Genomic DNA, 144179 nt, shown 5'->3' on the forward strand with positions numbered 1-144179 from the left:
AATACTATGAGGTAAACAGTTCAAATATTGTCCCATTTTTAAGGAGACTATTTTTAGGATTTTAAAGGAGCAGAATGTTTAGATAACTTGCCCATGTCACACTGATTAATAATAAATGTTAAAGGCAGGATTTGAATTCATGTCTTCCCAAGTCTGAGTCAAGTATGCAAACTGATTCTTGACTATGATGGGAATTCTTTACACCTCTGGGAACTGTTCAGAAAAAAAAAAATGAAATTTAGGAGAATCGGTTCAAACAAGTTCAGAGAAGAATTCAGATCTATTGCTCTGCTCAAAAAATTCAGACTATATTTGCAGCATGGAAGTGTCCTATATTACAGGAGATAAGGAAATCACAGAACCATAGAGTACATCTAGTCTAACCACTTTATTTTAGCATTGAAATAGCAAAATCACTGAAAGGTTCCACAATTAGCATAGGGTCACACAGAAAGTTGAAGTGTCTGAAGTGTTATTTAAACCTAGGTCATTCTGACCCCAGTTCTATCCACTATGCTAAGCTGCCTATAAGAGCTATTTCTATTTAACAGAGGAAGAAATAAATTATCTTCCTATCATGCAGGATCAAGGATACAGAAATATCTAAATAGCTAAAAGCTACTTTAGGAATCATTTATTTGAGAAATAAGTAACTGAGGCCTGGAGAAATTAATTGGCTTGCCAAAGATCATATAAGCTTTTAAAAGCTTTATCTCCCACTTTTAAATAGTTTAACTTAATGCATTCAGTTTAAAGAATAAGGTGGAATGTTAATTGACAGGTTGACAATGATAGTTAGTTGGAATTATACTCTATTATTTCCACAGTGTCAGGAATTTTAGACATTATTTCTGAATAGATGATATATTTGTCATTCATCAAAAGCCTATTTCAAGAAAATCAATAATCTTTGAGAGCATGGTTTAAGTGTCTTCTATATTTCTATTGTTAGATAGATTTCTCTTCTCTCAACAACACTGATTTTCATGATAGATGAAGAATGTCCCCATTAGGCTTTTAGCCATAAATATATAGCAATTATTCATTTAACAAACTTTCAGTATTCAGTGCTTCGTTAAGGGAAACAATCACTGTGAAGAATGATTCCACTTTATTTACCATGCCCAACACCAGCTACTCATCATCTTCCACTATCAGGCAGGTAAGCCCCAAAGTCTTCCAAACTCTCCAAATGATTAACTCTTATCCCAGTTCAACCCTCACAGCTGTAGTCCAAGGAAACAACACTATGGAAAAGGGAGGATCACCCTCCATGAACCTATGGAACTTACCAGCCAGTTTAACTAAAGCATCAAGGAACACTGAAAAAAGATTCCTGGACCAGACCAGTATGATCACCCCTTGAACTATTCCTATGGAAATAACCCAGCTCTCTGAATGCAAAACTTTGGAAATAACAGTCTACCCCATGAAAACTAATCATGCTTTCATCCTGGAGGTGACAAATTGCGGTGGAGAAGTGGCTTTTCTTGACACCTTAACATCTTGACATCCACAACTACTACCAATTTCACTGTGGGACAACTAATGACAAGAACCTAAGGAGTAGCATCACTCTCTAAACAACATCTATTTTCAGTCTAATTTCTACAGCCATTATCTGGGACAGTAACTCTTGTGGAGACATAATATGGTAACAGCTTCTATGGGTACCCCAATCCCTGTTTCCTCAACAGCTGTTGCTACTAAACCTTATTTTATTCTTTGATTTTTTGAGAGAATAGGGACAGAGACAGAAAGAGAAAGATAGTAAAGTACATAGTGCAGGACATATTCTTCCAGTCTTTGAAATATTTTTCAGATGATGCAATATTATTTAAGCTACATGGGTATAAGTAGATAAGCATAATATACATTATGAAAAACACTCATACTCCATATTTCTGGGGTAATTATTTTGGACACAAATAATTATCCTATACTATCATCTATATGGCATTAAAACTAGCAATATAAAACATGTATCCCATCATTGCAAAGAACTATTTCATTAAATTACCAAATATTATATGAATATAATGATGCTAAATGCATGATATGGCATGTGCCAATTTTTTCTCCATATTATATTTTATAAGGCAAATTCAAAACGTAGCACATACAAATTTTATCTTCATATTGTAAGTATATATTTAAGATAGATGTATCAGTGTAACGCATATATATATACATGTATGTATATATATATATATATATATATATATATATAGGATACTCCAAATGTTATAGTACAACTTTAAGTTTTAATAACTTAAAACTTAATAATTTAAAACGTAAAACTATTAAAAAAAATTTAATAACTTAAAAACTTAAAACTTAAAAAAAAGATACTTCAGAAACTATATAGTTATTTGTATATACTAAATGTATATATGGCTGCAAAAAATGGTAGATGATAATCATTATAAGTAGCATTGCTTGACAAAATGGTGAGCAATAGTGAAAGAATAAAAAAGGAGTACACAGGAAAAAGCATAGTATAAGATTATCCCAAGTATCCATCCCAAGAACATGTCTAGGTAAAATGCAAATGACAATAAATGGTAAATGAAATACATTTATCAGAATTTTTGTAATTTTGTGACAAATTCATGTAGAAATATGTATGCAAATATACATATATGACTTCTAGAGTGATTTCTTTAAGTACTTTTTAAAAATACCTAATATTATTAAAAAACGAAATCATGGAGATGTCATGCAGTTCAACCACTTATTTTACAGATGACAATTTTGAGACTAAAAACCATAATCTTATATCAAAGATGACATAATTAATGAGTTAAAGAGTTGGTATATAAATATGTACTGATGTGCACACCAATATACATGAAAATACTTATACACATGTAAACTTACTTTGTCCAGACATGCATTCATAGTCCCTCTCCTAATGTTAATTTAATAAAATATCACCAGAAAGATTCTTGAAACACTAAGAAGTATGATATAGTTCATATGTGTCAGATACTGGGTTTGAATCTGTTCTTCCTATCTCCTATCTTCCCTCTTTCTACTATGACTCACAATTTTTTTCTTTCATTTTATAAAAAAAAGCAATAAAAAAGAGCAAATTTGTGTTATATTTCTTCTGGTGAGTATGATTTTATGTGAATTCTGTAAGTGCATAAAAATGCATCCCTCTGATGATAATGAAGAAAATTTAAGGCCAGAACAGACAGAAAAGAACTAAAATGTAAATGTAAATGTAAAATGTAATGCCTTGAAAGAGGTTTAAGGAATTACAAATGGTTGCATTATAAATAAATGGTCAGAGGAAAATTAAGTTGTTTGCAAGTAAAAGAAGAGCTTTTTAAGGAGAAAATCATGTCTTTTGACAATCAAGAAGTGGAAATTTACCTTAAATTTGGAGCTCTTCCCTTATGATTATAAAGATGACAATTAAGCTGCAATATGAACAGAGATTTGTAGATCATTCATTCCTACATTTTTAAATTCTATGTCAGATCTCTGAATTACTGATTACTGGAATACTCTGGTGTACAAGAGAAGTTTAATTCCTATACTATCATTTACTAATATAGCTAACAATAAAAAGAGAACACTTTCTCTCATGGCAATATGCATATGCAAACTAAGTGGCTAATATTCCAATTGTCTCCTATTACCAAAGAACAATAAGCGATCCAAAGTTATCACAATACACACAAGATGCCCATGTTTAAATGCTGTGTTTGACAAATTGGTTTTAATATTCATTTTCAAGAATATGAAAGGACTGTACAATGTTTCAAAGTACTTTCAATTCTGTGAACTTAGAAATTTCCTATTCCCTCTCAGTTGATCCTTCTTTTTTATGTTTCTATACTTTTATAATGTATTTTGTTCTTTATGATATCAGATGTACAGTGTATCTATAGTTGTCATCATTGATTTAAAAAAACTTGTTATAAAATTGCTTACAGATTTGTTTGCATTCCATTTGTGTTGACCTTTGAGTTCCATCTAGAAAGATTCTTCATATTATCTTGTTAAATGTGTCATTTATTGAATGTTTTATGGATTCGCTTCCTCCACAAGCATTCATCACATTTTTTTTTTCAAAATTTAATATGAATTTTAACATCCCAATATTTTCTCTATCCAATTTTACAAATGAAGTTATGTTGTTAAAATGGTGTTGATCTTTGGTGACACCTCACTTCATTTGGTAAGAAGAAGCACTTTATTTCTGGCCAAGGAGAATTGTGAGTTCCTTCTCATTTTGACAAATATTTTTATGTCAGTCAAATCACTAAAATAAATTGATGTTCATAGCCTCTACTCACATCTTTTCTAGAAGAAAGTAAGTGCCTTGTAAGCAAAAATTGTTCCCAGGTTAAGTCAGAATGGCAAAATTCATAAGAATGTTGATATAAGAATCAGGAAAAATTGACAGTTATATTACTAAAATAAGATGAAAAGCAATGAGCTAGCTTTTTTTGTGTTTATGAAGAATTGGAAATGATAAGGATATCTATCACTTGGGGAATAACTAAAGAAACTATGGAATATAATTGTAATGAATATTACTGTTACAAGAAATGACAAACACGATATTTCAGGGAAAAAAAACTGCAAAGAATTACACGAACTGAAGCATAATGAAGTGAACCAGGAGAAAGTTGTACACAGTAACACCAATGTTGTACAATTAAGAATTGTGAATGACTTACCTATACTTATCACAATACAATACAAATGGAATAATGATGAAGCATACTATCTACCTACAAAAAAGAACTGATATTGATTGAATATAGACTAAAATATGCTGTTTTTCACTTTATTTCTTTCATTTTTTTCTTTTTTATTAACATTTTTATACAAAATGATTAATATGGAAAGGTTTTACATAACTGAACATATATAAGTTATATGTTTGTTTACCATCTTAGGGAAAGAAGAGAGGAAAAAAGAAGGGAAGACTAAAATTTAGACTTCAAAACTTTAAATAAAAAATGTTAAACTAACATATTAGATACAGAACTGTACAAAAATAAAAATGAACTAGTCTATGGCCTCTCAAAACTTTCATCCTATTTATGTACTTTCACTCTTTCATCACTATGCAATCATTATAAAAACACAGTACAGATCAATCAAGTGTGTCTTTGATGGAAATAGAAGAGAGCAAACAAACTTTCACAAATACTTTCCATTAGCAGACATCCTTACAAGTACCTAAATTGACTGAAAGGCTGAGATGACATAAATCCTATTGTGTTTATTGTATGTTGATCACAAATTTTTTTTCTCTATTTAGGGAAAATAAATTATATTTTTAAAAGCTCTCTTCTGACAAGGTGCCAATTCTTCATATGTTAGGATAATCAGAAAACATTTAATATGTGTTGACAATTCAATTAATGAAATAAGCATTCACCTCTTAGAACCCTTTATTCAAGAAAATTTTTGGTTATTTTCTGTGAGAAAATTTTCCTGATTCTAATAATTTTCTCCCTTCTGTGTAATTTTTATCTGGTTAAATGGTATGCACATACACACAAATATGCAATCAGAGAGAATTAACTATAAACAACATGAGGGTAGAAATTAGCTCATTTTTTGTATTTCCAGTAATTAAAACAGTGCTTTGCAAATAGTAAATATTTAATGAAGATTTACTGTACAAAATAAGTAAAGGTACCACTAGAAGAAAAAATCCTGAGCAGTATCCACATAAAATATATACTCTTTAGAAATTGTGAGACTTTCCAAATGATTTATTTTGCCTGTAATATTGTATCAAATACATAAATATGAAAACGAGATCAGCCTAACAATCCTTGAAGAAAACAAATGGATGAAAAATACTTCTTGTCAAGATCCTGGAACAGCCCGAGTTAGTCATTAATATGTGAATCTTAGAAAAGCCTTGCAGATGTCAAATTAACTGAACTAATAAGAAAGAAGAGCTAGTCAGATTGCATTTAGGAAATAGTATACTTTCAACCATCACAAATTACTTCCAGACAAATACACATGCAGTCACTCACCCATACATACACATAATCACACATGTGCTCTTTATCTTTTTTAATATTACTATTCTTCAAGTGACATTTGTGGTTATGAATAATGATACACAAGAAAATGAGATATTCAAAATTGTGACAATAAATAGAGAAGCATGTGGTAGGCATGATAGATTGAAACTCAGTGCCAGTGAGTGTATATATGATAAATATAACAAAATATATCATTTAGGCAAAGAATGGCTAGAAAAGAAACTGGGTAGGTCATATACCCAGACCAAGCAACAATACAGGGAACAAAACAATTGCCTAGAGTCCTTAGAATGCTAAAAGACTTAGGGGTTTTCCATGCTTCCAGCACATTGGGTATAGATGCATTAGAGGACTAATGAGTGAATATAAACACCAATCAAAAAGGATAAGGAAACATGATTGATTGCCTCTCACCATTCTTGGAAACAGTTCCAATTTTATAATAGTATATCATAGAAGTACTGAATTATCAGTTTTCCTAATGTTAATTGTCATTGATTAATTTTGTTTTTAGGTCTGTGGCAATTTCTTTCAGAGTTTTGTTTACTCCCTACAGTTAATAGATCTCAATGAATTTGAGGCTCTACAAGAGCAATACTTCTTAGATTACAGTTTCCTTACCAGCAGTTTGCTATAAATCATAAAATCTGAGTTCCAATAAACAGAAAATAAAACTCTGACTTCTATTTACAATATCTGTTATTCTATTTTGAGCTCTGAGATCAATGAAAGTATTGTAAAATAAAATATTTGACTAAATTACATTTTAAAATACCAATGGAACCTCTAACCTCACAATATCACAGAACTTGTTGTTTGTCCTTCATTCTCAAAGAGGACCGTGACATCAGGGAGGTGGTGCCATGTCATGCAAGTGAATAGGATTTAAGTGACTGAGGATTGTGCAAGATCATCCATCTCACTTTCACCTCCAGAGCCATCTGGGTCCATTGGCCAAATATAGATCAGGATGACTGGAGATAGTCTTAGATGAAATGAGACACCTTGAAATTTTTAAACAAAAGTCTTCAACAAATCTCAGATTACTTCTTTCTGTTTGGCTTCCTAATTGACATAGTAGTTGGTTAATGCAGTTCAAGAAAAGAAAAAGTATAAAATTACAGTTGAATTGTACTCCATATTCATATGTTCCTACCTAGACATTTATTGAAAATACAGAATAAGATAAAAAGGACCTTGAATGAATAATGTCCTTTCCCTTTAGTATAGTCAACTGCTCAGAGATATGGAATTAAGAGCATTCTCAGAACTAGTATTCAATCTGACCCCCAGTTTATGGAGGAAATGGAGACCTAAAAGTGAAGTTATTTGTATAAGGCCAAAAAGATTTTAAGTATGTAGGGATGGGGTTTAATAAGATCAGAAGTTTTATCCCAGTTTACTAGAAGGGTATCCCAATACTTTTCCATCCTAAATTAGAGAAGAAATGAGAATTGATTTCCAGAAAGTTTGTCCATATCCCTAATTTTTCCCATTACCATCTCTTATTTCCTTCCATGGGCTATTTTAATTGATGGTTTGAACAAATTCAAACTACACCATTAGCACTTTCTTCTTCCATGAGTTCTTCAAACTTCCAATTTACTACTGAATGAAGTATTATAATTAAATATTATTATATGCTGTATCTGCATTAAGTATTACAATATGTTCTTTGGAGCAAGGTGTTCAAAATTTTACAAGCCTGATATGAGTTTTGCTCAGATTCTTAAATATTGTGAATGTGAACTTCCATACAATGAAGTTTTCTCCCCCTCTCCTAAACAGAAGCATATTTTCTTTCTTGTGTTCTGTTCTTTTAGTGGATCAACATTGGGATTTAGTCATCCTTAAATATATTTGAATTTTACCTTATGAGAATTTGTAGAATAAATATTTAAGTGTTTTTAAACCATTTTGATTAAGTTGATTTTTTTTTTAGTTTTCTCAAAGTCTTGCCTATGTAAACTCATCCACCTATTATATTCCATATTGTTCCAAAGAGAAAGGAGAATATATCCACCTAGTAGAAACTATCAGGAGAAGTAAAATGCCCCAGAAAATAGGATGTCAACATTTTTATAACAATTGAAAATACAACTCTTAGATGAAATGAGTATGGAAAAATGTCTGGTTATTCACAGGAAATTAAAATTTTGGAAACACTTAAATTTTTGTAGGGAGGTGGGATTTTCCACATAATCTTCCAGTTAAGAAAAATGATTCCAATACTACTTGTTTCTACAAACTTAATTATTTTTTTAATTCCATGGATGCATAATCTGAGAGGTTGGGTTTTAAATTCAATGCCCAATAAAGTTTGAAAAAAATCAATAGACAGTTGATAATGATAAACCAGCCATTGTGACAAAAAGCAATTGGAGAAAATGATTAATTTTTCTCTGTCTAATCCTACAGTGATTCTTGGTGAGCAAGATATCCCTCAGAAACAAAGTTCTGGACCATTAGACCTAAATTATCTCACCTCTAAAGCATCCAAATGGTTTAGTAAAAAAGGTTATTCAGTTCAAATATACATTTTCCTCTAATTCCTTTGCAATGAAAACATTCAAGTGCTACTCTACTTAAATATCTCTAATTAAAAGAAAATGGAAGTCAGATTCTAACTTGGAGAGAACAAAATCTATGAACATACGTAAAAACATGCCCTTACATCATATTTAGGGACTGGGATCTAATACTCACATGTCAAATAAATATAACTCTTGTGGAATAAATATATTTCATATCAGGAAAGTGTCATATTTATACATTTAATAAGTTGTATTTCTTCCTTGGTAGCATTCAGTTTGTCTCAATTCAATCATGATTTTTTTATACCAGTCTGCTTTATATGATGTAGTAAAAAATTGATTAGAATCATAGAATTTCACATTTGTAAATAGACTATTTTAACACATTAGCAAAAGATTACCTACAATAGAAGAATTAGATAGGCATATAGACATATACAGAGACAAGAATTATCTATAAGTGTTTGTATAATTTGATATTATCACTTCTTGAATGATCTTTAAATAAATAGCAAGAGAGCCTGTTATGTTTGTTTTATATTGACTTTGGAATATAGCTTAATACATTTTATTGACAATTATATAGAATTATACAGAAGCTTAGAGAAGAGTGTGGGTCATTTTGTACCTCCACAGGACGTGCAGAAATCCATAGAAAAGTAAAAAAAAAAAACAGTTTTTGTTTGGTCCTGTCCAAAAAATCTTTTATGACCTATGACCCATGACTTTCTGACCCATGACTTTCTTAGAATTTGGAAGTTATTATTAGAAATTTGTCTTAAAAACAAATACATACACACACACACACACACACACACACACACACACAGTGCTTTTATTGCTGTCACATAATGTTAAACCAATTGCTAAGCCAAGAAATTTTGACAAAGAAGTAAAAAAGATAAAAAGCACAAAATTTTCTTAGAATTGACAAAACCATTTAGAGACCAGTGGATAGATACAATCTTTAAAAGATGTGATCAGCTATTTCATGCAGCTACCAATTTTTGTCCGTGCTGACCCAAGCCTATGATCAGGCCTAGAGATGTCAATTTGGAGGAAATGGGAATAATTGTATATTAAAATAATGATGGTCACATAAGAAGCAACTGCATTTCCCAGTAAGGGTCTGAATGATTTTAAGACCCATTACTCTTTTCTCTAGCTGAAGGGTATGTCATATATAAATAAGTGGTTATTGAGCTTTCAAAGATTATGTGTAGGCAGAAGAGTTATGTTTGGGCCACAAATATTCCAATGACTTAAGAGTTAAACCAGTAGCAAGTTTAATGTTCTTTTTCAGAAATGGGTGACAAGCATCATCCAGCTAAGAATTTAGCAGCTATTTATAGCCTGTGATTTCTAAGGATACATATGCCTAGTCCATAATGTCATATAAGAATTAAACTATGCCAGTATCTGAATAACGAATTGGAGATATGTGTAACAAACATGAAATTAATACACCTAGAAGTGTATGACCTACATGAGATAGTCTGCCAACAGCATTTATGAGTTTTTCTTCATTAAGCCAATATTATTTGCCTTAGTTGTCTGAGGATGAATGGTTCATTTAATTTATGAGCATGTCTAATTGTTAGCAATCATCTACCTAAGAGAGATTTCCCAGAGCAAAGATGGTGGAGTAAGCAGTAAATAACTGTAATTCAAGGCAGCTACACGGCACTTAGATAAAACACCAGTCTTGGAGTCAGGAGGACTTAATTTCAAATTCAACATCTGACACTTGGCAATTAATAGCTGTGTGACACTGGACAAGTTACTTAACCCTGATTGCCTTGCTACTCATCCATATTCACCTCCAAACAACTATACAATATTGCCCCAAAACAAATCCTGGCACAGCAGAACCAGCAAAAAGATGGGGCAAAATAATCTTTTAGCTCACAAACTTAGAAGATGGACAAGGAAAGTCTGTTTCATTCAGGTAAAAGGAGACTATAATCTAGGACATGAAGTATCCCAGAAAGAAAACAGAAAGACTTCTGCAAAGAACATGGGAAATCAGGAGCCTAAGTGTAGTGGAGAAGGCAAATGTCCCATGACTCTCAGCAAGTATATGCTAGTGGCCAGGTCTCCACGTGTTTCAGAATAGCTCTGGGAAAACAAGCTGCTAACAGTGGGTGGACCATTACATGATTCAGTGAAACTATGGGAAAATGCAGAAACTTCCCACCTGCCTCAGCTCGTGCCAAAGACCAGCATTTAGAATGTAGTTCAGAATCAAATCCCTATTATTTGAAGCAGTGCTAAACACCTCACTATCTAAGGATAGCACCAGACACAAGAGTCCCTCCTGGACTTCAGGTCAATATCAGTGCAGCATTAGGTAAACAGCCATTGCCAGTAGCCCTTGCCACAAGGCATTGCCTCAGATTGTGCCCTTTGCATACAGGGAGCAGAGCTTGAATCAACACCAAGGCAAAAATGCAGAAGTGGACAACAATATCAAGATACCTATAGGCAAAGTCATAAAGGAAAATAGAAAGTCATCTGAAAACCAGAAAGAATTTATGGAAGAGCTCCAAAAAGAGTTTAAAATTATATAAGGGAGATAAAAAAAAAGTTAGAGGAAAAATGAGAGAGAGTTTAAAATTATATAAGGGAGATAAAAAAAAAAGTTAGAGGAAAAATGAGAGAGATGCAAATAAAATATAAAAAGGAAAAAGTAGGGGGTGGAGCCAAGATGGCAGGGAAGGCACACGCAATTTTCTGAGCTCTCTCATACCCTCACTACTAATTATTAAATTCAGCCTCAAAAATAGCGCTTGACTGGTAAAATAAGGAAAATTGGAAGTGCAACAACTCACCAGCCAAAGATAATCTGGAAGAATTCCAGAAAGGTTTCTCCTGAGAAGTGGGAGTAGACCAGCCCTAGCAGGGATAGAACCAGAGGCTAGCATCCGGAGCAGACTTGGGGCAGGGATAATATCTGTGGTTGGAAAATTTATAGAAAGGACTACCATATATTGGGCAGTTCTGCTTTGGCTACAAATCAGTAGACCAACAGAGAAATTAAAACCAAAGGTAGAGAGTACTTGAAAAAACACCATAATCTTACAGGATCTGTCTATACCCACCCAAAACTGGAAGTTATTATTTTCCAGAAAATCATCAAAGAGAACTGCCAAGATGCAATAGAATCAGAAGGTAAAATAGGCATTGAAAGAATTCATTGAACACCTTCTGAAAAAGACCCTTAAATAAAAACTCCAAGGAATATCATGGCTAAATTTGAAAGAAATTAATTTAAAAGTGAAAGAACCAGCACAGGTCACAACACAGCTGTTCAGTTGCATTCTGCAGAACAGGCTTGTTCAGGGCAGTTGCAGATCTGCACAGTGTGGGGCTCAGCCTGGGGCAATAAAAATTCTGCAGCCAACTGTGCTTCCCTGGGCAGAGATACTTCCAGGCCAAGTGGGAAAGGACAATTGTTAATATCCACAACGGGCTTTTGGCAGAAGTAGTGACCCTTTTGCTGCTCAGCCTGTAGCCCCAAGGCAATCACTAATCCACACAGTGGGGCTCTCAGCAGGGCACTTCTGTAGCTCGCCCATGCAGGCCTGAGTCACTTCCTGTGTGGAGCTTTTCCAAGAGCACTCCTGCAGCCCAGCTGTTCTTTGCAGCCCATTGGCAAGATAGCTACTGTCCATATACCTATCCCTGCTCTGTAGAGGAAGCTGCTAATCTCCTTGACCTGAAGGCAGACCCTAAAGGTTTTTAAAAATGAGTAAAAAAATCAAAAGGATGACCAATAGTTTCTATACAGAAAGAGAGCAGGTTTTCAACCCCGAGGAGACTAATAGCAGACAGTGTCTAGACAAAACTGCAAAGGGGGAATGTAACCTGATCCCAATCACACAAGGCTCTCCTAAAAGAAACTATAAAAAGTCTTAAAAGAGAGCTAGAAGAAAAATGGGGAAAGGAAAGAGAAGCTATGCAAGAGAGTAGCAACTTCCTGAAATGTGAATTGAAAAAGGGAAAGAACTCCCAGGAAGTGCAGGGAAACAGACTATGTGAATTGGAAAAGGTAAAGAACTCCCAGGAAAGTAGGATTTATGAACTGGAAAAGAGAAAGAACTCCCAAGAAATTCGGATTTGTGAATTGGAAAAGATAAAGAAATTAAGTCTAATCTAACCAACTAGAAAAATATTAAATGTTCTTGGATTGGGCGAGCAAGTATAATAAAGATGACAATACTACCTAAACTAATCTATTTATTTAGTGCTATACCAATCAGACTCCCAAAAACCTAATTTGATGACCTAGAAAAAATAACAACAAAGTTCATATGAAAAAGATAAAGAACTCCCAAGAAAGTAGGATTCGTTAATTGGAAAAAGAAAATAACTCAGTAAAAAAAAAAAAAAAAAATGAGTGAAATGGAAAAAAAAAAAATTCCATACAGCAAAACAACTCATTTACGAATTCAATTGGACATATACAAAAGGAAGTTTTAAAAAAAGCTAATGAAGAAAATTACTCATTAAAAACCAGAACTGAACAAATAGAAATGAATGATTCATTGAGACATCAAGAATTAGTAAAGCAAAACCAAAAAAATGAAAAAATAGAAAAAATGTTAAATATCTACTTGGAAAAGCAACAGACCTGGAAAATAGATCTAGGAGAGATAACCTGAGGATTATTGGACTTCCCAAAAATTATGATGGAAAAAAAAGAGCATGGATACTATTTTCCAGGAAATCATCAAAGAGAACTGCCCAGATGTAATAGAATCAGAAGGTAAAATAGGCATTGAAAGAATTCATTGAACACCTTCTGAAAAAGACCCTAATATAAAAACTCCAAGGAATATTGTGGCTAAATTTCAGAAATATCATTCTAAGGAAAAAATATTACAAGCAGCCAGAAAAAAAACAATTCAAATACAAATACCGAGGTGCTACAATAAGGATCACTCAAGATCTAGCTGCTTCCACATTAAAAGATCGAAGGGCCTGGAATCTGATATCCCAAAAGGCAAAAGAACTTATAACGCAGCCAAGAATAAACTACCCAGCTAAGCCAAGCATTTTCTTCCATGGAAGAAGATGGACATTTAATGACACAGATGACTCCCATTTGTTTCTAAGGAAAAAAACCAGAACTAAACAAAAAAATTTGATCTCCAATCATAGGACTCAAGAGAAGCAAAGAAAGGTAAAAAAGAACTCTTGAGAATTGTATCACTGTTGTGGACATACATAAAGAGTAAATGTATAATTTGATTTTATTGATATAAAATAAAAAAGGGAAGTAGAAATGGAAAGGGGATAGTGTCAGAAAAAGGAAAAAGGGGAGATAAAAAGAGGGAAACTATATCCCACGAAGAGGCAAAGAAAACCCATCATATCTGAGGGAATCTAGAGGTGGGGAGGAACATTGGCATCTTACTCTCATCAGAATTGGTTCAAAGAGAAAACAATTGACATATTTGGTTTACAGAGAAACTTCTATCACCTCATTAAGAAGTGGAAGAGGAAAAGAGAAAAGGAAAAGTGTAATAAGGGAATGATACAAGAAAGGAGAAGGGATTCAAAGGAGGTGGGAGGGATCCTAAAGAGGGAGAGCTGTGTGACACAAGTGATACCCACAAGTTTAATATTAGGAAAGGGAGTAAAGGGGAACAAGAAAAAGAAAAGCATAATCTGGGGATAATAAGATGGCAGGAAATACAGAATTAGAAATTTTAACCATAAATGTGAATGGAATGAACTCTCCCGTAAAGCAGAGGCGGATAACAGACTGGATCAAAAGTCAGAACCCTACAATATGCTGTTTACAGGAAACACATTTAAATCAGGGAGATGCATACAGAGTAAAATTAACAGGCTGGAGCAGAATCTATTATGCTTCAGGTGAAGTCAAAAAAGCAGGGGTAGCCATCTTTATCTCAGATCAAGCAATAGCAAAAATTGATCTAATTAAAAGATAAGGAAGGAAATTATTTTGCTAAAGGGTAGCATAGACAATGAAGCAATATCAATACTAAACATATATGCACCAAGTGGAATAGTATCTAACTTCCTAAAGGAAAAGTTAACAGAGTTGCAAGAAGAAATAGACAACAAAATTATAATAGTGGGAGGTCTCAACCTTGCACTCTCAGAATTAGATAAATCAAACCACAAAACAAATAAGAAAGAAATTAAAGAGGTAAATAGAATATTAGAAAAGTTAGGTAAGATAGATCTTTGGAGAAAACTGAATGGTGACAGAAAGAAGTATATACTTTTTTCTCAGCAGTTCATGGAACCTATACAAAAATGGACCATATGTTGAGACATAAAGACCTCAAAATTAAATGTAGGAAGGCAGAAATAGTAAATGCTTTCTTTTCATATCATGATGCAATAAAAACAACAGTCAACAAAAAGTTAGGGGTAAATGACGAAAAGAATAAATAATCTCATCTTAAAGAATGGTTGGGCGAAACAGCAAATTATAGACACATAATAATTTTACTTAAGATAATGACAACAATGAGACAGCATAACAAAATTTGTGGGATGCAGCCAAAGTGGTAATAAGGGGAAATTTTATATCTTTAGAGGCTTACCTGAATAAAACAGAGAAAAGAGAAGATCAATGAATTGGGCTTTCAATTTGAAGAGCTAGAAAAAGACCAAATTAAAACCCCCCAATCAAATACTAAACTTGAAATTCTAAAATTAAAAGGAGAAATTAATAATATCGAAAGTAAAAAAAAAACTATTGAATTAGTAAATAAAACTAAGAGTTGGTTTTATGAAAAAACCAATAAAATAAATAATGACAATATATATTAACAGGCAATTTCAGATGAAGAAAAATCAAAGGCACATGAAAATGTTTTTTAAATCACTTTTTACTAAAGAAATGTAAATTTAAACAACTCTATAGTTTCACTTCACACCCATCAGATTAATTGATATGACCAAAAATAAATAAATAAAAGGATAATGATAAAGGTTGGAGAGAATGTGGGAAAATGTGGACACTAATGCATTGTTGGGGGAGTTGTGAATTGATCCAAACATTCTGGAAAGCAATTTGGAATACACCAGAGAGCAACTAAACTCCCTAAGACATCATCAAAAAGGCAAAAGTATTTGCATGTGCAAAAATATTTATACTAGCCCTTTTCATGGGGGTAAAATATTGGAAATTGAGGGGATGTCTATCAATTGGGGAATGGCTGAACAAGCTGTGGTTTATGAGTGTACTGGAATATTGTAGTGCAATAAAAATGATGAACTGGCAGATTTTAGGAAAATCTGAAAAGATGTATGAATTGATGCAAAGTAAAATGAAGAGAACCAGATAGAAGCAACATCTGTGTGATGATTATTTATGAATGACTGTATACTTTTCAGCAATGCAATGATCCAAGAAAAGTAGAAAAAAATCATAAAGGAAAATATTATCCACATCCAAATAAAGAATTGATGGACTCTGAATGTAGATCAAAACATGTTTTTCACTTTATTATTTTTCATGATTTTTCACCTTTTCTTTTGCAAATGTGACTAATATGGTAATGTATTTTATATGATAGCACATTTATAACTATATCAAATTGACTCCCATTTTAGGAGGACAAAAGGGATATGAAGGAGAGAAAAAATTTAGAATTCAAAATCTTGCAAATATGCTAACAAAGTTTTGACATGAAAAAAAGACTATTTTTTTTTTTTAAAAAGGAACCCTGTTGTTACTCTCCTAATTTGAGCCAAAAATCCTTCCAATGATCCTAAATCTGCCTTCCACATCTTATAACAGGAAAAAAGTCTCATCATTCATACAAAATATCACACTTAATATATTTGAAGATACCGTTGTAACTCAGCAGTTGTAAGCTTTGAAACTCATTGAACTCAGTATTCAGTGTTTTCTGATAAGAAAAAAATTTCTTTCACACTTGATGCTTGCTAGGTACTCATTGCACTTGGTTATTGTATTGATTGAGCTATAGGGATGCGAGGCTCTGAAGGAGTACTGCCCAACTCTTGCTTCTTTTTCTATTGCCCTCAACTGCGGGATGCTCCTCCCCAGCAAATTAGCAATGTACAAGAGTGTCATGTTGGAGCTCATTGTGGTGCACTGGGGTGGTGGGTAGTCAAAAAGAAAGGAGGCCAGGTGGACTGGATTACATTATTTTTTCACAGGAGAAAGTCCCACTTGCCCTTTTGGGGAATTGGGTAAGGAGTGATGGCTAGACTTCAGACTAGAGATGTATTCCTTATGTGAAAAAAATTGTTCAGTACTCAGTTTTGCCACTCATCACACCATTTGGAACCAGGTAAGAAGGCTATATTTGTCAAATCTTCTTTTCTCTAGCTTTTCATAACTATTTTTTCACCTTTCAAGTTTTTTTAAACCAAACACCAACACACACACACACACACACACACACACACTTTGTGAGTCAGTTACACATGCCTTTTTGCTGATCCATAAACAAGACACCCAATCTCCAAGCATTTTTCTCTACCTCTTGTCAATGACTGAAATTATCTTGATCCCCTCTTCTCTGTCTCCTACCTTTCTTCAAGGCCCAGTTAAAATGCCAGCCTGTATTAGAAGCCCCTACTGAACCATCCATAATTCTAGTGCCTTCCCTCTGTTGATTGTCTCCAATTTATACTATATATGTGTGTGTGTGTGTGTGTTATCCGGCTGACTGATTAACTAACTTTATTTTAGTTTATTTTTGTTCCAGTTGTTATTTTTTTCCTCGTCCCCACCAATTGAGAAGGCAAGAAATCTGATACCTAATGAGAACCCCTATTTAAAGTGTATTACTAGAACTAGATTCAATACTACAGATGTGATCTTACTGGGATATGGTACAAAGGAACTAAAATTTCCTTTTCTGCTCTACAAACTATGGTGTCTGCCCAGAAGAAAATGAAGACGTTAAAAGTCTGAGATTTACACAAATTGAAATTAACAACAAGGAAGACAGCTCAATATTCATCAAATGCTACAATGTATAGATAACAGATACTATTAGAGATCATGAAAAGAAATGATCAATATGTTTTCCATTCAAACCAAAAAGCTCATATGGTATGTTTCTTGAAATTTACACACAATGCCATGTTTTATTTATTTTTTTTTTACTTTTGTTATTGCTTCTTGCATTTGAAACAATTATAAATGAGGATTCAAATATTCCAATTAAGATTTTACCTCCAGCCATAAAGTCACCACTAGCAAATGAAAGTGCCAAGTATTTGGCATGGCTTGTTGAATAGCCTAGCAACTTCAGTATATTTAACTTCTGATTTGCAAACAAAAGATAAGCTATTTTTAAATGTCAAGATCTGCTTGTGTCAGATGCTGCCTTATCCTCTACATCTTTCAATCTCTGTTCATATTCTGTGCTCTCATCTAGTCTCTCTGTGCCTCAGTTTCTCTTCTGACATAAAGGGTTACACTAGATGTCAAGCTTAGTTTCACATATTAATCCAAAATCCTTTGATCTATGAACCTTTCTATTTACCCATTGTCATAAACAGTGTATGAAAATTCCCTGGCAAATTCTGATCCAATATTATTTGCTCCATTTTTTTCATCTTAAAACCAAACTCCAAAGGTCTAATTCCTACAAAATTCCTTCAAATGAGTCTTTTTACCTGCATTCCTGAGCTCTGCTCTGACTTTACAGGCAGCCTTTCTCCAGCCTATTTCTGTAACTACCTTCCTGTGGCCTTTAAACCAACCACTGAGGCAGGATGGACTTCCCCTCTGCCCTTTGGTGAAGATTTGCCATTACTTTATTTCTGAAAGCCTTTAGTTCTCCCAGCATTTCAACAATCTGTCTGGGAAATAGAAGTTCATGCAGAAACAGCACATTCTAGGTAAGGAAAGAAGAAACACAGCTATCCTCTGGATAGGAAACCTAGATTGTGGGATGAGGGAAAGAGGGCTATAAAATACCTCCTGTCCTCATGATTTTAATTAAAGTTAAGCTGGTGCTGGGACTTCTCATCAGGCAATAAACATATGCTTTTTGGGGGTTTTGTTTTGTTTTGTTTTTCTCATTGATAGGCACTGGGATAAGTTTACAGGTTGGAATTTTGAGAGGCTGCCATTCTGTTATCTGATTTGTAGAATGACTAATCTTTCTTATCTGATTCAGTCCAAACATTTCCACTCCATGAACTCTGAACATGTAGAGAATATTTATGGAGTATTTGTGCCATTGTGCATCTTAATCACTTTAAAAGTCCAAAGGATTGGAGTAAAGCATAATTAGGAAAATAAAATTCCTAGCACTTTTAAGATAGTGCTATTCATTATCACTATTCTCAGTTTCAAAATAATTTCTCTTTTTGATGATATATCATTTGCTCTGATTTATAATCTAATAAGAGAATTCTTTAATTGCAACTGAACTATTCAATTGTGTCCATGATTCTGGCTGTATATTTTGAAAAAGAATATGTTTTTGGCAAACAAGACATATTATGTCTTCATATAGAGACATCAATTATGAAAAACTTGTCAAGGTGAAACATACAGTTTAAGATTACAGAATATTACCTCAGATTTCCTACATTTTGATTTTGAGTTGAGAGGGACTTTTGAGATCATTTATGAAGTACCTGAAACTGTGTGAGATTAAATACCTCAGGGAAGAGAACAAAGGGAGTAAGTAGAAGAGCAAAGATATCTAAATTAGACCCTCTGATTCCAAATCCAGCATTTATGTTTAAGGAATGAGATCACTTTGAATTTCCATTATCTATGCACAAAAAATAGCTTTTCTTTAAGGATGTTTGGATTAAAAACAACAACCTACAAAATATTCAATTTTAATTTTCATTGAAAAAATTCAAAGTATTTTATTTCCTTTCCTTTTCTTGATGTCTATCAACCTGCTCCCTGGACTTGTCCTCTGTATTTTGGTTACATAGAAACTCTGAAAATAGGTGTTGTTTTCACTGTTTTATTCATATCATCAATGCTTAACTAAAATGACTTGGAAGGACATTTAGGAAAACAAACTCTATCCCCATTCCTCATTTTAGAGATGAAAAGAATAAGGCCCAAGAAGATTGTGTTAAACATGAAAGACATCTAGAAGTTTGTTTTTCTTGTTTGTTTTACTTGCAAAGATACCACAATGCCTTCCTCTGCACTATAGTGTTTGAGCAGATCATAATTTTCCAACTTAAAATAGAAATAAATAATTAGAAGCACTTCTATGTACCTGAAAATATAGTAAAACTTTAAGGTTTACATTTACAAAGGAGGAAAACACAAATATTCATTATAAATTTATTTATCTCTAATAATGTTTTATGTAGAAATGTATTTATGGTCACTTTCTTTGATTTTTCTTCCTTTTCAACATCATTTAGGAAATTCTAAAGATTTCATTAGCTTAAAATGATTTCTGTTTTGAGTGATTTAGATGGGAAGTATTCTTTTCCTTTTGCTAATGCATCACATAATACATCTATTGTTCCTTAAAAATAAGCCCTTTCAAATGTTTAATGCTAAGTAGACTTTCTGAACAGTTAAATATATATATGTGTGTGTGTGTGTGTAAATATGTATATTTCAAAACATTCAAAACATTCAAAACATTCAGGCCTAGACCTAATTAAATTGAATTTCTCATTCAGAAAATGAAAATTTTTCTAGCATATTACATTGTTTGATGGTATGGTATTGTTAAAATTATTGAATTGTGATGTGATTTTCTTAAAAAACAAAACAACAATTAGCAATTTTTTAACCATGATAAAGAAGTACTTATGTGACCTTGTTTAAGTTACAATTTTATTACATATTCCAATGTTTTAATAATTCTAATAATGCTGGATGGAATTATTTATAGATTCCCCTAAATAGAATCAATCTTATGTTTAGTAATAATTTTTATTTAATCTATAAATAGTCTCAGAACCATATGCAGAAAATATGAAGTCAACTTGACCTCAGATTGTTTCATTGAAACAATAAGAATAAATTGAACTATGAATTATTGTGTCTTGACCTAAAAAAAATCTATAACTGAGTCAAAGTGAGTATAACTATCCTAAAATCAATGTAGTATTTTATGATGAGGAAAATGAATAAGGAGTTGTTTAAAACAATTTTGTTAAGTAATATTGAAAATTAACTGTTATTGTAGTTTCTAGGTAGCTGAAAGAATAAACAAATTAAATCTGCACCTTCTGCATTTTAGTATCCTATTGAAGAATGTCAGTTTTCCCATCCTACTTGTGGGTCTAGAAATCAACCAATTGGAAGTTATTTATTGATTGCTTATTGCATTCCAATTTAAATATATATATATATATATATTTTTCTTTTTGAAAGGAGTATATATTCTAATAGGAGCAAATCAGTTCTATATTTCATACTATGTAAATGAAAATAAAAATTACAATAATGTTGAAATTTTTACAAAAAAAGAATAATATTGGGGGGGTGGGCAGCTAGATAATACAGTCGGTAGAGCAATAGTCCGGTAGTTAGGAAAGAGGAGTAAAAATTGAATCAGTAACCAAATAATGAAAAAAAAATGTCAAATGAATATTGATTCATTTGGTTTAGTTGTGTTTTTTTTTTTTTCATTATTTGGTTACTGATTCAATTTTTACTCATCTTTCAAAGTACAATTGGTATGTTACCTCCACTGGAAAATCTAGTTTTACCCTACTCAACAGTGAGGAGGAAGAGGAAAATGAAGAAGAAGAAAAAGAAGAACAAGAACAAGAAAAACAACAACAACAACAATGAGAACAAGAAAAAGAAGAGGAAGAAGGAGGAAAAGGAAAAAAAAATAAAAAGAAGACAGTTGTAGTACTCTAACAGCTTTCAAAGAATATATATATAATACAGGGAAGGCTTTAGCAAATCAGAAGACTTGCAAAGGCCTTTTGTAGAAAGCATTATTTGTTTTGGTGGAATGCTTATATTTTGAAAATAGTGTTTTTCATCAAATATTCTATGATCATAAGGAAGTAGACAGCCAAAAAAGATAATCACTAGAGGAGGGGAAAATTAAGAAATTTCATGAAGAACTTTATGAGATTCTCTAAATCAGTTGATATAGACTTGCTTTCCTATGATTAATACAAAAAATCAGCATGGGGAGAACAGAAAAATTTACTTTGGAAAATATAGCTTGAGATCAAGAAATTGAGTTAAATTTTTGTGAATTATTCAGCCTCATATCTAAACATGAAAAATGCTTTCTTTAAAAATGGAGTCAAAGTTAATACATGTGTGTGTGTGTGTGCGTGTGTGTGTGTGTTTGTGTAAAACAATATCAAATTGACACCAGGTATATAACAATATGGTAGCCAATAGTAGATTTACAGTTGATACATAAAAGAAAAAAAAAAAAATACCAGTACCACATATTGGTTTTGTAAACTTTGGACAAGTCAATTACCACTCAGTCAACTTTCTAAGACTGTAAATTACAAAATATTTGTGGATCTGCCTTAGTAGAGGGAGCTTCTCACTGGGTATTGCTTATGGCACTTATATAACAGATTCTGTCCTCTGCTTAAAAAAAAAAAAAAAAAAAAAAAGAAAGAAAGGAAGGAAGGAAGGAAGGAAGTAAAGAAAAAAAGAAAGGAAAAGGTAAGAAAAAGAGTAGTTCCAATACTAGAGAAACATTAGTTACAGAAATACAAAATCCCCAGTAAAGAATTAAATTCCTTTTGCAAGAATGAATATTGAAAACTATCTCTGCATTTTTTTCAAAAATAAAAAGCTATTATTTTAAAAAAGAACTAAATTCCCTCATGTGATTATAGATATGGAAGGTAACATTTTTTTATTCAATTATTGAGGAAGAAAAGGAACCCAAGTCACTAAAAGCTAGAAATACTACCTGGAAAAAATGATCTTAAAATGTGAATGATCTATTGTTATATACATATGAAATAACTTGTTGAACTTACCAGAATGATTTTTTTTATTTATATAAGTGATATTTATTCCTTCTTAGTATATTATATATTCAGGCTATCCCAAAAGTCTTAATTCAGTTCTAAAAGAAACACCCATATTATTAAAAGTAATTAAATGTAGAGCAAGTGCTAAATATCAGAAGATCTGAATGCTAGTTGATAATACTAGTATGATATTGAGCAACTTACTTAATCTCTTTAGGCCTGAGTGATCTTACGTGGAAAATGTATCATTTGGACAAGTAAGGACATGGAGTCTTTTCCAGCTCTAAATCAATGACTTTATCATTTTTTTAATGGAATATAATCTCTTAGTATAAAGATATTTCTTTTATTTTAATATTGTAAAATATTACAAATTTTAGACAATTGAGAGACAGAAAGTACAGCTGCTTAGGGGCTTGAGGAATATCTTAATATGCTTCAAATCATATCATAGATTAGCTGTCTATTTGGCATATTCATGCAGCTGATCCTGTTCCAGCATTTTCCCTTTTTATTCCCTCACCAGAGAAATAACCAAACTTTTTTTTTTTTTTTAATCAGCTCCTAAATTAGATTATCAGTAGCAATGGCATTTTCTCATAGTAACTTAGAGTATGATACAGAAAACTGGATTCAGTGATCATTTTTCTATTAATTAAAGCACTGCCTTCAGCCCTTCTATTTCCTTTCCTAACTATGACATAACTTTGTCCTTTGTCACATATGCCTTTTTATCATTAAATGTGAAGCTCTCATTCTCTCGCTTCATGAACTACCTTCCTCCATTTACTTTTCTAACCTGTTCACAAGACATTAGGGTGGTTCATATAAAAAATTCAGAAATCTGAACATACTATTTTGTTATTCAAAAATCTTCAATAACTTACTTTTACCTGCAGAAGTTAGACTACTTGATGTGAAAAGAGAATTAGATGTAAAATAATAAAATCCAAGTTAGACCCCCAGCTCTGTACCTAATACCTGGGTGACCCCTGTACAAATCATCTTAATGTTTTTTTGTCTCATTTTTCTCATCTCTGAGAAAGGCTTGATACAACTTTGTATCTTAATTCTTTTGAGAACATAATTTATAAAGCATAAAATATCACATAAACATGCCATTATTATTATTATAGAGAAATGGTAATACTTATTCAAATTATAGTCAATATTCAGAACATTTGAACCCTCTAATGGAGTATTTATTCCAATATTCCAAGAAAAAGGACTATGTCACACTATCCTGTTCATGCTTGTCTTTCTCTCCAGGAAGTCTGCATCTTTAGCTGTCAAGACTGAGCAACAATAGTCTAATCAAATTATTTTAGAGATAAGGAAAATGTTTTCTTATTCTTCAGTAGTATCTGATTCCTCGTGATCCCATTTGAGGTTTTATAAGCAAAGATACTGAGGCAGTTTGCCATTTCCTTTTCCAGCTCCCTTAACAGATGAGGAAACTGAGGCAAATAAAATTAAATGACTTGCTTGGGGTCACAGTTAGTATGTGAGGCCAGATTTGAACTCAGGAATATGAGCATTCCTGAATTCAGACCCTAGATGTCCATAATGAAAATGAAATCAAGGCTATATCAATAGTAAGTAGAAAAGCTGGGTATGAACTTAAATCCTCTGAATTCATCCTAGCACCCTTTCTATTGATCTCCACTGAATCTCAAATAATGTTTCTTGCACAAGATTACATGGGCTATGAATAGCACAATTAAAATTTGAACTCGAGTCTATGACTTCAAATCCAGCACTTTATTCTCCTCCTCACTGCTTTGGTGAAGTACTTTGAATCATTTCTTTATTCTCCTAGTACTCAACTCCCCCTACCCACTTCTCCTCTCCGTTTTCCCCTGAATACCCTCCCTTCCAATACTAGCTCCCATTTCTAGGAAAACTACAGCTTCCAGGAGCTCTATCTCTATACACAGACTGCCTGAATGGGCAGGAAAATGCTGACTCTTGTGTCTGCTTTTAGCAGCAGGCCTGCTGTGGGAGGGAATTACACTGACTATGGCAGTGCCAAAAGGCAGCAGGGTGTAGTCTACTTAAGGAAAAAAATCCTCTCTGAGGAAGCCACAGTTCTCTCATCCCCAGCTGTGCTGGGAGGGGGTCACACTTTCCTTTTATGCAAAGATGTTGATTATCTATCAAGCTGATGTGTTTGCCTTACAGACTGGCAGAGGGGCTGTGGGAGGAGGCTGAATTCACAACCTTCTGGGAGCCGCAAATTAACTGTGGAGGAGCTGCTGGGGCTCTCCAGCTTCCCTTTGGTCAGGCCCATCTGCTTTTGCTCCACAAGGGAGATGCGGTTTTCACAGCCTAGGGACAAAATGCTTGAATGGAAACATTTCCAATTCTGCAGAAGAAATATTTACCTGTTTCTTTCCTTTTCCCTTTCTTCATATAATACCAAAAAAACACTTTCTTCTCATTGCCATTCCCCACCTCCACCCCAGCTCCTCTGAATAAGTATATGTTTGTGTAATGGAGTCATGGGTGCAAAACATCATGTATATCATTTCTCTTTCCCTCCCCCCACTATATTGATCCATTTTGTTGAATTTATCTTTTCCTTAAAAATATTTTTAAGGAAAAGATAAATGCAACAAAATATATATATAGTTATAGTTATAGTTATAGTTATATAGTTATAAGGGATGGATTTCTTGGAGGGAAATGAGAAAAAGGGAAAAGGAGAAATTCAAGGAGAATTTAGTAAATGTTAAAAATGTCAATAAAGTTTAAATTACCTCCTTCATAAAAACACATATTTTATAAAAATTAGCCCTTGGATTAATGTTTCTTTAGACTTTAAGTTTTTCGAATCACTTTTTCCTCATGATAACTTATGAAAGACATAGATTACTCTTTTAATTATCAAACATTTTGTAGAACAAATAATTGAGACTTAGAAAGCTGAATTCACTCAGGGTTCCAGAGTACTACACCCAGCACTCAAATCCCAGTCTTGTGAGTCTAAGGCCAGAAATCTTTCATATGCTTCTATTCTTTTTGTTTAATAACATAAATTCTCAACCAATGTTTATAATGACTCAAAGAAAATGAAAGAAGGGACAGAAGTACTATTTCCTTGTGTGGCACTTGTTGAAGATTACTTACTTTCAATTTCCTGAATCCTGATTTGGTTCATTTCTACTCTGTCTTACTTCAAACCTGTTTCTCTTCTAGGGATCATCTTCCCCAGAGTAGCCAATATATTAATTATATGACATATATCATCATTTGAAAAAAAGAGAATTTAATTAAAATATCAATTCAGGGGGAAATGATTGCAAAAACAAAACAAAACAAACAAACAAACAAACAAAAACATCAAACTCAATAGCCACAGTCCAGTCCTGCTCTGTCACTAGATCATTTTTCAGTCCACATCAAATTTAGTGCAATAAAAAGAGAGTAATTAGCTACCTGCTCATCAGGTAATCACAAAATGTGTTATTGCTCAATATTCCTTGAGGTTGCCATTAATTCTCCTAACTAGATGGGGAAACTTGGATTCTTTACTGCTACTTCCAGTGCAGAGGGGTGAGAATTCAAAGAAGCAGAATATCAAATTCTAATTCTAGCATCAAATCCCATGAATAGCATTGCCAAGCACAGGGAAAAGTCTAATGAACAGCAACAACAATACAGCTGCATTATAACTGGGAAACTTGTATGTCTATAATATTCATTCTCAACAGGAAGAGTTGTATGACAGCAAACTCAATAGCATTACCTCCACTTATATTCTTTTTTTTCCATTTTTTGCTTCAAATTCCATATACCTCATTCCTCTGCCTTCTCTTGCCTCTTTGCCCTACCTCATGCCAGAATTATTACAGTATCTGTTGATGGATCTGCCTCCTCAGATAAGCAACTGAGATCCTTGGTCTGGGCTAAGTAATGAAGCAGATTACTGGGGCAGTTTCCACTCCCAGGTCAGAAGGAACTTCTTGGAAATTCTTGGAAACCAGACTGTTTCCTTGAAAGAGTGGGGAAAGGTATCTCTTGCAAATAAAATGGGCCCTGTGCTCAAAGCCAAGGCTCAGAGCTATACAGGAAGCTTGGGACAGCATCCCCTTTATCTCAGGAGCAGAACTTGACCATAAAAGTAAAAAAAGAGAAAATGCAAAAAAAAAAAAAAAAAAAGAAAATGAGCAAGAAACAAAAAGAACCATGACTATAGAAAGCCACCATGGTGACAGAGAAGCCCAAAATGCCAACTCAGATAAGGACAAAATATTCACAGAGGAAATCTCAAAGAGTGATATGAACTGATCTCAAGCCCAAATGGACTTCATAGAAATGTTCATAAAAGACTTTAAGAGGCAAATAAAAAGTAGAAGAAAAAAATGAGAAAACAAATGAGAGTTAGGCAAGAGAGAGACAACAGCTTGGAAAAGGAAGACAATTTCTTAAAAAACACAAATGGCCAAATGAAAAAAATATCCACTGAAGAAAACAATTTCAAAAGTAGAATTAACCAAATGGAGGAAAAAAGATATAAAAGCTAACTGAAGAAAATCATAAATCATACATTAAAAACCAGAATGGAGAAAATGGAAGCTAGTGACTCTATGAGATAGCAAGAATCAATCAAAAAACAAAAAAAGAATGAAACAATGGAAGAAAATGTGAAATACCTCATTAGAAGAACAGCCAACCTGGAGAATAGATCCAGCAGAGACAATTTAAAAATTGTTGGTCTACCTGAAGGTCATGACCAAAAATAGAGTCTGGATAACATTCTTCAATATACCATCAAGTAAAACTGTCCTGAAATTCTGGGGAAAAGAGGGACAAATAGTCATTGAAAGAATCCATCAATCACCAAGGAACACTTGCAAAATTCCTGAACTACAATGTCAAGGAAAAAATACTGTAAACTTTCATATAAAAGCAATTCAAGCAATCAAGGATCAACAGTCAGGACTATCCAAGATCTGGCAGCTTCTACAATGCCATATCCCGATAGGCAAAAGACCTGGGATTATAAACAAGAATTAATGACAAGCCAGACTAAGCATCATGATTCGGGGGATGCAATGTATCTTCTTTTTATTTGATTTGATTTTAATTTTTTAATTAAATTTTTTTTCAAAATATATGCATAGATAATTTTTAACATTCATCCTTGCAAAACTGTGTATTCCAAATTTTTTTCCTCTCCCTTCCTTCTACCCTCACCCCTTGACAGGAAATAATCCAATATATGACAAAAAGCATAAATTTCTTTCACATATTTCCACAATTATCATGCTGCAAATGAAAAAATCAGATCAAAAAGGAAAAAAAAAAATTGAGAAAGAAAACAAATTGGACGCAAACAACAAAATAGTGAAAAAATCATGTTATTATCCACACTTTTAAAAATAATTATAACTTTTTATTGACAGGACCCATGCCTGGGTAATTTTTTACAACATTATCCCTTGCACTCACTTCTGTTATGATTTTTCCCCTCCCTCCTTCCCACCTCTCCCCCAGATGGCAAGCAGCCCCATACATGTTAAATATGTCATCCACACTTAATTCCCATAGTTCTCTCTCTCTCTGGGTGCAGATGGTTCTCTTCATCACAAGACAATTGGAATTGGCCTGAATTATCTTATTGCTGAAAAGAGTCACATCTGTCAGAATTGATCGCTATATAATCCTGTTGTTGCTATGTACAATGCTCTCCTTGTTTTATTCACTTCACTTTGCATCAGTTCATGTAAGTCTTTTCAGGTCACTCTGAAATCATCCTGCTGATTATTTCTCAAAGAACAATAATGATCCATAATGTTTCTACACCATAACTTATTTGCCCATTCTCTAAATGATGGATATCCACTCAGTTTCCAGTTTCTTGACACTACAAAAAGGGCTGTTAGCAACATTTCTGGACAAACAGGTATTTTTTCCCATTTTTATAATATCTTTGGAATACAGGCCCAGGAGAGACATGGCTGGATCAAAGAATATGCACAGCTTGATAGTCCTTTGGATGTAGTTCCAAATTACTCTCCAGAATGGTTTCATCAACTCCACCAAATCCACCAACAATGTATGTGTGCCAGTTTTCCCACATCCCCTCCAACATTCATCATTATCTTTTCCTGCCATATTAGTCAATCTGAGAGGAGTGTGATAGTATCTCAGAGTTGTTTTAATTTGCATTTCTCTGATCAATAATAGGCAATAATAAATTAGGGCATTTTCTCATATGACTATAAATGATTTTATTTTCTTCATCTGAAAACTGTCTGTTCATATCCTTTCACCATTTATCACTTGGAGAATAGCTTGAACTCTTATAAATTTAAGTCAATTCTTTATATATTATAGAAATGAGGCTTTTATCAGAACCTTTGCATGTAAAAACATTTTTTTACAGCTTATTGCTACCCTTCTAATGTTGTATGTATTTGTTTTGTTTGTACAAAACATTTAAGTTAATACAATTTAATATCCATTTTTAATTCCATAATGTGCTCTAGTTCTTCTTTGGCCAAAAATTTCTTCCTTCCCCACAGATATGAGAGGTAGACTATCCTTTGTTCTTCTAATTTGCTTATATTATCATTCTTTATGTCTCAATTTTGAATTCATTTCTACTTTATCTTGGTATAGATCAGAGGTGATGTTTCTTCATTGAAAGCCTTTCAATCATTTCTATCGAAAAAAAAAAAAAAAAACAGAACTAAACAAATTTTAATCTTCAAAGAGAGGACCCAATAAAAACATAGAAAGATAAACAGAGGGAAAATGTATATTATTTAAAGGTTAAATTATTTATAACCATAAATGGGAAAATGATATCTATAACTGTGAACTATATCTGTTACTGGCATGGAGGGCGAGAGGCCATCTTGTGGATGGAAGGTGTGGTTGTGAATGAACTCTGATGTGATAAAAGAAAAGAAAAATACATTAAGGAATAGAAAAAAGATCGTACTAGGAAAAGAGGAAAGGAAAGGTATAATGGGACAAATTAAATTACACAAAGAGGCACAAAAGACCTATTACAATGGAGGGAAAAAAGGGAGAAGGATAAGCATTGTCTGAAGCTTGATTTCATCAGTTTTGACTCTAAGAGGGAATAACTTAATCATTCTGTTAGTTATATAAATTTATTTAAAGCTATATAGAAGTAAGAGGAGAAAGAGGAAAGAAAAGGGAGGGGCTAAAATACTAGGGAAAACGATAAGAGAGGAGGGAAAGGTTATTAGAAGATAAGGTGGATTAAAAAAACAAAACACTACTAAAAGAAGGGAGAAGGGGTGATGGAAGATAAGGTAGTGGGTGCTGTAGTTCAAAAAACACTACTAAGGACAGGGTGGAGAAAAAATAGGCTGAAGGAGAATACAAAATTGGTAATCTTAACTGTGAATGTGAATGGGATAAACTCTCGCATAAAATGGAAGCAAATAGCAAAGTGGATTGAAAAATAGAATTCTACTATATGTTATTTACAAGAAACACATTTGACCCAGAGATGCATAGAAGAGTAGAGACAACAGGCTGGAGCAGAATTTATCATGCTTCAGCTGAATAAAAACAACAACAATAACAAGGATATCAATTCTGATCTCAGATAAAGCAAATGTAAAAATATATCTAATTAAAATAGGTAAAGAAGGAAAGTACATCTTGATAAAGTATATGGTAATCAATGAAGTAATAAAGATATCAAATGTGTGTGCACCAAATGATAGAGCATACAAATTGCTAGGGAAGATCTTAAGTCATTTATGGAAAGAAGAAATAGATAGCAAAACTAGATTATCAGGGAAACTCAACTTTCCCCTCTCAGAATTAGACAAATCTAACCACAAAATAAACGAGAAATAAAGTAGGAAGGCTAATAGCATCTCAGAAAACCTAGATATGACAGATTGCTAAAGAAAACTGGATACAAAGGTTTATACCTTTTTCTCAGCATTGCATGATATTTACACAAAAACTGACCTTTTAATGTCACAAAAACCACTCAATCAAATGCAGAAAGGCAGAAAAAGTAAATCTTTCCTTTTTAGAACACAATGCAATAAAATTATATTCACTAAAAGAGCCAGGAAAAGACAAGAATATAAATCAATGGGAAATTAAATATTCTAATTCAAAAGAATGAGTGGGTCAAACATCAAATCACAGAAAAGAATCATAATTTCATCCAAGAGAATGACAATAATGAGAAACATACCAAAACCTTTGGAATGCAGCTAAAGTAGTTCTTAGGGGAAATTTTATATCTCTAAATAGCTACATGAATAAAATAGAGAAAAAGGATTTAAATCAGTGAATTGGTAATACAGCTAAAAAAGCTAAGGAAAAAAAAAAAAAAAACAAATTAAAACCCCGAATTAAATACCAAATTAGAAATTCTGAAACTCAAAGGAAAGATTAATAAAATTGAAACTAAGAAAACTTTTGAACTAATTAATAAAACTAAGCATTGGTGAAATGGAAAAAAACCCCAACAAAATAGAAAAACCTTTGATTACTTTGATTTAAAAAGTAAAGAAATCAAATTATCAGCATCAACAATGAGAAGGGTAAACTTTTCACCAATGACAAAGAAATCAAAGTAATAGTCAGGAGCTATTTTGCCCACTTGTATAGCAACGAATCTAACAATCTAACTAAAATGGATGAATATATACAAAAATATAAATTGTCCAGATTAACAGAAAAGGAAATAAATTAATTAAATAATCTCATATTAGGAAAAGAAATTGAACAAGCCATTAAAGAATTTCATAAGATAAAACTCCAGGACTAGATGGATTCACAAGTGAAATCTACCAAACACTTAAAGAACAGTTAATTCTAATACCGTGTAAACTATTTGCAAAAATAGATAAAGAAGGATTACTGCCAAATTGCTTCTCTAACACAAATACTGTATTGATACCTAAACCAGGAAGAGCCAAAACAGAGAAAGAAAATTACATCCTGATCTCCCTAATCAATACTGATGCAGAAATTTTAAATAATATATTAGGAAAGAGATTATCAACAGGATAATACACTTTGACCAAATGAGATTTATACCAGGACTGCAGAGTTAGTTCAATATTAAGAAAACTATTATCATAACCAAAACCAAAAGAAATCACATAATTGCAATAAGTACAGAAAAAGCTTTTGAGAAAATACAGCATCCATTTCAATTAAAAACATTGGAGACTATAGGGATAAAAGGAGATTTTTTAAAAATAATAAGCAATATCTTTCTAAAACAAACAGCAAGCATTATTTGTAATGGATATAAGCTAGACACATTCCAAATAAGGTCAGGAGTGAAATCAGGATGCACCATCCTTCTATCCAGCAGTGTTACTACTGGGCTTATATCCCAAAGAGATCATAAAGAAGGGAAAGGGATCTGTATGTGCACAAATGTTAGTGGCAGCCCTCTTTGTAGTGGTCAGAAACTGGAAACTGAATAGATGCCCATCAATTGGAGAATGGCTGAATAAATTGTGGTGTATGAATATTATGGAATATTATTGTTTGGTAAGAAATGACCAACAGGATGATTTCAGAAAGGCCTGGAGAGACTTACATGAATTGATGCTGAGTGAAACGAGCAGGGCCAGGAGATTCTTATATACTTCAACAACAATACTATATGATGATCAATTCTGATGGACCTGGCCATCCTCAGCAATGAGATGAACCAAATCAGTTCCAATGAGCAGTAATGAACTGAACCAGCTACGCCCAGAGAAAGAACTCTGGGAGATAACTAAGAACCATTACATTGAATTCCCAATCCCTATATTTTGGCCTGCCTGCATTTTGGATTTCCTTCACATGCTAATTGTACAATATTTCAGAGTCTGATTCTTTTTGTATAGCAAAACAACGGTTTGGTCATGTATACTTATTGTGTATCTAATTTATACTTTAATATATTTAACATCTACTGGTCATCCTGCCATCCAGGGGAGGGAGTGGGAGGAAGGAAGGGAAAAATTGGAACAAAATGTTTGGCAATTGTCAATGCTGTAAAATTACCCATACATATAACTTGTAAATAAAAAGCTATGAAAAAAAAAAAAAGAAATCAGGATGCACCCTATCCTCAATTATTCAATATTGTACTAGAAATCTTGACTTTAGAAATAAAAAATATAAAAAAATTAAATGAATTAGAATATGCAATGAGGAAATAATATAAAACTCTTTGCATTGATATGATGGTATACTTAGAAAATCCTAAAAAAATCATGCAAAAACCTACTGGAAACAACAGCTTTAGAAAAGTTTCATAATATTAAAAAAACAAAAACCACACAAATCATCAGCATTTCTAGATATTACAGAGAAAGCCCAGGAGCAAGAGATAGAAAGAGAAATTCCATTCAGAAAAACTGTAGACTAAATAAAATATTTCTTTTCTATCTGCCAAGGCAAAGCCAGGAATTACAAAACTTTTCTCACACAAATAAAGTCAGATCTAACAAGTCAAAAAAAAAAAATATGGTAGGCCAAGGTACTATAATAAAAATGATAATTCTGCCTAAATTGATCTACTTTTTCAGTGCTATATGAAACTACCATAAAGTTATTTTACAGAACTAGAAACATTCATCTGGAATCCAGAATCATCGGAAGATCCAGAATATTAAGGGAATTAATGAGGAAAAAAAAAATACAAAGTTGATGGGTTAGCAGTACTATACCTAAATCTGTATTGTAAAGCAGCAGTCATCAAAACCATCTGGTACAGACTAAGAAATAAAGGGGCAAATCAGTGGAACAGATTACCTACACACAAAACAATAATCGAGACCCATAATAACCTACTACCTGATAAACTCCCAAACTCCATCGTCTGATAAAGAACTTACTATTTGACAAAAATTTCTGGGAAAATTGGAAAATAATATCTCAGAGACTTGGTATAGAAGTATGTATCATACCCTATACTGAAATAAAGTCAAAATGGGTACAGGATTTTGACATAAATAATGATAACATAAGCAAATTAGGAGAGCAAGGGATAATTTACAAATCAAATGTTTGGAGAGGGGAAAACTTATGACCAAAAAAGAACTAAAGAACATTATGAAAGGCAAAATGAACAATTTTGATTACATGAAATTAAAAACATTTGGCACAAACAAAACCAACAGAAACAAAATTAAAAGGAAGTACAAAGCCAGGAGAAATTTTTACAGCAGTGTTTCTGATAAAGGTCTCATTTCTAAAATATGTAAAGAATTATACATATTTATATGTATTTATATACATATTTATAAGACTACAAGTTATTCCCCAATTGATAAATAGTTAAAGGATATGAACAGACTTTTCAGATGATGAAATTAAAACCATCTGTAGTCATAAAAATGTTCTAAATCAATATTGATTAGAAAAATGCAAGTTAAAACAACTCTCTGGTACTACCTCACACCTCTCAATTTGGCTAAAATGACAAGAAAAGATAATAATATATGTTGGGGGGAATATGGGAAAACTGGAACACTAATGCATTATTGGTGGGGTCGTGAAACTATCCAACCATTCTGGAGAGCATTTGGGAACTATACCCAAAGAGCTATAAAACTGCATATCCTTTTACTCAGCAGTGTCATTCCTGCATCTGTATCCTAAAGAAATCATAAAGGAGATCAAAGAATCCAAAATGTGCATGAATATTTGTAGCAGCTCTTTTTGTTTTCACAAAGAATTGGAAAATGGATAGATCTGCCCATAATTGGAGAAAAGTTGAATAAATTGTGGTATATGAACATAATGGAACATTATTGTTCTGTAAAAATGATGAAAAGCTGGATTTTAGAAAGGCCTGGAAAGATGTACATGAACTGATGCTGAGAGAAAGAACAGTACCAGAGAATATATTGTAGACAATAACATCAAGAATGTGCAATGATCAACAATGAAGACTCTGTTCTTCTAAATAGTTCAGTGATCCAATGCAATCCCAATAGGCTTTGGAGAGAAAAAGCCATCTGCATTCAGAAAATGAAATATGGAGATTGAATGTAAATCAACACATACTATGTTCATGTCTTTTTTTTTTTTTGCTTTTGTTTTTCCCTCTCCCATGATTTTTCCCTTTTGTTCTGATTTTTTCTCTCCCAACATGAGTCATTAAGCAATGCCCGTTAAAAATTAATTAAAAAATAATGTTAGAGGCAGCAAATTTGAAAGATATTTCAGCTATGAACAAAACAGTAAATAATCCTAACCTTAAAAGTCTGATTGATGACACATATTTCCTAACTCTTAGCAGAGGTAGAATGAGAATTGTAGCATAAGATATGTTTTCCCAAAAAGGCAATTGTATTGAATTTTTTTCCCTTATAAATAAATATGCCCACATCTAAGGTTTTTATGGAAGGGTGGGACTAGGATTATTGGATAATGATAAATATTTTTTAAAGAAGCATTAATAAAATAGTCTTTAAAAGCATAGAATTTAAAATGTTATAAAAGGGCACAGAGGCAAATTGGACAATTGTGTTTATACCTTGTCAATAATTTATATATTATTTATGTGCATATGCATTTTTCAATGCATACACATGTACAACCAGGCACTCCAAGGTTAATGTTCAAGAGACTAGTAACTTTCAAAATCACTCTATTTTTTCTTTACTCTCATATTCTCTAAAGATCATTGTTATAGGAATGCATGTTTCTACAATAAAGATACTAGTTTTTTAATGTTCCAATTCTACCTTCACCTCAATTCTTGAGGAATAATTCTATTTTGTCCTTCAATATGGAGAGAGAAAAGAAAAAGGTTAAAGCCTGGCCATGGTATATAAATGGAACACATATTAACAGGCAGTTTTATCCTCTCACAGAAAGAGAATACTAAGCAGTAAAAAATCCTAAAAGAAGCCCCATCTACTACTATGCAAACCTCATTGGAACATCTGCAAAAAGAGACTGAATATAAGTACATCCACTGAGTACAGCCAAACACTGAGTACACCACCAACTTGAGACTTTTCTTTTCGGTGGTTCCCTTTTTTAGTGAGCTCAACTTTCCCTTGAATTGTTTCTGTCTGGCATCTTGAAGTATTTTTTCTTGAAGTTGTAGTTATGGAGTTTCACAACAATGTGCCTTGGGATTTTTCTTATGGGATCTCTTTCTGAAATTATGGATGAATTATTTCAATGAATATTTCCACCTCTGTTTCTAAACAGTTTTCCTTAATGACCTAGTGGAGAATGCTATCCAGGTTTTTTTGTGTTTTTTTGTTTTTTTGTTTTTGTTATGGCCTTCATGTAGGCCAATAATTTTTTATTTTTCTCTTTTGGATCTATTTTCCAAGTAAGCTGTTGTGACCATTTCATATTTTCTTCCATTTTTTTTATTCTCTTTAGTTTGGTTGACTGATTCTTGCTGTCTCACCAAGTTATTAGCTTCCATTTGCTCTGTTCAAGTTTTTAATGTGTGATTATCTTCAGTTATTTTTTTTCTATCTTTTTTAAATTTCATTATTCTATTGTCAAAGGAGTTGTTTTCTTCAGACATTTTTTTCCTTCTGTTTCCAGGCTGTTGCCTCTCTCATGCATACATTTCATTAGCGTTCTCACTTTTTCTTCTATCTTTCTTATTTGTCTTTTAAAGTCTTTTTTTTTTTTTTTTTTTGACTTGAGTCTCTTTTGGCTTGAGACCAACACATATCACTCTCTGCAATTTCTTCTGTGCACATTTTGTTCTCATGTGAGTTTGTGTTTTGGTCTTCCCTGTCACCATAATCAAGGTTCTTTTCTGTTTCTCGCTCGTTTTCTTTCCTTTTTTTTTTTTTTACTTTTATGGTTGAGCTCTGCTCCTGGGATGAAGGAAATGCTGTCCTAAGATTTCTGTGCAGCTCTGAGCCTTGGCTTTACAGAAGCCCTTTTGTTTGCAGGGGGTAGCTCTGCCTAGTTAAGGAAACAGCCTGGTTTCCCAGAGCTTGGACTGGAAACTGATCCACTAATTCGTTTCTCTACTGATCCAGGATTGAAAGTGTTTTGCTGTGGTTAAGAACCTCTCACTGGCCTTCCCTGAGTTTATCTGAGCTGGCCTGAATGCCATTTTTACCCCAGTGAGTTTGACCTTTCTTGAAGTTTTTTAGTCTATCTTGATCTGGAGAGTGGTTTCATTCCATCAGAGTCTGTTCAGAAGTTTGGTTTCATGTGGATTTTGAAGGAAACTGGGAGAGATCAAGCAGCTTCCTGACTTCACTTGCCCATCTCAAATCTTTTTTTTTTTTTTTTTAATGAGATAAAAATAGAAATGTTTCTAGGACAAATCACTCTCCAGTAACTGACTTTTAAAATTTACATATTTTGGAATATTTAAGATTACTTAAAGTTCATTTTAGAGTCCTGAATGTTCTTTTTTTGGCAACAGTATTTTTTTCCCAAATATGTGCAAAGATATTTTTCAATATTCACCTTTGCAAAACCTTGTGTTCAAAAATTTTCTCCCCCCTTCTCCATGATGTCAAACAATCTGATATAGCTTAAACATGTGCAATTCGTCTAATCATATTTCCAAATTCATCATGCTACACAAGAAAAATCATATCAAAAGGGGGGAAAACATAAGAAAGAAAAAATTCAAATCAGTTTGTTATACATTTTAGAAAAGAGACCTTCACATAGATCATAAAAAAATTTTTTCCCAGCTTTCTGATTCCCTCCTTATCTTGGTTATATTGGTTTTGTTTGTGCAAAACCTTTTGAATTTAATGTAATCAAAATTATCCATTTTTCATTCCATAATGTTATCGTTTTTCTTTGGCCATAATGTTGTTGATATTGTGTAAAATGTTTTCTTTATCCTGCTCACTTCACTCAACACCACTTCATGTAGATCTTTCCAGGTTTTTTTCTGAAATCACCTTGCTCATCATTTCCTATAGAACAAAAATATTCCATTACTTTTGTATAACATAACTTATTCAGCCATTCTTCAACTGATGGGCATCCATTTAGTTTCTAGTTTCTTGCTACTATAAAAAGGGCTGCTACAAAAATTTTTAAACATGTGGGTCCTTTTCCCTTTTTTATGATCTCTTTTGGGATACAGATCTAGTAGAAACACTGCTAAATCAAAGAGTATTCATGGTTTGATAGCCCTTTAGACATAGTTCCAAATTATTCTCCAGAATGGTTTAATCAGTTCACAACTCCACCAACAATGCAATAGTGTTCCAGTTTCCCCACATCCCATCAACTGTTTAATATTATCTTTCCCTGTCCTATTAGCCAAACTAAGAGACATGAAGTAGTACCTCAGAGTTATTCTTAATTTGCATTTCTCTAATTTAGCATGATTTAGAACAATTTTTATATGATTAGAAATGGCTTTAATTTCTTCATCTAAAATTATCTATTCACATTCTATGATCATTTAATGACTGGGGAATGGTGTGTACTTTTACAAATTTGAGTCAATCTCTATACATTTTAGAAGAGACCTGTAAAAAAAATTTTCCCCAGCTTTCTAATTCCCTTCTTATCTTGACTACATTGATTTTGTTTGTGCAAAACCTTTTTAATGTAATATGACCAAAATTATTCATTTTTCTTTTCATATCGGTCTCTATTTTTTCTTTGGCCATAAATTTCTCCCTTCTCCACAGATATGAATGTTATTTAAAGATTAGTATTATATAGATATTATTTGTTTCAAACATAATCTACCCTTGTACTTTGATTTGAGCATGACAGTACATATCTATACATTTTCACTACCTCATTTATTATTGATATGTGAATTCAGCATGTAATTTACTTTGTTTTGATGTAATGAGTCAAATAGTTGGATCCAGACTAAGAAAATCAAAGAGGGCTTTTTTTTGGTATTTCAGACTAAGTACATCTATCTGCATTTCATAACTATTTCAAATATTGATGCTATTTTCCTGATGCATTGTGTTACCATTATATAAAATTTATGTATTTTGCATTAAGGTAAGCCTTTCAATAATGTAGAGTCTTCTACTTTCACTTCTTTAGATTTCAGTAGCTCATAGATTTTATTTATTATTAATAAATATATTTTCTTTACTTTGTCTAAATTTGCTTTACAGATGAATGTATGTCTGTGAATCGGTCAGCTGACTTGTTTTAGCCAGCAACATGCTGTTATCTAACTTATACCTGATTGTATAATTGATCAAAAATCCATTATGAATACTTTGCTTATAATATATATTATAAAATCCCCCCCTCATTTTGCTTTAATAAAGTGCTAAGCCAGTGAAAATTTTCATGTCTTCACTGCTTATCATGGATAATTTTGGTTTGCCCATTTTAGAAACTAATGTCATCTGCATAGAATCATTTTCCTCATGTTAGGTTAGCAATCCTGATTATTCTGATATGTCTTGCTCTCTCGTGGTAACAGAGTAGTGAGAACTGCTATTAGTCCTAATCAAATGAAGTTCACAAGATTAAACAGAACCAGATCAACTTTGCATGTTTCTGGGAACTTACTCATATTGACCAACACATGGACTTTATGACATCCCTATTGAGCTGAAAACCATAACATTTTACCAGGTGCAAGCTGTAGCAAGGCATAACAAGGATACTGTGACCAGAACATAATCTTCATTGTGTCCAATACAAAACCTTGGATGTGTAGGCACTCATCAAAGTCCTGTGCAAAAGCCCTGGGACTCAGATTCAAAAATAGAACTGCTACCTAAGTAAAATGAAAATCCTTACTGACATATATAATGACTCTATGCAGCTTCTCTGTCCTTTGTTTGATTTCCGTAATTATCATGGGATTTGGGAGGAAGGGCTCTTTTTGGGCATCCGTTGAATATTCTGGCTGCCACCCCAGACTGCATACAGGGATCTGAGGTCCATTGAATTATCTGGCAGCCACCCCCAGACAGTGCCAACATAAATAACCCATTATAATTTGTGAACCACTCATATAGTCATAATGGAGCTCCCTGCCTCTTTCTTTGGTACAATTAGCTTGCCCTTTGGACAGGGATAGATAGGAGGAGGCTTAGAATTCGCTTTTTGGGGAATTCCAGACCCTACAATTGACTTTTTAATCAATTTATTAAATGTAACCTGTTGTAAGAGAACTCATTGTACTAAAGTTAGAACCAGAAAATGTGCTAAATTAGAAGCAGGTGATCAGTTTCAGAAAGAATTATAGGATTATATATATATATATATATATATATATCCCTTATTAGCATTTTTTAGACCAATAAAACTACAGATAAAATATCATGGAGCACCTATTCATTCAAGATATTGAATAAATAAAGATATTGAAATCTCTGAAGTGACAATATCAGTTTAGGAAAAGTAGTGTTCTATTTATTATTCTTCCATTTATAAACAAATCCATTGCATAAAACCAGGTAAGTCTATACACAAATCAAATTGAATATGAAACAATATTCATCTCATATATAATTTTTACTTAACATGTTATTTTTAAAATGCTGAAATCAGAAAGGCCTGCCTCTTATACATTCTGAAAAATAAAAAATTAGATTGATGAGACAGAATTTGCATTGAGGACAGTAGCCTCCCCCTTCTCTATGTGCTTTTACACTAACTGTATGCTGTGTATACACAATGCTGAAATCTAACAGTAATATTTCAAAGATTTATCATATCAAGAAATACTTTTATCATTGTGTAGAAGCTTTACTTATACAAAAGCAATATCATTGACACTTTCACAAACAGCAGTCAAAGCCCAGACAAAGAACAATGGACTCAGCTGGCACACAGTTCCTCACAAAGGACAGGTATTTTCTAAGCTGATTTTCTGAATATGAGCTGTGTATATTTGTCAATGACCCTCCATGAATGTCAATTCATGAACTAAAATTAAAGTCAGGAAGGAAGGAAGGAAGGAAGGAAGGAAGGAAGGAAGGAAGGGAGGAAGGAAGGGAAGGAAAGATCCCAATTTAAGTCCTAGGGGTAAATTTGTCTTTTCCCCTTTTTTTCCTTCCCCTGAACCAGCACACTTTTCATACGTATTCTTTCACAAAAAAAAAAATGCTTTAAAACTCTGCAGTTATTGCTTTAGACTATCCCTATTTTCTATATGAATTTGGGTTTGAAATATTTTCCCATGTGTAAGCTGATTTGCATTTCTAGTGGAAATACAAAGAAGATCAGATCAGGAATATTGCTTCTAAATATGGGTTCCAGTTCCTACGTAAACAGAGGAATTTGCCATTTCCCTGCAAATTGGTTCGACATGTTTTGGGCAATTTTGATGAAGTGACTAGCAGTAACAGGTTTAGTCAGAGACAGAAAAGGAAGGACAAAGAAACACAGAGCATAGCTGCCTGAAAGTTCTCAAGAACCCTTTGTGAATCAGGATATAGTGACTGAAATTTCCAGGTCATTTGATTGCTGTTATTTGTAAAATAGCTTCTACCCTATAATCATCACTGCCAAATAGTACAGATTAATTATGTGAGCAGAATGTTCCATACTGTAGTATGTGACAATGGCAATATTTTATAATATTGCTGAATATAATGCCTTGCATTTGTATAACAGTTTTTACATTTTCAAAGTAAGAATTTGAATTTTGAAAGCATTATTCCTACAATGTTTCTGCAAAGTGATTGACTACAGTTATGGAGCATAGATCATAGATTTATAACTAAAAGACCTTTGAGATTTAATCATATCATTTTAAAGATGGGGAACTAAGGCTCAGATATTGGTAATTTATAAAAGCTAACCTAGATAAAAAGTAGCAGAATTAAAATTTGAACCCGATTCTTTTGATGTCAAATCCCCTTTCAAATGTGTCATGCTCCCAAAATCTTACTCTTATATTTTATTAAAAGAAATAATGAAAAAGAGAGTATTATCTTCAGTACTTACCTTGCTCCCAGACCATCATGCTAAGTGCTGGTGATAAAAATACAAACTAAGAAGACAGTTCATGTCCTCAAAGATATTTAGTAGTGAAAAGCAACACATTAAGGGGACTAGTATCAAAAATAGTGCTTTATGAGCATGTAACCTGATTTGGAAACACCCAGAAAATGAAATGGAAACTGCTTGTTGATAAGTTGAAGCCAAATCTCATTAATCCAAAAAAAGAGCCCTAAAGGATGGGCATACTTCTGGGTTCTTTGAGGCCAATATAGTCCAAGTTCACACAGCTATTACTAAATATTAAAGTTTTCAGATATGATCCCAGTGACATATTTCATGTCTGTAATCCAAGGGATCAGAATTATATTTTGGTCTCAGGCCATGGAAGATCTCAAAAGGGATTTTGAAAATCAAGTAATAGAGACAGAGGAAAAATTAGGAGGATAATTGATAGGGATTCCCAAAGGAAATACAAAAAGCTATAGAGCAGAAGAATGCCTTAAAAAGTAAAAGTGGGCAAATATGAAAGGAAATACAAAAGCTCACTTAGGAAAGTAATTCCTTAAAAATTAGAATTGAGTAAATGGAAGCTAATGGCATTATGAGAAATCAAGATAAAATAAAGCAAAACCCAAAAATATGTGAAATATCTCTTTGGAAAAAAAATTGACCTGGAAAATAGATCCATGACAGACAGTTGAAAAATTATTGGTCTCCCTGAAATTCATGATCCAAAAAAAAAGTCTGGACATCATCTTTCAAGAAATAATCAAGAAAAACTGTCCTGATGTTCTTGAACCTGAGGATAAAATAGAAATTGAAAAAAAAAAAATCATCGATTACCTGAAAGAGATCCCAAAATGAAAACTCCCAAGAATATTATAACCAAAGTCCAGAATTTTCAGGTCAAAGAGAAAATATTACAACCATGCAGAAAAAAACAATTTAAGTACAAATGAGTCACAGTCAAGATAACACAAGATTTAGTAGCTTCTACATTAAAGGACTGGAGGGCATAGATTATTATATTTCAAAGAGCATTGGAGCTAAGATTACAACCAAAAATCAACTACCCAGAAAAACTGAATATAATCCTTCAAAGGAAAAGGCAGATAGTCAATGATATAGAGGATTTTCAAGCGTTTTTATCATTGTGATGAAAAGATCATAACTGAACAGAAAATTTAATTTTCAAATATAGAACTCAGGAGATGCATACAGAAGAAATCAGGAAAGTGATATTTATAAGACACTTAATAAGATTTATCTGTTTACATTTCTACATGGAAGGATGGTAGTTGTAATTCATTAGAACATTCTCATTGTTGTGACAGTTAAAAAGAGTATACAGACAAAAGGACAGGTGTGAGTTAAATATGAAGGGATAGTATCTTTAAAAAAATAAAAATTAGAGGTGAGAGAGGAATGTACTGGGAGAAAAGGAAAAGAAAAAGTGAAACAATGGAAACTATTTACTACAAAAAGAGGAAATAAAAACAATTATAGTGGAGGGGAAGAGAGAGAGAAGAGGGTGAGTGAGTAAACCTTACTCTCATCAGAACTGGTTCAAAGAAATAACACACATACTCATTATGAATATAGAAATCTATCTTACCCTGCAGGAAAGTTAGGGAGAAATAGGATATTGGAAGTGGGGAGAGTGATAAAAGAGAAGGCAGATTGGGGTAGGAAGTGGTCATTAGGAAAGCATTTTTGAAGAAAGTAGAATAAATGGGAAGGGAATACAGTTAGCAATACTAATTGGAAAAATAATTTTGAAGCAAGTTTCTCTTCTAAGTCCTTATGTCTCAAACTTAAAGGGAATAGAGTCACATTTATTGAAAAAATATATGAGCCATGCCCCAATTGATAAATGATCAAAAGATATGAACTATGCCCAAAGTGCTATAAAAATCATGCATATGCTTTGATCTAACGATACCACTATTAGCTATGAATCCCCAAAAAGACTTTTTTTTAAAAGGAAAAGGAACTACATGTACTGTGTTGTGTGTTTGTGTGTGTGTATGCATGTATTATATATATATATATATATATATATATATATATATATATAAATATATATATATATATAGAGAGAGAGAGAGTACCTCTATTCTTAGGCAAAAATTTAAAAATTGGGGGGATGCTCATCAATTGGAGAATAACTAAATAAATTGTAGTATGTCATTATGATGGAATATTATTGCTCTATGGAAAATGTTGAGCAGGATGCTTTCAGAAAAGTCTGGAAAGTCCTCCATGAATCCAAAGAAAGTGAAATGTACTCTGTACAAAATAATATCAATGTTCTGGATCACCAGCTGTGAATGACTTTGCTATTTTCAGCAGTATAATGATCCTCAACTATTCTGAAGGACTTATGATGAAAAATCCTATCCATTGCCACAGAAGAAAAAAAAATGATTTTGTCTGAATACAAACTGAAATTCTCTCTGTAACTTTGTGTCTCTGTGTCTCTGTCTCTGTCTCTGTGTTTCTGTCTCTCTCTGTTTCTGTCTCACTCTCTATCTTTCTTGGGGAAAAGGTTCTTAGAGAAGAGATTTATGTTTTTTATAACATGACTTCTATGGAAATTTTTTGCATAACTTAACATGTTTTTTTTCTTAAAATGGAGGCTGTGGGGGAGATAAGGGAGATAATGTAGCGCTCAAAGTGTTTGGAAAACAAATGTAAAAACTGTTGTAAATATAACTGGGAGAAAATAAGTTTCCCTCTTCTAACTAAAGATATTGCCAAAGACTCTGTAGTGCAGTTAATTTTAATTTCTTACTATATTACTTGATGAATTCATGAATCCTCATGGATTTATAAACTCTGCTGATTCTTATTATATTTACTTATTTAATACTAAACTCTTTTCTGATTTCCATTCTACTAAAAATATAACTTTAACAGTGGTGATCACTTCTTTCTTGAAATTCTTTATGTGTTAGGTGAAATTTCTACAAAAGCAAAAGAGTAACAAAATTTGGAACAACAGAAAGACCATTATCTCTGAAATCAGAAGATCTAGATTCAAAGGCCACCAATAAAACTAACTACCTTTGTTACCTTATACAAGTCACTTAAGCTCCCTCAGAAACATTTTTTCTCATTATATAATGAGGGAATTAGGTTAGATGCCTCCAGCATCTGTTGCATTGTCAGATCTATAATTCTATATAACCTATTCAATATTTTGACCATCTTAGTAACCAAGTTGGATCTACTTTAAAGCTAAACACATTTCTCCTGTGACATTAATTAACATAGCTAGAAATTAGAAGAAAAAAAAGCTTTTTAAAGAAAGATGGTTGTTTCCCTCTGCCAGAAAATTTGGGTATATACTCTAAGTTAGCAAATCAAACATAGCCAAAATTACAAGATGAATTAGGTTCTTTCAGCAGCCAAAACTCATCTCCTACTCATAATATTTATTCCATTTGACAATAGCTACTTCATTAATCACCTCTTTTAAATTTTTAATTCTCATTCCCTTAGTTTAATTTTAAAATATTAATTCTTTTTTATTTTCAAATTCTTTCTATCAGTTCCACTCAAGATGACAAAGTGTTGGGAATATTTTAAATGTATAAGTCTACCAACAAGAACAGCATAATAGCTAACTTTTGCATAGAACTTACTATGTGCCAGCAACTATACTGGGGATTTACATTTATTATATCATTTGATCTTCACAAAAAGCCCAGGAGGAAGGTGCTATTATTATTCCCATTTCATAGGTGAGAAACTGAGGCAAAGAGAGGTCAAATGACTTTCCTAGGATGACACAGCCTGGAAGTTACCAAGGCAGGACTTGAATTCAGATTCTAGACTCAGTGCTTTATCCACTGGACCACCAAGCTGACTCAATTCTATAAAATTCTATAGAAATGTTCCATATTGAAAATATACTTTAATTTGAAAAAAAAAAACAATCAAAGCCATTTTCAGGTATATTTACCTGGTTCCAATAGATACATTTTAATTAAAAAGCATTATATGCATACATGAATAGCATATTTTGAATATTTATTCATGACAGTGAAAAATGTCCAAGGCTCAAGATGGTAGATTGACTCTTATGTGAATTTGAAATATTTGAACATTGCCTCCAATCCTAAACCAAATCAATTTAAATTTTAAAATGTAGATAAGCAGCATTGAGTTACTTGAAATCTTTATTCACTCTTAAGGAGAATATATATTACAAATAGTCATATTCCACTTATATAAGGAAATAAATGATTTTGGAAGGTTTCTTCCCTTTAAAAATGTATTATGTGTATATGTGTACCTGTGTGAGAATATCTACATAGGTATATATGTGGATATATATATATATATATATATATATATATATATATATCTGCATATCTATTTGTTAACATATACATATATGTGTAAACACTTATATGTTGGTATAGATATAGTGGGTAAAGAGGGGAGTCTCGCACTGCATAAAATCTTCAGTCATAGGTAAGTGCCTAAGGCAGATGAGAGGGTGATGAAGGGAGTACTGTACTTTATCTCAATTTTCCTCAGTTTTCTCATCTGCAAAAGGAGTATAATAATGGTACCTATCCCCAGGACTGTAGGGAGGATCAAATGGGCTAATAATTATAAAGAACTTAGTATAGCACTTGGCACGTAGGAAGAGCTATACAAATATTATAAATTATTATTATGCTTTTTAATGATGATGATGATGATGGTCCTGAAGAGGCATTTCTCATTTCACTACATTATCAAAGATTTACATGAATATTACTTTTGTCACTAATCCAGTTTTTCAAGGTAAAGCACAAGGCTTGCTGGAAGAAACTGGGTCCAATTACACTAGAGTGCATAGAATGATTAAAACATTGTGAAACTTAGAGATGAAGTCAGTTGAGTTTATATAGTGAGTCACTCTGTAATACTCAAGACTTTTAAAAGTAAAACCAAGGTCAGAGTCTTGGATTTCACATAAATCTAAAAGACATGAAGGATCAATTTAGACCATTAACTGTCACCATATATTTTTGTTCAGTGTTTATAACAATGTGCCTTAGTTAGCAAGCAGTGCTGTATGCTGGGGCCACGAGGCATCTGTCACTATAGGTCCTACATTATGTAGAGCTACATGGACTGAAAGCGATCATACTAAAAGACATCTCTGACCCACCTCTTCTGGATGATTAAATCACTCAATTAACTGCATCAGATTGATCTATGTCTTAAACTAGGTCTGGAGGCAATGATTAGAGAAACTGCCTGAGAAATTCAAGCCATTCACAAGTTGTCAGAATGAGTTATCTGACCATAAAGGATGCCTTTTGTGGGGAAATTATATTGTTATTCCAGAAAGAAGTTGTCAAGTAAGTCAGCCACACTAGATAGAAAGTGTATAGGAGTTTTTCACATGAAAGAATTGATTATAAGCTATATAAGATGGTTGTTAGAATTAATTGACATCAAAAGAATTGTGAAAAAAATAGAGCACATGTAAAGTTACTTGGTTTAACTCCTTGAATTAAACTTAGAATGTAAATATGTATATTTACATGTATAATATATATATTTTTACATACAGATAGATAGATAAATGGACAGATAGTTTCAAGTGCTAAATATGTGCATGACATCACATTCTGCTGGGAATACAAAATAAAAGACAATATCATTTTTGGCATCAAAAAATTTATAATTCATAAAATAGACTATGCATACAAAACTATACAAGGTAAAAAGTGAGGGAAATGAAAGAATGGTCCAGATAGAGTTATCAAGAATAGAAAAAAGCCATGCTGTAGGATCACATATTTAGAACTGGAACAAATCTTAAAGGTCACTTAGAACAGTTCCTTCACTTTATAGATGAGAAAACTAAGATTCAGAAATACAATGACTTACTTTTCCCAGGTCATATAATTCATCATGGTCGAAGGCAAGATGTCAATATAGAGCTTCTGGCCCCAGAATCAAAGCTCTTTCTACTGTATAATACTTCCTTCTTAAATGCAGTTGTTGCTGTTGCATCATTTCAGTTGAGTCCAACTTATTTTGACTTCATTGGGGTTTTCTTGGCAAAGACACTGAAGCGGTTTGTCATTTCCAGCTTCAGCTTATTTTATACAAGAGGAAATTGAGGCAAACATAATTAAGTGACTTGTCCAGGATCACACAGGTAGTAAGTGACTGAGGTCACGTTTGAACTAAGGTTTTCCTAACTCCTCTGGACCGCTGTGTAATGCACTACCTAATTACCTATTTAAACAGAGTAGGCACTTATAAAATGTTTGAATTGAATGCAAGACCATTCAATTTCACATGTACTTTTCTACTTACACAATAAGCAGAAAAGAAAAAAATATACATTTTCTAACCAGGAAAATAAGGCACATTTCTGTAGCAGTTGTTGATTAAAGTAGGATAGGTTTTCTGAAAAGCTTCTGATCTATGAATTGCCTAGTTTTTACATTGTTTTTCCTCTGCCTTGGTATACTTGCCAAATACCATTTAAGAAGCATGCATGAGATACCAGTCAAAACTTTTCCATCTTTACCAGTTTAGTAAGTAGAAAGTAATATCTTGTGAGTAATCTAATATTTCTTTATATGGGAAATACTTTTTGAAGCTTGTTTAATAATAATATTTATTCTTTCGAAAATTATTTGTTTGTATCTCTGTATGACTAGTGCATCCTGAATAATCTCTAACTAAGCATAACCAAAACAATTTAGTATATTTCTTTATAACCTTAGTTCCCTACCTTTCTTCCTATGCTACTATCTTTCACAATCTTTGTTTCAATCATAATTGTCAAATTGTATTTATACATCATACTCAATTAACTGTTGAGTAGTGCATTTCATTCTTGGTTTTATTGTTATTTTTAACGTTCACAACATCTTTTGAAGATATTCCCTTCTTTCAACTCACACAGCTACCACTATTTTTCATGCTTCATCATCTCTCACCTAATTATCTTTTAATTGAACTCTCTGACTCAAACATCAAACCATTTTAAACCACCTTACACTCAAATGCTAAAGTGATCTAATAGGAAGGTCTAACCATTTCACCTTTCCCTTTTCCTCTGCTATAAAGGCACATTCTCCCTTTCCCTCTCCATCTCTTTCTCCCTCTCCCTCTCTCATTTCTTTCCAATTTTAAGTTATTCTTCCCAACAAACTCTAGTATCAAGAAAGTTTGACTTAATTACCATTCAAAAAACAGAATATTACTAAACTTCACTTGCATAAACTGCCCTCCCTGATCCTAATCAGGGTTTTATTAGGTCACTCCTCCTCTGATTGCTACTTTCTTTGGCTTCCTTTCTTCCTTCAAGACTTAATTCAAATCTCACTTTATAGATTAGGCCCTTCCTAGTATTCCCAGTTTTTAATCCCATTCCTCTGATAGTATCTTCAATTTACTTTATACGATGAATATTTTAATTTTAATTTTAAAATTTAAATTTTAAATACATTCAGTGTATTTATTTGAATATTAGTTTTTTCATTAGAATCAGACAGTTGAAAACTGAGACCATGCTTTTAGTGTTCCCTTTATCCCTACTTTTTGCCACGTCTATCATATAGTAAATCTTCAATAAAAGCTGGCTGATAATCTAATAATAAACTTTCTCCTTATTTTTCTCTAATTCTTTTATTGAGATTCTCAACTTCTCAGGGAATTCTTCTACTTAGTTCAATTTCATTTCTGGGAGCTGAATTATAGTTATTACAAGATTTCCTTTCATTTTTTATTCACTTACTCATTGTTTTAGTCTCTGTAAAGATTGAGGCCCCTTTGAATATTTCTTTCAGATTCCTGACATTTGATTTGAAATGAACTTATATCCAAACTTGTTCACCCCATCTTGCTAAAACTCCTTGATCATATAATCTAGTAAAGTATGAGGAAGGGATGGGAAGGGAGAAGCCAACATGATGAATCTTTTTTTTCTTTTTTTCAAATTGTCATGCAATTAGATGACAACATTGAATATACTTTTAGCCTACAGAATTAAAAGAGATTTTAGAAGATTATGGTGCATAATATCCTTAGTTTACAGATGAGGAATCTGAGATTGGGAGGTAGTGTCTTCCTAAGTGTTTCCAAGGTTGCAGGAATGATCAATCAATACCAAAACACTGTCTTTAACATTTTGTCATATTTCATCATCTATGAATTTTTTCTGATGTTGTTGATTTTCTTTCTGTCTAATGACTACTCCATCCCTAACATTCCAATATTCAAACCATTATAATCCCTCCTCATCTTCTCTTTTCTTCTGTTAAAATGAATTTCCTATTGTGGACCCTTTGCTTTTGACACTAGTTTTATTGTAATTTTGAGACTTAATGGAATTTCACTGCCTATCTTCAGTTTACAAAGCTTTTTCAGATTTATCAACTTTTTTATTTCCTGTTATCCCTTTGTGTGATATACTTATCTCTATTCTTTTTGCTTTTTTAAAAATAACTATGAAAAAGATTAATCATTTCATATAATAAAAGTCTACTGAATTTGCCCACAGCACATTTAACTGATTTGAAACTTTAGATATTGGCACCAAAATGCAACATTTGGGTATTATTTCATGCTGAAAAGATGATGTTATAAATCATACATATATACATAGGTTGGGTAGTGATAGAAATAATTATTTTATTAATGTCCTTTAACTACTTTAAGAAGGCATTGTATAACAGAGAGACAGATAAAACAGAAAAGACTTGAGTTCATGTACTTCCTCTGGAACTCTAGGATGTAACTTAACCACTTAACTTTCTCACATATTGGTCAAAGAACCAATATTTCCATCTCTGCCCAAGGTAAATTCCACTTTAAGACTCATTGCATTTATAAATTAGAGTCAGAAGATAGCTTCATGATCATAGGATCAAGAGAGGGAATTACAAATAATTTTAAGGAATCTTTCCACAGAATTACAATGATTTACTTAATTTCTCTCTCTCTCTCTCTCTCTCTCTCTCTCTCTCTCTCTCTCTCTCTGTGTGTGTGTATGTGTGTGTGTGTGTGTGTCTGTCTGTCTTTCCCTCTGTTTCTCTCTCTATCTCTGTTTCTCTGTGTGTGTGCATGTGTGTATCTTTCTTTGTTTCTCTCTCTATTCGTGTCAGACTCTGTCTCTTTCTGTTTCTGTCTCTATATCTGTGTCTGTCTTTGTCTGTCTGTCTGTCTGTCTCTCTCTCTCTCCCTCTTTATTCTTTTATTCTGGCTAACCAACTGGTACCATCTAAAATTAGAGTACCATATCATCTAGGCAGTATTGAAGACACACTGATCAAATAACTATTATCCAACTCTCATTTCTTATTAATTTCTTAATGACCCCTCAGTAATTAGTTTCATAGATATCCTCATTTTAAAGTGGTTTATGGGATATTCTATATATAGCCCATATAAAATGCCAAAGTACTTTCTACTCTTTGCCTCTATTTCATTTGGAACCCTCCAGAACAAGGACAGGCATTATAAAGAGTTTATCTGGCATAATACCTGCAAAGGGATGATTTTTCTGCTTTAAATTTAGTTTGAATATACTGTGTTGCATACTTAATTAGATTAATCTTTATTTGTGTCAGTATTTTCTCATTATTCCTCATGCCTGACAGTTATGCTTGAACTATGCTGAAATAAATTGTACTCCCCAAATTTGTTTACATTTTTATTACTTTGAAGTTAGGAAGTTTATTAGTTTGATGTAGTATTGGAGACAAGTTATGGAATGAACTTCTGAAATCAATACTTTGCATAATATTTAATCTGGGTGATCTAGCAAATAGCTGTTTCTAGTGTAACCCTTGTATCAAAGCTTCCTGAAGTGTAGCAGCCAACCTTCCACAGGGATTATTACTCACTGTTCCAGATTCTTTATATTGGAAAAAAAAAATCTTTGCTCTTGATAGCTTGTCTCCTTCTCTTAGAATCATACTGGTTGAAATAGTCAGCTTTTATTATTATAAAAAAGAAGAAAGAAATATATAATCTACAGTAGCTCATTATGACTTCCTAAGAGTCAGGATTGCAATGTAGACAATCTGGTTTAAGTTGAATAACTCTTGGGATGCAGTTTCTCTCTGCTATATAGGCTCCCACAGGCCAAAAGCCCTATGCTGTTTCTGTGGAACCAATTGCTTTTCTTGGCTGCCAAGGCTTCTTCTCTGGCCACCTTTCCATCCTAGAAGACTTTTTCAAGATATTTTTAGCCACAGACAACAATAAATCATATTCCAGATTCTTCCTCTTGGAATCTATCCACCCAACCTCCATTTCTCAATTCTGAAAACAAGTGGTACCCTGTAACAACAAGAAATAAAGTAAGAGAATGTAGTAATCAATAGTTGAGGGAATAAGCAACACATGTTTAGTGATGTACACATGTTTAGAAGTCTATAACATGTGTGTGGCTCCAAGAGAGACAAAATAGGCAACTCTTTTTTTTTTTCCTTCCTGATGTTTTCTAGGGAAGACTTTTATTCCTCCAAGAAAAAAGAGGAAGTTGGGAATGGGGTATCACTCTATTCTCAAGAGAGAGGGGACACTGAGGTAGAATTATACAAATCTTCTCCCTTAAATATTGTCCATTTATGGGATATGATCATGTTTCATATTGCTTTTGATCATTTTGTCATTTTAGGGAATAAGGGGATTCAAGCTCTATAGTGAAGGCTTAATTTCTTTCCCACACAATATCACTTCCATGATAAACACAGATAGAGAGTAGTAAAGAAACCCATTTATCCAAGTCATAGCAAAACAGAAGTCAGAAAAGTCATTATATAAAGGTTTTATATCACAGACATTACAAAGAGAAGGAGCTCTCCCATTATGAGAGGCAACTCATTCCACTAAGAGTGAGGGTCCTGAATCTCCCCTAAATGTTCTTTATAGTAGCAAGCTAAGAATAAACACATGAGAGAAATAGCCACCTTGTTTCATATATTCCTAGAGTCTTTTCCTTCAGCCACCTGAGGTGGATGGGCATTGTCCAACTATTTTCTCAAAGCCAGAGGTTGACTCAATGAGACATATTTGAAGAAAACTCTCTCTCTTGGGGAGTTCCAAAGGGTGGCCTTTGCTTGGAGAATCCCCAAGGTGGGAACTAGACTTTGGAAAGTCCCAAAGGAGATAAGTGAAGACTGAAGCTATCTTGCCTCTTGCCAACTCTGACCCTCAAGTAAAGCAGCTCCATAAAGAGAGGCCCATACCATTGGACATTGGGACAGTGATTATACTTATAATTAGAATGAAACAGAATTTGCCTACCATCCTCCTTGACTTTGTTTTTCATTCTGGTATATATTCTGTAAGAAGGAATAAAATCAGCAATGACTGTTATATAGCAGGAGCTTGAAGGATTTTTTTTTTTAGAATGAATGATATTAATATCAATTGATTATTTTCAAATTTATATTAGATTTTAATTTATAATTGTAAATTATATTATAAATAGTATTCTCATTGTAAATATGTGTGTAGCTAACAATATAGTTGATAAACTTCTTTTATATAGTCACATGAAAACATTAACATTCATGTAGAATAACATGTAATAATCACACGAAATATCATTTCAGGGATGCTGAAATACCTAGTCATACAACCCTCTATCCATCAAGGAACTTTAATCTCAATAGTATATGGTAATCACAACCCATGTACAATTAGGAGATAAGTTTTACAGAACTATATAAAGTTCAGAGAAATTAATTGAAATGCCTTTGGCCACATACCTAAAAAAAGGTCAGAAGCAGAATTTGAACTAGTAGTTGTTTAATTACAAGTTCAAGCACATACCCACTTCTCTGTATTATCTACATTTTATTTTATTTTATTTATTTTTTTAATTTATTTTTTTTTTTTTTTTTGCTCAGGCAATTGGAGTTAAGTGACTTGCCCCCACACAGCTAGGAAGTGTTAAGTGTCTGACGTCAAATTTGAACTCAGGTCCTCCTGGCTTCAGGGCTAGTGCTCTGTCCACTGTGCCATTTAGCTGCCCCTATTATCTGTATTTTAAATATTTAAAATGAGAAAGGCAAAATAACCAACCTGGAGATAATTTCAACCTTCTTAACCAATATCTGTTGCAGAGGATGAAGAGATAGGGAAAATTTATGAATAATTTAACAAGATCATTTCTTCCTGGCTATAATCCAAACTCTTCTATCATGCCCCAGAAAATTCTTCATCCAAGAAGATCGCTTCAGCAGTAAAATTCATATTTTAGAAGTACTTGCAGCCTCACAGGCCACCCTCCCCATAAAGTCCCTATTTAAATTGAATGCCCATTAATTGGTTCTTCATTTTCTTTTTCCCCAGACAGTACTGTGAACCCCTCCATTTCCCCCCCCCAAAAAAAAAACCCAAATATTTCCTACCTCCATCTGCTCTTTTCAGCTTCTTTTCATGTTATCTTCTCCATAAGCTCTTTGAAGACAGATAATGTGTTTTATTTTCCTTGAACTTTGTCTAACCAACCCCTAGCACAATCCTTGACATATATTAAGCATTTGAATGCTTATTGACTGATTGAGATCCTTAATGCCAAGTCAAATGCATCACAACTATTTGGCAACTCCAATATCAAGATAATTATGGAATAAAAAGAATATGGTCAAATAACATATATATATGTATATATATATATATATATATATATGCATACACACATATATGTATATATATATATGCATACACACATATATGTATATATATATATATATAAAGAATTAAAATGGCAAAAGGCTTATAGTCAAATGCCTTCCATCACAGTATCATGAATACTTCATTCTAGAAGAGAATAATTAGGACCTAAACAGGCTAAAAGCCAAATTCCAAAAAAATAACATTGTGAGAACAAGGAATAAGGCATGTACAGATGGAGTTCTCTGCTGCTATCCATTTAATATTAAATGAGCCAGAAGAACACCTCTAGCAGGTGAGACAACAAGTGAATAGAAGAATTGACCTCCATGTCAGTTATAATAATCAGTAAGTTCCAGAAACAAATTCCTTCTGTAAATCTATAAGTTTCCCTCTGCTTTGTTCACTGTTAGTGAAATAGGATAGATATTAAAAATAATCATTTGCTTTCATATTGCTTTCTAAAGTAGATCTTTTTTCATTGATTATTATTCTCCATTTTTGGACCCTTTCTTCCTGTTATTCTTTTCTGTTTTTTTTTTTTAATTATATTTTTCCAGAAACATATTGGAAATTTCCGAGAAAGAATCCTGTGCAGAGGGGGAAGAAGAGTGTATACAGCTGAGACAAGTACCTTGATAGATTATAACGGAAGGGTGTATGTATCTTGCAACAACAACAATAATAACTAACTCTCATATAGTGCTTAAATGTTTGCAAAGTACTTTCCATATACTATCTTATCTCATTTAAGAAAGAGGGAATTGCTTCTAGCTCAGCTAGAGGCAGAATTTAGATTTTTGCTGGGAAGGCAAACTTCTAGCCCATGTGAATTCATCTGCAAGTAAGAACATTTTTATTTATCAAGCCAAGTTGTTTCTATATATAAATCTAAATTCTTGAATCATAGATTTAAAATGGGAAGGGGATGCAAGCTCAATCCCTTTATTTAATAGATGAGAAAACTGTTGCCTAGAAATTTTTCCAGGGTCATACAGGTTTTAAATATCAGAAGGATGAGCAGACTTAATATACCCACCTCTATTTGCTTTCCAGAAAAAGAAGGCAAATCATTTAAAATCTTAGTGCTATTAAAAACTAATTCAGAAAAGTTTTAACTTTATATATCATGTTGTTTCAGTCATGTTAATCTTCTGTGACCCTACTTAGGGGTTTTCATGACAAAGATATTGAAATTGTTTTCCATTTCCTTCTTCAGCTCATTTTACAAATGAAAAAACAGGTAAAAGTGACTTGCCCAGAATCACACAGCTAGCTCTAAGGCAAATGTTGAACTCAGTAAGATGTCTTGTTCTACTTAGCTGTCTTAGACTTTATATTGTTTATTCCGATTGATTTTTTTTTTTTTTTTTTGTAGATTCAGCCCAATGTTCTTGCTTTTAAGACATCTTTTTGGCTCTTGGCTCACTCAAATAATGTGTTACATAACCCTTCTATATCTTTGTCAAATGTAAATCTAATGAGCACACTATTTATGCTTTTATCCAAGTCCTTAATGAAGATTTTCAAGGGCAAAGGGAAAATACACAGAGACATATATGTGTGTATAGGTGTGTGTGTATATATATATACACATACCCATATACATATGTGTATATATATGTACATATATATGTGTGTGTATGTATGTATTATATATATGTACATATATGTGTGTCTATGTATATATATATATATATATATATATATATATGCCTATATAGTCTAAATATTATAATGTATCCAAAATGATCATTTTACAGAAGAATAAACTGAGACCCAGAGAGGGGAACTGTTGGTTTGCTGAAAGTAAGGGAAATAGGTGATAGCAGAGCTGGATAGTAACACAAATATCATCCTTTTGACGATATCATGATGATACCAAGAAAGCCAATGTAAAAATCCAGGAAAATGATGCCATTATGAATTGAGAAATATGAGAGATGTTCTAGAGTTAAAATCTATACATAGGTCATGTCAATTGATTGATTAAGAATAATTAGGGGATGGCAAGGATTCATAAGTGATTCTGATTGATTTATCCATTAGATTTATATTCTATAAAAGTTTGTTGTTTGTTTTTCAAAATATTAAAGCAGTCCAAGATCAGAAAAAGTAGCCTTAATTTGAATCCTTCTTATTAGACTAAAGAAAAAATAAAGCAGAAATAATGTAGAAGGGATTCTTTCATGGATGGGTGGTGGATTGAATTAGATTATGTCTAATTTTTTGTGATTCATACACAAAGGTCTCTAAATGCCAAAACAACATAGGTTATAATTTCTCTCTCAATGCCCTGGCTAAAACATATCTAGATTATAGTTGCTAATTCTTGGCTCCAAATTTAACATTCTTAAAACATGGCAAGCTCACTTTTGTCAGAAGAGAGAATCTAAGGAAGTGAACTCAAATCTATGTTATATTTGAATGTGTTGAATGGAATACAAGATGCTTATTTTGAGGGAAGAGGATACTTTGAGTTGAGGGAAGGGGATCATAATTTCCTACTAGTTCAGTATAGAATTTGGGGTAAGTTATTGAATGTTTTTTGATCCATTGCATTCCTATGTTAACTTACCCTTAAATATGATCCTTAAGACTACTTCAGGAATGGGGAGCAGAGCAAAAGACCCTCAATGTTGTATTTATGTATATTTGAATCTTTATAATTTCCAGGTATTTTTAGTTACATACATAACCTAATCCCTGATATATCCTAAGCACCTCTATATCCTCTCCCCAGAAGTAATCTTTTTTTAAAAAAATAATTCATTGACTGTTATCTGTGTTCCTCCCTGGAAGTAGGAATACTATATGGCACTGTCCCCAACTCTGTTCAAATTCCCTGTACTCAATATTAATCTCATTAACCTCTATCTCTTTCTTAAATTTATTATTCTTCCAAAAAAAAAAGTTCTCCTGCAGTCATCACAAAATGCAATCATTCCTAAATATACCAAATCTTATAATAATACAAAGCCTAGGAAGAGGTAAGAGTAGAATAAATCAAATTCTCTCATTTTTGATACAATCAGTTTAACCAGCTGATACACACTAAAACAAGTGCTGGTTAAAAATTCTAAAATAAGATTTTAACAATGGTCTTCAAATGGTCTTTACCATAATTGGTCTCCAAATAATGACCAATAATTATTACAAAACTTAAAACAGAAAGCATTGAAATTCCTGGTAAAGTAAGAACTCTTTATTTGACTCCTAACTGATATGTATTATAGCATTCCCATGATGTGCTATTCTCTCAAAGTGCTGCTACATCTCAGATTTAGATTTGTAAAAAAAGGTGGAAGAATAGATTGACAATCATAAATAAATAGTCATTCTTCTTCGACATTCTCTAGCTAATGGAAAATTCAGGAAGATTGCTAGTCTGACTTGGTTGAAAGGAGACAATAATAATGGACACATTTATCATTTCTCAAAGTTTCTCTCTTTGCTTTTACTCTTATTGCCACTATCACTATTATGAAACTGTTAGCAAGTAATCCATCAAAATGCTACTGCCCTGCTTATTAATAACACTGAAGATACCACCAAGGTTTATCATCATAGAATGATATGATAAATTGGCAATTATATTATCACATTAAATTTACATATTTTTAGCTTTTTAATAGAAGATCTCAGATCAGAGCAGGGCACAGGTAGAGAATATTTTAAAAATCAGCTGAAAAACGAATTTCCTAAGAGCCCTAATTCTTTGCAAGTATTCTGAGAACTAAGCCATTTAAAGAATTAGTCCAATGTCCATTATGTTTTCTTCAAATATTGTACATATCCAGCTCTCATTTCTTTTCTGAGTGCTAAACATATATCTCCAGTTGCCTGAATTACATATCTCTTTGGATGTTCCTGTGGAAATGATTGGGGATTAATGACTTTACTAACCACCTTGATTTGCTCAAATTCCATTAGCATCAAGATGAGGCTTGACTCACCTGGGAGTCAGAATCAGGAAAATTGAGCTTCCCTTAAACTGGACATATTAAAGCTCCTTTGCAGTGTTCACTTGCTGAACCTGGAATTCCCTCTGCTATGCTAGCAATCACAAAATTATTTCAGACAAGCTTATGTTGCCCCCAACAAACTAAAGACTTTCCATTCTGACCCACTTCCCTGTACTTTGAGAATGTCTTATCATATCTAAAAACAGTCCAGGCCAATGGCTAAACCTGATTAGGTCACATTGAAATTATCCCTGCTACCCATTGTGGGTTTTGTATTTTTAAGTCCTGCTGCCTAAACCCACCCAGGGCTCTGGATGTATATCTAACTGTATATCTCATGCATACATATTCACTTGAGAGGGAGAAAAGCATACAAATAATTTAATTCTTTTTATCTTTGTTAGACTGAATTCTGGGACAAGGTTGACATCCCATAGACTCACTCTTAAAACAAACTAATTATCCTGTTCTCTAAATTCCCTAATTTTTAAGGTAATTCCCCAATTACTCAAATTCAAAATCAAGGAAAAATCTTTAAATTCTTCCTTCTCATTCACTCCCCTGACACAATTAGGTGACAAAGTTTTTAATGTGTCTACCTTTGCAAAGTTATTTATATCCATTCCTTTTCTTCATTTGAACCACAAAAATCCTACTTTAGGGTTTCATGAACTCTCACTTGAAATATCAAAATAACATCCTAATTGGCATCTGTACATCCAGATTCTATCTTCAATCCATCTACCATCACATAGCTGCCAAATTGATATTCCTAACATTCTTGTCTCTATTTGAAAATCCCTTGATCAAGAAAATTCAATGATTTCCTGATCCTTTTAGAATAAAATGCAAACTTCTCTTTTATTTCAGGCCCTTCAAAATCAGTCCTTAAACTAACTATAGAGACTGATCACAAATAATTTTTCCTTGCTTACTCTGAACTAAAACCATACTAGCAAATTGCCAAATAAGACATTTTATCTCTGGTTTTATATTTTTGCATAGGCCAGTTCCTACCACCACACACTCCACACACACACACCAAGAATAGTATCCTTCCCTTATCTTTGCTTCCTGGAATATCTACTGCCCTTCAGGGCTAATTCCAAAGGCCACCTCCTTCTAGAAGTCTTTAGTAATTTTCCCAGTTGCAAGACATTTGGGTCTTTTAAGGGCTACATTCCTTTCTTTCTTAAGAATCATGTCTTAAAACCAAATCTCAATAGTTCTCATTTATTGGTCAGTAACAGGTCCCAGTTCAAGCCTCACTTGGTCATTGTTTGGGCCCTGATTGCTCAGGAGTAATTGTAAATAGTACTTATTTCTGTTTTGGATAGAAACCCTGAGGGTCTTTGCCTCCCAGATTTATTATTATTATTATTATTATTATTATCATCTCTGGTAAGTGAGGCCATTTTTTGCCTCATTTGTACAACTCAGATGACTCTGAAGAAGACCCTGAAGCTGGTGACTTTGCATAGAAATCCCTTACTTTAATCCAATTCACTTGCAAGTTATGTTATCACTTTGGTCTTCTTCAAGAATTAAGGACAAACAAACAATTGCTAGTACCCACTCCCACACTCAATTAGTTTGTATTTATTGTGTATATATTCAATTTTCACTAATCTGGAACAATTGTGTTTCTTCCCATTCCATTCCCACCCCTCTTTCTACTGTAAATTCCTAGGAAGGGACTCTAAATTTTTATCGTTATCTCAGGAATCTAGCAGAATACTTGTCATAAAGGACTCTTAATGACTGCCTATTGGAGAATGATTCATGAGAAGATTATTTTCTCAAAAGATTGAACATTTGCAGAAAATGTGACTAGTCTAAACCAATGAAAATTAAAAGCCATGAAAATACATATCATGCTACAGGACTTTTAAAAAATTCTTATTAAAATGTTTACATGTTCTCAGAACCATTTTCTTCAGTTTCTGGTCTTATAGGCTATCACTAATTTGCATTTCTATTACCTGAAATATTGATACCTCTAGCAAGTAATAGTTTGCCAAATAACAGGCTCCTCATTGTGCTTTTGCTACTTATTTCATCATTTAACTTCTGTACTTAATTCAACTCTACAAATAGTGATTAAACAGTCATATATGAAAGACATGGTGGGTTGGTTCAGTGTGAACAGATTTCAAGAAGGGATTTTTATTATTGGCAGGGAACATTTACAGAGAAAACACATGCTCAGAATCTGTACTGAGAAAGGGGAAATAGAATCAATATCAACAAATATTCTCCTACCCATTAATGAAAAATCGATTCTCTGGCTAAAACTCCTATAACAAGATAAAAAGTTTCCTCCTGAAATGACTAAGTTTCTTAGCATAAGAGACATCATTTTATAGGAATAGTTACCCAGTATATCCTGACTGAACCATTCATACACTGTTATCTAATGAAGTTCTCCTTCATCAGCTCTAGGATCTGACCTTTAGCCTTCATAAACATAGAAAGATTCTATCTGAGAAGCCCAGATTTAATACATTAAATAAAATTGTGTTTTGTTAGAGATGTTCAGAAAACATGTATCTTAATCAAAACAACAACAACAAAACAAAACAAAACAAACAAACAAACAAAAAAACACTTGCACCCCTTCTTTCCCCCAGAAAGAGTGCAGGAGTTAATAAATGAGAATGATGCTAATATCACTTACTGAAGGAGGGTCCATGTGAACAAATAGCCTAGTGAATATATCAATAAATGGGAATTAATAGATGGTATTTTAAAGCATGGTAAAAGAAACAGAAAATTAAGAGAGCTGCTGCATATAATACAGTAAATAATGGAAATCATCCAGTGAATTCAAAAGAAATAGCTCTCCAATATCTCTTCACTACTAAATCTTACCCTATTTATCCAACCCTCCTAGTATTCAGCCCAGTATTCATATGCCAGATTTACCACAAACCAGAAGGACAGTCTATCGCCTAGCCATCACTCCCTATGAGATTACTCATAGCATAAACTAGTGTACAGGTGTTATGGGCCAGAACTCTGAACTTCTTACAAGGTACTAACTAAGTGGAATTGATGAGACAATGGTTATCTAGTTTAGCATGGTGCTTAATAGTTCCCTAAATTCAGTATGGTTGATTTAATCTTACAACAAATAATGGTTTCCTAGTGATACAATGATTGGTTTATACTCAATGTGGAGGATATAAGCAGGGACTGAGAGCCACAGGGGAAAAGTTCTCAGAGCCAAGGAGACAGAAATTCATTTCCACCTTCAGTCAGACTCCTGGTGGCAGTCTTTCCTCCTGCATTTCTCCACTGAGACCAAGACAGGTCTGAAAAGCTCTCCAGAAAGCTGACAAGCATCAGGACAAAGATAATAAAGAATCTGGACTTTTAACACCTGGCTACTCTTGTGGTGATTGTGAACTGAAACAAAGGCTGCTCCCAGAGACGCCCAGAAAAACCAAACCAAGAACATTACATACAGGACCCTGGATTGGAATTGGGGAGAACTTGAGTTCAAATCATTATGTAGATAATTATTACCTATGTGACTAGAATCAAGTCACACTTTTGTACTTCAGTGCTTTGTTTGTAAAACAAGGGGATCTGACTCAATACCTTCCATTGTTCCACTGAACTCTGAATCCATGTTCCAAAGGCCTCAAGATTACCTTACTTGATTTTTTGACTAAGGTGAGTCCAGGAGACCTCTCCTACCCCTTTAATGATAATCATAACTGAAGAACTACCCAGGAAATGATATAGACATTACAAGCTTCTATATGGCATTAAACTTTTCAGAATCAGACATCAGAGTATATACATTAATTCAATAAGCAATTAGATACTAGACATATAAAACATGAGGGAAGGAAGAGAGAAAGACAGACACAGGGACTGAGAGAGACAGAGATAGAGGGACACAATCAGAGAGAGAAGTGATAGAGGGAATGAAAGAAAGGGGGGAAAAAGAGAGAAAGAGACATTATCCTCAAGTATCTTACAATGTACTGAAAGAAAAAAAATTAAGAGAAAATTCAGGTTATTGACTGTAGAGGAATGATGCATGGTGGAGGTTCTGAGGCAGAGGTCAAAGAGGAAAAGAGTAGATCCCAGATTAAAGAGCTCAGAATGAGCTTCCCAGATGAAGAAGTTTCTGCTCCATAGTAGACTATGTCCCAAGGAGAATCGTTATGATTCTAAAGAATAATTTGATTGTATTTTTCTGAGCTTTAGTCCTCTTAACCCTAACTTTAAATCCCTGTTGCCTATAGCCTGCAAGAATGCTTTAATAAAAAAGGGGAAAACAATGAAAATCTTTCCCAAGCAAATTGCAAAGACCAGCTGAAGCACTCTGTTCCCTGAAGCCTTGTTTTAATTAATTCAATTCAACATGTTCATTAAATACTTGCAATGTGCAAAGCACTATGTAGAGCACAGGATCTGCTTGCTTTCTGCCCTGGCTCCCCAGGCTATCTGTATTGACTCATTTTTTTGGATCCCTCAAATCAACTTGTCTGCAGCTGACCTTGACCTGAGATTCCTGGACCTGAGATTGAATGTATCTGGCATTATTAAACTCACTGTCTCGCTAAGGTTTTGGCTTTTCTTATTCTCCAGTTATCCTATCATAGTCCTTTGATTTCTGAGTGTCCCCATCTGATCTACTTTTCCTGAGGCAGGAATTTTAGCCTCTTGTATTCATCAGAAAACAGCTAATGCATATCACCAAATTGCACTTGCCTCTGGCTATCAATTTCTCCCAGGGGCCTCTTAACACATTCTATCACCTGTAACACAGACTAAATCCTTATGTGCTGAAGACAAATTGCATAAGTCTGATACTGAAGATATAGCAGTGAATCAGGATTGAATTTTTACTTTTTCCCATATAAAAATACCTACTCTTTTTTTTTTTTTTTAAATTTGCTTTATGAGGTATATGAGACAGTTTGGCAATGTGTATAGAATGAGAGTTATCCAAGATGTAGATTCAAATATCACCTCTGATTTTTACTATCTAGGTGATGATGGCCAACTTACCTACCTTCTGTACTTATCAATTACTTCCCTAGGACTTTTTGTAAAATTGAGATTGACATTGGTAAATGGGATTCTCCAACCAGTACTTTTCCTTTCTGGCTGAATAGTTCCACCTACCATAGTGTAATTATAAATTTATGAAGATTAATATTTATTTATTTCTATTCTATAGATGGGGATAACTAAAAATCCAATCAGATAGTCTCTCCAGAGCATGTCTCCCCACACATGAATCCCTTCTCTATTCCCCTGCCAGAGTGATTTTTCTAAGGTTTGACCATATCACCCAATTGCTCAATAAACTTCAGTGGCTCTGAATTTCATTTAGGATCAAATATAAACTCCTCTCTTAAGACACAAAAAAAGATCTTTATAACCTGGCCCAACTTTATCTTTCTAGGGTTATGGCACAATCCTTCTATCTACACTCACTATAATTCTACTAAATCAGCCTTCTGGCTGTTTCTTGCACGTGCTGCTTTATTTTCTTTGTCATTCTTCTTCAGTCCTTTCAATCATAAGTCTAGTCTGACTTTATGAAGTTTTCTTACCAAACATACTGCAGTGGGCTGCCATTTCCTTCTCCAGATCATTCTACAGTTGAAGAATGACAGAATTCAGGGTGACATAACTAGTAGTGTCTGAGGCCAGATTTTAACTCAGGAAGATGAGTCTTCCTGTCTCTAAGCTTGATATTCTATCCACTGTGCCACTTAGTTGCCTATCCTATGTGTATATATATATATATATATATATACACATATTTATGTATGTGTGGGTATGAATGCACATTTCTGCACAGACTTATGTGTATATGCATATATATATATAAAAAAATTGGGAGATGTTCTGGCATTTTAAAATGCCAGAACATCTCCCAATTTTTTGTGATATGGAGAAGTTATTAACATTTTCATCAGAAGGATTGCTGATAAAAAGAAGGCTGTTAAATCTTGAATTAATTTTGTATTAGATGTAGCATTGAATGGTGGATGAAGAGTTGTCCTCAAAATCATAAATAACACTAGATGTTCTTTTTCTGATATATGACTGCATGGTGTTGGTTAAGTCATTTTAGTTTGTGTTCTCAGAAAGTCTCTGAGACTATAATGTACAGGGAAGATATCAACCTGCTTTGATAAGATTTTCCTCAATAGAAGTTCCTAATATCACTAAAATCACCTCTAAGTTACTCCTATATTCTTGATATACTTATGCATATACATGTTGTTGTTGTTTTTTTCTGAAAAGCTACTGGAGAACAGTTGTTATTTTTTTTTTCTTTATCCCAAAGCCTAACACCATGCCAGACGTAGAGTAAGAGCTAAATATGTAATGGTCGGGCTAGCTTTCTGAAGGTCTTGGGACCAGCCTTGGTCTCAGCAGAATAATCACCACAAGAATAGTCAGGAATAAAGTCCAAAGTATTTAGTGTTTCCATCAGTCTCCCATTCTGAACCAGTCTGCTCCACAGTCTCTTCCAGGAGTCTGACTCAGTATGACTGACTGTCCCCAGTTTCTTCCAGCAGTCAGCCAGTCTGCCAGTCTCTCCCTTAGTGCAGGAGGCAGGAGAGAGCTACCACGAGGATAGTCAAAGATACAATGTCTGTGGCTGACTTTATCCTCAGTTTAAATACCCTATGTAATAGAACTATTACATAGTTCTATTGACATAGTCTATAGACTATTGTCTATAGACATTCAATAGTTCTATTGCATCACCATGCTAAGTACAAAGTACATGTCAACTAAATAACCATTGTCTCATCAATTCCACTGAGTTAACACCTTGTTTCAAGTATACTTCTCCTGAGTTCTGACCCTCTACATCTCCAGCTTTCTTTTGTTTTAGAACACAGGTGACTTCTCAGGAAGGTGAGAACACCAAACTAGATATTGTTAGCAGGTTTCCTCTGGGTTAAAGGGTCTTACTTGAAACAGATCTACATAAATCCATCAGTATAGAAGGTATTACACAAGCACATAGCAATATAACACAATATAACACAGGCTGGTAGTGAGGTAACAAGCAACATAAATCAACATGAGGAAGTATACATGTCCATAAGTCCTAGAGATAGTCCAAAACCAATCTATATTCCATTACTTCATGTGTCAGGGAATCCAATGATTCCTGCAGATTTTGAAGTTTTTGATGTTCATGAGCACAAGTAGTTAGAGATGGAACCATCTGATGTTTCTTGGGTTTTTTCCTTTGTTTTGAGGGTCTGCTCCGTCTCTCTCCAATTGGACAAGGCAAATACAGCTCTTTGGCACCCATCTGATTCCTTTTCCATTTGTAGAGATACAAGCAAATCCTCTCTCTCAAGCAGTTAACTATCTGGTCTCTTCCATTCACCACTTTCTGGATCTCTCCACATCACCTGGCAATTGTCAGATAATAGAGGTGCTTGCACTGGACACTGTCCTTCCAGTGGGTTGTAAAACCTGTTTGCCGGAGCCAGCGCATCTTTATCAAAAATCAAGAAGTTAATAGTATAAAGCCCTAAATTTAGAAGTTCTTTAGGGTTACCTGTGGCTCCCCCTTTCTTTTGTTTTTGAAGGAGCATCTTGATGTCTGTTTTTCCCTTCTACTATTGACTGTCCTTGAGGATTAAAAGATACACCAGTGGTGTGTAAAATCTGATACTGTGCACAAAAGTGTGCAAAATGTTTAGAAGTGCAGATCCATTATCTGTTTTTATTGCTTGTGGCACACTCATAATTGCAAAAGCTTATATAAAGAATTCAGTGACCACTCGGGCTGTCTCTTTTACTTCTAGTATTGCAAAAGTCAATCCTGAAAAGGTGTCTACCACAACATGGATAAAAGACAGATGACCAAAAGACTTATAATGGGTCACATCCATTTGCCAAATTTCAATGGGTCTCAAACCATGAGGGTTCATCCCTGGAGGGTACATAGGAGCGTGAAAAGGAAGGCAAGCTGTACAGGCTTTTACTATGCTCCTAGCTTCTTCTTTTGTTATCCCAAACTGCAAACATAAAGCTCCAGAAGATATTTAGAATGAGATTTTTGGGCTTCCTGAAATAAAGGAGTATTGGCCAACATAGTTAGAAGGCTATCTGCCTTTGAATTATCATCAAAAATAGAGCCTGGAAGTCCACTATGTAAGTGGACATGCAAGATACAAATCTTACCTGGATGCTTTCTCACCCACTCTTGAAGTTCCTTAAAGAACTGATATATATTAGAAGCTGCAAATTTTATTTGGGCTGTGGCAATTCTTTGTACCACACCTACTGAACAAGCTGAATCAGATATTATATTTATATCTCCCAGATAATAAGTAAGAACCAGCATGATTGCATACAACTCATTCTGCTGAGTGGACTAAAAAGGAGTTCTGATTACTCTCTTTATAGTTAAGTCATGAGAGTATACAGCACAAATCTTATGTTTGGATGCATCTGTAAAGATAGTTGGTCATTTAAGAAGAACTTTAAAATTTTCTTTTCTTCAAGAATCCATCTCCAATTATGTAATAGTCAGGTTATCTTTAATGGAGACCCGTGTGTAAGATTTGGAGCTGTGGCCAATAAAATTTGCTACTCTGGGATGGTTTCACAGCATACATTAATTTGTGCATTAGTATAAAAGGGGTATATCTTGTCAGGTGTTATCCCAGATAATTGTACTGCTCACTTAATGACCTTTAATAAAATTCTAGCCACAAGCACTGGGTAAGGAGTAAGGATTTGGTCTGCTTGTACTGGAAGGTTCACCCACTCTATCACACTGTCTTCTTGATGAAGAACTGCTGTGGGTGCCTCTTTTGTAGCAAAAAAACTGATATTTCCAAGGGTTTTTGAGTGACTCTTACAACCACATTGGGTAAAGCCAGTTCAACTTCTCTCAAAGTCTTTTGAGCTTTCTTGTAAGCTGGTGTGGTGAGTTTAAAGCACTGTCTCCCCTCAAACTGTTATATAATGGTTGTATTTGATAGGTAGTCAAGCCTAACACTGGATGCATCCATTGGATATCTCCTTTAAATTTCTGAAAGTTATTTAAGGGGTTTAGCTTCTCTGTTCTTAATGAAAGTTTTTGTACTGTAAGCACCTTAGTATATACTTCATATTCTAAATATCAAAAAGGAGCATGCCTTTGAATTTTTTTGTGGAGCTACATGCAATTTGTAGTTCTGTAGAGGGCAGTACTTTGGAAAAAGTATACTTTGAAATAAGTATACTTGAAACAAGGTGTTAACTCAGTGTGATTCATGAGATGATTGTTCTCTAGTTCACATACATATTTAGTACTTAATATGGTGATGTAATGGTTCTCTAGTTCACACATTATCAGTATGCTGTAATGATGTAATTACAATAAGGTACATAAGAGCTAAGAAGGATTGGAAGATAGATATTCTATCTTTGACTAGCCTCCTGTTGGCTCTCCTGCATTCATCATTTCTTCAGTAAAGACCAAGGACCTCCAGAAAGTTAGCCAGAACACTAAATAATTCTGTAGTGTTTCTATGGTCTTTTGTAGACATGCTTCTAACATTTGCTCTTCAGGTACATACCCCAAGATATCATCCATGAAATGTAATAATATTACTTTGGAAATGCTTTTCTTACGGGAGTAAGAGAAGTAGCAACATACATTTGACACATAGTAAGGCTGTTTTTCATTCCCTCTGGCAAAATTGTCCATTCATATCTTTAATAAGGTTCAGCTAAGTTAACACTGGGCCCTGAAAAGGCAAATCTTTTCATATCCTCCTTATCTAGTGTGATAGAATAGAAAAAATCCTTAATGTTTATAACCCCAAGAAGCCATTCTCTAGGCAATTGAGTAGGAAATTGAAGTCCAGGATGAAGAGTTCCCATAATTTCTATAAGTTAATTTACTTTTCTCAAATTAGTCAACATCCTCCATTTTCCAAATTTCTTTCTTACAAAAAATACAGGGGAATTCCAAGGACTTAAGAGAATGTTGTATGCATCTTTGGTCAAATTGCTACTGTACTATATGTAATAAGGCCTGAATTTTTTTCACTAGCTAAGGGCCACTGTTCTATCCACACTGGTGTATCAATTTCCAATGAACAGGAACAGTAAGTGTGAAAATCGTGTATTTTGAAATCAGCAGGAGTCAGGAATTCAGGTTAGGGGAAAATCATCAGTCTTTATTCTCAGTGAAGAAGGATCGGAGGTGGAAGAGAATCGGCGATAGCAATGTGTGCAGCTGAGTCAAGAAGCTAGCTAGACCAGCAGCCACACGACCAGCAGCTAGGAGTCTCAAACCCAGGCCAATCTGTCCCAGCTTCTCTTCCTGTCTCTCTCTGCCTCCACCCACCAAAATCGTCATTTCCTATATAACACATCAGGACTTGCACAGAGAGTGGGCAGGGACCATTCTTTATCCAATCATGTATATTAATAGAGTATAGCCCAATTACTATTTAGCCTCACGTACTTGGGACCTCAGTGCATCAACTCAAACCTCAGCCCATTACAGGTAAGAGTGTTGGCAGGCCTTCAACAGCAGCCCTGCCTAAAAAGCCGAATAACTCATTTGTAATCCTAACTGTTATGTTTCTTCTCCACAGATTGATGGGGATTTTTCTACTACAAAAGGAGTAAAAACTCCTGTTTCACCTTCAAAAGTCCATCTCAAAGGGGTAGCACTAACTTCAGCTGCTATTGATCCTCCTACGCCAGACATGTAGGTGTCTGCCTTAATCTTTGGCCAATGACTGGGCCAGTTGTCACCTCTAATGACTGTACGATCTTGCACCTGTGTCTACCAATCCTTCTAATGGTAAGCCATTTATATAGATAGTGAGCATAAGTTGGTCAGCTGTCATAGCTGCTGTCTAGAATATTCCTGCATTCTGATGCTTGGAGTCAGAATCTGGCAACTACCACCAGATTGTCTATCAGGAGTCTGTATCAGTAAAGCTGATGCTACTATTTCTCCTGGTTGATAATTCACATTGTCTACCTGTATTAGTGACTGGGACATTATTTACACAGTCCTCGAGTTTCCCACATCAGTATATGGATGGACACTGTTTTGTACTCTCAAGAAGTGAAATGGTCAAGTTTACTGTGCCTGGAGGTATGCGATCCATAAGCTGGATAGGGACAGATTTCACCTCTCCAGAGGATATCTCAGAAGTCCCAGCTGCATACAACTCTATTCTCTCCAATTGTAATCCTTTTCTCCCATCAGATTGCTTCTCAACTGATTGATCATATAATCCCTTTCTCCCATCAGATTGCTTGTTGGTTGATTGATCATGTCTGAGTACTGAACTCTCAAAGACTCTCTAGGTGTAACCTCCACTGCATCATGCTCCAAGTGTTTTTTGCCTGGGTCCCTGAAGCGGGGCCCCACTTCATGTTTCTCTGAATCAATCTACATTTTGATGCCCAATGGAAGCCTTTGTTGCATTTTGGACATGGGGTTTTGGGTCTTATTCTCCCACCCTTTTTTTTTCACTCTATCTTTATGCCAACATTGAGCTTTCAAATGCCCTACTTTATAAACCACATAGAAAGCGTTGACAAGTCTCTTTGGAAGTCACTTGCGAAGAGGGACCCTGTTCTGATCTTGGGAAGTATGCATCACAGCCTGGGTATAAAAGGCATTTGTGCCCACTGTGGCATAGTGTCTCATGATCTCCTCTAAAGGAGCATCCTTATGTAGTCCTAGTATAATTCTTCTAGAAATCTCATCAGCGTTTTCCTTAGCAAGCTGTCTTATTTTAATTTCTATTGCTGCATTTTCACCAATTGTTCATATGACAGTTGTCTGCAGACGTCCCACAAAGTAAGCAAAGTATTCATTTGGACCTTGCTCTATTTTCGTGAAGGTTTCCCTCTATCTTGTCTTCCTGGGAGGGTGCCTTATCCTTTGATAGCAGCAGCAGCAGCAGCAATTTTCTCATATGTTGCTATGGGGTAATTAATCTGTACTGAAATATCTGCATAAAAACCTTCACCTGTTAGTTGGTCATAGGTGATTGGAGTATTAACTCCACTTTGACTATTTTGTTGGGCTTGTATCCTACAAAGTTCACTATATTCAGAAAGCCACAACAAGTTTTGTCCAGGTTCTAAACATGTCCTTGCTATAGATTTCCAATCACTAGAGTTAACATTTCAAAAGCCAAATTCTCTAGTAACAGTTTAATAGAAGATGATGTAGACCCATAAAGAGAGCAACCCTTTTTCAGATCTTTGATAATTTTCAGACTAAAAGGAGTGTATCTTGTTCTTTCTTAACCCGAAGAGTCAAACTCTTTAATCACAGGGTACATTTCTATTCTCAAATCAGATGTATCCTGTCCTTCCTCTTTAACTTTAACTAGTGTCTTTTGTAATCCTGGCATAGGGGGTGGACAAAGCTGCTGCATGGGTGGTGCTGATGTTGTCACTGCCCTTCCTCCTCCTGCTTCTTCTCCCTCTACCCATGAAGGCAAAATTGAGGGAGGATGGTCAGGAGATGGGGAATGCCCCAAGGGTACCTACTGGGGTGTAACTGAGCTGTGAACATGAGAAGCACCCCTTAAGTTCATCGGTGCTGTACTTAACTCCTTTACTGTCCAAAATTCCATGCTTTTCAGCTGCCTTGTCAGTACCATCCCCCTCCTCCTGCTCTTTCTCCTCACACTTCCTTGTTTGGCTGTTCATGTAATGTCTGGGTGAGCTTTCTGAAGGTCTCTAAACTAGACCTTGGGCACAGCAGAATAATTATCATGAGAATAATCAGGAAAAATCCTAAATCTTTATTGTCTCCTTCAGTCTCCCAGTCTGCACCAGCAGTCTCAGTCAGTCAGCCAGTCTACAATCTCTCTTATCATACAGCCAGCCACTCAGCAGTCTGCACATCTCAGTCTCTGACTTTGGCCTGACTCTGACCTCTTACATATTCTATTACAATTACATCAATTCATCATACTAAGTATAAGGCAACCATTAGATCACTAGGGAACCATTTATCTCATCAATTCCACTGAGTTAATATCTTGTTGTAAGATTATAATTCTATTGAGTCTTAAATATACCTTTACACCGTTCCTGCCCTCTATAATCCTCCTTAAAACTTTTCTTTTTTTAAGAACTTGTGGGATTCTTTAAAGCCAATTGTATTATATTGTACAAAAGGAATGTTTCCTCAGGAATTGAATCAGGACCCATAGCTTCATAATATCCAAATGGTTGCTCTCCCACTAGTTCCCACATACCTGGCTCTAATTTTTCTTCCTTAGAGAGCCAAGGAGATGTGAATTCTAACGTATTTAAGAGTCCAGTTATCTGCTTTCAAGTTACCAATAAACCTTGCTACTTTCTTAAAACTAACTATGCATTCTACACACTTCCCTTGGCATAGGGGAGGTTCTTTTCTTAGTATTTGCCCCATTTCAGCTGAAAAATGAAATGGACTATTTTAGTTCTTACCAAAGTTTCCTGCTTGTCTATATACTCGCCCTATTTCAGGGTCTTAGGGACTTCTCTACTGAGCTTATGATCCTGTCAGTTGAGCTGATTTGTTTCCTGCTTTGCAAGGCCCTGCATTTCTGGGGCTCCCCATTGGGAACAAAATGTAATATTTGGGCTAGCTCTCTGGAGGGTTTCAGGATGGGCCTTGATCTTTAGGTAGAGAAGTGATGAAGGCAGGAGGGCCACCACGAGGCTAGTCAAAGATGGAATCTGGAACCTGGAGTCTTGAGTCTCTTCTGTGTCCTCATCTGAGTCTTCTATGTTTCTGTGTCTGAGACTCCCTGTTCCTAGTCCACTCAGCCCTTAAATACATCAGTATGATTACATCACTACAGCAACTGAGTATGTACAACTATTACATCACCATATCACATTAAGTATATGTTTAGAGAACCATTATCTCACACTTCATAGGTGCTTAACTATAAGTGTCCTGTCTTCCTTGATTCAAGTATGCCTTTTCAGAGTTCCAGCCCCTCTACCTATAGTCATCTTAGTTAACATAAGTTTGGTCAAAAAGGAGGCCAAAATTGGCAGTGAGGAGGCTGTGAAACATTAGTCTGAAGCACTTTGGAAAGTAGATGTCAATTTAGTTGGAAAGGCACTGTGTACAGGCTTTTCAAGTCTGAGAAAAGCATGCATGCCTTTTATTTGTTTGTTTGTTTGTGTATGGGTCACATAATTAGAAAATATTAAGTATCTGAGGCCAGATTGAACTCAGGCAGCTCCCCACTCTAGGGCTGGTGCTGGCTGGTGCTCTATCCCCTGCCCCATCTAGCTGCCCCATATCAGTCTTTTAGACTTTGATGCTGAACTAAGAATCAGGGAAGTGGGAGTGGGGGTGTGGAGATAAGAGACCAATCATGTAGTTTTTTCAACTTGTGTGCTTAGGAATATTGCTTCCTGGGTGGTCTGTCCTAGAATCCTGTTTCTTTGAAGGTATAGGCCAATTAGAAATGCCTCTTCTTTCCTGAGGCTCCACTTTATTCTCTCAGGAGTTGGGCATTGAGCCTGCTGTTTTAGACCAACACCAGGCCCAAGACTCCCAAAGGGACACACTTGTAATAAAACAGACCAGAAAAGAGAAAGATGTATTTCTGTCTCAGCAGACCTTCAAACCCACAAATATACTAGAAATTTTTTTTTTGTTTCATAGATCTCACAATCCTTGAGTAATGATTCCTTATGCTCCCTCTCCTCACCTTCCTTTTGCTCCAAACATGTGAGAACACACACACACACACACACACACACACACACACACCCCTTCCCCTCCCCCATTGTTCTTACTACTTCATTAATTAGGCATTAAAAAACTGGTAATATATGTGTATATATATATATATATATATATACACACACATTATATATATATTTACATGTATCTATACATATATTTACATATATACATATATTTACATATATGCATATATTTACATATATACACATATATTTACATATATGCACATATATTTACACATACACACATATTTACATATATACACATGTATATTTACATACATACACACATATATATACACATATATTTACACATATACACATATTTACAAATATACACATATATGCACATATATACATATATTTACATATATGAACATATATTTACATATACACACATATTTACATATAAACATATATTTACATATATGCACATATATTTACATATAAACATATATTTACATGTATGCACATATATTTACATATATACACATTTACATATATACACATATATTTACATGTATACATACATTTACATACATACACGCACATATATTTACACATATACACATATTTACATATATGCACATATATACACATATATTTACATATATGCACATATATTTACATATATACACATATACACACATATATTTACATATATGCACACATATTTACATATATGCACATATATTTACATATATACATACATGATTATATATATACACACATATATTTACATATATATAGGTATACAGGGTGCATCATATAAAATTAATTTTATACTCAGAAATTATAGGATTTATAATTGGAAGAAACATTAAGAGCCAGCAATGCAGCCTCTTAAGGGACAGGTCAATTCTCTGAGAGCCTCCACAGCTGTGGATCATACCATCTGAAGGAGTTGCAGGAGTTCCAGACTAGGAATGAGATAAACTGGAAGCAGAGAGAAGAGGAGAGAGGTCAGATAAGGCAATGGCCTCTCAGTAAGAGAACAGCAGCTGCCTCTCAGTCTCCTTGTATCATCCTCTCACAAGAGGAGATCCATTCTGTCAGGTGGCTCCCGTGTATTTCAGTAGCTCTCCCATGTATTCCAACAGCAGCCACCCTCGGTCTCCGCAAACACGTGGAACTGTCCCCCCTTGGGCCAGGCCCAGCCCTGCCTCGGTCCATCTCCAACCTTGCTCCCTCGCTCTTCACCCTCCGCTCCCAAACCCAGCATCAGCACCACACAGCGGCCGTGTTTGCTGCTGCTCCCCCCTCCTTCCTACCATCAGCCGAGTTATCCCTGGACACCCAGCTGAAACCAGCCTGTTGATTTCATTCAACCAGCCAATCATGTATGGCCAGCCTCATTCGGGGATTCTGATTGGTGCTTTGTCACAGGCAACTCTCACACCTCCACCTGAGTCCTCACAAATAGAAAACGCCCACAACATGGCCACCGCCCAAGCTGGACGGTCCCTACTTCCAACATTGCCATGGGAATTTCTTTCCATCACACTGCAAAGGGGGCGCCATCCAATGAGGGAGCTGAAAATGAGTGAGGGATGATGGCGCCTGGCTGGTCGTTACTTCTCTGCGCTTGGACCAGATTAGACCTTCCCATCTTTGAGGACGGAAAGTACCTCGTTTTCTTTATTTCTCCCTGGTGTGAGGTATTTTAGGGAATGGGCCAAGGCACTGACAAATTACAACTTTTTGAAGGATGTGGTACTTAAGCCGATGCTTGAAATGGATTGGAATTGAATTAAGAAAAGAAGCCATGTCAGCGAGAGAGGTGAGAAGAGGACCAACTACAGATGGAGTCCTCTGTGGGAGGAATGAAGAGAAAGAACAATCGAACACAGTGACAGAGCGGGAGAGGGTATCATCCAATGGAGGCAGAACCATTGATTGTAGACTGGTTAGAAAAAGGATTAAGTCCATGGTTATACTGGATTGGAAGGAGAATGGAAGTGTGATGACGCCTTCAGGGGAAACAAATGGGGGAATTTGGAAGGGGGCATGGCTGGGGGGAAATAAATAAAGTTCTGCTTATGAGGGACAGTTTGAAATCTCGTGGACATCTTCTTTAATTTTCCAAGAGGCAATTGGTAATAATCTGAGACTGCAATTCAGGAGCGTATGAGACATTTTACTGTACAGAGACATTTTAAAATTGTTTACATAGAAATAATAGTTAAATACATATGACAACAGTACCAAGTTTTCAAAGTTTAAAGAGAATGAGGAGTGAAAAAAGCCATGGGATTTATCAATGAAGGCATTTTTAATGATATGGGATATTTCATTGGAATTCTGTTAGAAGCCAGAATTAAAAGAGAGAGAGAGAGAGAGAGAGAGAGAGAGAGAGAGAGAGAGAGAGAGAGAGAAAGTGGGATATATACAAACAAATAAAAGGAGTGCACAGTTTTTCAAAAGTGTGACCAAAAATCCAAAAATGCAGAAGATATATGACATGATAACTTGTGGGGATGGTAGGGTCAAATTAAGGATTTTTATTTATTTTGTTTTGTGAAAGTTTTGTTTATTGTTGTCACCAAGGGGAAGATCTGAAAATGTTTGGTAAAGTAGGAAAAATTCCAGAGAAAAAGAGAAGTCCTTAAGGAGAGGAAGAATCGTGAAAGAAACAAGCTGTGGAAACAGTGTGAAGGGCACAGATGGATAGGTTGGTTTTGACAAGAAGGAAGAACATCTTTTCGACAGAATACTCAGAAACATATGGGATCAAACCTTTCTTCTGACCCAGATTCCCTCTGAACTTAATTACTTAGTAAACATTCAGTTCTTTAATATTAAATTTTAGAAAAGTTATATATTTGTATTAGTAAAAAATAAAGCTTTCTCACCAGTAGCTCATTTCAACATTAAAATCATAAGGTTAGTAAAAACAAAGACTCAAATGAAATTCACATCAGAAAGAGATTGATAATATGAAATAACCATCTTTTCCTGACTTTTTTTTTGTACAGAAAGGCTATTAAATTTTTTTTTTTGGGGGGGGGGAGAGGCAATGCTGCAAAAAAAAGAGCACTAGATTTCGACTCAGAGACATGGATATATATATATATATATATATATATATATATATATAAAAGTTTGAACAAGTCAGCTAAATTCTTTAAGCATCAGTTTCACATTGGATGATTTTTTTTGCCCTTGATAATATTTTATTTTTTAATTCCAAAATAAATATTTTCAACATTATTTTTTGTATTTTATTTATTTAAGATTTTATTTAATATTTATTTAATAAAGGTCCAGGGAAAGATAAACTAAAAACCAGTCTAAATAATCTAAAGAATGAGTTTGTCAAACAACAAATCAGAGAAACAATCCATAATTTCTTCCAAGAGACTGACAATAAGAAAACATATCAAAACCTATGGGATGCAGCTAAAGCAGTTCTTAGAGGTAATTTTATATCTCTAAATGGCTACATGAATACAAGTGAGAAAGAGGAAATCAATGAATTGGGCTTGCAACCAAAAAATTAAAAAAAGCTAGAAATAGAATAAATAAAAAAACAAATAAATACTAAATTAGAAATTCTGAAACTCAAAAGAGATATTGATAAAATTGAAACTAAGAAAACTATTAAACTAATTAATAAAACTAATAGTTTCATGAAAAAAAAAACACAGATAAACCTTTGATTCATTTGATTAGAAAAAGGAAAGGAAAAAAAAATTACCAACTTCCAAAATGAAAAGTGTGAACTTACAACCAATGAAAGAAGAAATTAAAGAACAATAAGATGTTTTGCCCAACTGTATGCCAGCAAGTATTACAATCTAATTGAAATATTTATAAAACTTATAAAGTGCCCCAATTAGCAGAAAAGGGAATAACTTACTTAAATAGCCCCATTTTAGAAAAAGAAATTTAACAAGCCATCAGTAAACTCCCTAAGAAAAAAATCTCCAAGGCCAGTTGGATTAACAAATGAATTCTACCAAATATTTAAAGAATAATTAATTCCAATACTATATGAACTATGTGAGAAAACAGGTAAAGGAGTTCTACCAAATTCTTTCTACAATACAAACATGATACCAATACCTAAACCAGGGAGAGCCAAAACAGAGAAAGAAAATCACAGACCAATCTCTCTAATTCCTATTGATATAACACATTTTAAATAAAATATTAGCAAAGAGATTACAACTATTTATCAGCAGGATAATACCAAAATAAGGTCAAAATGGGTACATGATTGGGGCATAGAGGATGATACCAATCAAGAGAGCAAGGGGTAGTTTGTCTATCAGATTTTTTGGAGAAGGGAGGAATTTATGACCACTAAGAACTAAGAAACACATGAAATACAAAATGTTCAACTTTGATACCTTAAATTAAAAAATTTCTGCACAAGCAAAACCAGCACAAAATTAAAATGGAAGTAACAAGATGGGAAAAATCTTTATAATCACTTTTTCTGATAAATACCTCATTTCTATATATCAAGAACTGTGGCAAATTTATAAGAATACAAGTCATTCTTTAGTTGAAAAATGGTCAAAAGGTATGAACAATTTTCAGATGATGAAATTTAAGTCATGAGGAAAGATGCCCAACATCACTATTGATTAGAGAAATGCAGACTAAAACAATTCCAAGGAACCAACTCACACCTCTCAGATTGGCTAAGATGACAGATAATAATGATAAATGTTGGAGGGCATGTGGAAAAACTGGAACACTAACTCATAGTTGGTGGAATTGTGAAATGATCCAACTATTCTTGAGAAGTTTGAAACTATGCCCAAAGGGTTTTAAAACTGGATACGCTTTGATCCAACAATGGGGTTTGTATTCTAAGGAAATCAAAAAGGAGGGAAGGAGTCCATTTGCAAAAATGTTTGTAGCAACTCTTTTTGTAGTGGCAAAAATTGGAAAATGAATAGATGCTTATAACCTGGGGGATGGCTGAATAAATTATGATATATGAAAGTAATGGAATATTATTGTTCTATTAAAAATGATGAACAAGTTGATTTTAGAAGGGCCTGGAAAGATTTACGTGAACTGATCCTGAGGGAAATAAGCAGAACCAGAAATACGGTTTACATAGTAACAACAAGATTTTGTGATGGTCAATTACAAAAGACTTGATTCTTCTAGGTACTTCAGTGATCCAAGGCAATTCCAATAAACTTTGGATAGAATATGCTATCTGCATCAGAGAAAGAATTATGGAGAATGAATGTAAATCAATACATGCTATGTTCACTTTTTTTTCTTTTCCTTGTTTTTTTTTTTCTTTCATGATTTTCCCCTTTTGTTCTTATTTTTCACTCCCAACATAATTTATGAAGAAATGTGTATTTTTCGAAAAATTATTGTACATGTATTACCAGAAAAATAAACAATAAAAATTGTAATTTGATCTGAATTCAAACTCCATAATTTTTTCACTGGATGTGGATGGCATTTTTCATTACAGATTTTTTGGAATTGTTTGGGGTCACTGTATTGCTGAGAAGAGCTAAGTCAGTGATAGTTGATCAGCACACAATATTGTTATTACTGTGTATAATGTGCTCCTGATTCTCTTCACTTCCCTCAGCATCAATTCATGTATGTCTTTCCAGATTTTTTTTGAAGTCTATCTGCTCATCATTTCTTATTGTGCAATAATATTTTATTACATTCATATATTAAACTTGGTCAGTGCTCTTAAATTCCAGTTCTTTGCCATCACAAGAGATGCTATAAATATTTTTTTGTACACATGCATCTTTTTCCCTTTTTAATTATTTCTTTAAAACATAAACCTAGTAGCAATATTGCTAGATCAAAGGATATGCACACATTAATGAGGGAGACAGTAGTACCTATCTATTGAATTCTATGGGTGATATCTCCCTGGTGGGTTTTGGGGGGACGGTGAGTGAAATAATAAACAGAGTGAAGCTACAAAGTTCTAATTGACTCTCAAACTCCTTGAAAGCCTTGGCATTGATGATTGATAGGAAATCATAAGATGTCTTTATAAAAGTTTCCTTTATTGCAAAGAAATAATATATCCTCCTTTGCTAAAAACTGCTTCCTTTACCATCCTATCCACTTTCAGGAGATTATGTATTGATTTCCAAAGACTGTCCTCCTCGATGCCTGTTAAATGATATTCATTGTTTCTTACTTGACTCTATTTTTTATCTTTCATGCAATTCATGTTCCACATAGTATTCGTTTTAGCTAATAAATTATCTTACAGCCATTCTTTTCCAAGATTATCTAGACAAGGCTCATCCATCAGGTTTAAACCATTCCATTTGTTTTGTGTTGATGTAGATTAAAAAAAAAATTACTTTGTTCTCTCTTGTCTTGTAACATGTATATATCACATGCACTTTTATAATGAGATAGTATGGTGCATTGGATTGCCAATTTTATATACATATATATTATATATATATATATATATATATATATATATAATATTATGTTCTGTTGCAGACTGTAGCACATTATTTAATATGACTTAGGTAAATTATTTCGTCTCTCTGAACCTCAATTTCCTTAAGCATAAAAATGATATAATTATATCTTTTTTCCTACCAATAAGTATGTTATAGGGATCAAATAAATGAGACATCATCTTTAAATCTGTTACACTATGTAAATGTAGTAGTACAACGGTTGTATGGGGTGTTCAGAGAGGACTAGCACCTCAGAGAGGACTTGCTGAGCCATTTTCTGGGTTGCTCATCAAACTTTGGTATCTACCTGGCTTTCAACTTTTACCTGGCTCCAAGAAGCTATAGCAATGTATGCCTGGAAAATCATCTTGACAAATGGCTAAACAAGAATATAAGAAATAAATAAATAAGAAAATATGAAGTAAAATAGAAAAAGAAAGAAAAAACAAAAAACACACAAAAAGAAAACACACACACACAAACTTTTTTTATGTGCCCAGAAGAATATCAGAGAGGATTCAAAATGTATTACAATAAATTTCCATCAAGAAACAATATATAACAATAGAAAACATTGTAGTCCCATCTTTTCTTTGTTTTCTTGTAGGTTTTCTTTTGTTCTCTGCTGTGCACTTTTTACTTTACATTGTAGATTTTACCATTATAGATTAGCTGCTGCCCTCTAACATATACAATTAAATACCCATATCACTGAGAGGTTAAATTATTTGTTTGTTATTGCTTATAGCATATCATCAGTTTTAACCTGAAGTTTTCCAGTCTCTTAGAGCTCTAACTTCCTTATACATAGCTTCTTATAACTTCCTTATACAACACTAATTGGATAACTCCTTCTTCAATGATTTTTATAGAAAGTATAGTACCCTTTTAAAAGAGATTAAGCTACACTTTTACACAAATAAACTTATGAATGAAAAGTGAAAAAGGACATTTAAATTGGAAGAATTAATCATCTTAATGATTATGCAAATTTTTTTCATTGATTTCCATCTCAAAGTAATTTTTTACTTTATCTCTATAATTACAGGCATGTAAAAAAAAAAAAAGATGATTATATTCAGTCTATTTCTTCTTGCTCAGTTTCCTATGCATCTCATCTGACTGGTCTACAACTTATGCTCAGTAAATGCAGACTACAGCTGCAGGTTATCTTCCCTGAAGCATCTTATCTCTTCCTCCTAAATTTCTTTTCCCTTAGGCAGCAGCATTTTGGACATTAGGGGTCCTGATTGAACATCCTGAGATAGATCATTAAGAAGTCATTAGTTCTACTTCTCTTGGATGTCATAGCAGCATGTTCACGGAGCCAGGAACATGTCAACTGAGAAATTATTTCCAACATTCTATATTCTTGGATAATAAGAACAATCATCATAATATTTCAAGGATTCAGGATTACATTGATGTGGCTTTTTCTACAGCCAAGTCACAACCTCTTTAGACTTTCACAGCCATTTGTGAATTTTTGTAGTAAAAACATACATAACCCCTCAACCAGCTTCCCCTCATTGGTAGCCTAGCTTCTCTGACAACAAATACAGCATATATCCCCAGGAACAATTTAAACTTTTACCATTTGGTTGGAATTTTTGAAGTTAATTTAGCTTGCAGGAAATTAGAATAATCTTCATGTCATGATGAGATATAAGAAGTGATGATAATAATAATAACAAGCAAAATAATATGCGCATGCCACCCTTTAAAGATTACTAATTATCTCCCTTAGAATATTTGAATGAAGGATTTGAATCTAGGTCTCTTGATATTACATCCAATCCCTTCTTTACTACACAGTGCTGCTGCTCAAAGCAGAGTGGGACATCCAGCATAGTTTGATATGATAGAATTATAACAAGCTAGGGATTATAGACACAAAGGTGAAAGGAACTTGGCCTGTCTTGCACTCTCATTTTGTAGATAAGGACAGGGAGGCCCAAAAATGTTAAGTGACTTACCTAAAATAATAGATGAAGAAAGGAAGATTAGAACTTAATTCCTGTGACTCTATTCAGCTCTCTTTCTATTGTATCATGCTGCCTCTCTAATTCCTACAGTGCATTTCATATTGGAACAAAATATTTTCCCCTATGGGCACATCTTATTTCAAATGTTGAGTTCTTAGAAGTAGATGGTACATACATTATCGTATCTGAATTCAAAAAGGACCCATTCTATTTACACCCAGAGTGAGAACTGTGTGAACTGAATGTGGATCACAACATAACATTCTCACTTCTTTTGTTGTTGTTCACTTGCATTTTATTTTCTTACTCATTTACTTTCTTTTTTTGATCTGATTTTTCTTGTGCAGCAAGAGAATTATATAAATGTGTTTATACATAAAAAATAAAGGTGCCTTCCAAAACATGAAAGAAAAAAAGAAGGGCCCATTGTAGTCCTCTCTCAGATATTCAATAGCTGTGTGATCTGATCAAGTGTCTTAATCTCAGCTTTATTTCCACATTTGTAAAATGGGAATAATACCTACATCATAGGAGGATCAAATGAATTAAGATATAAAAAAGAGCTTTAAAACTTAAAGCAATCCATACATTACAAGAAATAATCAATCCTTTAGATTGAGTCATAGATCATTTGTACATCTCAAAATACCCAGGGAGTATATTGAATATAGCAAACATTCAATCAATAAATATTTGCTAATTTATTACTATAGGCATACTTTTAATAGTTATTTAGTATTAGGGATAAGATTATTGGAGGAGGTTTCAAAAGGGGCAACATCCTAAGTTTCCTTATACTAAAATAAGATGACCTTAGGCAAGTTGTTAAGTTTTGTTTTGTTTTGTTTTTCTGATAGTTGATTTCCTTACCTTTAAAAAGGGAGGAAGCATGGTTCTGAAACTAACATATTAGAGGTGAAATTATGCTCCTGACATTTCCTGTATGACTTTGGTCATGTAATGTGACTATTCTTCATCTCATTTTCTTCCTATGTTAAAAATGAGGGATTGGACTGATAAGCATTGCCCTTATATCTATGATTGTCCTTCTTCTGCAGACTTCACACACTTAAATGTTAAAAATTATCATGAAAAATGTAAATGTAATTTGCATTTTGGAAATTGCAAAGTTGTATGAATGAAAGCTTTTGTGTGTATGTGTAAGTCAAATACTCTGGATGGATCTAGTCTGTGCATTGGTTTAGAGAAAAACTTCATCTTATTGCTTTAATCACCCACAACTCCTAGCCCATTTTGTCACTGCTAAACCTCTGGATCCTTTGATTCTTGCTGCCATAGCCAACAGCTTTCCAAGCAGATTTCCTCCCTCTCCATACTGTTGGGGTACATAAATGAGTGAATGAAAAAAAAATAAGGCTTAGTAGGAAATGGACTTAGTGATGACTCTCAAAGGGATTCCTGTCTGTGAGACAGGAATGTGAGAGTGAATGTGGGCAATTCATTGAGGGTGGGGGACCAAAAGATAAGGAACAAAGACTCCTGAAGGACTAGTCCTATTTGATTTTTGTCTTTGTATCCCTAGCTTCTAGCACAGTTCCAAGATCATGGGAAGCACTAGAATTCTTGTTGATTGATTTATTAATATCAAGATATTCACCACCACAATGAACTTTTCTACTTGATTCCAAAACCCTACTCTAACATGATTTCTGATAGGAGATATATACAGAATGATCCATCTACCTTTTTATTTTTCACATCAATGAGGTCAATTGCCTACATAAAAGCCAAAAAAGTGATAAAGCCAAATAAGCTCCATAATCATCTCACCTTACACAGTAAGGCAATTTGCTTTTGGAATATGATTACCCTTAGCTTCTCAAATATGATTTCCTTCTTTATTCCCAGACAACACTGCTCACCCAGGTTTCTCTGACTTAGACTTTTGGTCATATATGAGCATAAAAAGCTTCAGTTGGGGAGGGTCTGAGCCCTACCTGATGGGTACCTAAGATGTTGAGAGTTTCCATACACCTATAACCTTTTGATCAGCTACATTTCCAAATATAGAGAAGAGGGCCACATCTTGAGAAGGTAAATGCCACCATATCCTTATCACATATTTTTGCTATTATTAAGGACAAATTTCAATATTTCAGAGTGCTTCATTTCATGCCCAACTCAAACCTGAAGTAAGAGGTTACTGATATTCAACTTATTTTTGATATCTTATTTGGTGAGAGGAATGGGATACAAAACAAAGCATATTTCTATATTTATGAATTTATTCAACAAATATTTAGAAACTGTCTATAGAATACTCTGAAAGTGGAGGAGGACAAATAATGTCCCTCAAGAAGTCTGCAGATTTACTCAAGGAAGAAGTAAGCACTTTGGTTATTCAGTAAATTTTTATTCCCTCATAAACTTATATATATGACTATTACATACTTTCCTTCATAATCTGCTCCAACTTTCCCTAATACTTTCCACTCTTCTTATCCTTTGTGTCACAACCGTAACTTTGCCATGCAGTAATACTGACCTCTATACCTCAAACAAAACATGATCTCTCCCGAATCCATCAATTTTAGTAGATTAATATATTAAGCATATCCTCTACTAAGTGTCTCATTTTTTTCTCACAACAATTCTGTGAGGTAAATTTAACTATTATTCTCATTTTTCAGATGACTATTAAGTGTTAGGAGGACATATTTGAACTCAGCTCTCTCTGACTTTAATCAGTGCCCAAGCTACTGTTCCATAGTAGCCTTGCTGCTAGAGAAAAAGACAAGAAAAAAATGTTAATTAAAACAATTTCTAGGTGTCGCTATTCAAATATTAATAAAAATGCCCAAGTGTGACCAAAATTAATATTTCTATTTTTGTGAGGGTTAAGCACTATAAAACATTTTATCTATCTATGCATATATATATATATATATATATATATATATACACATATTATTACAGGTATTTTAGAGAATAAATATGAAATATTCAATGTTATTTAACTAGAGATTAACAATTTTCTAAAGGTATAATGAAAAGAAAGGACTTATTGACTGGGAATATTCATAGCCATGAGAATATACTAATGTGGCATATGTATTTCTAATCCGAAAGAATATGGAAACAACTTTTATGTTCAATGAGTCAAACATAACTTTAAATAAGTTAGTTCACATTTCAATGTTCTAATATATCTAGAATCAGTGATGTCCATCATAACTCATTGATAACACTGGTGTACTATATGACTGTCATCTTTTTCCTTCTCTAGATATTACATATGGAATGTACCTAATGTATTGGGTAATTTTTTAAAATTCTTGATATGTATGCATACAAAAGGTTTTGAAACTGAATCAATTGTAATTTGATTCCTTATAAAGTAATTTGCTTCCATATGCTCAACTTGAATTTTTAAGTAATTATTTACATTGGTGAACTTTTGTATCTCCTTTTCCATTTGGCTAGTTTTGTTTTTTAAGGATTCTTCTCTTCATTAGCTTTTTGTATTTCCTTTTGCATCACTCTCATTTCTCTTCCCATTTTTTTCTCTACCTCTCTTATTTGATTTTTGAAAATACCTTTTAAGTTCTTCTATGAACTGAGATTAACTCTTATTTTTCTTGGAGGTTTTTTTATTTCAGAGCTTTGAGTTTGTTTTCTTCTGGGTATGTGTTTTGATCTTCCTAGCACTCAGCTTTTTTATTTTTTGTTTCGGGAAGGGGGGGAAGAGTATAATGACCCAATTTAATTATAATGTCCCAGTTTAATTAATATGGTAATAGAACCATGAACTCATAAATAGGGGAGTACTAATTCCAATGGCTGAGACTTCAATTCTTCTATATATTTTTATGCTGTATGTCTTGCTTTTGTCCTTTCTTTAATCAACTACAGAATGTCCTTCAGTCAATTTGCTCCAGAATTTTCTTATTATTTCTTTTTTTAAACTATGAACTGATAATATTTTTTAAATGTATGCAATATTGTCTTGCTTTGGCTTATTTCACATATAATTATTTAGTTCAATAATTTCCATGTTTTTATGAAGTCAATGAGATGCTCATTTCTTATAACACAGTAGTATTTTATCACAATTCTATGACAACTTTTTCTTTAATTAAATGTATTTATTTATTTTAATACACTTTGCTTTATGAATCATTTTGGAAGAGAAAAATCAGAACAAAAGGGGAAAACCATGAGATAGAAAAACAACAGAAAAAAAGAAGTAAATATAGAATGTGTTGATTTACATTCAATCTCTGTAGTTTTTTTCTGGCTACAGATGGCATTTTCTGTCCAAAGCCTATGATGAAAATAACCATATTTTTCATAGTTGATCACTGCAAACTCTTACTGTAGAGTTCCTGTATATTCCTGGTTCTGCTGACTTAGCTCAGTATCAGTTTGGTAAATCTTTCCAGGCATTTCTAGAATCAGCTTGTTCATCATTTTTTATAGAAAGTATTTACTCTGTTAGCTTAACATGCCACAGTTTATTAAGCTATTTCACAGTTGATGGCCATCTACTCACTTTCCAATTCTTTGTTACCAAAAAAGAAGCTTTTTGTTACCACAAAAAGAGCTGCTACAAACATTTTTGTACATGTGGGTTTTCCCTCCTTTATGATTCCCTTAGGATACAGATCCAAATACTGTTGGGTCAAAGAGTATGCACAGTTTTATATCCTTTTGAGCATAGTTACAGATTGCTCTTCAGAATGATTGGATCATTCCACAATTCCACTAACAAAGCATTAGAGTCCCAGTTTTCCAACAATCTCTCCAACATTTATCATTATTGCTTCCTGCCATTTTATCCAATCTGGAAGGTGTGAGGTGGAACTTCAGAGATGTTTTAATTTGCATTTCTCTAATCAATACTAGTTGAGAGACTTTTTTTCATATGACTATAAATGGCTTTCATTACCTGAAAAGGGTCTGTTCATATATTTTGAACATTTATCAATTGGGGAATGACTTGAATTCTTCTAATTTTGACACAGTCTTTTAAATATTTTAGAAATGAAAGCTTTATTAAAAATACTTGCTGTAATGTTTTTTCCAGATTTGTACTTAATTTTAAATTTTGTTTCTGTTGGTTTTGTTTGTGACCTTATTTTGGTATGGTAAATGAGATTTAGGTCTATGCCAAGTTTCTGATATATAATTTTTTTTTATTTTGTCTAGCAATTTTTTTTTCTAACAGTGAGTGCTTATATCAGAAGCTGGACTTTGGGGATTTATCAAATACTAGATTTAGATATCTAATACTAGATACTAGATAGGCCTTGATTATTATTATTATTATTATCTACTTTCTTCTACTGATCCATCATGCTGTTTCTTAGCCAGTACCAAATGGTTTTGATGACTGCTGCTTTAATAGAGTTGTACTTCTGGTACTGCTAATCCTTTATCCTTTGCAATTTTTTTCCATTAATTTCCTTGATATTCTTGACCTTTATTCTTCCAGATTAATTTTATTATTTTTTCTAGTTCTAGAAAATAATTATTTTGGTACTTTGATTGGTATGGTCTATTCATGAACAATTGATAATTTTTTCCAATTGTTAAGATTTGACTTTGTTTGAGAAGTGTTTTGTAAATTTGTTCATACAGTTCTTGCGTTTGTCCTCTAGGTAGACAACCAAATATTTTATTTAGTCTATAGTTTAGATTTAATAAAGTATTTGGGGGGTCTATCTAGAATTTCTCTTTCTATCTCTTGCTGTTGGACTTTGTGAGTAATATATAGAAATGCTAATGATTTGTATGGTTTTTTAAATGTTCTGCAACTTTGCTAAAGCTTCTTTTTTGAGTACATTTTAAATGATTTTCTGGATTCTCTAAGTATATTATCATATCATCTACAAAGAGTGATAGTTTTATTTTTTCATTGCCTATTCTAATTCATTTAATTTCTTTTTTCTCTTCTTATTGCAAAAGTCAACACATCTAGTACAATGTTGAATAACAGAGGTGATAATGGGAATCCTTGTATCATAGCCTGTTCTTATTGGAAATGGGTCCAGTTGCTTTTCATTACAAATAATGTTTGCTATTAATTTTAAATATATACTTCTTATTATTTAAGGAAAGTTCCCTTTATCCCTATGCTCTGTAATGTTTTAAGAGGAATGGATACTATATTTCATCAAAAGTTTTTTTCGCCATCTCTTGAGATTATCATATGATTTCTGTTGGTTTTGTTCTTGATGTTGATTACCAATTATGCTAATAGTTTCCCCAATATTAATTCAGTCTTTCCTTCCCAGTATGAATCCCACTATGTCATAATGTATTATCTTGCTGATAAGTTGCTGTAATCTCTTAGATAATATTTTATTTAAATTTTTTGCATAAATATTCAATAGGGAGATGGGTCTGCTATTTTCTTTCTCTTTGTTTAACTCTGCCTGATTTCGGTACCAATACCATATTTGTGGCATAGAAGGAATTTGGCAGGACTCCTTCTTTGCTTATTTTCCCAAATAGTTTATATAGCGTTGGAATTAATCATTCTTTAAATATTTAGTCGAATTCATTTGTGGAATTATCTGGCCTTGGAGATTTTTTCTTTGGGAATTCATTAATGGCTTGTTCAATTTATTTTTCTAAAAAGGGACTATTTAACTAATTTATTTCCTCTTCTGTTAAGCTGTGCAATTTACATTTTTGTACACAGTCATCCATTTTGGCTAGATTATTGCATTTGCTGCCATACAGTTGAACAAAATTATTGCTCCCAATTATTGCTTTAATTTCTTTTTCATTTGTGGTAAGTTCATACTTTTAATCTTTGATGCTGGTGGTTTGTTTTTTCCTTTTTCTAATTAAAGTAACCAAAGATCTATCTATGTTACTGTTTTTTTTCCATAAAATCAATCCTTTGTTTTATTAATTAGTTCAATAGTTTTCTTAGTTTCAATTTTATTAATCTCTCCTTTGAGTTTCAGAATTTCTAATTTGGTATTTAATTGGGGGTTTTAATTTGTTGTTTTTCTACCCTTGTTCGTTGCATGCCCAATTCCTTGACCTCTTTCTCTCTATTTTATTCATGTAGCTATTTAGAGATATAAAAGTCCCCCTAAGAACTTCATTGGCTGTATCCCATAGGTCTTGGTATTATTGGTGTTTTCTTGGATGAAATTATGGATTGTTTAGAGTATTTCTGTGATTTGTTGTTTGATGCACTCCTTTTGAAAAATTAGATTATTTCATTTCCAATTGCTTTTTAGTCTATCTTTCCCTGGCCCTTTATTCAATATATTTTTTATTTCATTGTGCTCTGAAAAAAAAGCATTTACTATTTGTAACTTTCTGCATTTGATTGTGAGGTGTTTGTGCCATAATACATCATCAATTTTTGTGTGGTGCCATGTACTGTTGAGAAAAAGGTACATTCTTTTCTGTCTCTATTCAATTTTTTCCAGAGGTCTATCATATCTAGGTTTTCTAGGATCTTATGAACCTCATTTTTTCATGTTGATTTTATGCTTAGACTTGCTTGGCTGATTCTGAGAGGAGAAGGTTGAGTTCCCCAACTAATATAGTTGTTTTTTCTATTTCTTCCCGTAACTGACTTAATATATTCTCTAGAAATTCTCATGCTCTATCACTTGGTGCATATACATTAAATATTGTTACTATTTCATTGTTTACAGTACACTTAATCAAGAATTTACTTTCCTTCCTTAATATCTTTTAATTGGGACTATTTCTGTTTTTGCTTTATCTGAGATCAGAATTGCTCCCTCTTGCTTTTATTACTTCAGTTGAAACTTAATAAAATCTGTTCCAGCCTTGTACCTTTAAAATGTATATTTCTCTCCGTTTCAAATATATTCATTGTAAACAACATATTGTAGGATTCTGTTTTTTTTTTTTTTTTTTTTTAAACCATTCTACTATTCCTTTCCATTTTAGGGAGCGTTCATCCCATTCATGTTCACAGTTACCAGCTCTGTAATTCCCTCCTTCCTATTTTCTTACCTGTATATAGTTTGGTTCTCTCTTTTTACCCTGTCCTAAGTAGTGTTTTTTTTTTTAACCCACTTTACCCACTGCTTTATCTTCTACTACCCTCCTCCTTTCTCTTACTGTTTTTCCCCAGAGTTTCTGCCTTCCCTTCTATCCAGCCCTTCTCTTTTCTTTACTCTCTCCTCCACTTATTTATATGGTTAGATAAATTTCTACACCAAACAGAATGATGAAATTATTCCCTTTTAGAGCCAAAACTGGTGAGATCAAGCTCTAGACAATGTTCATCCTCCTTCCTTCTTTCCCTCGACTGTAACGGGCTTTTTGGCTCTTCATGACTCTTCTTACTTGTACACTACAAATGGTATGCATTATTTTAGCACTCTATAGAAATACTATGGGCATGTGTATACATTTAATTAGTAAAATAACAATAGAAATAATTATAATAATCCAAATTTTGGACATGCATACATAAAAAATAAAAATAGAATACCAAGAAATCAAATGTAAGAGAATTTGCACTAAACCTTGAAGAAAGAAAGGGGTCATAGACAGAAATGTCAAAAGAGAATAATATAAAATGGAAGCAAATTCCAGAATTTGAAGAGGAAATGACCAAAGTGACAGAGGTAGATATAATGGAACCTGTTAAGGATTGAAAAGTATGTCATTTTTAAAAAAATTCCTGTAACAATGCAAATATAAGTCTATATCAAAATAGGTAAGTTTAAAAATCTCTGAGAATAACTGCTACAGTGGCCTAATCACTGAAGCGAAGTCAGGAGATGTTTTAGCTCTAGATTAACTAACAGATTAGTTAGTTGTGTGACTTTGCCAAGTAATTACAATTCTCTGAGATTTAGTTTGCTCATCTCTCAGATGGAGGAGAGAGGTAAATGTGGAAATATTTAGAGTTCCTGAAACTCCACAGTTCTAAAAACTTTGTGCTAGTTCATTGCTAACCTGATAGAAAGCATTAACACTTTCAAAATGCAAGTATGGGAGGTATATAAGTAGTACAATGGATAGAGCAATCAGCAGAAACTGAATTGAAATTCAGCTTCAGGCCTTTGACACTTACTAATTATTCGACTGTGGAAAAGTCACCAAACCATCATTGCCTTGCCCAAATAATAATAATAATAATAATAATAATACAAGGAGGCCAGGTTAAATTGAATGGCATTAGTGCTAAGTGAGGTAACAAACTGCATAGAAGAATGAAATTCACAATCCATTGTATTAGTTCTTTTCCACAATTGAGATTGTGCTTGTCACTATTTTTACAGATGACAAAAGTGAGACAGCAGAGAGAGAAATTATTTGCCCAAAGTTATATAGCAAATAGAATATGAATGTGGTATTTCTGGTCTGTAGTCATTTCTTAGGACAGTGAGCCACTTTTGTACAATCAGGAATTTTGAGATGGATTTGTAGCCAAAAACAATGTCTTCTGTGGTGTATTTTGAGAATCGTGATGTTGCTAATGTCTGTAAGTACATAAAGGATTATTACATGAGGGATACTGACCAGCTGTCCCCTAAGGCTAAAATGCGAAGAAATGGCTTTAAGCTGTCACTGGAGGTATTAAGGTAGATTTAGGAAGATGTTGAGGATGTAGGATTGGACCTTTATCAAAATGAAAGAACTGTCTATGAGACCTGTCAACCCAGACCTCAGTCAGTTTAACCATTCAGTGAAAAATTTCCTGACAGCACTGTTGGAATAATTTTCATAGGGAGCTGTGTACTTCTTTTCCAAAGCATTTAAAAATAATGCCTATTTTTATGTCTGAAGAGGTTGAAGTAAGGTCTGGTCAGAAGGAAATGACAATTAGTAAGCTTATTAGATTCCTCTGATCCCTATGATTTCCTCAATATTTTCCATAAAATGAAATTTACACAGAAGCCTCTCTTTAATAAGATTAGAAACTTGATATTTTAATAATAAGCCTCAATTCTGAGTTTGAAACTTGTCTTGAATAAATATTTCAATTTTATTTTGATCATATTTTATAGAAGAGGTAATTTTTATCCTAATTTTAATTTTTTTCTAATATTTTATTTTTCAAATTAAATGTAAAGATAGTTTTCAATATTCATTTTAATAAGATTTTGACTTTCATATTCTTTCCCTCTCCTCCTCCTTCCCCCAGATGGCAAGCAATCTGATATGTTATACTGTGCAATCATATCAAACATATTTATTTCCACATTAGTCATGTTAGGCATGAAAGAAAAATCAGGAATTTCTAAAAAACAGGAAAGACTGTAAGAAAGGGAAAAAAAAATCAACAAAAGTGAAAAATGGGATCATTGTTTTTTCTTTGGATGTGAACATTTTCTGTAATGGGTCTTTTGGAATTGTCTTTTATAATTGTATTGCTGAGAAGAGCTAAATCTATCAAAGTTGCTATTACTATTTACAATGTTCTTCCAGTCCTGTTTATTTCACTCAAAATAAGTACCTGCATTTTTTCCAGATTTTTCCTGCTCATAATTACTTAGAGCACAATAGTATCCTATTACATTCATATACCATGACTTGTTCAGCCATGCCCCAATTGATGGATATTCCCTCAATTTCTAATTATTTGCTCCCATGAAAAGAGCTGCTACAAATATTTTTACATATGGGTTCTTTTCCCTTTTATAATGATCTCTTTGAATATAGACCTAGTTGTGGTATTGCTATATCAAAGCGCATGCACATTTTATTAGGTATTTGGCCATAGTTCCTAATTATTCTCTAGGATTGTTGGATCAGTTCACAACTCTAATAACACTGCATCAATGTCCCAGTTTTCCAACACCCCTTTCAACATTTATCATTTTTTTCTGTCACTTTAGCTAGTTTTATAGGTAGTATATCAAAGCTATTTTCATTTTCATTTCTCTAATCAATAGTGATTTTAGAAGATTTTTATGAAACTATGTGTAGTTTTAATTTCTTCATCTGAAAATTGTTCATATTCTTTGGGATTTGTCAATTGTGAAATGATTTCTATTCTTATAAATATGATTCAGTTCTATATATATATTTTAGAAATGAGGCTTTTATCAGAAACGCTGACAATAAGTGTTTTCCTCTACTTTTAATTTTTTTTGAAATTAACCAAAGTTACAAAAATATTCCCATAAAACACATTGTTCTAGTTACTTTTAACTCAAAAAACTTTCATTTTACATTGAGAATTTCAAAGCTTTTCACTCAAGTTACTGAATGTATTTATCCTCTCAACATGGCCCAAGAGAGAAGCAATTGTGTGCCCCAAATAAAACATAAATTGAAGAAATGTGATTTAGCATTGACATGAAGTGATATCTCACACTGACCTTCAGGAATTGATTTATCTTAACAATGATCAGTTAAAAAAATATATTGTCTCAATCTGCTAATGTAAATTTTCTATGCATCTATTTGTCTCTCTCCATATCAATGCCTCTCTTTCTCTTCCATTTGATATTCATTTCCTTCAGTAACACATATTTAACATTTTTATTCTCCATTTTGACCTTTTAACTTAAATATTTGGGGGAAACTGAGAACAATTTTTATGGAATTTAGAAAATTGGAACACACACACACACACACACACACACACACACACACACTCACCCTACCTTTTCAAGAACTAAAGAATACTCATTTTAAATTTCTATCTGCAAATAAATTTGGATGTTACAACTCTTGCAGTTAATACAGCATGGTAAAATACATACTTTAGTAAAGTATTTGTCCTAATCAGAAAATACATGGGAAAAGAGAATGTGGAGGTGAAGAGGAAGTGGGGGAAGTGTTATGATGAATCTTTGTAGATAATATATCGTCAGAGAAATATGGAAAGACTTTAAAGAATTAGCACTATTCTGTACAGGATCCTTTTCTGTTCTTCCTCTATATTATTTTGTATGTAGATCTCATATATTACAGTAGATTTATCCAGTCCTATTCTGTTTTCTGAACTCTAGTGTCAAATCTACAGATCTCTATTAGACATTTTGACCTAAATATACCATAAACATCTCAAAAGCAACATTTTTCAAATTGAATTTGTAAATGGGAAAGAAAAAATGCACTTGACCTTGATAATCTGAAGGGCTGCCTGACATTCTCAGGTTCCAAGAATGGGTAAAAATTCTGATGAAAATAGACTGATATCTTTGGAAATGGTATTTCCTTTTTTGCCTACTTAGTTTTTTCAATGACTGGTCCTCTCACCTCCACATTTACCTAACTCCCTATTAGGAGGAAAGTAACCTGCTCAAAGACTCTCAGGAAAGGAAAGGAGGAAAGCACAGGGAGGAAGGAAGGGGGTGAGGGAGAAAGAGGGTAAGAGAGAGAAAGGAGGTAGCAGGAAATAAAAAAAAGAAAGGAAAGGAAAAAGGAATAAAAAATAAAAGAATAAAAGGAGGGAAGACAATATGAAGAAGAAAAGGGGAAAAGGAAACTTTTTAAAAATTATGATGAAAATTCCCTTAAATTAGAGCTTTTAATTAATATAGCATGAGCTTTCATTGTGCAATATTCCTACCAATCTTGCTATGGATACCATAGGTATTTTAACCTAAAAATTTGATATGTGGTCAAATGCTATAATATCTCAGTAGTAAATCCAACTATTTTGAAAAATAAAATATGTTGAATAGTATATACTATATACATCCTGTAGGTATATGTTAAAACATCACAAACCTCTTTAAATCAATTTAAATCACTAGGGGAAAAAGTGTAAGAAGGGAAATGGAAGGTGGCTTAGCCTTTATAAAACATTTTGGTTATTTATCATATAATAAGTTATTATTGATTTTGCATTTTTATTTTATCAGATATCCTCAACATTTTAAAATTTATGCTTTAAACAAGAAATGTGACATCCTAGAAAAACTCAGCAAACATTTGAACTATAAATGACAATGTAAAGGGTTTACTTTTAAAAAATAATAATGTTTGAATGAGGACATTTGGCAGTTGCATTTTTAAAACTCAATATAAGCTCCCATGGAATATAAAAATGATTAGAAATTCAGCAAAAGATTTCCTACATATGGATCTATCCTAAATATTATATTTTCTAGGCCTCAGGTAATATTTCCATATATTCCGTTTAATTTTTACTCTAATAAAAAGGTAAACAGTCTTTCTCCAATATAAATCAAAACTGAAAATTATTTTATAATTTCAAAATTATTACATTATTACAGTTATATTTAATTTCTTTATTCTTCCATTTTGATCTCATTTTACCTTAAAAATTTGGGTTTACTCGGGACAAATTTGTAGTAGTATATGGAGAGCTGGAACACAAACACACACACTCCTAACAATTCTATTAACTAAAGAATACTAATTTTTATTTTGTATTTGTGAGAAAATTTAGATAAAGATTTTTTTTCATGAAAAACACTGATCTGCAAGATCTTGTTTACTAATCAGTGGTTATGTTTTCTCTGAATTTCCTACCTTCTTGGCTTCACAAATATGGTGTTTGCTTTGGAAAGAAAATAACACTTTGTCTGAAAACCCAGTGAAGTGGAAACATCTCTGTTATTTCAAAGGATATTGTTCAATCCTAAAAGAGGACTCAGCTTTGAATACTAAATGGGAAAAACATTGAAAACTAAAATAACACAACTCCCAAGTTTTCTTTCTCTCTCTCTCTCTCTCTCTCTCTCTCTCTCTCTCTCTCTCTCTCTTTTTTTGCCATGGAAAAAATATACCACACCATAAAATAACAGAAGAAATCCATTTTCTGGGGGAAATGTATGATTCTGTCAAACCTCAAAGAGCTGAAATATTATGCTCTTTTTTTAAATTTTGGGCAATACCCCAAGCTACCTGGATTTAAGTGATCTCTCATCAGCTTGCTGAACTATCACAGTTTACATGGTCCTTTTGGCAACAACAAGCTGATTTCTATCATGAGCATCGAAGAAACACTGAGCATAGTGGAGGATTCTGTCAGTTATTCTTGAATAAGAGAATTTTGCCTAAATTCTTACTTTTCCAAAAAGCTCTTGTAAAACTCATTATAGCCATATTGACCCAATTCCAAGTGTATGCCTAAAATAATTGATATCAATGACTTTTTAATTTGTTTTTGCAATTTTAAATGTGATTATGACCAGAGAATAGTAAATTTGACTCATTTTCCTTTTCACTTTCATTTAATGCTTCTATTATAAATGCTTACTAAGGTCATTCACAGATGCTCTATGTCATATGAGATGATCTGGGATTCCTTTTTTCCTTGTATACCTGTGACTTTTCTGATTGTGTGTGTTTCTGAACATTATATTATACATCTAGATTGACACCTTACTGACTAAAATGCAAAGAAATCACAACATTGATCTCTGGAGGTTCTGATCCAGAATGGAAAATACTTTTATCTTGAGAATACACAACATTTGTTTTAATTTTCTAGAAAATCTTAATTTTGTAGAACCTTTCAAATAATCCACTTAATGTCATGGAAAACTCTCTTAATGAATGAGTTGAACAGAGAAAGGAGACAGGAGTAATGATCTGAGCTATAATATAAAAATAAGGCCACTGTGGTGTCCCCATTAGTACTTGCAGACCAATCCTGCCATAATCACTCAATTATCTCTCCCACTTTGGAGTTAAAATCATCTGATTATACCATCCAGGCAATCTACTTATTATTATGACTTATAAAGCTTTTGTGAGCTACAAATGGGAGAAAGAAATATGAAAGAAGCATCAGTAGTTTTCAATAAATTCTTTCTATATCAAGGATAGAGAACTAACACATTAGTCCTTGCAGTTTCACAGCTGTATTTGTTGACATGATGGTTTATTGTTAACATGACAGTAAAGGTCAATGATATTCCTTATTATAATATAACTTTTCTAAACAGCTCTATTTCCAGAATTAAATACACACACACACACACACACACACACACACACAAAATAGTGACTAGGATAACTACCTGGACTGTGTTTCAATTGTTGTTACTGGTGTTGGGCAATTCATTACACTTTAGGGACTTCATTGTTCCCATCTACAAAATCAGGCATTAGTTTAACTCTACTTGAATAATGGTGCTATTTCTAACTCATAACATTGTTATAAGGATGGAATAACATCTACTTGCCATTCGGCAAATCAGGACTCAGTTTCCTTATTTATAAAATGAGAAGTTTGATCTAGATAAATGAGTACTTTAAAATTAACAAAGTATGATAGACATAATAAAGATGGACATTAAGCTTCTCAACAACCCTACAAAATGGACGTCATTATTTTCTTTTAGAGATGGGGACACTGAGACTCAGAAATTAAGTAATTTTCCCTGGTTCACAGAGCTAAGAGGTATCAGGAGGCTGGAATTAATCTAAGGGTTTCCTGATTCCAGCACTCAACCGTGCTTTTTCTGAAAGAATATACAAGTCTTTCCCCCCCCCCTCCCCAAATCCTGAAGTCAGCAGTTCTTAGATAAGTTAATAATGTTTTCATTTTGCCAACTGGGTATGTGGATCTCAAGGGAGTAGGTGAATGTGTTTTATGATAGTTGAGAGTTTTGTTAGGTTTCAAATTTCAAAGAACATATATTCTGACTCTAACTTAATTCAACTACAAGGTTTATTGCTGTTCCACAAATTGATTCATTACATAAATTCATGAATAAAAGAAGAATGTTAGATATTTGTACTCTGCTTCTTTGCCATGGCAGGTCTTCATTTTGAGTTGGTTTGTAAAGTTAAATCTTTACATATAAATAGCCCTGATCAAAGTAACACACTAGTTCAAAAATGTTAGTGACTTTATCATTCTTATTGTCATTCATATGGACATGGACTAGGTTAACTAAGCCCTAGGCACCTAAATAATTTAGTACAATAATGAGTAGGTCACAAATAGTAAAAGCTATTTATATAGGGCTTTAAAATTTGTAAAACACATACAAACATTTTCTTATTTTATTTTCACAACAAACCTGAGTACAGTTTATTAGTACCCCCATTTTACATATGAGGATAATCTCCTCAAATAGGAAAATTGGGACAAAGGTTGTGTCTTGACCAAGATCAACTGATAAAACTAGTAGGAAATTAAGGTTAAAATTGAACTCAGGTTTTCCTGTCTTTATATCTACAGTTTTCTCTACTGTACTACTCAGATACCTCTACATTTCTTTTGAATTAGGGTGCTGAACTCATGGGTATTACTCCATCACTCTGGCCATTTCTATCAATGTCTTTCCTCTTATGGGTAAAGCTACAAGATGTAAACAGCCTGTGCCAGATGTCATTTGTTCAACTAAGGAGAACAAAATTTCCTCTTACATCTCTTGAGGGTGAAAATGATCAACTCCACTCTGTACAAATAGGAAATGTAATCTTCCTCTTCCCCCATAAATTTCTGCTGAACATTTTTACCCATCTGTCCACAGAACTCGATCTATACATTTTTCTATTTTATTTTTGTATTTTGGTAGGTGATGAATGGTACTAGTAGTATAGATAGGCATGCTCAAGGGTATGGAAGGACTTTTTAAATGTAAAGATCACCAGATTATATGAAAGAAATGTTTGCAGGAGTTATAAAAGTGAGAGAAGGGAATGGAACATATATTTCTTAAGCATTTTCCAAGCTCCAGACACTATATTGCATGCTTTACAAAAACTATCTTATTTGATCCACATAACATCCCCGGATGGTAGATTAATATCATCCCATTATTATAGATGAGAAAACTGAATCAGACAAAGGTTAAATGACTGGTCCAAGATCACACAGCTAGCAAGTATGTGAGGCAAAATTTGAATTCACATATCCTTACCTCTAGCACCAGGGCTCTGTCCACTATGCAAGTCAATTAACTCTAGGTCAAAAAAAAAAGTATTGTAATATAAATATATCTGGTTCACAATAGATCTCAATTAAATTATTTCAAAAGTTACCAGTGAATTAATTTATATTGATCAAACAAATATTATTTTAGAGGCTTAATGTGTACATATATACATAGTATACATAGTATATATACATATACATACATATATGTACATACATATACATACATATACACACACACACACACACACATATATATATATATATATACACACACACACACACACATACACATATATTATACACACACACATATATGGGAAGCTAAGTAGCACAGTGGAACTCCAAGCCTGGAGTCAGGATGACCTGAATTGAAATCCAGCCTCACATACTTGCTAGTTCTATGTCTCTGAGTATGTCATTTAAATCTGCCTCAGTTTCCTTATTTGTAAAATGAGCTGAAAAAAAGGAAATGGCAAACTACACCATTCTTTTTGCCAAGAAAAGTCTCAGTGTTGTCACAAAGAATTAGACACAACTGAAAGGCTGAAAAATAACATATACATATATGTTTGTTTTTTTTCCTATTGGATATTTATTTGGATATTGGCCCAAATATCAGGAGGTGAATGAACAATTTTAAGAAATATGAAGAAAATTGGTATTTGACAATAGCATTTTCATTTCTATAAATGGCGGGAGGAAACATGATTTAGTAGAAAGAGAATGACCTTTGGAATAACAAAAACACTGTCTTGTATCCTTCCTCTGGCTTAAATTGATGTCATGACACTGAGAAAATCATGTGGCTAATTCCTTGGGCAACTCTGGAAGTTGTTGAGCCGGTCTTGATTTCCATTAGTAAAGAGAGTTTGCTCAATAGAATTTTTTTTATTCTGAAGTTATTAAAAGTTAATTTTTTTTCTAAAAAATGGCATTATGAGAACAACAAATTCAGAATTATTTATACATGCAACTGTTTAACTTCATCACAAATCTATTCGTGCCTAACTGCTAGCAATCCAAGAATACCAAGAAATATAGAAATGTGAAACATTCATTCAGTACTGAATGGTTTATATGTATAGTAAAACATAGTTTCAATTTGGGAAAACTGAGAAAAATAACCTCAATTCAACAACAAAACAACCCATACTAACTTTCATATATTCAAAGTAAAATTAAAAGGACAGACAAGATTAAGAACATACACAATGTTTATAACTTTGTTGAATTATTTTCATTGCATTTTGATCACTAGCTTCCACTCTCAATAAATATTCTGTGTGATCTAGCATTTTACAGATCTTATGGAGACATGATTTATAAGCCCAATGAAATGTAAAGTTACTGATACATAAACGTCAACAAAGAGCAGTGAGTTGATCAATTTGAAGCTCATTTGGGCATTTTATAACATTCTAATGATACATTGGTATTCTGTATCACCTTTCTGCATAAATTCTAAATTTTCAAATATTCTTCATTAATCCTGAAAACATTTATGTAAGCTAGGAAAGGGTAGGGGCTAATATACTGTGACTAAGACAGGGTACTATTTATAACGGCACCCTGACTTTATTATCATTAATCCACATTCAAAATCATTAGTGCAAGGCAGTCATCATTCTACAATCAAGAATATAGCTGCGTTTCAGTAGGAAGACTAGATATCACTATTATGAAAACATCCAGCAGCTTCACATAAGATTATTTGGGACTCCAAAATGTATGACATTAGCTCACAGGCCAGATGGTAAAAGCTACTGAGCCTGTCTGTATGTCATTCCAGACCTACAGAAGAATGACAATCTATTCTATATTTTAAAAGCTTAAATTTAAATTTAAAATTTCCTCCAAATTCATCATCCTACAACTCATCATAGATTTAGAGCTGCAAGCTCATCCCTTACAACTTTCTCATGTCATAGATAAAGACATTGAGGCCTGGAAAAAGTAAGTGACTTTCCCACAGTCACATAGACTATAACTGATAGAGAAAGAATACAAATTCAAATTGTATGACTTAAAATCCAATATCATTTCTACTTTCCCACTCTGTCTCTTGAATCACAACTACACTATAAGAACATTCTTGATGCCTCATTCAAACACACATAGAGTGCTATGGACTAGCAGTAAAAAAGGGACTTGCATATCTTGCACATACATATTATTATAACTCTTATTTTTTATGTTCTTCCTATTAACCTAAAATCTAACTTCCACATATCCTGCTCTGAGCTGCAATGATTGTCATTCCCAAAAAGAAAGCATACTTTTGCACTCCGAAATATGACATTTTTTGATATCTTTGCTCATCACACTCCCAAGAATTCCATTCTTTTAATGTCCCAACATACAATTCAGGTGTCCTGAGAAGACCAGAGTCATATGTCTTTTGGTTATTCTACTCCTGAGATGAAATTACATTGAGTTTGATTGTATACTTTAATGAATTCAAGTCTATAAGCACAGATGATTATACCTCAGGGCAATGAAGAAGCAATTAGATTTGATCACCAGGTAACTGTCAACCAATTTCAAGAAATCAATGTGATTTGAGAGAGTCTAAGATCTAGATAGAGTCTAATGGTATCAATAATAGCAAAAATGGGGATAGGGAAAAATTTTGGAAACTTGGATTTGAACTTTGAATTTCCTTACATAAATTTATATTCCCCTTGGTATTTCTCTATTTTAAGAATACAAGTCAGAATATGTAACTTTAGGGGTGTCCTTTAACTCCAAAAATTTTGTGATTCCATGGCTGCATCAATCAATTCCTCAAACTGAATATTCTCGAAAATTAAGTTGATATCAATAGCAAACATTTATATGATTCTATAAACTCTTCAGAGTTATCTAATCATCAGCTATTTTCAGTGTTGTGATTACTAGCATTTTCATGATGCTTTAAGGCTTGCATGTCTTAGTTGTTTTTTTTTTATTTCATCTTCTCAGTAATCTTGCTATAATTATTCACATTTTAAGAGGAAGAAACTGAGACTAAGAGAGACTTGTCAGGATTACATAGTCTCTAAGAACTGTAATGATTTGTTAAAAAAATAATTCCAAGAATAACCCATCATGTTTCATAACTTTATAATTGTGATAGGCCAGGTAAGGCTATAGACTGAGTATATCAATTTTAGAATATTGTTTACCATATTGTGAAGGAAGTTCTCAGTAATACAAGTCACTTATTCTATAAAGTTATTAGTTCTTATTGTTCTCCTTCCCCATTAGTACTGCAGATGTTCTCCTAATATTTTGCAGTAGAATATATGGTATACATGGAGCCAAATGAACAAAATCCAAGTTTTAGTTTGGTGTTTAATAGCTGTGTGATATTTGGCTATGGTCTCTGATTTCCAGTTTTTTCCTTTTTTTGTAAAATAGGAACACATGTCTGATCTAATTTTCAGTTATTGTGAAGATCAAAAACGAGAACAGTGTATGTAAAAATGCTTCATTAACTGCAAAATGTTATACAAACCTAAGCCATTATTGCTGATGCAATTTTAAGGATTCAGTGGAGAAATGGATGCAGAAAATGGGCAGAAAAAATGGCATAAACAAAGGGTTTGAAGTCAGAGAAACATATGATTGGAAAATAGTGAAAGCTCAGTTTATCTAAGGACATATCTAGCATGAAGACCAAATGAGGATGAAAAATTGGGTTGGAGAAAGATTGACTTGAGTGTCTGATTAAGGAACTTGAACTTCATAGTGAAGAAAATGGGTTATCATTGAGCATCTTTCAGCAAGGAAATGTAGTTATGAAACCATTGTTATAAAAATTTGAAGTCAATCAGAATTTAGAATTTAGTCAGAGGAATTGGATGCAAATTTAAGTTTTGCTACATATTCCCTATATGTTTTTGGGGTAAGTTACCTTCTACGAGTTCAATTCTTTAATATATGCTGTGAGAGGATAGCCTCTAAAGCTTTTTCTTATTCATACTCCATGATTCCATAATTAATCTGAAGATTATATGAAAAAGCAGTTAGTTTGTGTGGGTTACATCTCTTGGCACTGGATTGGAAGATCTTTGAGGTAAAAAAAAAACTATTTTAGTTATTTTTGAATTTTCTTTGGTTTATCTTATCCATGCCGGACTCCTGAGATATGCTTGTTCTTATAATGTGTATTAAGAAAAACAAAAATAAATTGCTTAAATCTCTTTATTTCTTTCCTCAGGAAAATTTAAAAGAAAAGAAATATAGACAGAAATTGGAGAGACAGAATTGTCTTTAGTCAAAATATGTTATTGACCATCCCTCAAGGAAACAAATATTTTTAAAAGATGTGAATGGAAAGTTCACCTGCCACTGTCTCCTTGGATAACACAGGCGATTTTTGAGCAGAGAATTTCTGACAGGTTCTTTTCCTTAATTGAAATCTTTAATCTTTTAGCACATAAATAATGTCTGTAATTCAACAGAGAGCTACTTTTAATGAAAAGATTCTGGGCAGGCTTTGATTTGCTATTTGTTATTACTTTCAATCTGTCTGTATGAAGGACTTGGTTGACAAGGAAAGTATATACACTATGTCTCTGGACCATGGTTCTAAAGCCCACTCAGCAAATTGATAGAGCCAAAATAATCAATGATAAATGCATTCATTATAAACAGTAAAATGATAAAAAGAAAGGAGACCAGCTAAAATGGGAGTTAACTGAGACATGAATGAATAAGGAGAAAGGAAGGAAATAAGCATTTAAACGGCAGTTGCTATATGCCATGGACCCTAGATGTTTTGCAAATACCTCAGTTATTCCTCACAACATTTCTGTGAAATGGGTCCTGTAATTATACCCATTTTACAATTGGAGGAACTGATACACGTAGAGGTTAAATGATTTGTCCCACAAAGACAATAAATCTGAGGCCATTTTTAAGCTCAGGTCTTCCTAACTTGAGACATAGTGCTCTGACCATTGTACCACTATTTACTTGGATGTTCTTGTTGTTTGTTCCTTGTTCTTGAAGAGGATAATAACACATCAGGGAGGTGATGCCATGACATGCAGATAAGTTGTAGGGCTATGCAGGGTCACATGCCTCAGTTTCCCCTCCAGAGCTATCTGGGTCCAGTGGCCAGATATAGGTCAGGATGACTGAAGATGGCCTCTCATCTTCCTGGATGGTTGGTTGAGTTCCCTTTTCTCTCTCCAGTTCCCAATACAATATCTATTAGGTCCTTAATAAATTAATGTTGTCTGTTGACATATGGATGAGGCTCTTAGTGGGAATATACCCTTCATTGATACGGATAGTGCACAGGATTAGACTAAATATTTGAAAAGAAAATCTATTGCTGGTGCAGTTAAATGGCTTTTTTAGTCCTCAGACAACAGACACATCACAATAATTTTCCAGCTCAGTTGTAACCTTTATAGTTTGTAGTTTATTTATATGGAGGAGGTTAGTTTCACAGATGAATAGCCTATCAAAGGAACATAAGTAAAGACAGCTTCCTGATAAAAACCAAATTGTTCTTTTCTTACCCTCATCTTATATCAGCCTGTGTCTATTTACAAATTTGGGCAGAAAACTTTAGGTTGCATTTCAAAAGATAGTAAGAGAATATTATGATAGATCTGGAGAACAAGGGGAAGATCAGAAACAAATTAGCTTCAATTTTCCTTTCAGAAGTTTAGGCTAACTAGATGGTGCAGTAAATAGAGCTTGGGGCCAGGAATTCTCATCTTCCTGAGTTCAATTCTGCCCACAGACACTTTCTAGCTGTGTGATCCTAGCTAAGTCACTTGACCCTGTTTGCCTCAGTAAACATCTGTAAAAATGAGCTGGAGAAGAAAACGGTAAATTGCTCCAGTACTCTTGCCAAGAAAACCTGAATGCAATAACGAAGAGTAAGACATGACTGCAAAATGCCTAAACACACACACATACAACTCCCTCCTGTCAGGATTTCAGTCATTATCATACTTTTTCTCCTGAGGTATTCTTTATCTTCTCATCTCAATGGCCACTCAAAAGAATTAGTCCAGATTCCTGATACTTATAATTATTGTGCTGGTTCTCAGTCAAATCTTTTCTCTCCAAATCATAAGCATCCAAATCCAGTATCTTACTTAAATTACTCTGTCCTATAATGAAGTATGGCCTCACACCATCTCCAACAGAAGATTCTCTTGAGTTGCTTCTGCTTTTAACCTTTCAATTTTGCCCAAACTTCCAACATTGTTAGTTACTTTTACAGCTGCCTTGGTTGACTGCTCTATATAGCCACATGGATTTCCTTTTTTATCCTACATCTCCAGAACCCTAAGGTTCCTCTATTTCCTAACAGTTTCTCCATCATTATTCCTTTTTATCAGTCAGGATTTTGGTTTGCAAGTATTATGTGACAGATCAAAATGAAATCTCTGATGGAGTTACTTCCCTCTTGTGCTTGTCTTCTGGCTTACTATTTCTTTTCTGGGCTTGTACTAGCTCAAACATTGACATTTCTCAAATACAAGGATATTGGAGAGACAGTATGATGCTCTCTAGATGGTACAGTGTACTAGGACACAAGACACCTGTAATTAATCTTCTCTTCTCCTCCCCATTTCCTAACTCACCATTCCTAACTGTATGACTTTCATTCAGGAATTTATCTTCTATCAATCTTTTCTGATCTATCATCACACAACTTCCTTTGATTTTTAGGAGTAATATAGTATCTATCTAAATCTACTGAAGTGACTCTTAGCAAATTACTTATCCTCCCTGGGCATGTTTCCTTATCAGTATAAGATTAGACTAGATGATCTTAGATGGAATTTCTCATTCTAGATTTATAATCCTATAAAATATTGCCATTCAGAGACAACTTGCTGCGTGTTGGGAAGTAGATTAGGATATCTCAGAAAGAGAATATAGCACTATGTCCTAAATGAAGAAACAAGGAGATATCAGAAAGTATTTATCTTACAGAAATTAGTATATATATTTAAATACTTTTGTTTAACTCTGCAGCATATTTGTTCCTGTAACAGTAATTCAAGGAATTTTTTTTATAATTCACTTTTTAAATTTATTTCCTATTTATAGTGAGTCAAAGGCACAATTAGACCTGGATGTTGGACATCAATACACAAAAAATAATTTACATACCTGCGTTTTGACCTTTCAGAGATTCAGTTTCCTAATCTGTAAAATGGGAGTATGGATTACATGTTAATTTTTCTCAAGACAAAGAAATGATTATGAAGAGGGAGATCACTTCTCATGAATAAGTGACAGCAATTGCCTTTCACATAGAACACTATTAACATATTAGATTTATCAGAATATTTTACCCAAAAAGTTAGAATATAACTGCACTGAACATTTTATAGAACTATTATGGAGAGTTGTTATTTGGAATTTGATTTTGGTCAAAAGCCAATATGTTATATATTTCGGGTTAACTTCTACATATCCCTATTTAAAAATATATAATTTGCTACCTAGCATTTTCCAGAAAATAGTACCATCTACTGTTGAAATCATCAGGATCAGAAAATAAGATGCTTTTTAGATCATCAGCTTACAGTTTCAAAGGCAGTGATTGATGGCTTAATAGCATATGAAATTATCCTTTTGATTAGATCACCTATAAATCTTTTCTTTTTTCAAAATTCTCTATTCTTCTACTGAGTTATGAGATACTGAACTCACTGTATGAACTCACCTTGACTAATATAATCAGTTAGAAGAATAAGCTAGCTATCCCTTAAAGGTTATGATTAGGTTTGGCTCCTATGAAAGAAAAATTTGAAGACAGCACTTGACATTCAATAATTCCAAGGGGGAAACCTCCTGTTAAGGAACCCTTTATACCTTAGAAAATTAATGGAATTTTATTACTTGATCCAGTTTTATTTTTGTTGGGATGGTTTTTAATTTGACAAAATGGCATCATGTCACATTTTTAAGGGATCTTTGTCAGAGTGTCTTTCATGTGTATGCCCAGTTTCAGTATTACTAAAGTACTAATCATCTTATGACTTTAACAGAGATGCCAATGAGCTCTAATTCTGTAAGCATTTCTTGATTGGAATAACCAATTTATATTATTATTATTTCACATTATATTATTGTTGTATATATTACATATTATAGGGTGTATATATATATATTAATACATTATATGTTATATATATATTATATATTATATATATACATATATATATATATATAATATATATATATATATATATATATATATATATATGTATAATTCCTGCAAGAAAGAGAACCTATAGTCTGATAGGGAAACAGAAACTACATTTCTTCTCAATCTTCCCGCTCTTGTTCTTTTCATCAATGACAATGCTATATGACATTTTCCATCTCTCAAAGACTAAAAATTACTGCATCACTAGATTCTAGAGTTGACCCTGTTTCTACTGGCCCTTGAACTAGATCCTATGTTCCTAGGCTGCTTGGTCATACCCATGCTTATTTTCCTACTGTAATTCTGATCTCAAGGATATTTAAAACCACCCAGAAAAGCTCAAATCTCACTTCTTTTAATAGGCCTTCCACTGCCATGCCCAACCCAGCTTCTAGAACATTCTCCTGATAAGATAACCTTCCATTAACTCAGAATATGACTTGTATTATCTATTTATTTACATTTGTTTTCTTGCATAAGACTGTAAGCTCCTTGAGGTCAGAATTTTACAATTTCTTGTATCCCCAGAACAGCATCTAGCTCAGTCAGCTCTTAATAAATATTTGTAAATTAATTAATTATGAAGAATGACACTATTATTCTCAGCTGCAAAATATTCTTAATTCTGAATTTAATTTGTTCCTTTTCTTCCTTTACAACCCTCCTCAAAAATCTACCCTTTTGCCAGACAAAGCAATGCTTTATGCAGTGCATTTTTATATACATCCATTCCTTATAGTCCACTCAAGTCTCAGACCTATGCATTATGTGACTACCATCCCATTGTTATTGTTCAACTGTGTTTATCCAAAGACATAGAAGTAGTTTGTTATTTTCTTCTCCAGCTCATTTACAGATGAGGAGCTGAGACAAACAGGATTGAGGGGCTTGCCCAGGGTCACACATGCAGTGTTTGAAGCCAGATCTGAGCTAAGATTTCCTGACTCCAGGATCAGTCAGTACTATATCCAACAAGCTACCTAGCTTCCTCCTGAAACCTACAGTAATTCCTTCCTAATTTTTTCTGTTTTCTAATCTAAGCGCCTTAATCATGCACTTCACAATTCTGTTGAATATCCTCACTTTTCATATCTTTCCTGGAATCTTATCAAGCATATACAGAACCTAATGTTTTGCTAAGTCAGTTGATTATTGCTTGGTGTTTGTTTGTGACGGTGGTTGTTTAGTTGTTTGGTTTTCTACAAACACATTTATTTCATCTAGCTAATAATATGACTCAAGACATTCCAAGTATGTCTTTCCACCAAAATTAGGAATATGTAATCACTAGACTATCAGAACAAGTTGCTTCCTAGTCTTCATATTGGAACCCACAGAATCTTTCTTGATTATATTACCTCACGGGAGTGAAATTATCATTTACATGAAGATGACTCACAGACATATCTTCCTATTCTGATTTCTCTCCTCAATTCTAGTAAGCATTATCAATTCCCTGAAGACATTTTCCACTGATTGTATTATCAGCCTCTCAAATGTACTCATCATTGTCTTCCTTAGGTCCTTCAGTCCAAAATCTTTATTTCTGTTGAGACAGTACCATTTGTTGAACCTAGAAACCTTAGAATCATCTTCATTTCTTCCTTGTCCTTTAGCTACTTTATACAGTCAATCACAACTATTTGTCAAATCGACTCTTTAAGATATCTTACATTTAGCATCTTTTTCTCCAACATGATCACCATCAAAATTCAGGCCCACATTATCTCTCTCATGCGTTATGACAAAAGCCTCCAAATTATATTCCTGGTTTCCAGCATTATCCTCCTGAACTTCTAACTCCAAACAGATTCTTGAGTAATCATCCTAAATCACAGATCACTTCCTTGCTGAAGAGTCACATCAGTATTCCAGCACCTTAAATGACAAACTCATTTTTTATGTTAAGCCTTTACAGATAATGGTTATCCTTTTCTGGTTTCTCAAACTATTGCACATACACACACACACACACACACACATAACACATATACACACACATAACACATACACACATACACACACACACTACAATGCTGATTGAATCACAGTATAATATATTATCAAAACTGAAAAGGCCTTTATAAATCATTGATTTAATTCTGGAAGGGGTTTAACGATAACTGGTTCCCACTTCCTCCTTTCATACCTGATTCAACTGGGAATCAAAGAGATAAAGTTATTTGCCAAAATTAACACAGCTAAAATGAGACAGAGCCAGGGCAAAAATCCAGGAGGTATTGTATTCCAATGTGTTTTAGTCAGGCCCCTTGATTAAACTACCAGATGGTGTTCCATTATCCTGATCCTATTCAATAAATTGACATCTTAAGAGTCACCCTGATGGTTTTGTATTTCCACTTCCCTGTAAGAAAGGAATTCTCAACCTTATTTTATTTTATTGCCTTATAATTTTCAGAGAGTAGATAACTTTTTAACCTTCAACTCTATCTCTTTTTAGATAGTGCTAACTTGTAACCTCAGGGATATGTGAGTTTTTCTAATCTGCATAAATCCTCAAGTCGGAAAAAGTGAAATAAAATATAAGACCTGGATGCAGAGGAGAAGTGACACTGAGAAAGATTGTAAAGAGCATAGAGTTTGGGAGAGAAGTATTGTAACAATGGCCGATTAAGTCCACTGGTCCATTTATTACTTTTTTTGTTTGTAGTGTTTGTTTGTCTATTTTGTTTGCAGATTGGAGTAGATATAGAATTAGGAGAATGCAATGCCAGAGACACAACACATAGACATATATAACTTAAATATGTAAAACAAAATAGATATATGCTTATTGATTAATCAAGTATCAGTCAAGCACCTATTTTGTGTCAGGCATTATGTTAAGCTCTGAAGAGGATGTAAGAGAATATTTAGAGGTTATGAATTTCTTGAAAAAATTATTGTATTCTGCCTTTCTTTTGACCCTTTTGCTCAGGAGAGTGCCTAGCACATAATAGGTGCTTGGCAAATGCTTATTGATTGACTCTTAACACTAAAACTTCAAAGAGGCAAAGATTCTCATAAGCAGAAATATTTAGTCCAACCTTGTCATTTTACAAATGAGGAAACAGAAAGCTTAAGAGTTGAATGAATGCCTTGGGTTACAACATTAGTAGTAGATATACCTGTATATTTTAAAGTACAGTGAAGTTATAGTGATCATATTGGAATATTGTAGAAAGAATGCAGAATATAAAGAAAGGTTTAAATCCTTCATCACTTATTCCATGACTGTTCAAATTTGTTCTTTTCTCTCAGAATTAATAACTAGGAAAAGAACACTGGCATTGTTAAAAAAATAGCAATTGGTCAAATTGAAAATATTTCATAAATGTGAACTATTATGATGATATCTGTGGCCTAGGGTAATTTTCAAGTAAGGGAGTGGTGGGGGTGGATTGAGGGAGGAGTTTTCATAGACTAAAATACAAAGAAAAGATGTTTTCGTTAAACAGAGCATATATTATGGTTTTCTTACCCTTTGGAACAGTATATATCATGGTTTTGGAATAATCCGATATAATCTCCACAATTTGAATGTGTAAAATATTATTCCAGTTTTTGGTTTATTTCTAAATCAGACCACTAAAATATAAATTCTAAAAATTTAAAAAATATAAATATCTAATCTGCAATATCCATACTGAATTTTTCTCAGTTTTACATCCTTCATGGAATTTCTATGCCAATTTATAGGAATATGGTAATTGGCAAAATACATCTATTTATAAAAACATTGCATAAGTCTGAATCCATGGGAGATACATGGCAGATAACTTAAAAAAAGATCAGTATCTTTTTGCATAGTCATTTACTTAAAACATCACTGGCCTTATATATTTGAAAAATGGAGAAAAAATCCACAAAACTTTAAAAAGTAGAAGTTGTAAATGTTTTTAACAATGCATTTTTAGATGGCTAATACTTTAGCAAAATGTACTAGACTTGTTCTCACTTTTAGAAATTTCTAGATTATGTTTTTATTTAGGCAATGATTTTTTTAAAAAAGTTTTTAGAAAGAGTATAATATTAAAGTGTTTCTTCCAAAGATAATTGGATTCTAAAGTTATCCAAGCATTGCTTTTTGAAATGCAATACTGTTTAAAATGTAATCATAATTAGAAAGATTTCAAATAACAATATTGAAAAAGATTGGTAAATTTATGGCAAAGCATTATTAGTGGCTTTGGGCTACAGGAGTTGATAATCATATATAAAGGTATGAAGATACTCTCATTGTACCGGGCATTGATGTATTATACCTATATCCTTTGAGGGGATAGTTACGGAAGTATAATAAACATACTGTACTCCTTGGCAGGTTAGGTGAACAAGGCAGATTTTTAAGATAGAAAATTTTTATGCTGATACATGAGGAATACCACATGGTCTTAGCAGTTATCTTTAAAAAGCATGCTTAAAACTAGAGAATCTTTCTGTTTAAATCCCTTATACTGGCAAAATTTCTACAAATAACAGGTAATTAATAAATGTTTATTGATTGATTAGTTCTAGCTTCAATTATTTCTCTAACCAGTTTAGATATAATTTTTTTCATTAGAAAAGTGAATGGAAGAACTGACAAAATTGATTTGGAGACTCAATTTCAGCATGAGAAATATTATTTAATGGGAAACTTTGGCATCTCCTATTTTCAACACTCTGATAAACATGAAGAAGTAGGACAACCATGATTATATTTATATCCCAAGAGCTGGCATAGAACATGCAGAAGTAGAAAATGTATAAGAAGGATTTGACAAAATAAGCTGACATTAATCTTTACATTTGGCAAAAAAGTTCAACAAGATGGGGATAGTCAAAGTAGGCATAAGCTATGTTGGAAAAAGCAATCTTTGATCAAGAAATACAAGAGACTAAGACTTTAGGCTATATATATAAATAGACTATAAAGAGCTAGGTGACACAGCAGATTGAGTGTTGGACCTGGGCTCAGAAAGAGTCATCTTCCTGAGTTTAAATCTGACATCAGACTATGGCTGTGGGATTCTGAGAAGTCACTTAACTCTACTTATCTCAGTTTCTTTATTTACTAAATGAGAAAGAAATGACAAACCTCTCCAGTATCTTTGCCAAGAAAAACCCAAATGGGGTCAACAAAGAGTCAGGCATGACTGAAAAATGACTGAACAACAATAATAATATACACTATGGCTACTACTGCAAGAAAACAAGTAGTCTGGCTAAGTATCAAATGGTACAATAACAAAAAATAAATTAACTATATTTTGCAGGAAATGACTATATGCTGTTTCTTCTCCAGGGCCAGAATTAAATTATGTGAATCAAAAAAGATAAGAAAAAAGAATTAGGTTATTAATTAGGTTATAAATTAGGTTATCCCAACCTAATCTGTTTCAAGGAAAGAACTTAAAAAAATAAAATTGGGCAAAGGAAAAAATAAGAACATTGGCTCAGATATTTTAATTGATATAAAGAAGGGACCACAAAAATAAGCTGAGAGAGTCTAGAAATCCTCTCAGCTAACAAATAAATGATCTCTTTGACAAGTAGAGTCATGGCAACTAAGAGGACTTCAGTTTGTAGTATAAGATCCTTTCAAAATTTTACAAAAGTTAATGGTAGATTATCAATAGCCCCTGAAAAAAACAAACAAACCAAAAAACAGCCTACAATGAGTTACTACATAGTATTCAAGGCCGAAAATTGCATAAGAGGAAGCAAATGGGATGCACTGGATTTGGCAAACTGTGTCATATTTTTGACAATAACTATCTGCTTGATGCCAAAAAAAAGCTCTACATTCTCCAGGGTTGCTTTATGTCTGAGTATCATAGAAAACAGACTAACTACATCAGGGAAAGCATGAATGATGGGAAGTTCCCAAAGGCATATTAAAAGGGATAATTTATACTCAAGAAGTGGATTAATCCTCTTGTGATTAAAGGACATCAGGTACACAATTTTATACCTTTAACCAGGAATGCTGTAGGAAGCAGAGGGAAACCTTCTGCATAGTGATTAATTCCTCTACAGATTATTTCTAAGGAAACATTTACAATAATCTTATAGGATGAGTAAGAAAAAAGAGGCTTTAGATTGTACCAATGAGAGTAGGAAGAATCCTTATCAACGAAATCATGGAGTCTTCTGTGCAATAACTGTAACAAGTAGCTTAATTATTATCATCTCCATTTACATACAAATAGACAGCCTCAGAAAAATAAAATGCACAAACCTAGTAAGCAAGCTCAGATTTTTAGACTTTAATGGTAGTATATTGAATTCTACTAAATTACATTAAAATTCTGAATAAAAAAGAAACAAAAGAATTTAAGAGCACCAGTGACAAAAGTGTGGATTTATATCAGGGTTGATCAGATTATGTTCAACAACTTTTTCCTATCACCTTTGGTAGCAAGGGATTATGAGAAAGAAACTAGATATAGTTACTAAAAAGTTAGCCAGTTTGAAATTGACAGTCAATTTAGAAATTGAAAGGTATCCTACAGATTTTTTAATCCAATCACTTTATTTTGCAGAAAATGAAAAGTAGGCCCACAGTTTTGCAATTATTGGTTAAAAGTTATAGCAAAATGGGAATAAAATCCATGTCATTTGACACAAATTACATCACTCCTAGGTAGATAGATTTCAGGATACTTAATGAAAGTATCGCTGAGATCTCTAGAATGAGAGTCCTGGTTGATTAGGAAGTAAATTGAAGCTAGAACCACAATGAATGAATGAGAAAACATGACTTCCTCAAAACATTAGTTTTTCCAATGAATTTTGAAAATGGCATCTGTAGGAATGAAGAAAAGTAACATGAAGGGAGAGAGACTTTTAGTAAGAGGTAGAAATTTCTGGATTTGAGACCTTGCCAATGGAACAAGGATAACAAGGCCTTAACTCTAACTGTCCTTGCAGATTACTATAAAAGTGAAGATCAGATTTATTGCAGAGTTTACTGACAAGAGTCATCAATTTGCAAACTGGAATCAATGATAAGGCTACCTTCCTCCCCCCCAAAATACACTTACCCACTTCTCAAGTCCCCCATTTTATTTTTATTTTTGTAACCCATTTTTATTAAAAGGCATCAATTTTTTCAATCACTTGGGTTAACAACTTTGATATTATTTCTGCTTAATCATCTCTTTTACCTGCCACATCCAGTCAAATGCAAAATCTTGCCATTCCTGCTTCCATAATATCTCTTCCATACATCCCTTTTTCTCCACTCACATAGTCACAAACATAATGCCCAGTTCACCTGAACTATTGCAGTAGCATTCTAATTAAACTCCCTGAATCAAGTCACTGTCCTTTCCAATATAACTTCCATAGAACTATCGAAGGGATGTTCCTAGATTCAGCCAATTTACAGTTTTGGACTCTCAGTCAGGAAGACATGAATTTTAATCTTGCTTGGCGATGCACCAGATGTGTTATGCTGTACAAGCCATTTCATTTCTCTGTGCCTTAGTTTTATTATCTGTAAAATAGAATAATATTAGCACCTACTAATATATGTAAAATGTATTAGAAACCCTGAAGTGATATGCAAATGATAGGTTTTATTTTAATGATTCAGATCTGACCATGCCATTTCCCTACTCAATGAACTCAAGTGACTCATTCTCATTTTCCCCCAAGTATAAAGTGTAAGTTCATCTGTTTAGATTTGTGGGACATTTAGTCAATATACATTTCAATAATAATGATAATTATTTGCAAAAGGCCATGATGAAAATAATTATAACATACATCAACATTTATTGTTGAGGATAATTTGGTAGAGGAATTTGAGGAAGTGGTTAATAGGATCATTGATATCAAATCAATATACATGCTACTTAATCATTTCCAATGAAAGCTGGGCAAAAGTGATGATATATGAGAAAGTATGGTTCAGAGATAGAAATGAGAGAGACTAAACAACTATAGATTATAAAGAAATGTCATGCTTCTATATTATGAACACCACATATACATATGCATTTATGTACATATATATATATACACACACACACACACACACACGCACATATACACTTAATGCATTGGATATACCAAGAAGAAAACAGCTTAAAAAAGAATAAAACCAATTTCATATTAGCAGACAAGAAAAGGCTAATTGTGGATACAGAAGTTATATAAGATGATATAAGTCAGATCACTAACTTGTCAGAACTAAAATATCAGAATTTATACTACTACTAATAATGAGAGAATTGTGAGAATCAAATGGACTCTAAGTTGTAAAAGTGACTCTGTTTAGAAATTTGTTTCATTTTCCTCCCAATTACATCTACTTGTTAATCCTGAGAACTAAGTGTCATTCTGTTTCATACCCAGGAAAGCCCACCTGTTCACTCCTCCTCATCCCAATTTCCAAAACCTGCTCATCCCCCTCCCACATCATAAATTCCTAATTTTTCTTCCAATTAGAAATATTTCATCATGATTTGTATCTTATTTTCTTTTCATGCATACAAATGTGTCCCAGTATTTAAAGTCCAATGACAAGCTGAAGAGCCTTGATTCTGATTTGTCATGCAGTTGGCATTCATTGTTTAATAAATGATATGCTCAGAAGTTCAAGCCTTTGTTTCCTCAGTTATTTCAGATTTTACCCATCATAGTTTTTGGTAAAGCCAGCTAGGTTGAGGCAGGGCTTAGACTACTAGTATGAGCTTTTGACCACTTCTGCCTATGAGGTTAGAGTGTTCATCTACATGCAAATTCCAGTCTCAGATTCTTCAGAAATAAGGTAAATCACCACAGTGTTGAAACAGGTGTTGCCATAACAAGCCCCCCACCTGAAACAGTTACACACACACACACACACACACACACACACACACACCCCACATTTTTAAGGAAGGCGTTCCCTGCAAAGTCCCTTTGAAGGAATAAGTAAACATCTATTTCATTTGGAGAAAAGTACATTACTTGAGTAAGGGGCAAGAAAAGTTGCCCTAAAAATTGTCTGCTTCACCTGACTCTGCTTACAACCTGCTTACAACAGGTGAGGATCCCATCCTGTAGCTGAAACACATATATACAAAAAAGTTTTGCAAAGATGATTCCACTCACAAGTGATGAAATGGATGCTTAAGAACAACAAAATTCCACTAAATCTGAAAGATAAATAGTTCTTTTTACTAGATAACTCAGCAGATGACTTTACAGAAAATTATCTTATCCAAATAGCTCCTCTAAGTAAAACAGAAAATGAAGGCTAACTTACTGAAGTGGGAGATGTATCTATTTTTCTGGAGTGACTACTGTGAGATGACTCTTGGTATAGATGGAATACATTTTACAATCAGATCTAATATAGTTAGCTAGCTTGTATGCCTCCAAAAGAAGGGAATGACAAGCATATAACAATGTGATTGCCACTTGCACTATATGCCATCATTATCAATGAACATACTCTTTTTCTCACTCTATGATGAATATAATTTATTCTATTTTAATCTAATGTAAATTTTATGAAGACCTGGAGACCCTCATAATCAATGTACTAAAAGAGGATAAACTTGTAATTCTGATTAATTTTAACACTAGACTAAACACAGACTATTGGATATGGCAGGAAGTCCTTGGGAAGAATAAATACAGTGAGAAATAGCAATACCAATGGGCACTTATTACTGAAGGATGATGCTTCTCATGGTCTCCTCAGCACTAATAGTCTTCTGTTTAAAAACTATGACGAATTTCCCCTCACAGCACCATGGGCTTTTATTATATTGAAAGGAGAAAAAAAAAAGATAATATGTGACAGTGGAGAGGAGGCACGGGACTGCTAATGACCTGGAAGGAGAGGTGAGTCAGTAAACACTTAATAATAGTGGAACAGAAAAGGAGTATATAACTTTCAGAAACTGGTGTTCATCACCACATTTTGCTCATCTAGTGCTAAAACACCCTCACACATCAGGATTGGTTTGGTAAAAATGATGTGGGAATCCCATAACTGCTAAATGGAAAATTAGAGCTCTAGAGGGTTTTCTAGCAGAGCAATTCATCTATTTCTAAGAAAGTCACATTTAATTCTACTAAAAGCAAAGTAAATGTGAAGATTTTTAAAAATAATAGCTTTTTATTTTTCAAAATGTATGTAAAGATATTTTGGAACAATCATATTTGCAAAACTTTGTGTTCCAAATTATTTTTCCCCTAGTTTCTCTTTCCCTCCTCCCCTAGAAGGCAAATAATCCAATAAATGTTAAATATGTGTAATTCTTCATTGCATATTTCCACAATTATCATGCTGCACAAGAAAAATCAGATCAAAAAGGAGAAAAATGAGAAAGAATACAAAATGCAAGAAAACAATAACAAAAATCATGAAAATCCTCTGTTGTGATCCACACTTAATCCTCACAGTCCTCTCTCTGGGTACAGATGGCTCTCTCCATCACATGACTATAAGAATTGCCCTGAATCAACACACTGTTGAAAAGAGCCATGTATTTCAGAATTAATCATTGCATAATCTTCTTGTTGCTGTGTCCAATGCTCTCTTGGTTCTATTGGATTCACTTAGAATCAGTTCATATAAATCTCTCCAGACCTTTTTGAAGTCATCCTGCTTATCCTTTCTTAAGGAACAATAATCTTCCATAACATTATATATCATGACTTATTCAGTCATTCTCTAATTGATGGCATCCACTCAGTTTCCAATTTCTTGCCACTATGAAAAGGGCTGCTACAAACATTTTTTGGCAAATGTTGATCCTTTAGAGGCATTACTGGATCAAATGGTATGGACAGTTTGATAACCCTTTGGGCATAGTTCCAAATTGTCTCCAAAATGGTTGAATCAGTTTACAACTCTACCAACAATGTATTAGTGACCCAGTTGTCCCACATCCCTCCAATATTTGTCATTATCTTTTCCTGTCATCTTAGCCAATATGAAAAGTATGTAGTGGTATCTCAGAGTTGTCTTAATTTTCATTTCTCTAATCAATAATGATTTAGAGCATTTTTTCATATGACTAGAAATGATTTATTTTCTTCATCTTAAAATTGTCTGCTCATATTCTTTGATCATTTATCCATTGGAGAATGGCTTGTATTCTTATAAATTTGGGTTAATTTTCTATATATTTTAGAAATGAGGTCTTTATTAGAACCCTTGAATATAAAAATTATTTTTCCAATTTTCCACTTCCTTTCTCTTTCCTGCATCGGTTTTGTTTGCACCAAAACCTTTTTTATTTAATATTAAAATTATCCATTTTGCTTTTTATACTGTACTCCAAGTTCTTCTTTGGCCATAAACCCCTTCCTTCTCCATAGATCTGAGAGGCAGACTATTCTTGTTTTTCTAATTTGCTTATAGGATCACTCTTTATGTCTAAATCATGAACCATTTCAACTTTATCATGGTATAGGGTATTTGGTGCGAGTCAATACCTATTTTCTGCCTTAGTAATTTCCAATTTTCCCAGCAAGTTTTGCTAGAACCTGGGTCCTTTGGATTTATAAAACATTAGATTACTGTAGTTATAGACTATTGTATCTTATGAATCTAACCTATTCCACTGATCAGCTACTTTATTTCTTAGCCAGTTATCAAATGGTTTTGATGACCACTGTTTTATAATATTATTTTAGGTCTGGCACAGTTAAGCAATGTTCATTGCGTTTTTTCATTAATTCCCTTGAAATTCTTTATCTTTTGTTCTTGTAGATGAACTTTGCTTTTATTTTTTCTAGCTCTGTAATTTCTTGTCAGTTTGATTGGTATGGCAAAGAATAAGTAGATTAATTTAGATAGATTTGTCATTTTTATTATATTAGAATGCCCCACCCATGAGCACTTGATATTCTTTAAATTGTTTAAATCTGACTTTAATTGTGTGGAAAATGTTTTGTAATTGTGTTCATATAGTCATATAGTCATTTGTCTTGGCAAGAGAGATTTCCAGATATTTTACATTATCAACAATTATTTTAAATGGAATTTCACTTTCTGACTCAGGGTGCTGGACTTTGTTGGTAACATACAGAAAAGCTGATGATTTATGTGTGGATTTATTTTGTATCCTGCAAATTTGCTAAAGTTGTGAATTGTTCCTAGAAGTTTTTTAGTTAAAAATGTTTATCATCTGCAAAGAGTGATAATTTGCTTTCCTCATTACCTACTATTTTTCTTTTCTTATTGCTAATAGTAACAGTTCTAATACAATGTTGAATAGTAATGGTGATAGTGGGCAACCTTGTTTCACCCCTGATCTTATAGGGAATGCTTCTAGTTTATCACCAATACCTATGATGTTGGTTTTAAATAGATATTACTGATTATTTTAAGCAAAAATCCATTTTGCCTTTCTTCTCTAGTGCTAACAGAAATGGGTATTGGATTTTGTCAAATGCTTTTTTTCCATCTATTGAGCTATCATATGATTCCTGTTAGATTATTGATATAGTCAGTTTTGCTAATAGTTTTCCTGATTTAAAATCAGTTCTTCTTTCTTGGCATAAATCCTACTTGGTTGTGATGTATCATGCTCAGAATAATTTTCCGTAATCTCTTTGCTAATATTTTATTTAAAGTTTTTGCATCAATATCCATTAGAGAAATTGGTATATAAATTTCTCTATTTTGATGCTATGGGATTTAAGTATTAGTACCATATATATGTCATAAAAAGAATTTGCTAGGAGTCCTTCTTTCCCTATTTTTCCAAATATTTTCCATAACATTGGAATTGATTGTTCTTCAAATGTTTGGTAGAATTAACATGTAAATTCATCTGGCCCTGAAGATTTTTTTCTTAAGGTGTTGCTTAATAGGTTGTTCTATTGTTTACTTTTCATACTAACATTTTTATTTTCTTCTTTCCTTTTTCTAATCAAATTACCAAAGATTTGTCTATTTTGTTGGTTTTTACATAAAGCCAATTCTTAGTTCTATTTATTAGTGCAATAGTTTTCTTACGTTCAGAATTTGAAATATGTTATTTAATTGGGGAGGTTAATTTGTTTTTTTCCTAGCTATTTTAGTTGCATGTTCATTGATCTTCTCTATTTTATTGATTTAAGCATGCAGAGATATGAAATTTCCCCTAAGAATTGCTTTGATTGCATCCTATAAATGGTATGTTGTCTCACTCTTGTCATTCTCTTGGGTGAAATTGTACCTTGTGTCTAAGATTTCTTGTTTCATTCATTCATTCTTTAGGATTAGATATTTTAGCTTTCAATTAATTTTGGTCTATTTTTCTCTGGCATTATTACATGTAATTTTTTGTATCATGATCCAAAATAGATGCATTTATTATTTCTGCCTTTCTGCATTTGATTTTGAGATTTTTTTAATGTCCTAATATATGATCAATTTTTGTGTAGATTCCATATACCATGAAGAAAAAAAAGTATATTCCTTTTTGTCCTCATTCAATTTTCTTCGAAGTTCTCCTGCCTAACTTTTCTAAAAAGTCATTTACCTACTTAATTCCTTTCTTATTTCTTTTGTTGTTCAATTTATCTACTTCTGATAGAGCAAAATTGAGTTTCCTCCACTAGTACAGTTTTGCAATCTATTTCTTCTTTCAGTTCTCTTAACTTCTCTTCTAAAAATTTAGATGTTATATCACTTGGTGTGTGTGTGTGTGTGTGTGTGTGTGTGTGTGTGTATGTTTAGTATTGATATTACTTCACATCTGCCATACCCTTTTAGCAAAATATAATTTCCTTCCTTATCTCTTTTAATTAGATCTATTTTTGCTTTTAGTTGATCTGAGATCAGCATCACTCTCCCTGCTTTTTTTTTTTTTTTTTAACTTCACTGGTAGCATAATAGATTTTCCTCCAGACTTTTTTCTTTACTCTGTATGTATCATTCTACTTTAAATGTGTTTCTTTTAAACAACATATTGTTGGATTCTGGCTTTTAACACAGTCTCCTATCCATTTCCATTTTATGGGAAAGTTCATCCCATTCACAGTCCCAGTTAACATTACTAAATCTGTGTTTTCCACCATCTTATTTTCCCCATATACTTTTCTCTTTCCTTTCCCCATTTCCTTTCTCCCCATTATTTTGCTTCTGGTAACATCACTCAATCTACCCTCTTTTTACAACCCATTTCCCATTTCTTATCTCTTTCCTCTTCTTCTATTCTTCCTCCTATTAGTTTCCCCCTATTCTTTTCTCTTCCCCCACCTACTTATTTCTTTATAGGATGAGACAAGTTTTTCTATCAAACTAAATATGCTTAATATTCCCTCTTTGAACCAGACCCAATGAGATAAAGTTTCACACAATGTTCATCCTCCACCCTTCTTTCCTTCAATTGTAATAGGTGTTTTTTTTCCTCTTCATGAGCTGTAATTTATTACATTTTACCTTTCCTTTCTTCTTTTTCCAATTCAATCCCTTTTCCAACTCTAGTTTCTTTTTTATATCATCACAATATGGTCAAATTATACCTACACCCTTTAAGTATACACTTAACAAAAATACAATTCTCAGTAGTTAAACATATAATTTTCCCATATAAGGATACAAAATTTTTAACCTTTTAAAAACTTATTTTTCCCTTTTTACATTTTTATGCTTCACTTGAGTTCTGCATATGCAGATCAAATTTTCTGTTTAGCTCTGGTCTTTTCATCAAAAATAAATGAATTTTACCTGTTTCATTGAATGTCCATCTTTTTCCCTCAATGATAATGCTTAATTTAACTGGATAGACGATTCTTGGTTGCATTTAAGCTTCTTTCCCCTCCATAATAACATATTGCAGGCTCAGGCTCTTTGATATTTTAACATGGAAGCTATTAGGTACTAGGTAATCCTGATTATGGCTCCTTGATATTCGAATTGTTTCTTTCTGGCTGTTCACAGTATTTTCTCATTTATCTGATAATTCTGAAATTTATCTAACATATTCCTTGGAGTTTTCGTGTTAGGGACTCTTTCAGTTGGTGATTGGTGGATTCTTTTAATGACTATTTTACTCTCTGATTCTAGGACATTGGGGCAATTTTCCTTAATGATTTCTTGAAAGATGTTTCCTAGGCACTTTTTTCATTGTGGTTTTCTGGTAGTCCAATAATTCTTATATTGTCTCTCCTGGATTTGTTGTCCTGATCAGTTGTTTTTCCTATAGGTATTTTACATTTTCTTCTATCTTTTTTTTTTATCTTTTTTTTTCATTTTTTTGGTTTTGTCTGACTGATTCTTGATGTCTCATTGGATCACAATTTCCATTTCTTCAAATCTAATTTTTACTCAATTATTTTCTTCAGTTAGCTTTTTTTACCTCATTTATTATTTGGCCATTTGAACTTTTAAATGGGTTTTTTTGTTTATTTAGTTTGTTTTTTTTTTCCATTTCACCACTTCTATATTTTAGGAAGTTGCTTTCAGTTTCCATTTTATCAATTCTGTTTTTCAAAGTGTTGTTGCTTTTTTCCATTTCGTCCAATTTTTTAAGTAATTGGTTTCTTTTTTTCATTTAGCCAAATCTATTTTAAGGAGTGAATTTCTTTAGTTTCTCTGTTTCCTTTTTCAAAACTATTGATTCTTTCCTCCATTTTTCTTTTAACTCTCTTTTAATATTTTTTCTTTTAAATTCTTCCAAGAGAGGCTTTTGAATTGGAGACCAAATCATATCACTCTTCTGGGTTTCATCTAGAGATATTTTGCCTTTTTTTGTGTTCAAGGTTTTAGATCTGTACTTCCCTGCCTCCATAATAGCTCATTTTGATTTTTGGTCATTTTTAAAGGTTGACTGCTCTTAGGGCAAAGAGGAGATTGTACTAGGCTTCTACTACAGGCCACAGCTGCTTCACCCTGCCCTAGACCAAGTGGTGCTGGCTCCCTTTCTTGTGCAGGGATGGCCAGGTTCTTCCTGTTATGCTGGAATTTGGAGGCTCAGTATGTGCTTTCTATAGTTGCCTGGGAAGTTTCATGGCTAGTCTTCTCATCCACTGGCTTCCGAGGCAGGGCAGTATAACCAATGCTGCTGTGATTTGGCTAAGTATCTCCCAGTAGATCCCCCACCACTCCCATGGAGGCATTTCTGCCTTGGGTTTCCTTGAGTTGAACCTATCTATACTGGGCCACCTGTCCCCCTGCCTGATTAAGACAGACCTTTCCTGATATTCTTCCAAAATATATTCTAATATAAATTTGTTATACTCCAAATATTTGTGGGTTCTGTCACTCCAAAACCCATTCAGAGGTTTGATCTGGTGTTGATTCTGAGGGAAACTAGGAAAAGCTCAAAGATATGTCTACTCTCAGCCATCTTAGCTCTAATTCTCACATGTAAAGATAAAAGAGATGCAAGATCCTTGCCAGAGTAAGGAGGCAGATGAGATTCAGTTTTGCAGCAAAAGCAAAAATCCCTATTGCTTCTATAATTTCCCTGAAGACAGTTTATAATCCAAGTGCCTTCTGGTGCATTTTACCTAGTCAGTGCAGATGCAGCCATAGTGATAAGAACAGGATGCTGGACAGAGAGGCTGTACACTTACATAGTGTTCTTAACAGGCTGTTATCAACTACTGCTAAAGCCACTGATCCTCAGGTTTAGGTAGAAGGAAGCAAGCATACAGTTTCATGATGGCCTGTTTGCACATATTCTAGATGAAGAACAATGATCTCACATTTTCCCAGTCTTCAATATGTGGAAACAGGATGCTGTGATTGCTTCCGCTGAGCCTAACTTCCACCTGAAGAAAGGGTATTGAATGGCATTAGTCTTCTCTCGTGTGGAAAAGCTCTTAATGCTGATTCTATCCCAGTAGAGACCTATAAGGTAAGGCTTCCACTACTTATTTAAAAAAAAAAAAAAAAAAAAAAAGAGAGAGATTGGAATCTTCCCGCTTACATAGCAAAAGGAGATTAAACTTGCCTCTACTATCTATTTATTTTATTAAAGTTTTCCTAATTAGCATTTTATTATTTTTTTAATAGAGATTGCTTTATGAATCATGTTTGGAGAGGAAAAAGCAGAAAAAAGAACACATAGCATATATTAATTTATGTTCAATCTTCATAGTTTTGTTTTGTTTTGTTTTTTCTGGATGCAGAGGACATTTTCTATCCAAAGTCTATTGGGATTGCTTTGGATCACTGAGCCACTGAAAAGAACCTTAGTTGATCATCGTACATTCTTGTTGTTATTTTGTAGAAAGTAATCCTGGATTTACTTTTTGTTTCACTAAGCATTGGTTCATGTAAATCTTTCCAGGTCTTTCTAAAATCAGCCTGCTCATCATTTTTATGGAACAATATATAATATCCCATTACTTTCATTTACCACAGCTCATTCAGCCATTCCTCAATTGATGGGCATCTACTCATTTTCCAATTCTTTGTTAACTCAAAAAAAGTTTCTACGAACATTTTTGCACATGTGCACATTTTCCCTTCTTTATGACTTCTTTGGGATACAGATCCAATAGTGGCACTTCTGGGTCAAAAGGTATATATAGTTTTAAAGCCCTTTGGGCATAGTTCCAGATTGCTCTCTGGAATAGTTGGATCATTTCACAACTGCACCAACAATGCATTAGTGTCTTGGTTTTCCCACATCCCCTCTAACATTTGTCAGTATTTTTTTCCTATCATCTTAGTCAATCTCAGAGCTATGAGGTGGTACTTCAAAGTTGTTTTAGTTTGCATTTCTCTAATCAACATTGATGTAGAGACTTTTTCATATGACTATAAATGGCTTTAATTTAATCATCTGAAAATTGTCTGTTCATATCCTTTGACCATTTATCAATTGAGAAATTACTAGTATTCTTATAAATTTGACACAGTCCTTTATATATTTAGAAATGAGACCTTTATCAAAATCTTTTGCTGTAAATTTTTTTCCAGCTTTCTACTTCCCTTTTAATCTTGTTTTTTTTGGGTTTGTTTGTATAAAAGCTTTTTAATTTAATGTTATCAAAGTTGTCCATTTTGCCTTTCATGGTATTCTATAGTTCTTCTTTGGTCAGAAATTCCTCCCTTCTCTAAAGATATGATAGGTATATTATCCCCTATTCTCTTAATTTGTTTATGGCATCATCCTTTATGCCCAAATCATATTCTCATTTTGCTGCTATTTTGATAAGGAGTATGAGATATAGGTCTGGTATATTATTTTCCAGTTTTTTCAGCAATTTTTGACAAGTAGTGAGTTATTATCCACAAGCTGGAATTTGGTGGTTTATCAAAAATAAGATTACTTAAGGCCTTGATCATTTTGTTGTTTGTCACTTTTCATTTCTATAAAAGAAAAAGAAAAAGGTTGTCTTGTGACAATCAGAGGAAAAATCTCTAGTCATTACTTGTAAGATGCTTGTCAGAATCCTCCTTAACAGGCTGATATTTTACCTGGAATAAAGTTACCTACTTGAGAGTCAGTGTGATGTTAAAAAGGACTAAAGTGTTAACTATCTGATAATTTCAAGAAAAATGTCAGGAGTAGGACAGAGATATTTACACAACATTTATCCACCTGACCAAGACCTTTGTTACTGTCAGTCATGAGGGCTTATGAAAGATCATGGTAAAAATTAGTTGCCCAGAGAAGCACATCAGTTTTTTTATGTCAGTTGGATAGGTTCTGGAGGAAGGACAAATCTTTAACTTTTTCCCAATCACAAAAAAAGACACAGAGTTGTGTGTTTGCTTCCATGATTTTTTACATGAAGTTTTCTGAGATTGTATAAGAAGTCTTCATGGATCAATGAAATGGAATAAAGATCAGCTGCCACATTGATGGAAATTATTTAATTTGAAAAGGATACAAAACAAAACTAAAGTGGAGGGAAAGTCTGTACATGGCATTTTTTCCCACAGATGACTGTGCACTTAAGGTTTTCTTTAGAGTATGGATAGAATATGCTAATTTTAACAGTATTGCACCCTCAAAAACAGAAATTCTCCACTAGTTGGTATTGCATCATTCATACATAAATTCATCTATTACAGCAAATGGAGAAATATTGAATGTTATGAAAAAATTCACTTACTTTCACAGCACACTTTTCAGAGATGCCTACATAAGGTGATGAAGTTGATTTACACATTGTTTGAGGAGCTCTAAAAGAATATGTGGGAGAGAATAGGTATTGGGCTGCATAGCAAACTGAAGTCTGGAGAGCCATTGTGCTGTATTCATTGTTGTGAAAACTGGTTAGTGCACCTGAAGTGTAATTGAACCACTTCCATTTGAATTGCTTAAGAACATCGTGAAGACTATTTGACCTGATTAGTTACTGACACTCTGAGTTCTTCTCTGAAAGGTAATTGTCAAGTATTCAAACTCTACTGCAGAGAACACAACTCTGATGGGCTGGCTACATAAACCAAATGCCTAACACCCATTTACCCAAGTGACTATTTTATGGAGAAGCCATACAAGCCAACCAGTCACATGGAGGTTAGAAGACAATTTCAAGTTTAGTATTGATTGTGAGATATGAGGGATGCCAGCACAAGACTGCTTAGTGTTGGGTGCCCACATCAGAGAAGGTACAGTATGCTTAAGGAGGAGAGAAGAATCACAGTAGCACAGAAGCAATATAATATGTGTATATCTAGATGTATCTCCATTCTATTTGTGCCCAATCGATGGCAAAGTCTTCTGAGTTTATATTTTTTTGATCAGCCATAATCAAACACTGTTCCTTGATCCCAACATCATGATGTTATTGGTCCCCTTCATGTACAAGATTGAAAACTATTTGAAAAAACTAAACATGGAAATTACATATAGAACAAAAGAAAAGTAAATGGATGGTCCTAAGAGGCTGCAATATATAATCAAAAAAATTCTGAAGAAATACAAGAATAAAAGAATTATAGAATAGAGAAGATTAAGGTATGTTCCTCAAGAGAGGGATTACAGATAGATGTCTAAAGTATTCCACAAGATCTACTTCTGCAAGTTTTTGGAAGGACATGAAGAAGAGTCATACAAACTGGTTAGGAATGCATGGGTCAGAATCTGCATTAATAAAGAGAACAAAAAAATCATTGAAATTATAGATTCTATCAAGTATATGCTGAGGGACATAAAAACAAACAAGCAAACAAAGATTGGAGCCAGATGCTGCCACTTTACTCTCCTTAAAGAACAAATAAAAAGCTCGAATTATATTTAGCTGTTTCCTTAAATATTGTTAATCTAGGGATTGTTTCTCATTATTGGGGGAAGGAGGACCCCAACCTTATATAGAAGTCTTGACCAAAAATATCCATAACCAATATCCATAACTAAAAATGTCCAAAGAAGCAATGATTCATTTTTTAGATGATAGAAATCTAATTACAGAAAAATAGGGAATGTTTGAACAAATTGTGGTATTGTGATGAAATATAATATAAATTTGATTGCTATATATTTAGCATATACAGAAATCTGGAAAACTACAAAATAATGCAAAATGACAAAAATCAGAATAGAAACAATATACATTGATCATGATTGTATTAGTAAAGAGAATGGAATTAAAGGGATAAATAATACTAATGGAGAATTTAAAGGAGTAAATGAAAAATGTCATGATATTTTATCTCTTGAATTTTACGTATTTAAATGCAAATAATTTCAAAGCAAGATTAATCTATTGAATTGACATTCTGTTTTATACTCTAGAGAGTCTCCATGGGTAGTGAGGGCTATCCTTCTGATAAATATGTAGTTTGGGGATGTCATTGTGTGAATCCAAGTGAAGCAGAATAGGTAGCTCTAGCTGCTTCTCTCTCTACCCTTTCTCCAAGGGAAATTTTAATTCCCTACAGGAAGAGAAGCAGAAGATTGGAGCCAGATGCTGCCACTTTACTCCCCTTAAAAGAGCAAATAAAAAGCTTGAATTATATTTAGCTGTTTCCTTAAATATTGTTAATCCAGAGGTTGTGAGTAGGTTCAGTCTAACTTCTAATTGCTGTTTCTCATTATTGGGGGAAGGAGGATTCCAAACTTTATATAGAAGTCTTGACTCCTTTTTCACCAGACACCAAATTCAAAATAAACACAAAGAGAATAAGAAAAACAAAAGCACTTTATTTAGCCAAATCATAGCAAAACAAAAATCAGATAATGCATTCATAATAGAATATATGCCAGACAATACAGAGGTACAGGAGGTATCCTAGTGACAGTGAGACAGTTCAATTGAGAAAGTCCCAGATCACACCAAAAGTGAAACTCCCTAAATTTTCTAATGTTCCAAAATGGGGACAGAAATGTGGTGAAGACTGACAGAACTTATATCTTCCCATGGTCTTTCCCTTCTTCAATCAGAAGCAGAGTTAGGTTCTTCCATTTTTCTTCTCAAAGCTGGAAGCCAACAGTGACTTTAAATTTGAAGAGCCCTGAAGAATTCCAAAAAATATTGGAGTTTTCCCTAATTTAGCCAACTCCAATCCACAATTCATACATGGCAGTGCATTTATCTCCACTAATAAGGAAAATCCCCATACCTTTAGGTTTTGGAACTGAGGTTAAAATGAAAATTATCAACTCCTAAGATTTCCCTTTTCATCTAGTTAGTATTCACATCTTTGCCAAAAAGAGTGCTACATTTTTTTCTAATGATATTAGATCAGAGACAAATACCCTAGGTTTTCTGGAATTATTTTCCTTAGGAAATATATTCAGGACTGGAAGACTTGAAGCATCTCTCTCAAAAACTGATCTTTCTATTCATCTTTTCTAACACATCTCTAGAAGCCTTTTTAGAACATCCACAGAAAAATAAACAGATATAAACAAATAAAATATAGCAACAATAACAAAGAAGAAGCATCCCCCATTGATGGTCAGAACACTTCAGTTGGTTTTTAATTCACTCTTCCTAGGAACTTTGCACATTATGTAAATTAGATATCAATAAAACAAACAAAGGAACCAAAATGAATTATGCGTATATCTAGATACTTAAACTTTCTGGTAGCAACAATAGCAACCACCATATATATGAGGTTTTAAAGTTCAAAAAGTATTTTACAAATATATCTTATTTTAACTTCACAAGAACCCTGGCAGATAGGTGTTATTTAACAATTTAAATAACAATTTAAATAAAAAATTTAAGCAAATAAAGGTTGAATAATTTGCCCATGGTCACACAGACAGTATCTAAGACAATTTGAATTTTGGTCTTTTAAATCCAAACCTACTTTTTAATTCACCATACCACATTCAACCTACCTACGAAGTTGAACTGCTAGAATACTCCCTAGTAATAAAGTTAAAAGACTGAGGATTAAGTCTCAGTCAAACGTTGGTAAAATAATTTCCCTTCAACCTCATTTTCCTTATATGAGGAACAAAAATTTTATGTGAAAAAATAATATATCAGTGCTTGTGTGGTATGGTTTACAGAGAAGTTTCAAAACTTAAATGAAGTTTATATTTTGTGATGACATCTTATTTTAAGCTGTTATCCATTCCTTGTTATACATTCATAATTAAAAGATTGTAGATGACCTAAAAGACTCTCCCAAATAAGTGCACAAGCGGTTTTTTGTTTGTTTGTTTGTTTTTTGTTTTTGTTTTTTGGTTTTTTTTTAGTTTAAATATTTATTTTTGAATCCTTCTCAGTTATTTTAAAAATTGCATTGGGCCTGTCAGGTTACTTTTGTCAGAATAATGAGCACAAACTAACAAGCATAACCAAGAAGAAATAACAACAAAATCAATAAAGAAGGAGAGGGTAAAAGGAGAGTCCTAATTGGTCAACAGAATATGCCATAGAGGTAGCCCAGAGCCACAGAAGGTATGAAAAGCCACTGAAATGGGTAAGGGAAAAACTGAAGGGATAAAGGATATGTACAAAGTGTAGTGATTGAGTACTAACAACTTTCTTCCCTAGTTTTAGGCTTTTGCTCATAATTACTCATAGCATCAATCTCTGTGAATTCAGATTTATGCAGGTATTTTTTGTGAAGTTTTTACTTCTTTTACACTTACTTCTTTTCAGTAATGGCCAACAGAAGACACCTGTACAGACTCCAAAAGAATTGAATAAAACAAGGAAGTTGGAGGTGGGGTTGTCATGGTGTTTAAAATTCAAATGTGACAGAATTGCCTTGAGAACAGAATTCTACAACTCAGAAATATATTTTATTGCTTTATTCTAACCTCACACCTTTCATCTGTGAAGCTCAGGGCACTTTTGAAACTTTAAAATTAAACATTTGGATTAATGCTCCCAATCCTCTAAGGTTGTTGTATAGAAAGTTAAGAAAGTATTTTGAATTTAGAAGGGGAAAAAGAAGGAAAGAATTAATTGATTCTACAGATAATCTGCCCCTCTTGATATTAAATTTGATTTTCCATCAATAATGTTTCTTTGCTACTGAGTTTTTGAAGCCTATCTTTGGGCAGGATCCTAGTATTAACATTGATATAAAGCTGAAGGGACTTTGTTCTTATTGTCTCATTTTATAGATGAGGAAATTGAATTCAGAAAAGTTAAATGATTAGTCCAAGATCACCGAGGTAAATCACACAATAGCAGAGGTAATTCAGGTTCTCCATCTAAAATTCTTTTCATTAAATCATGTTAAAAAGCAACAAAAATGGCCAACAACTGCAGTAATTTAAAAAAAAAAAAGATGTATTGGAGTATTTGCTGAGCATGGCAAGCTTGTACTTCAAAAATTAAATTAGGTCCCCACCTCAGTCTTACTTTGATACCTTTTTCTGGCTCAATTTCATATTCTCTTGCTTGATTCATCCTAGTCCCAGACAATTAGAGCCACTGCAGTTATAAGAATCATTTAATAAAAATTTTTAAGTATGCACTGACTTCCAAAACATGTGTCATGAAAAAAGCAATGTTTTAAAAAAGTAATAAATTGTGAAGTAGAAATGGAGAATGGAAGATTAATTTATAAATTACTGCAATGAGCTAATATTCAATTGATTAACATAAATAATGCAGAATCCTACTTGTCTATATCCTGAAGACTTTGATCTTGAAATACATACCCTCTTGATCTGGTGGCCATTAAGTGGAATACCCATTCAGAAGATCAGATTAACACTCAAAAGAAAGGAAAATCCTCTCTGATACTGGAAGAGATCCCTGATAGTTTTTTAAAAGAATTTATAATACAGCTCTGCAATCTCAAATCACCTATATGAAAGCCATTCATATATTATCTACAGTTCAGTAAGAGTAGAGTAGAGGGGAAGGTAAAGGTATGGAGATTTTATTCAGAGAAAAGAAATAGCAAAAGAGCATAAATCTTTCTATTAATTGCTCAGTTAATTAAATAGAATTTATTAATAAGCTTACTGTGAGCCTAATTCAAAGGCAAAAAATGAAAATTCTCCTCTATTATGAAGAATAAATTTTTTATCAGGAGAAAAAGAAAGAGACAGAGACAGAAATACAGAGAGTAAGAGACAGTGAAATAGTATATAATTGTGAGTGTATTAGTGTGAGTACATGTGTGTATGTGCATGTTTGTGTGTGTGTAGATCAAATTTATACAAAAAAATTGATGGAAGATAGTACTAGTAATCAAATGATCCATGGAAAGTCTTATGAAGGATGTGGCACCTGAGTTGATTTTTGAAAGAAACTGGTCATTTTAAGAGGTCAAAGTAAGCAATACAAACTTAGAGTACAAGGCAAGACAACTTTATCTAAAGGATAGAAATGGAACATAAGATCACTTTGGCAGGTGAATGAAGGAGAGATGGAAGTAAAACCCTTTGAAAAAAAAAAAGACACCTATTAGAATGCTATTACAAAATCAAGTTCAATCATTGATCAATTGAAACTGAGTTAGATCTCTTTGTCGAAGAAATCCACTTCTACCAGAATACAAAAGTCTCATTTCTTAAACATACATATGAGCTAAATTTATACAAATAAGATTCATTTTTCAGCTGATGAAGGATTAAAAGATATGCACAAGCAAAATAATCATATGGATATGTATACATATATTGTATTTAACATATACTTTAACATATTTAACATGTATTGGTCTACCTACCATCTGGGGGAAGGGGTGAGAGGAAGGAAGGGAAAAATTGGAATAAAAGGTTTTGCAATTGTCAATGCTAAAAAATTACCCATGCATATATCTTGCAAATAAAAAGCTATAATAAAAAAAAGATATGCACAGTTGTCAGATGAAATAACCAAATCAATTGTTATGAGGCACTGCCTCATACCTATGAAATTGGCTAATAAGCCAGAAAAGGTAAAAGACAAATATTGGAAAGAATGTCGGGGGAAATGAGACCTTAATGACTGTTGTTGGAGCTGTGAACTGATTCAACCATTCTCTAAAGTAATTATGGCCAAAAAAAAAAAAAAAAAAAAGCTATAAAACCATGCATACTGCAAAAGGGGAATAACAATAGCACTAGTTGCTCTGTATCCCAAAAGATTTTTAAACCAAAGGAAAAGGACCTATATGTATAAAATATTTAGAGCTTTTCTCAAAGCAAAGAGTTGGATAATGAAGAGATGCCTATCATTTGGGGAATGAATAAACAAATCATGGTATGTAATTATGATGAAAAATCATTGTGCTATAAGAAATGATGAACAATTTTCTCTTAGACAAATGTGGAAAGACTTCCATGAGCTGATGCAAAGTGAAATGAACAAAGTACAATTTAAAAGTCATATTATGAGGTAATCAGCTGTTAATGATTTGGCTATTCTCAGCAGTGCTATCAACCAAGAAGACTCTAAAGGATTTAAGATGAAAAATTCTGTCCATCTCCAGAGAAGGAACTTATTGTGTCTATACACAGATTTAAGCATATTTTTTTAAACTCTATTTTTTTTGAGTTTGGGGATTTTTTTGGTGGGTAGGGGCATCTGTTTTCTTTCACATCATGACTTTTATGGAAATGTTTTGCTTGACTTCATATGCTCCTTTTCATTCAGTGGTGTGGAAAGGGAAGAAGTGAAAAGAATCTGGGTCATGAAGTTTTAAATGTAACTGGGGAAAAATAAAATATTAAGTATGGTTAAAAATAAAACCTGTAGAAAAAATTTATATGATCCCATAGGGTATAGAAAAAAGCAAAAGGTAAAGTGGTCATCAAGGGAAAGATATTTAGATACCAAATGATAAAAGAATACATCAATACAATAATGATATGTATTGATGGAATTAAAGCACTTATTTATACCCCAAGGGTCAGATTAGATCAGATCCAAGATTACTTTACTTTTTTAAAAAAAACTGATGAAATACTAATATATAACCAACAAAATAGCGTTACTGTGCATGGATACTATGGAAATTGAAATCAGAAGTATAAATTAGGTAAGATTTTGTTTATAATGAAATACTCAACTAATGTATCCCATTAGTCTGTTTATAATTGGTGAATAAATGTAGTGCATGAATCAAAGAAAACATAATACAAACAAAAATAATGTTAATAACCAACCAATAAAAATGAAATCAGCTAATATTTTAAATTCAGATCTCAAAACTCCTTGGCCTTATTTTAAAATTTTCTACTCATGCTTCCTGAGTTTGACTTGATTAGTAAATACCAGTGATTCCACCATTACATACTAATTTCTTTTTTCAAAAAATATTCAAATATTTTGAACCATCAAAAACTTTGTAATAGAGGATGTAGAAAATAGAAATATACAGTGAATGGGGAGAAGGATTGAGGGAAAGTCCAATAATATGACTGTGGAGACCTTCCTATTAGCACACCTGTTTTCCTGGTTGTTGAAGAATAAGGACTGAAGAACAAAGAAGAACTGGTTACTAAGTTGTTAGTTGGCAGTAGGAGTGGAATATGAAACAACATTCTCAGTCTTTCCATGAATATAGCTGCTCTTATCAATTTGATAAAAGCAAAGAATTGGACCCTTTGAGTCTCTTAGGCTACCATTAGTTCACAGAATCCCAGATCCTTAGAAGCAAATATCAAGGTGTATATGCTTTTTATCAACGAGTTCAATTTAATATACTTGGTAAGAAAATTGTTTCATACAAGTCAATAAACATTTATTTTCTTTGCAGTATAGTACAGTGTATGGAGAGCCAGGCTAGAACTCAAAGGATCTTCATTTGATGTCTGGCTTCTGAAAAACACTAGATACTAGGAGGGTAATTTGACTCCTAAGACCCTCAGACCCTATCAGTGACCTACATGTGCCTACCCTGCATTAATGAGTAGGAGTTTAAACCCTAAGAGTTCTTTATTCTAATAAAAGTATAGATATTTCCAACAAAAGAAAAGATAAATATGTTGGGTACAGAAAAAAACAAAGCAAAAATGAAAGTCCCTGTTCTTAAAGAAATTTATTAATATTCTTTTGAAATTTGTTTCTATATCTTGAATAAGCTACGTCATAAAGGAGATAGTTTTTAGACCTGGAAAGCATTTTACAGATGATGATTAGTTAAAACTCTGGATAGTTAGATGGATAAAACCTGGAGTCAGGAAGATTCATTTTCCTGAGTAAAAATCTGCCCTTGGATACTTAATAACTGTGTGACCCTAAGCAGCTCTCTAAACTTTATTTGCCTCAATTTCTTCATTGGTAAAATGAGTTGGAGAAGGAAATGCCATTCACTCCAAAATCATTGCTAAGAAAATCTCAAAAAGAGATCATCGAGTGTCTATCATGTTTGAAAAAGACTCAACAAAATGTAACTCTAATTTAACAGGCAAAAGAAAAAAAAAAACAAATAAACAAGTTCACTAAAACAAAATACTACAAATCATACAGGGATTTCCCACAAGGCCAGGACTAGAATTCAAATATTTTGAATCTTTATCCAGATATCTTATGCTTGCACTGGATTATTACAACCTTTGAAATTGTACCAGTGCTACAAAGGAATGATTTTGGGGCATCTTCTCATATCTCTCTTTTATCTACTTTTTATATCTCTACTTTCAAAACATGTTCATTATTTGAAATTTTGCAAAATTAACTTTGGATATTATTTGTTGTTTTTTCACTTATATTGTTTCAGTCCATGTATATGTTGATTTCATCGCTATGTTTATTTCAGTCCTTATAATTTTATAGAGATCTTTCCATGTTTCTCTGTATTCATATTTGGCATATCTTAAAACTTGATAATATCCAATTACTTTAATGTATCAAAATATATTTAGTTATTTCCCAGTCAATGGACATCTACAAATGTTGTTAACATGTTTTGGTATGTATAATGAGTTTTATTATTCATGGCCTTCATGTGTTATAAGACTAGTAGGTGAATTCTACATCTCTAGGCCAAAGACATTGGCATTTCATTATTGTAAAATTCCAAATTGGTTTTACTGCTTCATAGATGCACCAACAATCCACTAATTAGTTGGCCTATTCCTCTATAATCTCTCCAACACTGAATATTGCCATTTTGTGTCATTTTTGTCAACTTGCAGGGTGTGACATTAAATTTAAGTTTTGATTTAATTTGCATATATATAAAAACTTAGCAATATGGGATATTCTTACAGGTATTTATTAATAGTTTCTAATTCTTCTTTTTAAGAGCTGTTTGTTTATATCTTTTGATCACTTATTCATTAGAGAATGGCTTTTGGCTATATATCTTGATCTACATATATTGGGTCATTTGAGTTTTTACATATTAAAGACAAAATATCATAAAATTCTAATAAAATATTTTAATATTTTCCCTTTTATCTAACTTTTTTGCACATAATCTTTTGCGGTTTATGAAAATAATGCTATAAATTTTATCTTTTGTAATTGCTTCTATACTTTGTTTGATGAGGAATATATCTCCTACATATAGATATGAATTATAGGATGTGTTTGGCTTCATTTTTATATTATGAGTTTTAATACTAAGATTAAACATAAAGTTAGAATGTATTATGGACAAATTTTTGATAGGCTGGCTTTTCAGTTTTCCAGAATTTTTTTTAACCATGTAGGAAACTTTTTTCTACATAATTTATGTTACCAGTTTATCAAACACTAAGTTAGAAGTTTCATTGTTTCTGATTTTCAATTACCTGGTATGTACTAGTAATTTACCCATTATAAGATAGTATTGATGGCTGCTGCTTATGTTTGAAATACAAAAGTGCGTTGGCTTTTACTCCATATCTCTTTTGATTTTTTATCTTGATATTCTAGATATTTTCCACAAATGATCATGCTATCATTTTACTGAGTTCTATAAACTTGATCAGCACACAATCTTGCTACTACTATGTATAATTTTTCTTGTGGTTCTGCTCATTTTACTCAGCATTAGTTCATGTAAGTCTTTCCAGAATTTTCTGAAATCAGCCCGATCCTCATTTCTTATAGAACAATAGTATTCCATTATACTCAAAACCGCAACTTATTCAGTCATTTCACATTGATGAGCATCCACTCAATTTCCAATTCTTTGACACCACAAAAAGAGCTGCTAAAACATTTTTGCATATATGCTTTTCTCTCTTTTATTATATCTTGGGGATACAGACATTATAATGGCATTGTTGGATCAAAGGGTATGGACAGTTTTATAGCCCTTTGATCATAGTTCCAAATTTCTCTCTAGAATGGCTTATTAAACTAATCCTTTTTCTTTAATTGTAGTGATTGTCTTAATCTTTTGTTCTTCTAGATGAATTTTGCTATTTTTGCTAGCTCTATAAAGTATTTTTGGTAATTTCATTGTATGGCACTGAATAAGTGAATTGGTTTAGGTATAATTGTAAGTTACCATTATAGTAAAATAATAAATAATAATAATGATAATGTACATCCTTGCTTCAGCTTTGATCTTACTATGCAGGCTTAACTTATCTTCACTACAGATAATGCCTACTAATGTTTTAGGTACATACTACTTGGCATTTTACAGAAAACTCTATTTATTTCTATGCTTTCTAATGTTTTAAAAGGAATGGGTGTTGTATTTTGTTAAAAAGCTTTTTCTGCATTTATTGATATTATCATATGATTTTCCCTTCATTTTTTTTCTTATTACGCTGATAATTTTCTTAATATTAAACCAGCTCTGCATTTCAGACATATATCCTACCTGGTCATAGTATATTGCCCTTTTAATATATTGTTTGTATTTTATTTAAAATTCTTCATTATTGTTCCTTAGGGAAATTGGCGTATAGTTTTCTTTCCCTATTTTTTTCTCTTCCTGGTTTAGATATCAGCATCATATTTGTGTCATAAATGGAATTTAGTAAGTCTCTTGCTTTGCCCATTTTTCAATTCTTTATTTTCAAATGATGGTGTAATATCACCTCATTTAACTTTGAGGTTTAACAACCTCAACCTTGAAAGATCAGGTGTGAAAAGAGGTGAACAAGTTCTTAGACAACTAATTCCAGTTTGAAGAGCTGATAGGAATATTTGCCTTATGCTGAGCTATAATATATCTCTGAAACTTTCACCTATAACTATATATTTATCTGTATATACCTATGTCTTTTAGTATGGCACAATGCATAAGGTAATGCCTTAGGGAAAAGGAAATAAGAGTTAATACCTGTCTCTGACACATATTAATTGTGTACCCTTGGACAAGCTATTTAACCTCTCAGTCCCTTGGAAAAATATCTGAGATGATCAATTACAGAATATTTTGCTGAACTGCAATGATGAATGGAGTTTTCATGTCGGGAGCTTTGTGTACTGATTAAAACATAAGTTTGGCCTTCATATTTCTTCCTAAAAGATTGACACTAAAGATACACATATACCTGTCTCTCTCTTTCTCTGTCTCTCTGTCTCTCTGTGTGTGTATGTGCGTGTGTGTTTGTATGAAAGTATAATGATCAGGGCTGAGTATTCCACTTTGCTTTAATCTTGCTTGTTAAAATAATTGTCATTATTAAATCTTTTCATTGCTAAAGATTTATTTCCTGAGCCTGATTCAAAGTGTGTGACATACAGGAATGGGAAAATAACCCCTGTGTTGTTTTAATCAAAGGAAGAGACATTCCTTAATTAATCTTAGGAGTAAAAGATAAAACCCAAGTATTGAACATAAGCTCACTGCTAATCTTTAATTATAGCCATAGCTGGAGGAAAGTTTTCAGTTGTAACATGGGCAGATATTGCTGTATTTTCTAGAGATATTAAATATAAAGTTGTCTCTTTACTGAAAAAAATGGAACCTTGCTTTTAGGAAGAAAGAAAGGACAGAAGGAAGGAAGGAAGGAAGGAAGGAAGGACAGAAGGATGAAGAGAAGGAAGGGAGGGAGGGAGGGAGGAAGGGAAAAAAGGAAAAAGAGCAGAAAGGTGAAAGTGAGAGAAAAAAAGAAAAGAAAGAAGGAAAGGGAAAATATGAGAAAGGGAAAGGGCAGGACTACATGTACCTTTGGAGGCTAGAGTTTATGGAACCTCAGGAATCAGTGTTGCTATGTTCACGAACTAATCCATTAATGTCTCAAAAAATGGAAAAGACGAAAGATGAATTCTATTTCTAAGAAGTGTTTTAATACCTTTAGAGACCATTATTGATTTTTAGGTACATGCATTACATACAGGAAAGGAAAGTAGCAGTAGCTGAAGCAATACATCAAGATTTAATCATACCTTCTTGTCAGGCAGTACACTCTGATATTAAAATGTCATATTTTTACTGGACTTTATATATAATACATCATTTTGAGTTTATTATTCTTACTAACCAATAGGAAGATTCTGATCCAATACATTGATTATTGCCTCTGTTAAAATTCTGGCATGGTTAAGCTATGTCTTCCCAGCCTAAGCAAGGAAATGTTTTGATGAATTCATGCAAAAAATGTGGCCATTATGGATAACTCAGGCTATAAGGCTTTCACAAGCCTTATATTTCTACAAGTATAATAGTATATTATATTTATAGAACATGAGATTACTTATGGAGCCTTTTTCTTAGAAAGCTCATTTTCAGATCGCTAATTACAACCATTATTGTATCCCCATTATATATATATGATAAAACTGAGGCTCAGAAGTCACTAATTCACTGGCACATAGCCTGTGTCAGAAAAGAGACATAATCAAACGTGTTTTAAACAACAATCTTTTTGCATTTCTACTATATCATTCTACTGATGTAAACCTATTATTTTAGTCCATATTATTCTTCTGATATTCTTGCAGAAGTTTGCATTGCTACAAGCAAGCAAATCAGATCTACAATTCACAACCAATGATTCAAGCCAGATGTAACTAAAGATTTAACTCTACATTTCTTACTATTGAACTGACTACACCAAATTGAATAATGTAAGGATTAGTAGACAACAAACTTTTTTTTCTATTTTTCTATACAGTTCTGTATAACTATTTTGGAATGTATTCTGAAAGTTTGCTTATTTTTTTCATGACAATAAATTGCACAGAAATCAAGCGTTATATTTTCAGCAACCTAATTGTCACATTTTCTTTGGCAGATCAATAATATCAGGAACCATACGATTTCTGATTCCAGTACAATTCATTTGAAATTTCTTACCAATTTATATGATACTATACTGTTGTAAGAGTACCCAGAAAGAATTCATTTTCTGTAATGACAAAACCTTTCCAATCCTCTGTGAATTCAGAAAGAGTCTATATGGTTCTCAAGTAATTCAATATCTTATCTTGATCTATTATGACTGAAATTAAGAAAGTAAAGAAATATCAAAACTGGCAAGTAATATAAGCCCTTACATTCAGATCTTGTACATAATTCCATGACTATGGCTTGGAATCTAATGCTCTGAGAGTTGATATATTATAATCAAGGTTGATAGAAATCCAAAATTTAGTGTTTCTCTTGTATTGACGGTGTTTATTCCACTTCTATTGTTCAGATGAGACCAAAAGTCACTATTAATAGTAGCCATAATATATATCAATTTAAGTTCTATATCATGGATATATTATAAGTCTACATACAGATGATTTATTGGGGCACAGAAGTAGAATTTAAAGGTACAAAGATAGTTCTAGAATAATGAAGGTTCAAGGGTAGTAAAGGTAGACCACAAAACAGTTATTCAATATATATATTTTTAAAAAGAATTTTTTTTTATTTGTCCTCATGTGCTATTTCTCTGTCAGAGTTTAGTTTTAGTTTTGATTTTTTTAAATTAAAGTAGGAGATTTTAGATCTATGGATTTCTAATAGAAAAATGATACCTATCTTCACTTCATTTTAGATAAATAATTTGTGCCCCAAATTCTATTTAAATCCTACATCATGACATACCAGAAAATATCTATCAGTTTAAGCCAACACCATTACAGCATTTTCTTAAGAAGTAAACATAGAGATAGGAGGATGGAACAATTTTATATAAAAATGGTATTGCTAGCTCATGACTACTAGGTACGATCACTTTTTTTTTTCCCATTAATAGTTTGGAAATCATGTATGGTCAAAATATGTCCAGCCTGCTCCTTATGTGACTATTAGTGGGAATTTGCAAGATGTTTGGCTGAGATTAATATTTCCTTCTATGGGTAAAGCAATTTTGTTCCCTAAATAAACTTTTGAAGTCCACAGTATAGTAAAATCTATTACATCAGTTCCAGGAGAATATGTACGGACTAATATGTTATCACTAAAGATTTAAAATTTATATATTTTCTAAATCTGGCTATATTTGGAAAGATACAACTTGCCCACAAGTTTTGTATCACTTATAATTTATATATTTATATATTTCTGGTGAACAGTGCATATGAATATTTTACAATGAAATGGAAAATAAGACATTTTGCATATAATGATATTTTGAAAAGTATGATGAATATGACTAGAAAATTATATATATATATATATATATATGTGTGTGTGTATGTATATTTACAAAAACATCATATGTGTTTCTATGACTCTGAAATGTCCCCACCCCTCAACCCTTTCTTCATAAGATCACTATCTCCATAAGATCAAGAACCAGAATTAATGTAGTTTTTCGTCATCTTCTATAGCTGAAACACACTTTTTTCCTTGCGAATGTCTTTTAAAAAGAAATTTAGCCAATTCTATTGCACTCTGTCAGTGAAGAACTACATGAAATCCTTTCTCACCTTTTTAAAAATTTTCTTATCTTCAAAATTAATGTTTGTTACTATAACAATAGCTATGTGTCCCAAAAGTTATTAAAAAGTTTAACTTAAGCCATCTGTTGGTCATTTATCAAACTACTGGCTATGTTGTTTCTGTTACGTTATTTTAAACTCCTAAGATCTTTTTTTTTCTTATCTAGTGTCTTAATCAACCTTCATCCCTGATGATTTCTTTATTTTAATTATGACAGTATGCACTGAAGGTGCAATGAGGCATAGTGAATAGAATGTTGGGCTTGGAGTCAAGAAAAATTAAGGTCCAGTTCCTCTGGTTCTTACTAGCAGAGACATGCTAGGCAAATTGCTTAAATATTATGTCTCAGAAAACTCCCTGGGATTCCTCTACTAAGATGAATTGGAGAGGGGAGGAAGAGCTAGGTGTGTGTAGTGGATAGAGCACCAACCTTGGAGTCTGGAGGACCTCAGCTCAAATGTGGCCTTGGACACTTGATACTTATTAGCAGCTACTTGACACTGGGAAAGTCACTTAGCCCACATTGTCTTTTGTCTTGTTATAGATATATGTATATATATATATATATATATATATATATATATATATAATATATGTGTATATATATATTCATATACATATATAATATATGACATACACACATATATTTATACATATGCAATATGTTATATATACACATATATGCCAACATATGTATATATGTGCATATGCTTATACGCATATACACTTATCCAATGATATATAGACACACACATGTATATAGACAGTTTCATGTATGTACATAAATATAAAATAATGCACACATTCACACAAGTGTATGGTGTGTATGCATGTGTCTGTTGATTGAGTAATTGCTTTAACCAAAACACGCTATAGAATTAATTCTTATCAGTTTGTGCCTGATTAGTCTCCCTTAAATTTCAACAACACTAATTCATCATCTAGTCAGTTAATAATAGATAGCTATTAAGTCCCAGGCTCTGTGCTAAGTGCTAAAGACACATAGAAAGGCAAAATAAGATCAGATATTCGAGGAGCTTACAATCTAATTGGGGGAGAAAACATGCAAATAACTATGTACAAAAAGTGTTCATCCACTTTAGACTGGGAATAATCAGTTGAAGTAAAACATTAGAATAATAGGGGGTGAGAATGATTTCTTGTAGAGAGTGAGATTTTTATCTGGGACTTGAAGGATGCTAAGGAAGCTAAGGAAGGAGATGCAGAGAATTCTAGGTATATGGCTCAATAATTGAAAATTCCCATCTAGAAATGGAGTGTCTTAAAGAAGACAACAAAGAAGTTGGTGATTTGTAATATGTGGACTGGGTAGCAACAAAGTATAAAAAGAAACAGAAAAAAGATGGGCACAAAATAGATTATGGAGGGGTTTCGTTTCCAGAGGATTTTATACTTGATCCTGCAGGTAATAGCAAGCCACTGAAGTTTATTGAATAGGAGTTAACATGGTGAGACTTTCGCTGTAGAAAGATCATTTCCCAAATATGGCATTTGAAAGATGGACTGGAATGGGGAGAGACTCATGACAGAGAAACCAACCAGAAACCTTTTTCACTAGTTTAGGGATGAAGTAATGAGGGCATACACCAGGGTAATGATAGTGTCAGAGGAGAAAAGGCTTATCAAAAATGTTATGAAGGTAAAATTAACAAAGAAAGAGAGTGAGAGTTAGGAGCTGAGGATGACTCAGGCTGACAGCATAAGCTGATCAGGAGGACAGTGGTATCTTAACAGTAATCTCTACTTATTTGCCATAATGATTTACCTAAATATAAATCTGACCATGTACAAACCCTATCAGTAAAATGTTAGTGAATTATCTTACATTTATCTCCCTACATATATTGTATGTTTTTTACACATCATCCCACTTGTGTGAGCTTCTTGAAAATATTCACCATGTGTTTCCTTAGTGCTTAACCTGGTTTTTGGTAGTTAAGGATATTTTGTTTTCTTTTATTTTCTGATGACTAACTGATTCACTAAATATATCACTAATACTGCCCTATTAGCAGACAGGATGACAAGATGATAGGTGATATCTTGTTAGCATATGACTAATTTCTTCCACCATGTCTCATTCTTTTGTAAGCAATTCATTGAATAGAATTTGGAGAATGTGAATAATTGTTATGAAGATATACATATATATAATTATATTATTAAAATGTTTATGGATTGATGCTGTTGCTATATTTTCAAAGAAAATATTGCAAAAAAAACTACCAATGTTTCTTTGTTATGATGTGTTCATTATAGGAATTAAAATTCTTCATACAAAGTCTCCTCATGAAAATAAACACATTTATTTGTTACATACATTTCTTAAATTTTTCAGTTTTTAATCTCTTTTACTTGTACATAGATGCAGTTTTTTTTTCTATTTCTAGTTGCTGATGATCAATTGGTTTTAAATTGACTTCCATAATAGACACTCTTTTGTTCTTCAGTTACAAGCAATAACTATCTAATTGTTAGGTCTTTTTTGTTTGTTTTTAATTTATTTGGTTAATGAGCAGACAAGTGGCTCCTGAGAACTGGAACTCTCTTGTGAGAGAAAGCTTAGTCCTCTGTCGTCTCTTCTCCTCTAATGAACACAGTAGATTTTGGGTTTTTTTATAAGAAAAATCAAATTGACACAGCATATCATTCATAAAATATGCATAATCATTTAATTTTATACTTACCAAAATTACTAATGTGGGAAATTAACCCAGGTGGAAGTCAGAAACAACAGGAACCCTCTTTTTTATAATCACATATTTTATTCACTTAATGTCCCAGGAGTTTATTTCTTAGTCTCAATAGAGGAAGACAAAACCTGACAGCTTTCCCACTCCAAATTTTATTTTATCTTCTAGTCTGTACAATTTAGGAACCAGAAGGTCGAATATATATTATAAGCAATTCTATTGATTACTAATTTTCTCTTTATCAGTCCTTTGAAAAGACATATAAAATGTTGCTAGCCTCATTAGACTTCATCAAATTGTTCCTGCTTAGGAGCAGAAAGAATATGTGGGCAGAAGAAAGAATGAAACAAGCTGCAAAAAATGGAAAGGTTTATGCTACTATAGAAATATTATATCAAATGAAAACAAATTGAATCAGGAACCCTTATATTAATATTGTGAAGAATCATTTATAAATTTAAAGGGTAAAAAAAAAAAAACAGAGGATAATGGAAGAAGAGGAGATATTACCTAACCATAGTCTAGTCTCTATAATCTAGATTCTTACTTCATCATTCAATTGAAACTAATCTTTTCATTGCTACCAAAGATCTTCTAATTGTAAAATCTAATGGTCTGGGATCAGTCCTCTTATTTTCTTATCAATTTGCTCCATTCCACACTGTTGACCACCCTTTTCTCCTGAATATTTTTCTCTTTTTGGATTTTCTTTACACTCTTCTGTCTTTATGACTAATTCTTAATCTCCTTTGCTGGATCATCATTGATGTGATTTCCCTACCTTCAGATTTACCTCAAAGACACTCTCCTAGAATTTTAATTCTCTTTTCCTTCTGCATTCTCTCACTTAATGATCTCTTTTTCACCTCTCATCAATGTCACTATTACCTCTGTACTAATAATTTTCAAATGCATTTCTCCTGCCCCACTCCTGAGCTCAGTTACCAGATGACCCACTTGTCTACATGGGATTTCATAGCATTATTTTCCCTCAAATATAAATGCCTTCTGAACTTTCATCACCATCTTTCCACATTGTTCGAATGTCAAATGTACACTTGTCAAAAAGACTATTTTTATGGAGAACTCATAGAAAGCTAGTTAGTTCTCACAAGGTGATCAGAAAAAGCAATCTAAGGACACTCTCAAAGTATCTCTTAAGAAATTTAGTACTGATTGTATTGCATGTTCCAATTTTTCCACATGTCACCAGCATTTGTCATTTTTCTTTTCTGTCATGTTTTGAGAGGTGTGAGATATTATCTCAGAGATGTTTTATGCATTTCTTAAATTTCTTAAATGAGGAGTGATTAAGAGCATTTTTTCCATATAACTAT

This window comes from Sarcophilus harrisii, chromosome 1, assembly GCF_902635505.1.
Source record: "Sarcophilus harrisii chromosome 1, mSarHar1.11, whole genome shotgun sequence".
Classification (NCBI taxonomy): domain Eukaryota; kingdom Metazoa; phylum Chordata; class Mammalia; order Dasyuromorphia; family Dasyuridae; genus Sarcophilus; species Sarcophilus harrisii.